The sequence below is a fragment of the Haemaphysalis longicornis genome, unplaced genomic scaffold, assembly GCF_048455015.1.
Source record: "Haemaphysalis longicornis isolate Haplotype H1 unplaced genomic scaffold, Haemaphysalis longicornis Haplotype H1 scaffold_7, whole genome shotgun sequence".
NCBI lineage: Eukaryota > Metazoa > Arthropoda > Arachnida > Ixodida > Ixodidae > Haemaphysalis > Haemaphysalis longicornis.
Window position 1 is genome coordinate 184,959,710 of NW_027526422.1, and position 144,179 is coordinate 185,103,888.

Sequence of the window (144,179 nt, forward strand, 5' to 3'; positions counted from 1 at the left end):
AGGAGCGTTCCAGCCGGAACGCGGAGACTATTTAGTGGAACCTTCCGTTGCTGTTGCCGATTAATTTTTTTTATTTCGCCATGTAGCACGAGCGGCAGCAGGCGACGGTTTTGTGCATTTGATGTAGTATTTTCTTTTCTATCACAAAACCCAAACACCCGTAATGTTTTTAATAAAGGAACACTGCGAATATCACTCATGTATTGACTTCCTGCTTTACCTTATGTTGCGCAATGGCTTGACCTTCATCAAGAATTCTGAAAAGTATGAACATTAACACTGGAGTTAGACGTTTATATTTGGCTGTGGGTATGCAAGACTACTGCGAAGTTCCTGCTCCACATTGGCTTGGTGGATCAATCGAGTCACAGACAAACAGGCAGAAAGACAGACAGAGTGACAGACCAAAATGTCTGCGTTGAGGTAGCCCAAGAAAGACTATCTTCTTTAAAGCATTATCCGTTATTTCACGCCAAATGTACCAACGTGATCTAATTCGGATATGTAAGGATCACGTAGGACACCACAAATAAGATTTTGTGCGGACAGCGGTAAGGATTCCGTATAAATCTTCAGATGCTGTATCAAGAAAATTTCGAAATGCTACTTAAGGATATTTGGCTGCTAGAAATAATTTGGTACGCTGAAACAAGTGGTCATCAAAAATGTGCATCAGAAAGGCGCTTTTGCTCAAAGGACACAGTTTAGCATACAAGGTACTACTGAGCTTCACGTTCGTAGTTTGTACAAATACAGCAACTCACTAGAAGTGTATTACCGTTTGGAAAGTAGCATCTGAGTTCAATGGTACAATACAAAAAAGCCCAGAATAGTTCGAGCCTAAAGAGATGCAAAGGAAACAGTCAGTTTGAAGTTTGAATTTTGTTTGTGGACTGGTTTGTCCCTAGGTGTGAAACCCCCGGTAATTTTCGTAGACGTTCTTATTATTTTAAAGGCAAGGCGTAGTTTTTCAGAATCCGAATGCAATTTTGTGTGCTTTTGCGTGTTCTTTTTAACGCTGTTTTGAACACTGTGGCGCCGTACAAACTCGAAAAACACAAAAAACTTCGCCCGTATTAGAAAAGAAGCAATTCTAAGGCACCAAAAGTCATGGCTGACTTTCTTTTTATTTGTACGCAAAGCACCATTTGGGTTAAAACCATATTATGCTAATTAGTGGTCGTTCGAAAGTCGGGATAAAAACAGAACACAAATATTTCCCCGTTCATTGCACTGAAAAATGCGTTGTTCAACAAAGCAGTTTTGGAGATACGACGGTACGACGGTGCCATAAAATTTCCATGGAAATAAGTCAATCCTGGAGGGGGAGTTCCGATTCTATGTCGACCCCTTCTCTTGAGCTGTCGGCCGCTGGATGGGCTCGACGGCGATGGTTACATCCCACTGCACCGGTGCGATCTTGTTTTTTACCGCCACTTCTGCAGGTGCCGTTCCTGATACCAGCGCTTTTTCCGCACCAGGAGTGTGCTCTTTCATTTGTGACTAGCCAGCCACGGCCATAGCGCGTTTTGTTGCGAAAGACACCGAAGTTACCTTTACCTAAGTGGCTTGACCACCTGCCCACTCAGTCTCATTAACACATGCTCGGTACATGCTTTGAAGTTTTTCTGCTCGCAGACGCACAGATAATTTGCAGTAGCTCAAGAGAGCAGTTTTATAAACGACGCAATTGCGATATTGTTCTGCACCTATAAGACCAGAATCACGCCGTCCGGGTCGTTTAAACTAATCGACGTTTCCCCGCTACAGTTTTTAAGTGGTTACTTAGCAAAAGGATATTGCAAAAGAACCACAAAAACCCTACGGTCGCCCGCGTGTTGTCACGAAAAGCATACATCAGGGAAGGAAAAATGAGGTCTAAGCTTCAGAGGTTCACGAAAATGTAATTGGTGTTCATATTATCAAGCTGTCATACGTTTCCGTAGTCTATTGCTACGGTGTTGGTAGGACGTTCTTCTTCTGTGGACCACATCGCACTCAGCTAGGAGGGTCTCCAATACTTCGGATAGGAAGACGCGAGCTTTGCCGCTCAATAGTTGTTCTGGAGCTCAATGATGCAAAATAAATTGGAGGCGCAGGAAGGACCGGTTGAACCCTACTGCGCTAGAATAACGGCCATGACTCTGACCAGAAAAAACACGTTGTTGGTGCCGTTACGATATTTAGGTAAATGTTTTCCTTGTGGTTTCAGGGAAGTTAAAAGGAAGAAACATAGTTTTTCACTCCACCAGTGCACACCTAACGAAACAACTGGTAAAAATGTTGGAGCAGCACTCCGCATGGAGAGCTCGTCATTCATCATCCTTGGTGGCGATTCTGTAACCTTAGTGGTGCAACAGAAACCAGCGAGCGTTGTTTAGTCTATCAATGCTTTGGCATATCAGAGTGACTTTAAGGTGTTCGCAACTATCGGTCCTATGCATGAATAGGCGTACTACAGGCACAAAATACAAATCCATGACTGCAATTTTATTAGTATCATGAGAGGAAATAATGGTAGGACAAGTAGTAATCCACAATTTACTACATTGTGTACTTCTGTAAGGGTGGTAGCATACAGCTAAATCTTAGGAAACTTTTCTCTAGCCTTTTGAGGTACAGTGTATGAGTAATAAATCATTCTTTACCAAAACATTTTGCACCACAGGCCACAATCGGCAATACGTTTTAGGTGATGTGGTTAACAGAGAAACAGCTGGTTGTGAACATGAATACAAAATCAGTGTTTCTTTTTTACCACATGACTGGCAGCACAAAATGAAAGATCGACCACAGCCGGCATGATTTTCCCAGTATAACCCACACTATATACATATAATTAACATTGCCGAAATAGTGGCAGTGTAGGTACACGCATACGACTTTGAATAAGAGCGATTACGAAAAATGGAAATGAAGGTTTCCTGTGTTGACAGGCTGTGATAATGTAAATCAAATTTCAAACTAGGTCCAGGAGTGCATATTGCAGAAAAAAACAAAGGTCCTCTTCAAACATTATAGAAACAATGAGTGAAAAGAATGGAAAGAAGAATGAGTGCAAAGAATAAAAAGAACAAAAGTACATGCTGGAAAGGAACTTACAAGACAAAGCGCCAGTGAAGCATGGTTCTCTTCGTTTCTGTTTCTTCAATACCCCGTGATTTCCAACCGACAATACGTACCCATAACCAACAGCAATGATCCTGAGTAGAGCGGCAAAATTGAAACCACATAACGACATTCCTCACACCACTTTCGGGGACCCTACGTAAACAAATTTATATACTAAATTGACTTGTCCGGGTTACACGATAGCTACAATACCTGACAACAACAACTCGCACGAATTCGAAAGATGCGGGCCAGTAAAAGGGCAATAGCGAAAGTCTACTGCATGACTAGATCGTGGGCACTTATTATCTCTGAAGGTGTCGATCGCGTCGAAATTCTGAATTGTCGTGAGAAACACAAAACATCAGCAACCATGCCAAAGAAGGAAAAATGTAGTTTGCCAAATTTCAGTCAAATCAAATTTAGTTTGAATGATTTTCCAAGGAGCGTCACACTTTTAAGACCCAACGGACACCACAGGATGCAGATAGCCGAAATGATGCGAAAATAGTGAGACCCGAGGATCCTGAAGGCAAAAAAGGGTAAGACCGAGTCAAAATTGCCATTTTTTTTCATAGAGCCATTTGTTTGTTATTACTTTGTTAGTTGTGAAATTTACTGGACGTGATTTTGCGGTAGGAAGTTTCTTTCTACACAGCCTCTTTCGAAAGATACACAAAAATGTGCGCCCACCCGGCGTCTACGACACCGAAAATGAAACTGCCAGTTTTGTGTTCCACACAAAAATGCCAGGGTTTGGAGTTCTTTGCTTGGTATGTAACTATAATAAAACAAACAAAAATTTTTTAAGCCCTAGTGGTGCTTTATTTGTCAATTTTTCAACGCTTTATTAGTGGTGTTTTCAACGCTAGTGGTGTTTTCAACACTTTATTTGTCAATTAAAATCATTATTATCCCCTCCCCCCCGACAAGCCGGCAGGCCTGCAATGTTTTGCACGTGTTGTTGATGGCCTGGAGCCTTCCTGCGCGCCCCAAAGGAGCGGAGGATTGTTTGGTGGATTTGTATACTCTCTGTCGCTTACTTTTTCTTACTTACAGCCAAATATAGTGCAGTGTAGAGCGCAAAAAAGTACCAAACAAACATCAAAACCAAAATTGAATCATCAGCTGCGCATCGCAAAGGCATCCCATCAGAGCATTCGTGGGAGATTTTAGCTCTTCTGATCAGTTTATATAAGCGATGTAGTTGCTTGAAATGTTTTTTGTTGATTTTCTCAGAACCTTTTTTTTGTAATTCTTTCAAACGCAAAAATTCATAACTGTTTTCCTAATGAAGACTTTTTTAGTGAAATTTGATAGAATTCTTTTCACATTGCTGGGTGTGCAATGAAGTTTAAGAAATAAAATCGCGCCACACGTTCTGATAAGCCGCCGTTTACATCAAGGCACAAGCAGTGGAAACACTGTTTTTGGGCTACTTCAGCACTACGCTTTGGGGATTCATGTGATTTTATTATTTATCACAACCAAGTGATATCAATTATTATAACTTCCAAATATTGTGGTTTTGGCGAGTAAATTAAAGTTATGAGTTTTGGTGTGAGATCCACATTTATAAACTTTCGCAATAAAAAATATAAACGAAAAACAGACAAACCTCTAATGCTACTATTCGCCTAAAAAGTGTGGTTTATGATATAGACCAAAAATCTGAATTCTTTATCTATTTTCAGCTTTGTCCTCAGCACTTGGCCTCATCCTTTAAAGGGAACAAAGGTAAAGCAAGGAAGGAGACGCATTTTATGAGGAAAAGGGCCGACTGCCTATAAAAGTGGTTAGAGCGAGAAACAGTCACAGGAGGATAGTTCGGTGATGTATTTCTACATAATTTATTTTAAACGGCATTCGTCCAGGGCAGTAGCTCTGCGAGGCGGAGCGATGAAAGCGACTTTAGCGTAGGTGAAAGAACTGGCCAAGCCTTCTACGCACCTTCTTTCCAGCACATTAATTATGGTTGTGTGTCAGCTACACCCCTTTCCCTGCACATATTTCATCCTATCATGTAACTGTCAGTCATTTGAGATATAAAAAGAATTTTTTGGAAAAGGAGAGGATTTTGAAAAAGCATATGCTCTAGCCTCGCTACAGCTCCACATCGTGACGTGTTTGTTTTAATAAATACTCAATTTCAAGGGTCTTCTCGGCTCGTTCATTTCGCTGTTTTTGTTTGGCCGAAAAATACCAGTAGTCTGTTGAGCAAAATTATTCTGAGCGCCACTCCGATTCTGTACCTCTGTATTTCGCGTTCTTTAAAGCTTCCTAAAAACTATTCGAAGCTGTTAGGCATGCAGGTCCGAACGGTACTAATAATAGAAATCTATGATACAGAATAAAAGAGGAGATGCATGCATCAATTAGCTTTGAAATAGCACCAATTACTGGCGAATAAAAAACCACCTACAGCTACCAATGAAGAGCGTCCTCATCGAGAATGCACAGCCGGAATTCTCATCTGAAGACGCTGCTCGGGTGTTGGATGCGCGTCTACAAACGAAAACAAAGACGTCACCCTTATATCGCTAAATAAATCCGGGTCATTCGGCGGAGTCGCCTAAAAAGAGCAGCGGTGCCAAAGGTCAGAAAAAAGCGAACTCTTGAAAACTGGTATTGCGAAAACCATAAAATGAGTCCACCTGCCAAAGAAGGAGTGCTAATCACTTCCTATCTGTGGAAGGGAAAATGTCTGAAGAACGGTGTTTAACCTTATATTGCCTAGTCATTTAGTTGTAAATAAAACGAACAGCTTGATCTTAGAAGACTTGGTCTATGTCAGAATCACGGCAGTTGCACTGGGGTTTTCTCGCGTCGCGGTACATTTCCGAACAGACTATTCGGATGGCAAGGGTTCCGAACGCACAGCTGCGACACGAGCCGAAAGACACTGGATAAATAAGTAGAACGCAAATTCAAACAGCTGCGGGTGTAGGTGTAGCCGGATTGCGACGGACGTTTTGTTCTTTTTAACAGCGAAGCTGTTGCAGCTCGCCGCACTGTGTGACCGGTGGCCCGTTCAAAATACCAAGCTAAAAAAACAAGCCAAGCGCTCGTGTTTGCCTGCTTCCCGGCGGCCTCGAAACGTCCCCGGCGCGTGTAGTGGCTTTAGCAAAACAAAAACGTTGGAAAGCCAAGAGTAGCGAAAATAGGCCTTGCGCTGGTGAGCGCGCGCTATCGCTACGACCGTGGGGTGCGTCTGGCTTGCACAGTGGCTTTAGAACAACAAGCTGGTAAAAATCTCGTAAAGCGCCTGGCGTTGTAAACAGGGCCACAGCTGTCGCAAAACCTGCTACACAAAACCTCTACGCGACTTGAGAAATGCCGCGCATGTGTCGTGCCTTTACGCGCAGCCGCGGCGCAAAAGCTGTAGTCAAGCATTACATCGGGTGTATTGATTGCCATAAGAAACACGACAATATCGATGCATATGACCAGTACAACTACTAGCGCAATGCAAAGCGACGGCTGAATATGTAAGTGAACAATTTGAAACGTCCAAATTTGTAGTGGTGTGTCCTTCAGTGTTCATGTAGAAGGAAATTTGACAGCTTCGCTATGATTCAAGCCTTGCGCATCTCATTAGTATCTTCGCCAGTTTGTTGTTCTTCCAGGTTAGCGCAGGTGTTTAAAAGCCCACTCGCGCTTCGAACAAGGGGTATCATTTCAATGTCGTGATGTCACCGTGAGATCTGTTTCCGCGTTCATCTAGACTGGTGATCCGAGTCTTTAAAATCATCAACGTGGTTCCAATTCTGAGTATCCGTGTTAATCACTGGACGCTCTCACTTACACCGAACCAACACTTCGAAAGCAGCCAAATTCGCCACCGAAACAGCGGTGCATCCGGGGCCGGGTCTGCGAATATCGGAGAGGTTTCGTGCCTCACGTATGCGTGGAACTGATTCTCTTTTACTTAACCTATTTACGGTGTACCCTTGGTGTTAACAGTAGAACGACCTAAGCGAGACAGAAGGCATGGCTTCCCATAGCGGTAATGATCATTTTTATTGACACGGTACATCCACGATGGTGATCACGACTGGCGCATAGCCAGCGGGAGATTTAACATCCTCCCGCGCGCGCTACGTGCGTGTCTGCCACTCTAGAAACGTGGTACACCACACCCTACTTGCTGGCCAGCCGACAGGTTCCCCAGCTGCGGCAGCATGACCACGCATCGGCCATATTCCAACATGTCCGTCTAGTACGTGCGTTTCGGATAATATACGCGCAGCGAGTCTCGCGGTTAATCCCAAAGCTTGAGTGCCAAGTGGGCTGTGATTACTTAGCGCTGATGCCTCGCTTTAAAGCGTCTTGAACAACAGAGCGGTGCGGTACAGCTTGAACGTAATGATGCAGTTCATTTGGCTTCGCAACGCTGAAACGTATTCTTTGCGGCGCAGCGTATGCCTGGCTGGGGATATAACATTTCCCCTGGCACGCAAGAAAGTTCCTAGAGTTTAAAAATATGTCCACAACCGTAAAGTTCCTTCTCGTTCCAAAAGGTCAATCCTTGTAACGCTGTATGCAAACCCTGTTTACTCGTGCTGTTCCAGCGGTGCTTGCGCTGTCTTGCCGTTTGCAGGACAGCCAAGCGCCGTAATGGTGACGCGGACAACAACCGAACTATGCGCCCTGCTTCTCGAAAGACTTCATGGCCTTTTGTCTTGCTGCGATTTTCCTGAAGATGACGGCGTACAACCTGCAATTTCTTTTCGTCGAACAGAGTTCTTAGATCAATTCTGAGCTTCCCGAGGGTTTTCTTCTCTGGCTCCGTTCCTGACGAGCACAATTTCCTGATAGGTGTCACATTCCAATAAGATTCTTCTGCTTTTCTACCAGGCTTGGCGCAAGGACGAGAAGTAGCCAGCAAAGTTTGTTCAGCCTTCCTGTCTTCACGCACCCAGAAAGATGCATATATGCGTTTGCATGCAACCTCCCGGACTACGTCTCCGATTCATACTAGCCGGCCTTCACAAATGTCCGGTAACGGTTCACCCTTTATGAAGTCGGGGAAAAAGGTGTACTAGAACTCAAGCTCACACAGTAGTGGCTCTCTCCTTTCGTTCACGTCGTTTTACTTCACGTGTTCTGTCGTCTGCTTGGACAGGAGCACCTGAGCAGTCCTTGCATGTGGCTGGCGTTGCCTCGTGTTCTTCAGAGTTGTTCTTCGCTGGAACGCTCGACGCTGCATAGGTGCTTGCTCCCACTTTGTCAATAGGCGGAACGTGGCTGTGGGCCGCAGTCTCGACAGTGCCCCAAAACCCTTTTCATCCATGTGACTCACCATTTAAATTTGTAACCTGCAGCATCGGCAGCACAACTGGCAAAGTGAAGGTGTGCGAGCTGACGTGGGAGGGGTCGTGTGGACGTGGTTAAGTTCCTTTTCAGAAAAACATGATGCCGGCATAGCGCAGATCGTTCAAGGTCGATCGCAGCCGACTGAGGGTCCTTCTATTCTTTCCTCGCAGTGCAAAATATCATAGCAATCGTGTTCGAACTCGTCTCCTTCCAGCAGCTCACCTACCACATCGTTCCGCTTGTTGAGTTCACCGTCCTTCTGTTCGAACTCGTTGATAGCCAACTGCAAGTCCAACGCAAATGGTGAGGGAACTTGCCAAAGCTCAGTCGCTGCCCTTACCGGCATCGTAACAGCAGCGCGCAGAACCTTCCTCAACGAATGCAGGGCATCCAGGTCATCACCAGCTTGGTACTCGGGGGGTGTACATTTGGTCCCAAGTGTGGTACCCTCGACGTAACGGTGCGTATCTGCGTCCTGTTGAAGGTTCCCGTCGGTCATAGGTGGCCGGTCAGGGCCAGCTATGGCGACCTACGGCTCAAAGCGGTGCAACGGGAGTCAACGGCAGTCAAATCACGGGGTTTTACGAAACTCAAGGTGAAGGGGACGTCGGTGGCCTCCTTCGCCACGCGTGTTTATTCTCCGGGGCTTAACGGCCGCACAATGTTAACGGAAGAACGCCCGAAGTGTTACCGAAGCCATTGCTTCCCTTAACGGGAATTATAACTTTTACTAACACGGTAAATCCACGATGATGATCATGACTGGCGCATAGCCAGCAGGAGATGTATCACTTGGTCTTCGATCAGGATCTGAGCTGGCCAGCTCTCGCTCCCACTGCTCTAAAGTTGGATTTTGTATTCTGTCTATATTCTTATTGTGTTGGCAAGCCCACACCATGTGACATAAGGTTGAGAGCTGTCCACAGTGAGGGCAAGTGGATGTATATATTGTAGGAAATATAGCGTGGAGCCTAGTAGGGTGCGGAAAAGTATTCGTCTGAAGCTGCCTAAGTGAGGTTTCTTGCTCTTTTGTGAGGGATTTATGGCCTGGCGGGTATATCTGTCGTGAAAGCCTATAATGTTGGGTAATATCTCTGTACGTGACTAACGGCTGGTTAACCCTCTGCTGATCTTCTTGTGGAGCCCGGCCGGCAAATTCTCGGGCACTCGTGTGAGCGACGAGGTTTCCACGAAGACTGGAGTGGGCAGGTGTCCAGACAATAGTCACATTTCTTCGAGGAGGGTTTTGCTGGAGGATTCGAAGGGCGGTTTTAGAAATTCGTCCATTTATAAAATTCCTGCATGCTCCCTGTGAGTCGGAGATGACAGTCATGGCTTCAGTTTGAGGGATGGCAAGCGCAATGGCTGTTTCTTCCGCTTGCAGTGTATTGGTGCGTCTAAGTGTCAGGCTCGTCAGTGTTCTCGCCGTGTCAGTGACTACTGCCGTCATAGCATGCTCTCGGGCGTAGTCTGCCGCGTCGGTGTACACCACCCTGCTTTTTTGCCCATATTTCCTCTCTAAATTTTCGGCTCTGGCTGTTCTTCGGCCCTCGCGGTGCTGAGGGTGCATGTATCGAGGTAGAGGGGAAACTTTGATGTGTTCTCTGACTTCTTCGGGAATATCTTTCATGGCAGGCCCCGAATTCACTACTGAATATCCGAGACGGCGCAAAAGGTGACGGCCAGTTGAAGTGGTGGCGAGTCGAAGCTGCTGAGCGGTTAGGTGGGCTTCTATGAGCTGGGCTATGGTGTTGTGAAGTCCAAGCCCAAGCAGTTTCTCGGTCGATGTGCTTATTGGTAGTCCGAGGGCTTGTTTGTAGGCCTTCCTGATTAGTGCGTCCAACTTATTGCGTTCAGAAGTTTTGAGTTTGGCATATGGAGCAATGTAGACGATTCTGGATACAACGAAAACTTGTACAAGGCGAATCGTGTCTTGTTCTCTCATTCCGTGCTTCTTGTTTGTGATACGGCGTAGCATGCGGGTGATTTGACTGATTGAACAGTCGAGTTTGCGGATCACCAGAGAGTTAGAACAGATTTCTAGAAGGATCATGCCTAATATTTGGATGGAGGGTGAGGGTTTGATGAGGACCCCATCTAATTCTATTTCTATGGTTGTCTTAGTGGCATTCTTGAGTCGAGATCTCTTCTGCACCATTAGGAGTTCTGACTTATCAGGGGCGCATTTGAGACCACAGTTTGCTGCATAGGTTCGGACAACGTCTGCAGCCTGTTGTAATTTGTTTTGCATGTCGCCTTCTGAGCCTTCCCCTATCCAGATCGTGATATCGTCAGCATATATTCCGTGGTGCAGACTTGGAATTTGATCCAGTTGCCTTGGACGGTTGATGAGGGCAATATTGAGGAGAAGCGGGGACAGCACCACGCCGTGCGGAGTGCCCTTGCATCCAATAATGATGGGTTGAGAGCTCACGTCCCCAACTTTGATGACTGCCAGACGACCCGTTAAGAAGTCTCGAATGTATGCGTACATTCGTTCCCCGCAACCAAGGTTATTAAGGTTTCGGAGGATGACTTCGTGCTTGACGTTATCGAACGCCCCCTTTAGGTCGGGGGCTAAAATAGCCTTCGGTGTGAGTTTGTTGGCTTTGCTCAGAACATGTTTATTTGCAGAAGAATGTCTTGAGTTGAATGATGTGGCCGGAAACCGAACATTGTGTGTGGCATGAGTTGGGATTCTTCAAGGTAGCCCTGTAGTCTGTTAAGAGCTAAATGCTCCATGAGCTTTCCAATACATGAAGTAAGAGAAATGAGTGTAAAATTTTCGATGCTTGGGTCTTTGCCCGGCTTTGGGATAAGCCTGATTTCGGCTTCTTTCCATGTTCAGGGTATGGCACCTCTCTCCCAACAATCGTTCATGTATCCCGTGAGTGCACATATTGAGTGGTCATCAAGACTTGACAGAGCTCTATTGGTGATTCGGTCCATTCCTGGCGATATGTTCTTCAGGATTTTTGCAAGGGCTGCCCTAACCTCTGCCTCGGTGATTGGGTGATCGAGGTGAGCGTTGGGGGAACCATTGTATGGAGGCGGGTGGAAAGGGGGTGAACTGGGTATGTAGCGGGATTGGAGAGCACGAAGCAAATCATCTGTGGTTCCCTGAAATTGATGAATAATTGTCTGCATGGTTTTACTATTTTCTCCTTTGCTTTTTGTCGGGTCGATGAGGTATCGGAGGAGACTCCAGGTTTTGGATGTGCTTAGAGTGCCTCAGAGCTCATCACATTTTCCAAGCCAGTTCTGCTGGCAAAGCTTCGTTGCGTGGGCCTCTGCCTCCGCCGTCAGTGTTGCCATTCGGAGCTTAAGCTTCCGGTGGTGTTTTTGTCTCCTCCATCGCCTAGTGAGGCTGTGCCGAGCTTCCAACAAGTGAAAGAGATGGCTGTCTATAGCTGGGGTCTGGGTTGTGGTTTGGAGGACTCTGGTGCGGTTCTTAATGTCTTCTCGCAATTTCTGTGCCCAATTTTCGATGTCTATGATGGGGTCCTTAGGAGTTTGTTGCCAGCTTTCCCTTAAGTTATGCCAATCTGTGATTCGAGCTTCACTGAGATGCCTTCGGTAGAGGGATCCCTGAAACTCAGTCTCAATTATCATGTGGTCACTCCCAAGGTTTTCCTCCAGATCGTGCCAGGAGTTGTGGGGGGCATTTTTAGCGAGAGTGAGGTCGGGGCAAGTATCCCGCGAGACTCTGTTCCCCACTCTTGTGGGTTCGGCGGGATTAGTGAGTAGCGTCAGGTTCTCTTCATCCATACAGTGTGCGACTTCCTTGCCTCGCTTATTAAAGTAGGAGTACCCCCAGGCAGGATGAGCTGCATTAAGGTCTCCTATTATAAGGAGGGGGCTTGTGCCCGCTTTCATAATCACCTCCGCGCACCAGACAGCAACCTCGACATCAATTGTAAATTGTGAAGTAGATGGGGCTGTTGTCGCGACAGAGCTGACAATCACCTGTTCTCAGCACTAGCCCCGGATACCAAGACACAAAAGAAATTTTTGTCTCCAGCCGTTCAAACATTCATTCACATTTGTAAACACGAGAGAGGCCGGGAAACCGTTTGCATTCTTTATCTAATGGCTACCGAACAGACCGCTTGCTTGCGCAGCGCGGAGCTGGTCTTTTCCTCTGCAAAATAGAATATGGTGATATTTAACAGATTTCAACCCGCCAAAGTGCGCTAGGATTGTCTGTGGAGCACTTATTTGAGGCAGTCCTCGAGAACGGAAACGTGTTTTGTAGAACGCCGATTCATCTCCTTGCTGCTCCGCCTTGGAAGACAAACTCTGGTCATACCGTCACGTCCCGCATACTTCTTCACGATTCTGCACATTTCCCAGAACTTGTGGGATCCATTGCCTCCCAGGAGGACGATTTCGCCTGCTTCTACGTTTTTACAGTCGTTGGCTTAATGCGTAATTTAGCTCCGACTTCGTTCGGGTACTCTCGATGCCATCTTACCCACCAAGCCCTGTGAGCTGACATCGGCTTCTCCAGGCCTCTTCAATATCAGCGACAATGACATGCTGTTCATCATTGAGGTTAGTCGTCCTCCGATGATGTCCGCAGGTGTAGTTGGCATGGTCTCGTAAGGCTGGCTGTAGACGTATGTTAAGGATCGAATATTAGATGCGACGCATCTCTTGCTCTGGGGCATGTCCCTCCTGCGTCGGCGTCGGCGGCGTCCCCACGCCACCTGCGCATGCGCGACTCTGCTCCGCTCTTCTCTCCGACAGCTGTGCGCAACACTCTCAATCCGTCTCATTATCATAAACAACAGCTGCATGCACGCGCTTCGCTCGCTTCGCTGCGCTCCCGTCGCGCAAGTGCGCGCATGCGCGACTCTCCTCCGCTATCTCCTCTCTTTCAGGCGCTGTGAATATCAAGCGGGTAGCGCGCTGTGGCGGTTCAGTCAGCGCTCGCTCTCGTTCGACTTCGCGTCACTTTGCTTGACGGCTGCGTGCTTGACTTGATTCTTCCAGTGAAGACGTGATGGAAGCGACGGTCGCATGTGATGGAAATGCATCAAAGGCGTTCACAACACGTTTCACCCTATTTAGAGCATCAACCCAACGGAAACATCAATTGAACCCTCCGATGCGTCGCATCACACCAAGGTTCCCTCGCGGGAAGATGGGCGCAATTTTTTTACGCTCATCCCACCTCTGTAGCTATGGTTCGCGGCTCTAAGTCAGCCTACTGATGAGTTTTCGCATTGAGGTAAGAAGTTTTCGAATTAGGTGCTGAGAAAATCCTCCCCAACTCTGAAACACCATTTTTGTCGTGCTGTACAATTCATTGAATTCAGCCATTGCGTCCGCTACGAGTTTAATGTCGTCGAGGTAAATTGCCATCTGTAGGCTTTCTGTTGTTCTTCGAAACTCAGATTTCACTTCTTTCAGATGGTGCTTGATCGTGGCCTAAAGTACAAATGTGCTAGCTGTGACTCCAAATGTCATTCTTGAGATTCTCTATGTTTCGATTTCATGTTTTAGTCGGCCCTGGTCGTCGTGTTTCCGCCATCAACAACTCAAAAGTTCTCGATCGTCTTCATTATGCTCTTTTGCAGCAATATTTTTTCGATGCCTCTACTTGATACCACCTTTTCTTTTCGGAAAAGTGACAGTGTGTTTTCGCTGAAGTTCTGGCAAAGCTTCTGAGATGTCATGGGGCGATGTGTTTTCCATCCAGATAGCCGAAGCATCAAAAACAAGTTTAGCCTTAGTGGTTGCTAAATCCTCCCATATTACTGCATGGTGGGGCATATACTAGGAAATATAGTTTGTTTTTCTTCTTTCTTCTTCAACTGTTCCGGATACTCCACAGGTGTGATAATCCGATATCACCTTGTTATATCTCTAGTGAGAATCGCTCTTATTATGCCTGGTTTTTCGCTCCAGTAGCCTTTTCTTTGCAATTTCTTTGTTGGTGTCCAGGTTCACGCTTTCTTTTCATAGAAGACCTACAGAGTAACGCCCATACTTCTTCGTTATTTGCTCCTCGAGCAGCTCCATGATTGTCTTCTGAACTCGGTTTACCATGTGTCGTTGTTAGGCTGATCGACTCCAAGCTACCAATTTTGTGCTATTCGTCTGGCATTCCTTTTTCGGCAGCTTCAATGTTAAGCTTTACGACTGGCTGTCCTATTGTTAGTTTCAGCTGTTTTGTTCGCATGGTCATTGAACTATCCATCCAAGCGTTGTCTCTGCAGCCGTAAGTTTGTGACCTACTCTTCTTTGTCTTATTAGCAACCCTATCAATCTCGGGGTTCTCGTTCTGTGTGTCTCGTCAGCAATCTCCAAATGTAGTTTTTTCATTTTTTCGGTGATACGTTTTGTCGGTCCTGGCAGGCAATTACGGGATGTAACGTCCACTTTCAAAGCTTCAAAAACGGCCGCTTGTCTTCTGGTTCGATGCCCGCCAGTAAATTCTACCACGTCCATGGTATTCACCGTTGCATTACCCCCGAACGAGCCAATCGTCAAGTTTTCTTGTTTGATGATTTTTGCTGCCATGTATTTCGCTAGTCCGGCTGCAATGAATGACCTTTGGTTGCCGCTGTCACGTAACAGTCGGGTGTAGTTGCCTGAAGAGTCTCCTTTCCGCAGTTTGTAGCCGCACGCATTGGTTTTCCCGCCGTTGAATGACTGGCATGCTGCTCTCTGTCGATTGTGGTAGTTGAACCATCGCGGCATTTCATTTCATTTCATTTCATTTATTTTACCCTCAGGGTACGGATATATTATAGAGGGGAGGGGTTACAACGATAACAAAGTGATGACAGATGCACTGTTCATAACTAAACAGCAACAGTAGAACAGTCTCACAAAGGAGTAAAGAAAATACAATCTAGGTGCACAGTGGTGAATTCATTTGGCAATATTTCAAGCATATATAAAATAAATATGGTCGTAATCAATAACATAACCATCATGCTAGGCACTGTAAGGTCTACAACTTGGATACTGAGAGGGAAATTATTCAGAGTTATTTAAAGCATCCTTAAATAGATCAGGGTTTTTAATACTTGTTAGTGAGTGCGGTAGATTGTTCCAAACCTTGCACGTTTTCGGAAAGAATGATGCGGAATGTGTGACAGTATTTGAATGAGGTACATCGACTTTATGTGAGTGATCTCCATGGTTTTCTGCTTTTGCTTCGCGTTTAGTGATACACACTGCTGTAGCGTGGCTTCCTTTGCATTGTTGGTATCGCACGTTCGCTCTGCTAAGACGCGCCGTGTGTTTTGGCCGCGTACACCTAAAGCCGGTCCTGCTGGCTGCGAGCGCCGTCTTTTTCTCTTCCATCAGCCCGCTGCACCGACAATCTTCCGTTGCATGACAGTTTTCTTTGAAAAAGATGCACAGCCTTTCTGATGACCTGTAAATACTCTCTGCTGTTGTAAACTGTCTCGTACTTTCTCTTGCCTGTTTCTGAATCCCCGATCTTTGCACTTTTAGATTCTACTCTTTCAAGTTTACTTGATGCCGAAGAAATTCAAGTAGTTGTGCCAGGGATTCCGCACATGTTTTGTCTGCTGACTCTTTTTGTTCTCATTTTTCTTTGTTGCTGTCCTGCCTCTCCTGAGCCATCTCCTTCAAATTGAACTTCTCTAACAACTGTGATGGAATAAAGTTCTTCAGCAATGGCATGAGAATCGGTGCATAGAACTAGAGTTTTGTATTAAGGGAGTCGATGGTGAGCATGTTCACTTTTACGGCTTGGAATAGCTTTCTTAGCTCTGCGCTATTCCTCGCTGAGTTTACCTTTGAAAGGTCCAGCAGTTCGCTCATGTGCAGATCCACTGATGTTTTATACCGTCCGAATGTGTTCTTCAATAAATGTATTGCGTGATCGTAGTTCCCGCCGGGAAACTGCAATCCTTCTATAGTAGCCGCTGCTTTGCCAGTAATGTTGCCAACAAGTAGTTGAACTTCTGTGCTTTAGTCATGTTAGGCCTGTCGCGAAGTGATGACTTGTATTGAGTCCAAAATCGGTGCCACTCCAGTTCATTTCCATCACATTTTATAAGCTCCAGCTTTGGTAACTTCACCAGTTTTGTCATCAGGCCTGGCGTTTAGGTGAGTGCTCGGTGCTAACGTCTGCATGATAGCAGAATTTACTCTGCTTGTACTCCCCCACGCTGATCTCAAGCTTTAATATGATAGCCAATACCTTCATGTCGCATTCAATTATTTTCTCAAATTATGCAACTTCTTCCGTCGCATATTCCTTCATTTGGTTCTTTGCCTCTTTTAATCGCGCTTTTAGCCCATTCATTTGCGCTTGCGTTGAGCAAAGCGGAATTCTTTCGGCTCCTTCTCCTATTTGCTGCTCGGTTGTGTTAATGAGCTGCGTTATTTGCGACCGTGAAGCCTTCCTCTTCTTCGTTAAAATGTCTTTGATCATCTTGGAAGGCGGTTGTCTCAAGCCCACTTGCGTTTCAGTCAGCTCATCTGATCCCGCAGATTTACGCGGTAGCCTCCTCGTTGTCTGGACCAGGTCGATCAGGTGCTCCAACGCGACCGTCTTCTCCGCTGCTCCAATTAAGGTAGGCTGTTGGCGTTTGTTGGATGTAGGCAGAAGTCCTGGTCACGGCACCACTTGTAAACACGAGATACGCCGGGAATGCATCTGCATACATTTTTTATGGCCGACAACTGATCGCGCGCTAGCGCTGCGAGGAGCTGATGTTCTGCCTCTTCAGGGTAGATAATGGTAATTTTTAACAATATTTTGCGGCTTGAACTTGTCATGCTTTAGAGTACCGCAGCTATATCAATATATTTCCGGAGTATCAGAGCTAGGCAGTGCAGTGGATGTCCTGCACGTTACGAAACGATGACTCGTAGTGCCAGTAGCGTGCGAAGAAAGGTATAGTATTGGTGCAGAATTTAACACATTGTCCACTTTTGTAAGGATGGTTGCCAGCTACTCGATACTTAAGCTACTTTTCCTTAGCTTTTTTTGAAACATCAGCTAAGTGCTCGAAACATTCGTTATAAAATGCCTCCCCAGCACAGGCCTCTATGGGCAATGAGTTTTACATGATGTGGGTATCAGAGACTCGCTATTCAGTTGCTATCACCTTTTTTGTCAACTTTTTTTTGTATTTTTAAATTTTATTTTGTATTTTTATGTGTCTTTCCTTGTCTTCCCCTAGTTTTTCATGTATATATTTTCTTGCTAATTAAAATCGCACAGTTGTTCGTCAGTGCTTGTGTCGTCTATTACTTGCTCAGTCCCGTCTTCCGCGCTGTTTTCAAATGCTATCAAGAAATAGCTTTAAATCTGGAAATAGAACCAAAGTTGGCATTTCCTTTTTTACCTAGTGATTCGCTGTACAAAATGCTAGATAGAGCATTGACCGATTCATTTTCCCTGATTAACCGAGAATTTGAAGATGTCCTTATGATTGCCAATGTAGAAGCAGAGATTTCTCACAAATTACAGTTTCACGGACCGTGACAGCGAAAACGCAAAGCAGGGTGTCACGTGTCTTAAAAAACGGACAAGCGCTGATAACGTCCGCGCAAGTTCGAAATATGTCACGGCATTCAAACGACACAAGGGATAAAATGTCCCATTGGACGGTAAAAAAAAAAAAAAAAAGATTGGCCTAGTAGCCGTAAATAATGAACAAATGTGCAGACCGCAATAAAGAACAGCTGTTGTGGCCTCTGTTTCACAAATACACTATGCTATCCAACGAGCAATTACTCGTCAGAACACACAGAGGATCCTGAGTTTAGCGGTGCAGGCGCGATACAGTACAATATTCATGGCTGTAGGTTTGTTGACTGGCATTAGGCAAACCGAAGTGGACCAGTTTAAAAAGAAGAGGTAACGACTACTACATCTTTGATCGTCGGGAGTTTTTCAGGGTTCGTGAACCTATAGACCACAGCAAATTTTTCAATTGTCGCCAGAGACATCTTGCTTGTCAAAGAAGCAACCATGCAAAAGGAGAATAATTTTGTTGTGCCATATTCCAGTGAAATCAAACTGGCGTCACTGGTTTGCCATGGAGCGTCGCACATTGAATACAAAACCGGCACCAGTGAATGCGGATAGCGCGGATAAAGCGAAGATAGGTTGTGCTGAGTAGATAAAGCGCGAGCGAGCTTAGAGTAAACAACACAGGGAACTGGTGCGTTATATGCCTAGAAAGTATAAAAAGCGGAAAGTGTACCAAAAAAAAAACGTATTTGGTGAGCAAACGGGACGTCTGGCCATCGAAATGCTTTAGACTCCGAAACAGTAGCGCGAGGATACATACTATCGATGAGGATGTGTTCATGAAGCGTTTCGAATGGCAATCCACCAAGTAAGTTGATCTACGCTGCGGCAAGAATAAAAAGGAGTGCCCATGCTTTTCACGCACAATAAATCTCTCTGTATGTCTGCACCCCGTTCCCCGCATATATTATATCCTGTCATTTAACTTTCAGTCATTTTCCCCCGGGCTTTGATATAGAAAAAGAAGATGCTTTACCCCACTCCTGCTCAACATCATCTGGGGTTTGTTCCATTGAAGCGTTCATTACAATACTTATTGTCAGTAACTTCTTCAGTGGTAAAAAACACTAGTCTGTGTAGAATAATCATCCTGGCTGTCCCTTATGATACTGTACGGGTGCATGACTTACGTTGTAGAAGTTTTCTAAAGTTACCAAAAAAATATTTGTTCCTGGTAGGTACGAAGGTTGCAATGGTAACAAGACTGGAGACCCGTTATAGGGAAGAAAACTCTAGACGCATACATGAATTCGCAATAAATATACCGTACCTTATTCATAAATTGCTTTTGCAACGGCCCTACTTGAAGCACCGAACAACAAAAAGTGGTGTCTCTCCCACGTGAAGTGCGCCTTTTATAAATAAGTATCCGGTGTATCTCTAAACAAACCCCCTGCGACCTCTCATGATTACGTATTTTTCGCCATGCTAACACAGACATCAAAGAGCGGTCGACAGCTTGCTGAGTCGGAGTCCAACCGGAACCTGCATCAAAAGCGCCGCACTTGGCACAAAGAGCATCATCAACTCAAAGGCACGTAAGTAGGGCCTAGTCCCTGCCTTCTTAATTGGCGACAAATTTTTTCGAAGCCTGCAATGAGAGCCAGTATACGCAGCCCTTCCCAGCGCATAATGAGAAAATACTACGCCGATCGCGATTCACTCCAGCAGTCAAGAGCACACACTATGACCCAGCCACTTCACCATCTGCCAGTGAAACAAAATGCAGCATCGTGCCCATTCAATTTCACCAATCATTTGCTGCGGCACCGAGTCTTGTCATAGAGTGGAAAATCAAACTATGAAGCGCTTTTGCTCCATCACCAGATAAGAGTATAAAAACGGCGTCAGCCACGTGCCACGTTACCGGCTCCATAAGAACAAATTCCTTCCGAATTGAACAACTCAAAACTGAGTAAATTGTTTTTAATAATCTTTGGTACCGCATCGACTCCCCACAAATACCATCAGTGAGAGCGGATGGGTGTGCAAGTAATACCACAAAACTACCGAATATCCAAAGTGCATTACCGCTATATCAATAAAATTGCAGAATGTTTTTAACATTACAACAGCGTTTTCACGAACTTGCCGAAAAGGCCGTCTTAGAAGGAATTTTCCTCGCAGTACGACTGTTCTCGGGGCTCAAGTTTCCCGTTAACTTGCATCGAACTGCTTGGAAGTAAATATTGACGCATAGACCTCAACGTTGGTTCTACAATAAATTGAAAGGAATTAATTATCGCGGAATAAGAATATGTGTTGATGTTTTGTTTAAGACACGCATTTCGCTCTGATTTGGTTCGAAGTTACTTCATCCCCGTGCAGTGTTGATGGGAATTGTTGCCTTCAAAAATGTGTTTATCTGGAGAGCCACAGCTGCCGTCTTAATTTTTAGAATGCGCAGCATGTCTATTAGCTTGGTTGTGCTTATTGTAAGGTGACCGTAATATTACACTGCTTGTTCCTTGATCTATACGTGCACACGCCACGTGTTTCCTTCGGTTTGCCTACCTGAAAACCCCCTCAATACGGATATAATTTATGCAGTCAAGAACAGGTCATTAGCTGCTTGATCTTTTGCACAAACAGTAGAATTTGCTCGGCGACGGCGCTGCCGTTCTGACGTGAGCCACGGTTGACGATGGAGCTGACATTAGAGGACCACACCTCTTAAGTTTCAGGATAGTGCCCACTGGGGGAAAATGCGTTTAAGTTCAGTTGTTCTTTACACTGTTTAGTACTGATTTCAGGCAGCCGGGGTATTTAATATACAAGGCCGAGAAGTGTGCTATAAGAAAATCCGGCTACCTTCGCAATTGAGATATGAAGAAAACAGATCTGGTGGTTTTACTATCTCTAAAATTGGTTTTTCATACGTCTGCCCCTTTCTTATGAGGAGAATAGCTAAACACAGAGTCTTTCTTCAGGCAAAAGTAATAAAAAAACTACGCTCCACAATTTCCCTCTTCTAAACTCCAAAAATACCACTTCCAAGGTCAGAAGCCAAGGACCACTTCCCCATAGGTACAGCCCCAAGCCAACGCCTGCGCTATGAACCACAGGGAAAAGCGTGCCCGAAGGCGATTGTAGGAAAATGAACCCGACATTAAAAATTATAGTAGCGCAATCATATAAATGCCGGTATCGTAAGGCGTCGGATTCAGGTTTTCCTTTCGACATCTGGAGGCGTTTTTTTCTTTCCAATCGGCTACTTATGCTATTGCTACCCACCTCTGCTAACCCCGTACACGTCGTGCCTGTGAGGTGGCCCAGTACGTCGGTTGCCTGATTACGGCTTGAAGGTCCCGGGATAGTGTTTTCAGGCTATATAAACCACATTTTTTTTATGGGCGGGCTCCCAGCCCTCCTACACTCCTAAAGTCCTTGCGTGTTCGCAATTTTCTCTCACAATTCTTGGTCTAGCATTTTTTCCCTCTTCAGTTCGCCGAGCCGAACTTTCTCTTAACGATGCTCGGATAGAAGAGCGGAATTTTCTGTTAACGACGCTAACGGACAGAAGAGCAGAATTTCCTCTTAGCGATGCTCACGGACGGAAGAGCGGAATTTGCTGTTAATGATGCTCACGGACACAATATCGGAATCGCCTGTTAACGTTGGTCACGGACAAAAGAGCGGAATTTCCTCTTTACAATGCTCATAGACAGAAGAAAGTTTGAAAGCTCCGCTGTTAGTAGCAGTCGTCTCTATTTTTTCTGCACCTATCCAGGCAGCGTTACCTCATCCCATGCCGAAATCAGACTGTTTGTTTCTTCTACATCATCCGAAGTGATACCAACTGCTTTATAGCAACGACGTGTAATTTGTTCACCGGATACCTATCGTGTTGTTTTGAAAGACAATGTTCTCGATGTATTGGAATTTTGTAAGACGCAGAGTGCTTTAGGTAAATGACAGAAGATAGAATGCCTCTCCTTGATATTTATGCCAACGGGCATACTATCGCAGTAAAAAAAAGAGATCGACTGACGCTTCACCTGCACTCCCATTGGACAGGTTCTTCCACGTTTCTTGAACAGAATAATGGTTGGGAAGATATGTTTCACGTTTAGGGTGCCAAAAAGTTGCGCCTACCTCGATTACATGAAAATGAATCTAAACAATGTTTCTTATAAAAAGTGTCGATTGTGTTTCAGAATCTTTGGAAGTGTGAAAGCGGTAGTAAAACTTTTATTTGAATTTTGATGATTTCATTTTGCTAGGATACCCAGACGCCGTTGTGGTCGTCTCCCACGTAAAGTGTATTTATTCTATGAATTATTGTGATTGGTTGGTAGTAGAAGTGATTATTTGTCAATGTTGTCCAATGCAGTATATGACCTGCCTACAGTTGTTACCTTTATAGGATCATTATTACTGCTTTTACACCTTGACATGTTTACGCTAATGCGGCTTTCGAGGTGCAGTGCTACTGAGATTGATGTAAAAAACGTACAGGGGCCTCCTGGAAACGCCACCTGGTTTATAGGATCGAAATAGCAGCCCAAAAATTAAGCCATGTAAAAATACTATTTTGCAAACAAATAAAGGTCTGAGGACTCTATATCTCACGTTTTTGGTGCAATTTCTGTTTTCAGATTTCTTCGCAGCCATCATACAAGTGCACTCAGAGAGGAGGAACAGCAGGGTGTCTGCAGTCATGGGCTTGACAGGAGCCGTCGTACTTAGCTTGTTGTTTGCACCTCTGGTCTGGTTCGCTCTTCAGCGACTTTTAGGCCTTTTTCTCAGGCCTCAAGTTCCGCCTGGAGCGCGACTCCCACCCATGCCACCAGCCAGTAGTTTTTGGGGACATGTCGAAGTCCAGACGTACAACTTCTTTAAGACTAAAGCACTTGAGTGGGCCCGAACGTATGGTCCTGTGTATAGGTAGGTTGCAAGCCTTGTATCTCTAGGCAATAAGCAGCTTCTAAAGGAGGCTGTAGGTCTGGAAACAGCAATTTGTGTTGTCCGCAATTGTTTCGCGCTGGGAAGAAATTTTCCTAAGAAAAACCCCCGTGTGCAAATAGTGAATCTTGTTACTAGGTTTGGCCCATGTAGTCGTGTTGATTGAAATCTTTGTGCAGTTGGGGGTATAGATGGTTATTAGTTACTGGTTTGCATAAAGAAGTAGTAAGCGGAACTTCAAGCTGGTCTAATCCTTTCTTTACATTGCATGTAAGCACATATGGTGCGTCAGCTTGTGTGAAGGACAATGGTCGAGGAAAGTACTTTGGCGTTAGGTCTACAAAAACTGAAACGGGAGGAAACAAGCCGATGTGTTCCGCTTTTACAAATTTTTGTATAAAATCCGCAGTGGCCAACAGGCGTCCAGAAAAACAGCCTTCGAATACAATTGTGTAATGCAGATCGTAATTTGTCGTGTGTGATTGAACGTAATATAGTAAAAATAAGTGCAGTTTTTCACCAGTTTGTACATATTTCCGTTTCTCCTAAGCATTACCTTGTCTTGAAAAATCAAACCAAAGTGCTGCCGTAACGCAGGTTTGCTAATGTTTTAAATACGACAAAAAATAGGGCATAGGCACTGTGCGTTTTCTCGGTTCTTACGGCGCTTTTCTGGAAGGCAACCATTTATGAGCACGTTAGGCACCTGCAAACGGGTCTACTCAGCCACGAAGTAGTCCGCGTTTAGCGTACATCCTGGCATTGGCCCTTGTTGCATAATGTGTAAGGTCGCCCCCGTGGCGGTGGTTTGGAAGCCAACAGGTCAGCTGCCTTTGGCCGACCCCGGTGTAGGACTCAGGGCTTCAAACTTCGGTGGCAGTTGTTCGATCACCGCATTCAGTAGTAGCGCGGATGATGATCCGCAGCGCAATTTTCTCCCTACAATGGTTTTCAACCCGAGGTAGTGTTTGCTAGGTGGAAACAAAGTGCAACCGGACCTGCTGGTATTGATGAGTGCTCTCAAGAAGCGCCAGCCTATCACTGGTGGAAGCTTTTCGCGACGTCCGCGCAGACATACGGGTGTTTACACGTCTCATATCGTTCGACCCGATTGCTCGCGGATGCTTGTAAATACGCTTCGTACTTTTCAAGTTTACCCATGAGACAAGCACAATCTAGAAACTCAGGTAGGCTATTATTACTTCGTGGGGTTACCTGACAAAATACCGTAAGGGTAGCCGGGAGCTATCCTGAATGCAGTTTTCCGGAACACACGAAAAAATATTGTTTGGTTAGCCCGGGAGCTATAATTATTTGTAGTTAGTGTAGAGGTAGATCAGTATACGAAAAGGCATTATTTTAGTGTTAGCAGCACTCTAAAATCTCTTGAGGAGACTTCAAATTGTTCTAAGAAAAAAGTGTTCCTGCTTAGCGTTTTATTCGCGTTATTAGCTTTCGCAGAAATTTTATTAAAAGACTAGTATATAAACCTTCGGGAATAAAAAAAAATTCAATATCCTCCACCAAGAGATTTTGTTTTTTTAAGGAATATTACGCTTGTTTTACGGGAAATAGTTACGGAATATGAAAGGTAAGCAAGGTGGTCTCTTTACAAACGTGTTTTTGATTTTTGTTCATATTACAAAGTGAGGGTTTAGAGTCATACGACAACGAAAACATACAACGTTTCTCATCAAACGGGAGAGATTTTTTCCGAGGAAGATAGCTACTTTATCCAGAATACATGCCGAACTGCATGCATATGCATGTGTCTTGTTTGCCTTATTCACAGAACTTTATAAAAATAATTGAAAAAGTCTGTATGTACCATTTCGAGGATATCAGCTAATATTCTGCAGGTATTTTCTTCTGCATAGCTTATTGTTAATGTAGGCTTAAGAAAAAACAATGTAACTTCGCAAATTCAACCAAAATGCACAACTTTCTAAATGAGCTAAAATATCATTGCATGAAATTTGTGTGACAATAAGAAATAGGTGGAAGAAAGCAATTGTACTTAAATGTTTATTCCGTGTATTTTCTCCTTCTCTTCAATGCTTATCCAGGCTGAAGTTGAACGGATTAGACATGGTTGTTGTAAACGACTGCAACAGCGTTAAAAAGTTTCTGAACACAAAGGAAATTCTGAATCGTGCCCGAAGCTTGAGGGTTTACGCAGAACATTTCCAAGGTAAGTTCAAAGATTCCTGATACGTGTCATTTTAAAGAACAAAAATTAGCCCCTTTCTATTATCACACAATTTAAAGATAATGCTTAACAAAACACTTGTGCCACAAAGTAAGAAATAAACAAATGACAAATGTGTATATAATGTTTTTTTCCCTTGATTGTATGTGAGTTAGTAGCATTTAAATATATCACCACCAGCGAAAATACTCAGCAAAAATTCCATTTTCATAGGTGAAAAACGAAAAGCTAGCTACAATCAGTAAAGAAAATACTGCACGTTTTCATGTGAACAATAGTACTATGAACGTAATGTATAGCTAACATTTGTTCCGTACTCAGCAGTACTACGTTCGGACAAGTTTTGCCAACTCTAGGATAGTAGTTTTTACATGACAATTTTTAACTTTTCCAAGGGTACAGTAAACAAACAACATCGTTTTCAGAATACCCCGGTAAAGGAGTAAATGACCGAAAGTACCAATGTATGGTGACTTGGTACGGCACTTTTATAAGTTAAAATAGCCAGCATTTATCATCAATAGAGTTTACCTGAATAATTTCGTGTATGAAATTACAGTGCAACGGCGGCAATTCTTGCCGCAATTTGTATCAATGCAAAAATAATTATACACAGCTTTTCCCTTGTTGTAAGCTCATCACCTAAAATCAATGTTATCTAGGTCACAGATCAGAATGAGGCACCCATCTTAACGTGGTATTTTGAAAGCACGGTTTCAATTATGTGTCATGTAACACATTATCAGCGTTCTTCAGGTTCTTCGCTTTGTGATGTTCAGTACTAGGAAGAAAAGTCCGATTTCTATAATCAGATATTAAATTTTTTTAGCATTTTCCACCCAAAGTTTCTGAATAATTCCCTGGAAATCGCTCCATTGTCTTTTTGCAACTGACAGATCTTTATAAGGTTTCTGTTCTGTTTTGTTCTTTAGAGCGCCACTAACTTTAAACTTCACGTGGCCTTCCGGGTGGAGACGTTGTTCAGAGAATCAGTTTAAATTAAGTGTGAGTAAATTCTACTGCATCTGCCACACAGCGGCATTTCGCTAAGCATATCGCGCTTTGTACGAAAACCATGCTTACTTTACATGCTAAAGCTCGCAGTAAAAGCTGCCGGTATAAAAAGAGCTAGACACTGTCGCGTAATTGAAGCAATTTTAGCTGAGCGCCTGGACTGCTGGTGCCGCCTCTTCTTGACAGCATGCGGTTGTTGACAGCATCTTTTTGAGGCAAGTAAACGCGAAATATTCTGTTGTATATTGCACAGGAATGTACGCAAACAGGCTTCAGCCGTCCAGCCGTCGCCGCTTGACGCGTTATAAGGTCTTTACAATGAAGGGTTCATCACTAATAGTAGTGACGTCCGTAAAAGGTGCTACCTGATTGGACGATGTGCCAGATTAAATTCAAACAAGTTCAAGTTTTGGCTCTGTGAAACAAAAAGTTTGGCATCCGAGGTTATCGGTGTATGGTAATTCTCGATATTTAAGTAATCGGTATAACGCGCTTAGACCACGTTGTCGGCTAGTAAAATGTGACAGATATTCCTACCAGCACATTTTGGAATCGTAGCAATCACTAGTCGAGGCGTACGCAGTGGATGAACGTCCTCCGCGTTACCGCAGACGATCAAATGCGATGCGCTTTCCCCATCTTTGGAGCTTGCCTGGCTCATCCCTGCACCGTAACAAAAATGTGCTCACACCATGTAAGGGTTGGCTGATTACGGACGGTGTCCACTGCACGCAAGTAGTCGGTGCTTTTAACAATTGCACGCCAACAAGAACTCGCTGGCGCATCGGTGTCAATCTGCACGTGTTCTATGAACTCGCACGTGGAGCAATGAACGTAACAGAGCAAAAATGGTGAATTCAGTATAGAAGACATCGGCCAAAACGAAGACATCAACTTAAAAGAAAAACATGCTCTCCTTGGGATTCGAACTTGCGGATTGCAAAACAATATACCTAGCTGTTCAGACCACTCTGCCACGAGCCAACGAGGCAAGTGATGAAAATATAGAGTATATAATCTATAGCCAGCTTACATTTTTTTAATTTTTGTATTTAAAGCAGCTTAGATGACTATTTTTCTTATAGCGGTCGGGCAGTAAACGTCCCCCAATATCCAACAATATCGCATACCTTGCGACTGCATTTCTTAGACGGAGATGCGTTCTCAGGTGTGTGGTCGAGCTTTTGACCGAAGTGCTTGCCCATCTAGCGCAAAGAAGTGCTTCCTGCTCTCTGGGTTTGCGATGTACGGTAGAAGTTAAGGTTAATTTTACTTTCTTAGTACCTATAGTAACGCCGAAAACTCTTCTCCCGCCTTCAAATGACCTTAGTGTTATCTACTAGCTTTCCAGTCCTATGTAGCATGTGCGCTTGGGTGGAGCTACTTGGACTTTAAGCGTGATGCAGTCTACAAACTAGCAAACTAAAAGCACATTCCTCCAGGCGGAAATCATGTCGTGGCGTAGTTTCAACTGAAATAGCGAATGGCGACGACGCGCTGTCGGCCGAAGACTAAACGCTCGGCCGAGTTATTCTGTCTGAGCGTTGGCTGGCCGGTCAGTAGCGCAGTCTAGCCAAGACATCTTTTGATTGACGTATGCGAAGCCGGCAAGGAGGATTCAGGAACAAGGACAGCATTTTAATTGATTTTTCCAATAAAAACAGTGGCGTAAACGCAGCGAGAGTGACCGAAAAATGAACTTGAGACTCCAGACTACACGTTCCGCTAGTAATCCCGCAATGATTACAAGCCACTTCAGTGTCCCTTTAAATTTTTCATACTGGCAGGCACTGCCCAGGAAGTGACCCTTCCAGGCACAATTTATTCATTCCCCTATAGTACATAGTAGGCAATCTAACTCAAATGGGTGTTTCAGCATTGGTTGTGCCAACGTCGCTAAAAAGAAGGATATCTATTGCACTAAAAAAATAAAATAGGCCGCAGAAAAATCGCAAAATCAGGCGTAATTGTGATAATGGTCTGTTGAATTAAAAATATAGATATTACGGTCAAGAAATGCCATGGTTGGATAGCGAGGTATATATTCCATCAGCTCAGTGCTTGGTGCTCCCGAAATATGTAGTTGAGCGGGTGTAGCAATACCTACTTTGCAACTAAAAGCTTGTCTTAAACTAAACGTATATCTGGTTTTAGTCTTCTTCGAACATTTCGTCAGTCTATAAAAAAAAAATGTTCTTTACTGTACATTCTGCGAACTAGACGAATAGCCTTGCGAAGTATAACAGCAAAAAGAAATCTGCAGCAAAAACATTTATAAATATCTTCCAATTTTGTGTGGAAATTAAAGCTTAATCCTCCTACGGAATCTTTTTTTCTAGGCGAGAGGGTGTGGATCACCCTGTCTGTGTAGTTTTAACCAGCAGAACAGGTTATCGGACCATATCTTATCAAACATTGTTTCTGAAATTTTGTTTGTGGCCTAGTTTTATGTCATTTCCCTTTAGCCTTGTTTTAACCCTGATTTTTTCTCGGTTTTTAAATAATCACAGCGGGTCTCCATGTTGGTCGGTTTCAGTTGCTAAGACTGAAATGCTAAGACTTCAGTTGCTAAGGCTGACACGCCTGATGAACTAGGGGCAGTCGTTACTGCGCCTGCATTAAAAGCCTACGACAAAGTTCGCTCATAAAATGTTTCTACTGTTTGTAAGTACGCTTTATGTTATTAAACAAAAAAGTGGGAAATAGAACTGCCTTCTATTTGCATTCGTCAATTCAACCTGAAGAAAATGCATCAGGCGTTTCTCTTGTAGTCCTCCTTCAAGTCGTGTAGAAACGCACGAAGGAAGTAAAATGGTGCAGTGCGTCTCCTCTATATCAAGCAAGGCCCTAAAGGAGCCATGAAGTCTCATATACAACTTCGCGTTATTTCAAAAGCCTAATGTGCAGTAGACTAAACTGTTTCCCGGCTACAGAAAATGCTCTGTGCATCTAGAAGCCGAGACCCACTTAAGACCTTTTAATTGCGCTGTTGCTTCCCTAATTGTATCAAAGATGCATCACCAATAATATAGCGATTTGAGATACTTATAAAATCGAGTGTACACTGTCGTGCAAGAGCGTCGAGCCCAAAGTCGCTGCAGCGGGCTACGCGCCGGCAGCGAGGCCGATTCGCGCCTCGGCCAAACCGTCCACGGCAGACGTACCCGAGCTTGCAGGAGCCGCAGGGTCACCTCTCCTTTTCCCTTCTCAACGGCTGGGCCGAATCATGCCTCGGACGAACAGCCTGAGGCAGAAGTGCAGCTACATGCCATGAGGCGGCGGCTTTGGCTGACGCAAACGCTTCCCCTCTATTCGTCAAATTCAGACTTCGGCCATGTGACAGTTCTGACTGGAGCGGTTCAAAACGCTCGCGGCTGCAGCGGACTCGCGAGGGTATAGAACGTGCCCGGAAGCACAGCGAGTGCGGCTTTTTTCGGAGGCACCGAGTGGAGACTTGCTGTCGCCTTTGTGCAACCCATGTAAAGATTTTGGTACCCTCGTACATACTGTATAAAAATGTTGCTAAAACTTTTCGTCGGCTCGAGAACTTCATCGCTCTGCTATGCGCCTTGTCGATAGCGAACAGAGCGAAGGAACGTCACTACACCGGTGACTGGGTTCCGATGGCCATTCGCAACAGTGGTGGTTACGGTGAGTTGGCCCAGTCGCAACAGCAGGTTGACTCCGTGTACCATGCAGAGGCTGCAATCCATGCAAAGAAGCAATTCAGGCTCCAACCATTTAAACTGCCAGTAATTGCTGTTGTCTCCATTGTCATGCATACTCACGGCCAACGCACATTTTCCCCAAATACTTTGGCTTAAGTTCTACAAATTAGGTCTAATTTGCATTTCCTGATGCTAACGTCGGATGACGTTTTACTATATAGAGGTGCAGCGGCCAGCAATGAGTCCAAAATGGGTAATCCGCAGGCGTCGGTTAAGCGTATTTCGAGATATTGATCTAGTGTGGTGTATATTGTTATCCATGATTGTAGTATGTTGTATTAGTGGTGGAGATACAAAAGAAGGGAGAAGGAATGCAGCTCCACTAGGGATATTACTCTGCTTGGCAAGGAGATCACCTGTATACAACCCAGTTGCGGGAGAGGGTCGGTAGAGGGAAAGGGAATGATAGATGATAGTGTAAAATAAATAGAGAAGGATTTAAGTGTAGAAGGAGAAAATGGAAATAGTTTGGAATAAATGCACATATTTCTACGTAATAAAAAGGATTGAATATTTACGAGCTACCTCATTCTCGTGCGTTTTAGAAAGCTCCATGTGAAGAAGGAGTAGTTGATTTGTAGACCGAGTAAAAAAGCATAAAAGGCACAAACACCTCTACATACCCATATTCACAGAAAGGCCTGTATGTTTACGCATTTAAATGTATAAAATGGCGTTATTTATTGCAAAATAAAATTAAATCTCGTAAACCTATTTTTCAGGAGTGGGATACCTTAATGGTGAACCCTGGAACTCAAACAAAAGGTTTTGCATGTCCATGTTGCGGGACTTGGGATTTGCCAAAACGGCCATGGAAGACAAAATGATGGTAAATATATTTTGCTTGACTGCCACTTTGACACAAAAGTACCAATGTTTTGCCAAGCGTCACCTCACCATGTTTCTCGTCGTAAGAAAATATGTGGAAAATTTCCAATTGGACGCAAAAAACAGTGCGGCTGACCTAAACGAAAATACCATTGGAAGTGAGCCTCTTGTTTCAGAAAATATATTATTACAAAATAGGTCAAAGTTAAAAAAACGCCTCAGAGCTGCTTGATTACAATAGTAACAGCTCGAATTTGCGGATTTCGTTGTGACACAATGGCTTCAAGTACATTGGAAGCATATGTGTCTGAGGGTGTCTCGGTTACGGCGTGGTGTGAATCAAAAAGTAAAAAAAAATTCTACACTAGTGTTGCTTTCTGCGTTTTGCGGATTGAGTATTTCTAGCCTCTGCTAGATCTTCGAACGCCGTAACAGAACACCGTACTATAAAACTGTTACGTAAAAAATGGGACCAAAATCTTATTATTCCAATTGAGGGTTCCACACTTCTTTAAACAACACTTTAAGAAATTTAGTGCCAGTGAAACTCCTATAGTCTGTGAAAGATTAACTCTACAGCGGCTTTTTCAACATTGAAGGTATTTGGCTTTCATCCACAAGTAATGGGTTCTCGCCGTTTGTGTTACGCCTGCGACGTAGGTTTGGAAGCAGCACTACATCTAATATGGCCGCGGTCGCTTAGACTGCCGAGCACCGTCGTGTCGACCAGCGTCAACAAGGTCGCCGAGAACCAAAAGCTCTGTATGCGATTGGTGTTACGAAAGTGCAGTAGTACGTCAAGAAGCCGCTTAGCATCGTCAGTCTGGTGTGTGTGTTGCTGAGACCTGGTTTATAAGTGAGGAAATCGTGGTGGGTTACTTTCATGCGCAGCGTCATTGCGTCATCACCAATCTCGATTTGAAATCCGCGAAGCTGCCACTGTTGCTGGTGTGATTGTGCAGATTGTGTGGGTGCAACACAATCTGTCTGAGGAAATAAGACGATTCGCGTTCTTTTACAGCAATATCGGTGGCAAGTTGCACGGGTTCTCGTTCTTTGCTGTAAACGTAGGCTGAGCCGATTTTGAGCGCTAGGCCTACTTGGTGTCCCTCTGGCCCGACACGAATTCTGCAAACGAGTATCGCGTGTATTGGGCCGCATACGGTCGCTCGCACAGATGTACGCTTTATTAGGTAGATTGTCAATTCTTACAGTGAGGCAGGGAATCCTTCACAACAGATTCGCGTTGCTCTAGTTTGTCTGGGTACGGACAGAGCAGTGGTGTGGCGTTTTTTTTTTCTGGAGAAAACACACACAAATAAAGCATTACTGCAGAGACCAACAAGTAACTAAAAATCCATGCACAATTATCTGAGACCGAGTAGCTTCAAGAAAATCAGTGTGTAACTTCCTTCCTCCGAGAAACGTTTTCCTAACTGCATCTGTAAATATGTTATTTTTATGACAGCGGACATATTATCGCATGAAAAGGAACGCCTAAATGAGCGCAAATGTTGTTCCCGTAATCAAATGCTGTCGTTGTTTCTGGACTGCTGTGGACTCTTTTTGGCCGCAATCATCATTCGCCTTTTTAAAATGTATTGGGCGGGGGGTCATAATGAAAGCAGGAAGTGTGTGGCTCCGTGCCATGACCACGTAGTTTTCTTTACATGGCGGAAAAATACACTTGTGTGCTGACTTTGTTATGCCAGCTCAACTTATGGTAGGTATGTTCCCATCGTTAAACAAAACGGCAACAGAGCAATGACTATACGTGGAGTCAGGTCACATTGCTTACATTTTCTCCGCATTTTTGGAATTTCTCAAAAGTGTCTTCAGTTGTTAAAGTTGTTTTAAAATACCTGCATGCATTTCGAATGAGTCAACCAACAGTTTAACTTCCCTTTACCTTTCGGCATAGTTTGTGTGATGGGCCTTATGAGTGATGAAAATTTGGCTAGTGCAGCTGTGCTTCATAGCGGTGGGTGTAATTGAATATTTGCATTCCAGTGCTTTAGCAGTGAAGAACGCATGGAGTTTAACAAAACATTGTAAGTTTAGGTTTCAAAAGAGGTTTACAATAACTACTTGCAGACATCCAGATTTCCATAGTCTCTGTCATGATAAGACCGTTATTTTACATAGTGGGGCACCTGTTTGGGCTTCTTCTCCTGGAGCATACGTTTACTTAGGTTCAACACCACCTGCCACTTTTGGAAGGCTTATTGTTCCAGTAACTGTGAGAAGAGCTGGAGAAGCTTAAAAGTAACAGAAGGTGGTTTAGGTTCAAAAGCCGAAATTATAATGGCAAATACTTGTGTAGCAGGTAGAAATGGGTCACACCACCAGTTCAGAGTGCTATATCCCTACGTTTGGAGAATCTACTGTCGCATCTGATTATACAGCGGCAAGAAAAATAGAAAACAATGATTCTGGATATCAAATTGGTTCTACTTTAGGCCGTCAGAGTGCATTGTCGCTACTTTTCAAGCACACTCTCTTCAGCCACAGTAAAAATTGGAAACATTTGCTCAACAGGCCGCAATGGTATTTAGGTCATTTCTTTAAGGTGATATACAGCACCTTCGCAAAGTTGAACTGTTGCTTATGGCTTTAAAGCTATGGAAAGAAATGGAGGCTCTGATTATATACGTTGGAATGGGCTTATGCCAGGCCTTCAGGCTGTGAGGTCGCTGCTTCTCACGCACACATTGTAGCTTTTGGTCATGATGTTGCGGTGAATGTTGAAGTCGTTTATGTAGTACGTTAGAAGATATTCCTGCCACAGCTTCAGGCTGCGAAGTCACTGCTTCTCACGCACACACTTGCTTTTGGCTTTAAAGCTGCATTAATATTTCAAAACACTACTTCAGCAGCCCAGAATAATCCCAAAGCCGTGCTTTCTAGGTGCCACTTGGCTGCTGCTGGCAGGAAATTGCGGTGAGAATAGAAAACTGTTGTGCAGCAGCAGAAAAAAAAAACGTTGACAAGAGGCAGGAAAAGTAAATGTCTCTTCTCGCTGTTCCGCTTCTGTTCTCTGATTGGTTGGAGAAGTAAATTAAAGAAAAAAATGCTGGCATGAAGATGTCGGCGCGTTTTAAATGGGCCGCTTAGATGTCATCTTCGTGTATTATTTGGCCAGCAGAGCGCCTAGTTGTTTAAAATGGTGCAGTAAGAAGTGAATGCACTTTTGTAGCTGTCAGTTCAAGTTTTATATAAGGCGGTTAGTCTTCCAAGTCACTGTGTAGGGCACCGCTAATGGAACAATAATGGCGTCAGGAGGATTAGCAGATAGGAAAATGTTTCCACGAGTTCTCGGCACGGCTCCAAAGGAACTACATGTTGGCGGATTGAATGGTTACTACATGTGCGATGTTTCAAAAGCCTTATCAGTTATGAAAATATATTCACGTCACCCTGCTGAATTTCAATGTAACGCCTCTAAAGGTTTAGTGTAGCATATCTAGGAAAGTAGTAATTTGGTAGAGTGCATTTACAGGTTTTCATTGTTTTATACAAGCACACAATGGTAATGTTTTAAGGCGGCTGCTACTCCTTCAGCTTGTTTTCTGTTCATTTTCACCTCCAGACGGGGTATAGCCTCGTGCGTTTTCACTTCACTGTCAATTTAGGAGCGGTGATTTGAAACTAAACAACATACGTCACTTGCGTTATTACTTCGCTGGTAGCCTCCTCAGAAATTTGTCACCGGAATTGAAAGCAAGAAATCGTAGTTCCAATGAAACCATTTGACGTAGGGCTCCTGCCCAATCGAGTGTCTGTTGAAGTAACGAGGATTACACGTGCTATGTTTTGTTTCCTACAATTATCCGCTTGTGCCATACCATGGTTTAAGCAGAATCACGTTTAGGCGGAATAAAACAAAGCTTGTTTCTTCGGTTCTACAGCTGAGTTTGCAAGTCAAAATACCTTATGCGGCATCGCTAGTTCCTCTTTTAGCGTGCGTCATTAGGATAAGTGTTTTCTTCCTGTCGCTGCGTTCGACACAGCCGCACAGAACACTACTTTGCGCGTTGATACCGCGGCCGGTATTCTAAAGGCACCGAGAAATTTTGGCCATTCATTTCCTTTTCACCATCGGCTTACTCCATCCGTGCACTGTATCCAACCATTGCGGCAACGAACCTCCCCTATCTTCCATCCTGCGTTCCCGATGCTCGACTCGACGGTGATGATGGCTGTAGAACATATTTGCAGCCTACATTTCATGACAATGAGGACAGACCAAAGTAAATAAATAATTGCACTACGACATCTTTGACCAAATATAACAGACGATCCTTATCTTTCTCCAAGCAGAGGATGGGGAAGCGACGAGCCGGGAGCTAATATTTCTGCTCCCGGCTCGTCGTTTATTTCTGCGGTATAAAAGTAAAACAATAACAGATAGACGTGAGTTGAAGAAAAAAATACACCGGAAATAGTCTGCACAAACAATACCGGTTGTTCGAGGAAGTAATATTTTTTTCTTCTCAGAAAGTTTACAATTAGGCCAAACTTTGCTGATTCTTTTAAAAAGGTTGATTCGTAATAATAAACATATATAAACGGCTTCACATTCAAATGGTTATACTGCCAGACATTTTTATTAGTAATCATGTGGAAACACAGCTGCAGTGTAAAGGGATATTTTTGTAACCGCAGAGATTCAGGACGCGGCCATACAAAGCTTGTGAGTGGAGCTTCTGCTACGTTCTTACACTGTAGCTTGAATGGCACCTCCAATGGGAGCGTTTATTGGCTGGTTTGTTCAGAGAGGATGGGTGTGGAGAGGGCTAGCGAGACAGAGTAAGCCCGCTTGCCATCAGAAAAGATACCAGGCCGCGTTAGTGTATCGTTCTCTTATACGGTCACAGTGTCGAATTTTTCGTTTGTTTCACCAAAAAGGGGGCGAAAGGTGATGGCACGCGCCACTGCTGTTTTCACTATCCAAAGTCGGGGAAAGAGCAGTGGCGCGTGTCATTAATGAAGGATACAACGAGATTCTGGCTTTATGTATGCTTACTGGGTGTTATCTGCGGCAGCTCGGTATATTGCGGTGGTCGGCGTAGCGCGCGCACGGTGCTATCACTTCATAAGATCTCAGAACCTGTCTGCACGACGATGACGTAGTGTGCGCTCGCTTTATAAGCCGGCTGCCGTATCTGTGTGTGCTTCTTCTTTACTTATATCTTGAACTGACGCGAGTCCCTGCATCAAATAAAGCAGTAAGCCCATGCTGCCAAGTCGTCGTGCTCCATTCATTCCCAAACCCAACAATGGCGACGAGGATGGTATTCATTCAATCAGCGAACGATCGCAACGGAAAAGCCAACTAGCATGGCGATTAGCAGCGGGATTTTCGTGCACCTACCGGACTTTTTGCCGGAAAGAGGTAACTTCGGCGTGTACGTTCAACGCTTCAAGGCATACGAAACTGCTAGCAAGATAGAGAAGGCAACGAAGCAGCATTCGTTCTTGCGCTCATTGGGGAGGCCGCTTCTAAAACGCTTCAAGACCTGTTGTTTCCGAAGAATACTGCAAAACCCAGCTTCACAGATGTTGTATAGACTCTGCGAAAGCACCTCACGCCGAAGCGCTCCGTGGTAGTGGAAAGGTTCATGTTCTACCGTCGAGTCTAACGTCCAGGTGAAGGCATCAGCGACTTCGTCGTGTAGCTCAAGAAAGTGGCAGCCACGTGCAACTTCCGCATGTTTCTGGAAGAGGCGATTTGAGGTCGCTTCATCGTGGGATTATACAACGGCGCCTTCTGCTGCAAGCTTGCCCCGATGGAAGATCACGACCTTACCTTCGAAAAGGCTAAGCTCCGCGTTTGTGATGGAAGCAGCGCAGGCACAGAGCAAGGAAGCACGCAGCAACGACACAGCAGTAAGCGCCGGTGCAATGAAAGACGTCTTCTGGCAACGAAAGTCTGCTACATCACGTAAAAAGAACTTTCCGCCTCCAATGACTCATGTTGCGTGTACTAGGTGAGGTAGTGCACATTCCGGAAAAAAAGTTCCCGCATAACACTAGCAAGTGCAATAAATGTTTCGAAAACGGTGCACTTGACGAAAATGTGTAGAACTTACATTAGCTCTGTAAATAGCGTATATGGTGCCACTCATAAGACTCTTCTGTTAAAAGTGGAAACAACGCCTAAACTGGGGGAGGATTTCGCATGCGTATTTACGGCAAACAGGTAGAGATGCAAATTGACACGGGACCGGCAGTCTGAATAATGAACGAAAGCGAACTTCGAAAAATGCTTCAGCACAAGCAGTGTCAAAAGACAAACGTAAGGCTAAGGGCCTACAACGGAAGCTTGATAGCAGCAATAGGGCGTGTTCAAGTTCGTGTAACCTATTAAGGAAAGGACCACACTTTGCCGTTGATCATTGCGCAAAACGTCAAGGGTCTTGTTATGCCGAATTGGCTCGGGCGGGATTGGTTGTCGCAAGTGCGCTTAAACTGTAGAAAAGTTACATCCGTAAACCCGCTAACAACGGAGATGTCGTTGAAGCAAAAGAACGGTAACGTGTGTAAAAAAGGGTTTGTCCTCATCCACGGTTTCAAAGGAAGCTTGGTGTTGAACCAAACTGCCCAGCCAATTTTTTGCAAAACGAGGCCAGTGCATTACGCGCTTCATGGAAGCGTAAAAACTCAGGGTAAAAGCTTGGATATATCAGACGTTATCTACAGAGCTCCACACAGTGACTGGGCAAGGCCCCTCGCCACAGTTTTGAAAGACGGAAAATGTGTAAGGCTTTGTGGTCACTATCGTGTGACGGTAAATTCGCATTTGAAGATAGATCACCAACTTCCGCTGCCTGAAGATATTTTTGCTCTTCTAGCAGGGGATACAGTTTTCACTGTTTTGGACTTGTGAAAAGCATATCTCCAACTAGAGCTTGACGACCACTACCAGGAAATTCTAACGGTGAACATACACCTCGGGTTGTTTCGGATCAAACGTCTGCCCTATGGCGTGGGAAACAAACCGGCGTTGTTCCAGACAGTTATTAACCAAAATCTGAAGGGATTTCTGGGAACCGTTTGCTACCTAGTCGACGTACTGATTTTCAGTAAAACTCAAAATGAATGCGCAGAAAACAGCGAACGCGTTCTAAAACAGCTTGGGAAGCATGGCATTCGCGTAAATATCGCGAAATGCAAATTTGTTCAGAGTAGCGTTCAACATCTCGGCCGTGACATAACCGGCAAAGGGCTGAGGCCGGCGAAAGAAAAGGTTAAGGTTGTACGGAACGCGCCTCTGCCACAAAACGATAGAGCTACGAGCTTTGTTTAGTCTTTTGAACTTTTACGCAAAGTTCTTGCAAGCTCTTGATGAAATTTTCGCCCCTTGCATAAATTGCTAAAGAAAGAAAATGAGTGAACCTGGGCCCAAGAATGCCACGAAAGTTTCGAGCTTTGCAAAGAGCTTCTCTGTAGCGATGCAATACTTGAACTGTATGACACAGCAAAACCAGTGAGGCTAACGTTTGAGTCATGTGCGCATTGCGTGGCTGCCGTTATCTCTCGTGTTGTAAACGGGGAAGATAGACCGGTGGCGTACGCTTCTCGTACGTTGACCGCAGCGGAAGCAAACTATGCGCACATTGAAAGAGGGGCACTTGCAATTGTGTTCGGCATTCTGACATTTCACAAATATCTGTAGGGGCAAATGTTTTCTACCTCGACGGTACGTCAGCCGCTGACCTATATTTTCGACCCAGAGAAACATGCAAATTCTGTTGCAGCAGCAAGAATGCACCGCAGGTCAAATTTGCTGGATAGTTATCAGTACAAGACTGAGTACCGAAAGGGTGGCTTGATTGGCAATGCAGATGAGTTGTCAGGGTTACTGTTGCCTCGGAGGTCTACTGACAAAATGTTGAAATACTTTTCATCTATCCCAGACATGCCACTTACGGCTAAAAAAGTAGCCAAAGAAACTGACAAAGACGACGAACTCAGAATTATTCGCGAAATGACGAGGCAGGGTTGGCCTAAAGCAGTCGACAAAGCGCTAAAGCATGGCATATTTTATCACAAGGTATGGACTTTGCTTAGAAATGAACAGTCGTCTTTGGAACAACCGCCTAGCCAATCGCAGTTCGTTTATGAAACGCGTCTTAGAACTACTCTACAAAGAGCACCCTGGAATAACAAAATTAACATGTTGGCTTCAGGAATGGTGTGGTGGCCTGACATCGACAAAGATCTTGAGGAGTGTGTCAGGAAAGGCGAAATTTGTCACAGGGTTCGAACTTCGATTCCGGCCACTCTATTGCAGCAGTGGATGTGGTGTTCGAACAACTGGCAGCGCGTACACGTGAACTTCGCTGAAAAAGAGGGCAAATCCTTCTTGGTCATGGTTGACTCGAACTCAAAGGGGGTGGAAGTTAAATTGATGACCAGCACAATTGCGCAAAAAAAAGTTGAAGTTTTCCGCTGTGTGTTCGCGTCCTATGACTCGCCGGTTGGAGTGGTGACGAACAATATCCCCAGTTTCCTAGTTCCGAATTTCGAGAATTCCTTCGCAAAAGTGGTGTCCACAGGTAAACGGTGCCGCGGAACGTATAGTTCAGACCGAACAAAAGGCTCTTTTAAAATACCTACTTGTTGATTAAAAGACTGAGTGCCACAGAAGCATGCAGCATAACGTAAACAACTCACTTTTTTCGTACCAAATAACGCCCTACTCTTTTACTGGAAAGACCAAGTGAACTTTTCTTCGGTGGGAAATGGCGAACGCGCCACTCTCTGTTGAAAGAAGACGTGACTCAAGCAATGAAGGATAAAATGAAAAGGATTGAGAGTACCGCAAACAAACGTCACGGTGCTGCTAGAACGTTTTGTGTGGAGGACGTGGTCATCCTAAAATCGGCCAGAGGGGATATCATCAAGTGATGTCATGGTTCTGTCACAGTGATCATGGTTGGGTCTGATGTCACGCTTTTCGTTCGTGTGCAACAGTGCTTAAGGTTTGTGCATGCAGAACATTTGAGGGTAGCAACCTTTTCGCGTCCTTGTACCATCAAACAAGAGTTGAAACCTGATTGGTTAGCTTTCCCTGAAAACAATCATACGAGTGACTCGTGCGCAGAAACTCTCAGTAGTGTTGCCGCCTCGCTAACCCCACTTCGTGCAGCACCCGCAGTCGACGGCCGTCTGACTGAATAATGCATCAGCGATTTTGTTGCAATGAGTGATGGTAAATTTTGTTTTGCGTTTGCTGTACATGAGCTGAAAAAAAGATGTGAACTTTCGGTTTAAGAGGGGAGTGACGTTACGTCCGGCAGCTCGATCTGCGCGCGCGCTGCTATCAGTTTATAAGATCTGAGCAGCCCTCTGCGCGATGATGACCCAGTGTGTGCTGGCTTGATAAGCCGGTAGCCGTGTTTGTGGGTGCTTCTTCTTGACTTCTATCTTGCACTGACAGCAGTCCCTGCGTCGAATAAAGCAGTAAGCCACTGCTGGCGAGTTGTCATGCTCTCCCGTCGTTTCCAAACCCAACACTGGGGTCTTGTCGAAGAGCCATGACTATAATCAGCAACTTCTTTTTTACGTTGCTGTGCAATTGTGTGCGCACTCCTTGCTCTCTCTCGGGATGAGAAGTGAGCTATTGCTCAATAATTTTGAGTTGACCGAATTAAACCCCAACGATTGTGTACTTAGGATCTGAACGTCCTGGATATCGTTTCCTAAAGTGCTATGTTGGTCATCCACCTGAATATTGTTGGATGATCTATAGCCTTTCTAAGCCAAAGTTTGCTTTGTTGTTTTGTATGTCCCCTCCAGTAAGGTTATGCCTGAATAAACCTAGTTGTCCACTGGTGCAGGGATAATGAACGGTGATCTATATACTGATTTAGAATTAAACCGAGCAACATGGTTTGCCTACCTCGCATTGGGAACACATTAGCGATAAAACTAGTGCTGAATCAATGTAAATGTTTTCGCTGAGTAAAGCAGGATTATCGGAGAAATGCTAAAACGCTCTCTAACACTGAATGTCGAATATTGCTTCTCTCTTTCGAACAAATTATAAACCCTTACTGGTAAAATTTGTCTATGGTATGGTTGAGCCACGCTACAATAGATAACGGCTACAGTAAGGATTTAAACCTCTCAAAACCTTAATTTTTAACAAACCATATTTCTATCCTAAAATTTGTTGACCTCCCATGTGCAATGATTTCTATCGTATTGTATCAAATGCTGTAGCAAGCTGGTACGCATTTAGAGAATTTTATTGTCCAAATTGCAGAATGAATTCGGCTATCTTGAAGAAAAGATCAGAAAAACCGAGGGAGCACCAATCCACATCAAAGATTACATATTGAACTGCACCTCCAGCAACATCGCCTCCTTCTTCTACGCACGTCGGTTGCCACCTGATCACGTCAGTCGCCAGGAACTCCAAGAACTAATTGCGTGCCTGTCTACAAGTATGAGGACTTTCTCGATGCTACTTTTCTGCCCGAGGCCCCTATTGTGGATTATGAGGCGCCTGCCATTCACGGTGGTCCGTAAACTGAGGGCCGCCATGACCGCCCTTGAAACATTCACAGAGTAAGCAACTTTTTATCCCAAAGCCGCTAAGCGACAAGCTGGAATCAATGTAGGTAACCGCGTTACGCGGTCGAAAATAATTCCCCTAATGACAGTTAAAATTTAATTACCTGTTCAGAGAATGTCGGCACCACTCTTCAACCACATTTAACATTTTCGGGAGCACTGTTCATTGTTTGTCATGCACCACTTCATTTTTTTATTGCGTCATTTTGCCCCTGGGCATCATAGGAATTGAAAACAAAAACGAAATTGGCGGGAGCCCAGCGGCGTTATGTACCGCAGAATGCCGTATAGGGCAGTGTGAGCAAGAAAGTCCAAGAGCTGCCTGTAAAGAGGACCATGCGTCCACAGATGAATATCGGGTGGGCGGCCTGGTTGGTATCCCGGGGATACCATGTGCCGGGTTCGGGCTGTTTGAAGACCTGGACATGCTATAGGAGATGGTCTAATGTCGCAACCGCAGCCGAAACCGGGCAGTAGGGACAGGTTGCATAGGTAACCGCTAGGCCAGAAGTCAGTGTTGCTCGAACAGCAGGCGTCAGTGCATCACCCATGGGAATTCTCCGGAGCGTGACCTCCTCACGGCCGGTTAAGACGCCAGGAAGGTCAGTCCCACGCCCAGGAAGAAAGGCACGCGTGGAGCGTTGAAGAGACTGTTTCTTGATTAGAGGAGCATCCTCCAGAGACAGCTGCAGAAGCGGGAGCGGGAACATAACTTGCTGAGGATGAGCAGCCAATTCGGCTTCGACGTGGGTGGGCGTGCTATGGTGGTTCCAGAGGATGCGGACAGGGCACGGGAACGATTGCAGTATCCGGTGCACATCACTTGTAATACCCAGTGTGCTGTATACACGCCGTATCTCGCGAGTAGCCTGTGTTGAATCGCTATAGATGATACGGCAAGACGGTCGGTCAACACATAAACGAGGGCCTAGGGCACTGAAGCCGTCACGGATGGCGACCAGCTCTGCCAAAACCGACGAAAGTGGTGCCTGTGTAATATAACTGCACATCTGGTTTACAGACGGCATAGAAGGGCAAACTAGGCTCGTGTGGATGTTGCCATTGTCCACCCCTGCATTCACATGGGCCTCTAGGCCATCTGGTGTGTTGATAGGGAGGGGTGGGTTGGTGTGGTGGCCTGGGCGAATACTTTTTATACGCCCGAGAGGCAGGTTGTCGGTGGCCAGTGGCCGGTGCCATGGCGGTGACTAAGCTGGACGCGGTATCAGAGGTGATGCGGGGTCATAGTAGTGCGCTAGTGCGGTGGCGGCAGGAATCGATTTATATTTAGAAGACGTGCCGATTGACGGTGCTGTACAAGTTTGTCTAATGTGCTAAATTGTGCCTCAGCTAGCAGGGTCGGAATGCAGGTCATGCGAGGAAGGCCGGTGATCACTCGCATTGCTTCCCTGTTTATGGTTTCCAGGCTATCCCAGTCCCGCAAAGTGAGATGCTGGAACTGGGCTTGGTAGACGATACGAGGCTGAAAGACTGCTCGCACTAACACACGCAAGACACGAGAGCAGGCCCCTCCCGACTTCTGGCCGATGGGGCGGAACGCGTGAAGCATGCTGGCAGGTTTTTGTCGAGTACAACGGACCCATGAAGCTGCCGAACCTCGTGCGCTTATTTCTAACCCCAATACACGAATATGAGCACCAGTATCCAGGGGTTCCCCATTCAAGGACAGGCATATTAGTGTCTGCGACAACCGGCGTCGGCCGCTACGATTGGTAAGTGACATGTCAGCCAGTTTTCATGTCAAAGGCAGCATGGCCACGTTAAAAATCACTGGGGACAGCACAGAGCATTGAGGCACGCCTCGCTCCTAAACAAAGTGTGCCTCGCGTTCTTTTACAGTGCGGATGGAGAAGGAGCGGATCTGAAGAAAATACGCTACGAAGCGGCCTTCTGCTGGTGGAAGGAGGAGTCACTGTAGAATACTGATTATTGCAGCGGGGCTCACGTTGTCATAGGCCTTTTGGACGCCAATAGCAAGGATCGCGCGGATTTTTTAAGTGCGAATGCACTTTATAAGCGACCCCAAACCATCCACCGCCGGCAGCGGCGGCGGCGTCGGCGGCGTCGGCGGCGTCCGCAGTGCTCCTCTATATTTAAAAAAGAAACAGCATCCGGCGCCAGGTTTCGATCCGAGGACTTTGCGGCCGCAGCGCGACGTGCTACCGACTAACTAAGCCACGGAAGCCACGCTGATATCAGTGTGAGTAACGCGCGTTATATCTTTAACGTATTCAAACTACGTCGTCAGCGGCGTGCGTTGGCGACTCAGCGGCGTTATAGCGGCTTGATAACTGCGTGGTGTACACGTGATACTACAAACCCGATGGAAGAGATGGAAGAGAAGGCGGCGAGGCGGTGGGCTGCGGGGGCCGAGCGCAAGCGCCGCAAGCGGGCCGACAACCGTGCATTCGCACTTTCACATTCTCCCCCTCGGGGAAATGCGGGGGAATTTTTTCGATCTGCCACCTAAGAGCACCATAAATGAGAGGTGGTCTAGGCATTCTTCTGTGCCCAGTTGCGTACGAAACCCAATTTGAGCCGGGTGGTACCATCCGTATCGTTCTAGCCACCATGTAAGGCGCGGGGCTAGCAGCCGTTCAAGGAGCGCACAGACGGTCAATGTTAGTGCGGTTGGGCGAAGATCATTCAGATGGTCAGGAGAAGTTCCAGGTTTTTGTATTTGCACTCAGCGTGCTTCAAGGCGACCGGAACGTCACCAGAGGTCCAGATAGCGTTCAGCCAGTCGAGTAGTACCTGTAGACTTGGACCGTCGATGTTCTAGAACGCTCCGTAAGTCACACCGTCTGGGCCTGGTGCTGTGGGTAACTTCGCCTTGTCTATTGCCGCCAGAAACTCAACCATGGTGAATGTTGCCTGAATCCCGTCAAGGTCTTCCTGACTGGGAGGCGAACCAGTCTCTGGGGGCAGAGTTGGTGAGCAGGACCATGGTGGTGGAGCTTGGTCGTACTTTGGGAAGAATTCCTTGGCCACTTAAGGAGCAAATTGGCACGGGGTCCGTCCAGACGTGAGGCACGCATTAGCAGCCGGCTCTTGGGGGCGTCCGCCGAGCTCCATACGGCAAAACGTGCGCCAGGTAGATGCAGTGGTAGAGGATGGCCCCAGTGAGACACACCAGTCCAGACACCGTTGCCGATATATAGACTTCTCATGGCGGCGAGCTTCAGCCGTAAGACGGTGCAACGAGGTGCGGAATTCTGAAATTGAAGGATCTGTATCGGCTGGCAGATCCGCTCGGTGGTGAGCAGCCCACAAATTTAAGAGATGTTGGTTTCCTATTGGCTTGTTTTCTTCTACCCAAGAAGTCCGCTTGGCATCCCGGCGAGCCACACGTTGATAATACAGAGAATAAGATAGGTCTTAATGAACGGAGGTGTTCATAGCTTTTCGAAACAAGTCCCAGTCTGAGACACAGCAGCGGCGGCGGTGCGAAATTTTACAGTAGGAGCCAAGCCGATGTGGATGGGATAATTATTACTGCCCCAGCCGTCCGGCTCCCGATTCCAAGGGACACGCTACGCTCCAACCACCAAGAAAGGTCACGGGACTACGAAGGGCTGCGCGGGTGGTCACGTCGCCGAGTTGGACTGTCCACGGGGATAATTAGCACACAGTGTGCATTGGTGAATGCGTCCTAAACCTGACCTCCTCGTACGCTTGAGTAGGGGTATCTCCAAGTCGGATGCGGTGCGTTGAAATCTCCACCTACCAGCACTGCACACCCCGGGTGCGTGCAAACGAGATTTTCTATTTAGCCGAGACGCAACACGAGGGAGCGTCCGCTGTGCGGGCGCACGTAACATGACACCAGTATGATGTCAGTTTGAGGGAGGCGCACTAACACGGTCACCACTTCTTGCTATTCACTGCACCACGGTTCTAATTTCAGCTGAGCCTGGGAGTAACAGGTGGCGACATAGACAGCAGCCTTGCCTGGATGTTAATTCACACTGCTACACCGACGATCCGGAATGGCGGGCGAGGCGTAGGCGTTGAATCCGGGGAGACTCGGAAGAGAGTTGGTCTCTTGCAGGAGCAGAACGCAAACGGGGAGACCTCCTATAGGCAAACGGCAGTGAAGCTCCCCAGCCTTATTAGCGAGTAACCGGCAGTTCCACTGAAGCACGCGCTTGTGGTTTGTTTGGATCACTGCAACGATGAAAGGTGAGTCAGCAAAACGGACGAGAGCCGTTGCAGTTGCTGCGCCACAAAATGGATGAGTTCGATCGGAGACAGCTTGCCATCTGGCGATGGCACGGGTGGGACAGGCGTAGCAGGAGCAGACGAGCGAGTGTAAGTGGTTGCTGAGCGCTGAGAAGAGCGGGACACCAGAGTCGTTCGGTGACGGAGACGGAGGAGCTCTTCCTGGAGGGTATATATCCGCTTGTGAATGTCTACTACCTCCTCGGGAGCTTCCATAGTTGACTCTTCTGGTGGATTCTGACGTTTGCGCCGTACCTTGCCATGCTTGACTGCGTCCTTATAGATAGGAACGTCTTCGGGCTCATCATCCATGCTTAATGGAGGAAACTCTTCTTTGGTGGTAGTCAAGATGGCGCACCAGTTAGAAGTCTTGACCGCACGGTCGGACTCGTGTTGCAGTGGCGCTTTGCGGTCGCGAGTATTCTTGGGACGAGTTTCGATAGCTTTCCGCTTAACGGGGCAGTCCTTTGCTGTGACGTCGTGGTGATCCTTTTTACAGATTCCACATTTATATTTGGCAGTTTCTTGGGACTTCTCGACGGTGTCTTCAGGTTGAGGGCGCGAGGCACGCATATGGGCAGGCCTAAAGCAACTGTAGCAATAGATTACGGCTGACTTGTGAGTGCAGATTTGCAGTATGCAGCCATAATATGTAATGCGCGCTTGCGGAGACGACGCGCCTTAAAGGGTGACAAGGCATGTTAGGCTGCGACCCATGTACCGCGCCTGCAAGATCGTGTGACTAGTGCACGTAAGTGTTGCCGCAAGAACCTCTGGGGACTTGTCTGGGTGAACGCCGGAAACGACATACCTGCGGATATCTGAGCCTGAAATCAGGTACTCTTGAACGGGCAGTTCGGTGCGACCAGGTAGAGGTATTTCCTTCAGGCCATGGAGACGATCCACATCATTCAGCGAACGCACGGAGACGGTGTTAGTGGGCCAATGAAGCGCGAAGCCCTGGAACCCCGCGGTTTGAAGACCGGTATTTAATGGGGCTTGGAAGACACCATTTGGCAGCGTCGTCACATTGAAGCACTTTCGTGGTTTTATCGCCCCTCTGTATAGCGGAGATAACACGGAGGTCACGGTATGCAGTTCACATGCACGGCCACGTTTATGCGCAAAAGTGTCCTGAGTCGGCGTAGCCGGCCAGTACGATGGTTTATCACATGTCCACTTCTTGGTGTTAGTCGAACCACCATTAGCCGTTGCCGCAATTGGCTCGTCCTCCATTGGTTCTGGGGCAGCAGGAGTTGCTTCAGCGTTCATACTGTGGCGTTGCAGCGTCGCATCCATGCACAGCGAGCGTAGCGCAGGAGTTGCTATAGCAACAGCGGCGCGCCTAAGTCTAGTGCCAGAGGTGCCGGCGGACGCTAGGCCTCCTCGGCGCCGATGATTCTGCGCTGGCCCGAGGCCAACATTAGCGTCTCGGGAGTCGTCACTGGCCGGTCGTTGAGGTTCCAGAGATTCTTGGGCTAGACGATAGCACTGTTGGCAACAGGTCCAAGGTTGAAACCCGGAAAACGCGACCAAAACACCGAACAGCCGAAGAGCGACGTGTCAAGTTCTTGGCTTGGCTTGGCTTGGCTCCCCACCATTTAGTTTGTTTCAACCTAATTATACTTAGTGTTTTATGGCCATACATCTTATCATGTGCGGACATCGCTCTTCTGACATTGTTCCCAGCACGACCTTGAGCAAGGACTTTACCTGTAACAAGCGGCTGCAGTTCCCGTAGTATAACACTATTAGGCATCTCCTATTACTAAGCTCAAGAGACTTCCGGAGTGCCCGGAGTGGATTTTCACCATAGTTTCAGGGTTTTCAGAAGCGTCCATCGCAAATACAGAATGTTGGCAAGGAGATGGTTCTACCTATGTAGACATAATTAAGCGCGCCATAAAGAAAGGAGTCTCGAATTGATGAAGAATACACACCTTAAGTACTTTGATCACATTTTGGATTCTGTTCCATATATGCGTAAAACTCTTCTTATTTACAGTTTTGATACTGTTTAAATAATCACCTTGCCGGTGGAGGTAAGGAAAGACATTGAAATAAAAGCGGCAATCTAATTTAGCCCGGGATGTTTCAAGTTACCTAAACTCGAACATCTTTTGATTTTCTTTGCAGGAAGCAGATTTTAGATTATAAAGCTGATGAAGGGGTTGACGTGAACCAGGATTTTATTCACGGGTACGTCAAAAAGATCCAAGAGACAAAACAAGATCTTCGTTCCCTTTTTACGCGTAAGTATTGCCGACTGAAGCTCAGGCCACGCTGGGACCGCCGGGAAAGAGACCGCGGATCAAATTTCTCAGCTGATGAGCCTAAAAACAGAGTGGATATAATTCCTGTATCCTTGAACAACCTCAAGCAGCATATACGACAAGACCTTGGCGAAAGAAAGCAAGCAGACCGGAGTACACACCGAGACAACAAGTGACACATAATGAAGCCATGCTTAGGACGAAACACTTCTGACTCGCACAACAGTTTCATAGACTTTACCCCAGCTAAATTAAGGATAGGCCACACAAATGCGACACACTCCTACCTTTTCAGTGGTTCTCCAAGAGCCAGAGCAATATGTGTGGAGAGGGCATTCTCTAATTCTCATTCCCACTCAACGCACAGAAGTCGACAGGACACGACGCAAACACTTTGCAGAGCTGTATAGACCACACACTGCACTAAACCCACCTTATTTTATAGCCGACAATGACATGTTTCTGTTATCGCGCTTTTAAGGTTTTGAGAGACATCAAATTTTGACGCCTCCTTACATGCCACCCATGGTATTTCTTGGTCTATACTCTAGTCTTTGGCATTCCCTACTATAACATGTTTTTTTTTATTTCTTTAATTACAGTATTCAGTGTGCGCCTTCTCACCAGTGTCCGTAAATAACTATTATCTTGGCGCTCTCGGGCAATTGCCGGCCTTGCGCCATTAAAATCGAATCATCGTTATGATCAGCCGTTTGCCATTTCTCCTTCCGGCATAGTTGTGTTTTCGTTATTACTGAGCCATACCGGGTTCTTCAGTCTACATTTATTAGAAAATTTGATTTGTCAATACCGGTCCTCTTTCAACGTGCCCGATTACGTGATATATATGTTCTGTAAGTCAGTCAGCAGGTAAAACGTAAGAACTTTACAGTTTAAAGCATTACATAAGCCTTCATTCACTTAGGAACACGCCGAATTCGTGTAGCTGGATTGTTTACTAGAACTTCGGTTTCACCATTAGCGGCCCTCTCTGGGTGGTGTATGATGGTGCTACAAATATCAGGGCGGCAAATCTACCCCTTCATCATGCGAAGCACAGCTTAATTTGACAAGTGCTATGTTTATACTCGAATAAAACTGTCTGTTATTGTTACAGTAAAGTTACGCGTACTCGTTTCTTGCAGTGTCTCCAAAGCAATTTTATAAGTCGGAAACTACCACTCACTTACAGTTCTATGTTTAGTGCACTACAACAATTCATCCGAAGGGTGTTACGGATGTCTGTTTCCGTTCATTTCAGCAGGGTGTGGGTTGAATTCCCATACCGGTAGAAATTTACCGTTTTTATAGCCAAGTTGCACGAGTTGTACTATTTTTTGCTCTTGAAATCTCAAACACCTAAAAACAATGCTTAATAAAATGAAACCTTCATACATAAAAACAAGTGGTGCACAGTATTATTTCAATTAATCTTGGTTTCTCAAAAGCAACTCTTTGGCACTATTAGCACGAAAGTAAATTGCAGCCGTTAGACAAGAAAGAATAAGAAACAAAATAATAAAAAAGGAGGAGAAAGCTATTGAAACAAACTGGCTTCGTACAAATCAATAGATCAAACAGCAAACCACGTTCGATAGCTAGATAAACAGACCCCTAGGCACAGAAAAAGCAAACGGTAATTGTGAATGCCTGGTGTAATCGAAAAGTTTCTGTTATCTGCCGTACCAACTATGTATATTCATGAATGTAGGTCTTGGATATTTTGGTAAAGTGGAAAGAATATATTGCATTACGTGTGTACCCTGAATTGAGCTCACGTCCGGCACGTGTATGCATTCCTTCTAAGTGGTGTAACACTAGCTTTTGCATTCAAGTAATATGTGAGAGGAAAAATGGCGCATCTACAAAGTGACTCAACGCCGGAGAAACAGAAGAGCCGGCGGCCCAGCTCCCTTAGTCGGAGACCCGCCAATTAAAGTTCACATTAATTTCCGGACAGCCGCTGAAAGGCCTCCTCCACTGGCAGTCCCGGATTCACAAACTCGGCATTATTGCTCCATAGTGAAGGCGTGATCGTATGAGAACCTGCGAGGACAAGGTCTCGCGAGAGAGCATGCCATTAACGCAATGGCATAGAGGTCAGTTTCATTACCCGACAGACAAAGGTTAGATTCTGTCCACGGAAAGCGTTTTTGCGCTGGTTAATCACTTTTTATTTTATGTGGCGGCACCCTTTTAATCGCCTTTTGTTGTGCTTACTTTGGGAGGTAGGCTCATCACATTCTCTTCATTGTTTGTTTCCCATCTTCCAAACAGATGTGTGTATATGCCTTCCCGTATCGTAATGAGATTGAAACGCAGGGAAGGCCAGATGGAATGTTTTTTGCGGGATATCGGCGCGTAATTTCGTTGCGGTATTTATTTATCTTTTACGCTTAATAAAACTGGTTTGCCAAAAATACTACCGAATTTAGGATCTCGCTTATTCATCTTGCAGGTGCAGCGCAGTGCGTGCCGACACAACCTTTGTTTCTTTCCAACGGGCTGTACATGCTATCGCTCCCTGCCGCACTTCCTAACAAGCACTTTCTTAGGATTCCGGCTCATTCCTGACGAATCAACCACGTAGCCTAAAAATGCTGATCAAGTGACAAAAAAGGAACACTTTGACCTATTGCGTGTGACGCCAATTCAAAGGACCCTTTCGAGCAGTGCGTGCAGCCGTTCGTCATGTGCAGGCTTCGTTGCTCTGTAAACATAAATTTCGTTCACATTTATTTCACAAATATAACTCGCTGAAACCCGGAATACGCATTCGGCCCTGGTCGCGGCTTCTGCGACCAGGACTGAAGCGACTGCCGTTGGTGTTCGGTGGGGCTCACCTCCCGCTACATGAACAGGTTCCTCGGGTTTCGTTGGACTAGGCCAGGATTTCCAGTAGTTGCCCCGCTGATGATGGCCACCCGAAGCTCAAATTACTGCAAGTTGACTGTGTCAATAAATGAGACTTTCGCCAGAGCAGTTGTCATTTGTCCTAATATTTACATCCGTGTTGAGTCCTTCCGACAGCTCTCTGTTCTATCCACCTATATCAAGATATAGATTTTGGAGCACGTTCCTAACTCTTGGAGGAAGGATATAGTTGTAGCTTGTATAGTTATATAATTGTAGAGGGGAAGGACAGTTCCTCACCCGCTAGCTATCGACCCATTGCCCTGACAAGTTGTCTGCGCAAGCCTTTCGATAACATAATTAGGCGGACGTTTGAGTACGTTATGAAGTACAATGGTCTTCTCGAGAGCTGCAACGCAGACTTCAGGGCGGGGCGCTCCACGAACGATTAACTTGTTGAGTTTAAATTCACCATAAAAGATGCCTTCATTCACAAAAAATTCTGCATTACAATCTTCTTTCTATGAAAAAGTCCCACGACTCGGCATGGCAATATGGCATCTTGAGTGACTTGAAGTCATTCGGTGTTTCGGGCAACATGCATAACACCCTTTCTAGCTACATGTCTGAGCGAACGTTCTGTGCGAGAATTGGTAGTGCACTTTCTAATGTACATGTTCAGGAAGATGGCGTGCCTCAAGGCGGTGTTTTTAGCTGCACACTCTTGATATTGAAGATTAACTTGTTCCGTAAGGCATTGCCACCAACCCTTTCTTGTTCAGTATTTCTAGATGATGTCCAATTATATTTAAATCATGTAATATGTCAATCTGTGAACGTCAAGTCCAGCTCGGCGGGAACAAGCTTGCTGGCTGGGCGGGCACAAGTGGTTTTAAACTGAATCCCGAAAAAAGTACTTGCGTTGTGTTCAACCGTGTGCGCGGGGATCCATGTGGCTGACATAAGTATAAACGGCGGGTCGATTCCTATTAAAAAGGAGCACAAGTCTTTAGCCGTAGTATTAGATAAAAAACTATCATTTATTCCTCATCTGAATATGCTTAGACAAGAATGCCTAAAAACTATAAATTTTCCGAATGTCGTCTCACACCAATCATACGGTGCGGACAAGCAGCTCCTTCTGCGTCTTTATACTGCACTGGTATCATCTCGCTTCGACTAGGGCAGTTTCATGTAAGGGTGGACTCCAAAAACAGCACCTAAATGCTATCATTTGGGGCTTGGCCTTGCTCGTGACGCTTTCGTACTAGCCCTCTTGAAAGCCTCTATGCAGAGTGTCACAAATGGTCCCTATATCACCCAAGGATATACACTGTCTTGTTGTATGCCTCCAACATTATGTGTAAAAAAACCGTGCTTTTAACTCGACCATTCATGATGCATCGTCAAAGCAGCTCTTTTTACACGGTCCATATATTTACATGCCGCACCCTATAGAGTGAGAGCAGAAGCTTCTGAGCTAGCAGTCGCAATTTCACACATCTACAAGACACCCATCATTGACACCCGTTAACTCACGGCTGTTTCTTGTGCCTTTCCTTTTGCAATTCTACAAAAACAGGGCACCAAGGGTAGCCATTATGCAGCATTTCCTCCTGCGGCAGTAGAAGTACTAGTGTGTGGAGTTTTACTGCAACGCATCGAAGACACCTGATCCTGTAATGAACTCTCACAACAGCAATTTTACGGCTGAAGCACTTGGCATTTTACTTGTTATGCATCACATTCTACAACAGCAAATTTTAAAGTCCATAGTGTACCCGGATTCTCTTAGCGTTGTACGTGAACTTTTGCCCAAAAAACGCTAAAAATTATGTAATCAATCTTGTTTTTATTTCCCTTGTGTCGGCATACGCCCCATGTCTTGAAAAAACAGTATGTTGGGTTCCTTGCAACTGTGCAATATTCCGGAATTGAACCGCAGATCAAATGGCCACTGCTGCTCCACTCGAGAATACAGTGAACATAGCAACAGTGCCGTACACAGACATGAAGCCACACATAAGACACTAACTTCGCAAGACAAGGCAAACACACTAGAGTGAACATACAGAAAAAAATTACCCTTAAAAAAACCACACTTGGGATCATGCGCTATTGACTCACACCACAGACACATTGAAGTTACCTTAGCTAGGTGGCGGATACGCCATACACATGCAACACACTCACACCTGCTCACTCTCTTGTGTAGCAGCTGTGGGGAGGGCCTACCCGTAGTTTTCATCCTAATCACATGCAAGACACTCGACACAACAAGACACAGACAATTCAAGGAACTATACAGACAAAACATTCCGTTACACTCTTTCTTGTTTTTGGGTGACGATGCCATGGTTTCTGTGCACCGCTTTTTTAAATATTTGTTTGATGTTAACTTTTTAAACCTCATTTTCTATCTAGCGTAACCACAACTGGCCCTATACACCAGCCATAACCACTGCCTTTAATTGATTTTACTGTTATTCGGGCTTACACATTTTAGTAGCCGCTGTTTTCTGTTATATACTTTTGTTCTGTTATATACCCAAGCTGGCCTTGCGCCAAAAAAATCCAACCATCAACTCCATCAGCTCTGTGTTCTAGGCGCCGACGACAAATCTATTGTACATCACTCGCTCTCCGAATTCTGGAAAATTGCAGCGGTTAGTTAGCGTGTGCAGGGCTACACGAGCATGTCCACATCTTATCCTAGTTCTTGCTTCCGGAAGTAGAAATTAGTGCTTTCATCTATTATGTTCTTGGTGGTCACTAAGATGCCGTTGGACATTTTTTTTTCACTACAGCGTAGCTTTGGTACCTTCGCTGTGCAAGGCCCATCTTCTAAAAACATAATCTGGACAGCCCTCCCACCCTGTACAGAAGCGTTCCCACCTGGGCTTCCTCAGTTTCGTTGTCGAGCCGAGTTGCGCAGTAGTAGTCATCGAAGGATGCAATCCATTCTGGCCGCACGCAAGTTCGGTCAAAATTGAAGGGCGCCTGCGGTGGGATTGCTGCCGCTGCTCGACTGGGTGCCCCTGTGTGAGCCATTATCGTGCAGAGAGAGTGTAAGGTCAGTGCCGCAGTGCCAACTAGGAAGAATACGTTTATCCCATTTCTGACACCACGTGGTTCCTACTACTCGGTTAGCGATGATGCGAAACAAAACTGACGCCAACTCGTTGTTACTTGTTCACCAAAACCGCCGTGTTTATTATACAGTTCCCTTTTCAATGAATATCTGTTTAGGCCGACAGAAACCCATCAGGCGTAGACAGAAATCTCCAAACCCTGACAAAAATGTGGTAATAGAGGTGGCGCGAATCGAACACTGCACATTTCGCCATAAAACCTGAAAAATACCCGGTGGTACACCTCAAAGGGTGACGGGTACAGGTAAGAAGCTTCGAGGAACTATAACATGTGCTGCCAATGATTCAAAAACGACCTCCACTAACGTGAAACATTGGTAGTGGTGAAGCCTGCAGTGTATAAGCGTATGATGCTGTTTCCGTGATACAGTTTGGATGTATGATGCGGTTTTGAAATTGTGATAAAGTGTATAATGCGGTTTCAGTGCTGAGAGCTCGGTGTCTTTGACTTTAGTGCATTGGCGCTTTTGCACATGGAATGGACGCCCTTGGGGGTAGAGGCTATAGCGACTCTGCCGCTACTTGCGCCCGCGAATGGTGATAACAGTGCAGCCAGCGCGCGTCGGACAGAAATGGTGACGTCAGGGCATCTTGTGCCTGTGCGTGTGTGTGCGATCAACAGTTATCGGACAAAAGAACACGTGTCGTGCGTACCAAGCCCGGAACATGTGCACAACGGTCACGTCCGGTATAATGACTGCATTCACGGGTGCGGTCGAGAAAGTTTGACGGATAAGGTCGGCGGCAGCAGAACCAGGATGGGAGCAGCAAGGGGCAGACAACCGGTACGACGACCCTTGGCCAGCTCTAACTTACCAGCACTTGTGGTGGGCGCACACGGAGTGGCTTGGTACCAGGACTCGAACGTTGTCGTGAGTGTAGAGCGAAGGGTTCTATTGTGTTTCTGCACAATCCGTGTAGTTGGTTTCGAAGCAAAGCTTTTTTACTTCTACCCCCCCCAAGGGTTCGTTCATGGCCATTGCTGTCAACAGAAAACTCCCGCGAACAAACAAAGGAATTTACTGGCACCGCCAGGAATCGAACCTGGAACTAATAAAATAGCAAATACAGAACCCGTTGTCTTACCGATTTCTCTTCATGCCCACGCCGAGACGGGGAAGACAAGTGGTGCACTCACCAGCACATCTGCAGGTTTACCCCCTGCGTGATCGCGATTATCCACGCGATAGCGATTAAAGGAAGCTCACACCAACCCATGGCATCTCACTTCTAGTACGCCAATGTGCTAAACCTGTGGCTTCCAGTGTTCACGTAAACAATCTCAGCTCCGTGTCGTCAGCCCTCACGCAAAACGACACCTTAGGGAACACATCCAAATATTCCTTGATGGCCAGGCCATCAATTCAAGCCCAAGCATCATATTGCTGGGCCTAAATCTTCCGGCCAACACCAAGAGTGACGTATCCTTCCAGCGGCTCAAACACAGCCACAATATCATCATCGACATGATTAGCGAGTTGCCACCGAGAAGCGAGGCCTAAAGGAATCCGATACCTTTCGATTATTGCAAGCTTTTGTCATCTCGAGAATCACTTACGTCAACCTCCTGTTATTCTCGGCAAGGAGGACAAAAAGACGCTTTATATAATGTTTACACAGGCGGTTGAGGAAGCCATTGGTCTTCCCATGAGTGCGTCCAGAGAGGCTGCTTAGCACCGGGTTCTACAACACGTTGGAAGAGCTGATAGAGTACCATCTTTCTATCCAGAAGCTTCGAATCAGCGGAACTGCGGCGGGTTGTTGCAGCCTTGACCAGATTTAACGTGCGGCACAGACTGTCCCTCCGCTTGATGTACTCCTGGACGTTTAGCGACAAGAACTAACGATGTTTCCTTAACATAGAAATACGAACCCCTCATATGACGATGGTCGCAGATAAGCACGAGCTGAAGCGCTCAACACCACCATCGGTGGGGATCATGTAGTTATCTACACAGACGCCTCCCAACATCGAGGGCAGCAGTACGCCATCATTATGGCTACCTCCAGATCCACCCTCCTTGCTTGTGCCTCACTCGAGACCGAAGACATGACGGCAGGAGAAGAGGGAGCCATCGCATTGGCTCTCACTTAACCACGGGTTCGGAAGGTACTCACCGATTCTCACAAGCCTACCGGAATTACCAGTCCGGTTGTTGTCGCGACCTGCAATGCGTGTGCTAAAAAATCACTCCCCAAACTGTTCCATTGGGCTCATCATGACACCCGCTCATGCTTCCATGGAGGGCAACGAATACGCCCTCTAAGCCTGCAATTTTGTCCCCCGTGCAATGGAGCTGCACAACGACAGTCACCCGCACGTCTCGTTCAGGGCAGGGCCATAACCCAGCATTATCGCCTTCTGAGACAGACCTTACCTTCGCCTTACCCTGACCTCTCCATAGAACAACAAACTACCCTACGGCTGATGCAATACGGCTCCTTCTCATACCCTACGTGTCTTCACCTAATGCACCCGATTAGCTACGACGTTGAATGTAAATTTTGCTCACAAGTAGGAAAAGTCTGCAACATAATCGGGGTGTGTGACGTTAGCCCTGAGCACCCTCCTCTCTTTCCGTCAACTGCCGAAGAACAGCAATTGGAGATGCTGCTGCCCAGCCTCTCTCTGCCTACCCAGCTTCAGCTTGAGGACAGTGCATAGGCGGCGCGGACTGAATATGGGCTGCAGTGAAGACGGAACCAATCCCCTGGGCCACACTCTGGGCCGCTGAGAAATCTGAATTGAAGTAGTTCCTCCTTCACCTCCTACACCTTCTACTCCTCCTCCGTTTATGCCGCCAACGTCGTCACCTCCGTCCGCGACGGCAAAGACGAGAAGTCAGACCGTCTAACACCGAGTTAGACCTTCTTTTAATTTCACAAAAACAGTTTCCACTGATGTGCTACACCAATACAACTCAACCAACCACCGTTCATGATTCATGCATTAATTAAACCATACCAACAATATTTCTTTGATGTAATAGAGGGTTGGGTAACTGCATTTCACTTCTCTCTGGTTTCACTATTTGGTTAGCGACGTGAGGGAATTCAAGTGACGTCGCATGGGTAATAAGTGCGTGTGCCGTTTACAGCTTTGCTTTCCAACCAAATTCGCAGGGTGGATTGGCGCGATTTTTTTGAGTCCCGTTGTGTACATTAACGTATTCGTTGCGAGCGGCTGTTTCTACTCATGTCATTTGTTTAAGCATCCCAGAATAAACCAGTTATTTCTGTTTCTTTCGTGTCGGCGTATCTTCGTTGGGCGGGTCAGGATCTCCGAACCCTGGTCATAAAGGAGGTTCCATCAAAGCTTTGCTGTAAAAGCCTGGTGTCTTTGAAGCACGGAGCGTTCTAGCGCGAGGCATTGGGAAACGAATGTCCCGGCGTGTTATTTTTTGTCCGTGTTTTTGCCAATGGGACGAAACATTCTAGCAAAAGGCGTTGAAAAAAGGTCTGCCGGTGTGTTCTTTAGTACGCGTTGCGCTCTAGCGCAACGCGTTCAAAAAAAAAAAAAAAACTGCTGCGCTATTTTAGTACTGTGACCACACCAAGCGCCGAGAGCTCGAGCTCCTAATTTGCTTCCCCAAAAATTGCTTCCCTTGTTCGCAATCGAACCTGGGTCCCTCGCGTCATGAAACCAGCGTATTTCCGACTGAACTCTCTTCGCATTCTGGGCGCACAGTATTTACTTTGAGTTCGTAGCAGCGACGTTGGCATTGGACTTGGCGGCGGGTTCTTCCGCGTGCTTACGCGATCCGTTTGAGAGATATGTGAAGGCATGCCGAAGAAAAGATCTCGGCATGCCAGTCATTTTGAACCTGAAGCGAAAGGTTGAGAAATAAATGTGGTTTTAACATACGGTGCGGAGAGTTTCGCATTATTAACCAAACTGAATGTCACGTTACGTCGGTTCGACGCGCCATAGAACTATGTGTTATCGCAATAACACTTAGAGACAGGAAACGAGCTTCCTGGGTAAGCAAACAAACTGGAGTAAAGGATATCGTAGTTCAAAAAAAGAAAAATAAATAGGCTTGGGCTAGCCACATATCTAGGCGAATAACAATCAGTGGAATACCAGTGTGAAGTCCCGTGGACTGCCACCGGAAGGACAATTACTCGTTAGAGTCAAGAAACAAGGAATTCGGAGGCAAAGAATAGGTTCTTCTGGCGCGGGACAGGAGGGTTTTGAGGTAGATGGTAGAGGGTTGCGCCCTGCATTGGACCTACTGGGCTGCTGCTGTCGATGATGCTACAACGTGCTGGACTCGGACAAAGAAAGAGGGGCCGCCAGAACACTGCTGTTTCTCCAGCCTGGCACCACTTGTGCAAGCTGCGCCAATTTTATATAGTTCAGTCAGAGACGTCCAGTCGGCCCGTGCACCTTGCCCCTCGACAAGAACAGAGATAGCAGATAGCACTTCAGGATTTACCAGCAGGTCATAAAAGACAGTGGGGGCAATCGTGGTACTTACCACAGTAATCATTCATAACTTATGTCAACTAAACTGGACCATGTTTGTGGAATCGACAACATTGTGTTGACTAGTTTCGGTACCGTTACGAGAAGTCTGTGACATCATTAACTTAACACAGCGTTTCAACGCCCCCTAAAAGGTCTTCTGTCGTCGCTAGATGTCAGGTATTCCGTGGTGATCAGCCGTGCTCATTGGAAGATCTCAGGAGGAAGTCATCTCCGCAAACCAAAAAGGGCGATGCAGTAGACCGAAGCTACCGTCCTCCTGAATGTGTAATAAGCGTACCGACCACGAAGATATCCTTAGATAATGCGTGCCGCTAGTCTCCTGGAATATAAAAATCCGATGAAGAAAAAAAAACAATAGATGACTTACCCTGGTATTCCAAATCCTTCCTCAATTGGAGAATCCAGTTGAAGGCATCCTTGAAATTATTTTCTCATGTATAGGCATTGAGGAATCCTTCCCTTCAGCTGAGTGGAGGGAGTAAAGGAGTGGAGGAGCGACTCTGAATACGGCCGTTAGGCAAGCACAGTGAATGCATATTGAGTTTGCTCGTCCGCGGTCATGTAGGGTCACTCCTACATGGCATTGGTTTCTGACGCCACTGATGAGGGCCGCGGTAGAATTTCCCAAATTTAAACTGGCTACCATTCGATTGTCATTGGAGAATGGCTTGGTCATCGATCCGCGAATTTCCGGCCTTGTAAAAGGCAGTTAAAGACCACCCTCCGGCGATGCGAAAAAGGTTTTTTAGTAGTATTTAGTAAGTGTGAACAGTGACGGCATCTGATCACTTCTAGAACTCTCTGAAAAGGACAAATATTCTAAACGTCTCAGATCTTCAGGCAGATACCACAAAATCGGCCCCCTTTTCGCTGTGTAGGTGAGAGCTGCGACGGGCATCATAATGTTTCAAGTAGTAGGGCACAGAAAACTCGTTGACTGCGGGTTGTAGATATATAAAAGCGAAAGGAGATGGCGGGTGGCCCTCTCGTAAATATACGACATTGTACCTTACATCCTTAGGTGTGTCTTCATCAGTAAACACGCAAGTGTCACAAGATAGCCGGGGACTCCAGCCTTACTTCCATGTGCGGTGCATTGTAACACGTGTCCCCGTTTCGCAAGATGTGTCACAAATCCCACTCATCAGAAAATTCTCGGGAAAGACACCACTTATAGAAAATTCTCCTGTTTATCCTGATGCCAGTCAGAGCGCGTGGACCAATGGATCCCCCATTGGTCATGTGATCGTGTTGGCTGATTGTTCGTGCTAGCCTAACCGTGCTCGAAATTCACCTTGCAAGCTTTCAGTGCGTTTTTGAAAATGCAATAAAAATAGAGCACCCCGAGGCATACGAAGTGCGGATACCCTAAAGAACAAAGGTGCCCCAAAGTAACCGCTGTATGCAAGTGAGGATAGAGATTCCCTGCACGTTGCTGCTTTCCCCAGTGAGTCAACGCCAGCCAGTATTACAACGTTTTGAAATGACTTCAAATTCTTGACAGAGCAGAAGTCATTAGCAGTGCAGCAAAATGATATGTGCGACGAGTAAAGCTTATGCTATGATGACCCAAAAATACCGAATGCTCTTGTTATATTGTTTCCACCAATTTTACTCATCAATGACAATACCCATCACCTCTTCCCGGTCGCTCGCAGTCGACATCGTAACCTTCTTCACTGCAAAAAGGTCCGTGAAAAACGGAAAGCAGTGGCTTTCGAACTTCATCCGATACTAATGCGATATCCAAAATGAAATATTGATTGAATTTCTAATGGAATATAAATACACCAAGGAATCCGTCCTCTTCGGAATTGCTGGTAAATTTGTTTCCGGCATTTATTTATAGAAAATACATGCAGTCCAATCTGGTCACAAACTACGGGTATCAGCAATTTGGTGATGCATAAATAAAAAAACAGCTTTTTGTATTAGTGAGAGACAGTCTTCGTTATTACTCCCAACATTTGGAGAATTCGTCTGTCAGTTCTGCACCATCAAAGTTTTATTCACGAGGGCCAAATATTCGGCTGCTCCGCAGCTGGAAACCATGAGCCCTAAGGTGTGATGTCCGTTTCTATGTCGTGAAATATATCTTTATTTTAGGCGCACTACCCTGTTCGATTAAGACACCTATTATGCTTTGTGATTATTCCATTCTATTCCGAACCACGCAGACCGCTACCTGGTGGGCAACGTCAACGTTTTCATCATAGCTGGCACAATGAGCACAACTTTGACAATGTGGTGGCTCTTACTAGTTTTTGCCAAGCACCCCGACACAATCCAAGCAAGGATTCAGCGAGAGATCGATGGAGTGGTCGGATCACAGCGACGGCCCACGTGGGAAGATCGAAAGCAATTGCCATATACCTTGGCTTGCATCTGGGAGGTGGAACGCTGGAAAACTGCAGCAACTCTTAGCGTAGCCAGAGAGTAAGTCTGACATTTTTGTATTTCAAGGCCATCTCTTGCTGAACTTTACCTTGAAACCCTCTTAAACGCGAACTATACTGCTGCCCAAGATGGCCTCTCAATTCCTTTTTCACGCTCAAATTCAGACTTTCTTCTAACGTCTTCTTGCGGAAGCCGAGAGTGATTTCCTGAAAGACTCATCAAAGTGGCTTTCAACTCTTATTCAATTTTTATTATGGCACCCCGCCCAAGAAATGCAGGAAACAGTACTCCCACTAGTTCGTTAAGAATGCGGATATTGTCATGTACGACGCATCTTTCGGCTAAATACACTGCATTGAGCAAAATTCGGCCTTGCCTAAATACCTATAGCGGAAAAACAACTGTAAACACGTGTACTAGTGATTTATTCTTCCATACCTTGTCCAGAATGACAGGGTAAGCTTATCTTATTCAGTGTGTGACTATGAGTACTTTCGAGACGCACTTTAATCGCGAAATCACAGAGGCCGAGGTGATTTCAAAACTGCGCGATAACTTCGCCACCTCTTCCTTGCTTGTAGAATTGGTATAGGAAAAGATGTGTCTTTCAGGTGACCGCCTCTTCTCGTTCTTCAATGTTATTTTCCTATTACATATATTGCACGCGAATTCGTGGTTGCTGGTCTTTGCGAATGAAATTGTGCACTGTATGTTAATATTAATATTTGGTGTTTTGCAGTTGTCTCACGTCCGCGTTTTCTTCCAACAAGTTGTGCAAAATGTAATAGGTGAAGCGTGCTACGGAATCTCCCGCACCTCAATTTTATGACCGCCATTCAGCGTGCCGTTCCGTAGGGTGCTTTTAGCTTTCTCTGGTTAGCTTTATGTATAATACGGAACCTATGGTGTTGAAGTTTCCTGATTTCCTGAAAGCCTCATAAAAGCGGCTTACAACTCTTAATAAGCCTTTATTATGGCACTCCGCCAAAGAAATGCAGGAAGCAGAACTCACGCTAGTGTGTTAAGAATGCGCATCCGGTCATGCATGACGCACCTTCCGCTTGGAGGCAGTGCATTTAGCGAAATGGTGCATTGCCTTAATTACGCACAGCGGAAAAACAACTGTAAACACGTGTACTAGCGGTTTATTCTTTCATACCTCGTCCGGAATACGAGGGTAAGCTTATTTATTCAGTGTGCGATTATGAGTGCTTGCGAGACACACCTTAATCGTGAAATCACAGAGGCCGAGGTGATTTCAAGACTGCGTGATAACGTCGTCAGCTCTTCCTTGTGTTTTGAATTGACACTGGAAAAGAACTGTATTTCTGCTGGCCACCTCTTCTAGTTCTTAGATTTTATTATTAGATATAATGCACGCGAATACCCAGTTGCTGCTCTTTGCGTATAAAATTGTGCACAGTGCCTTAATAATATTAGCTGTAATTCCACAGTTCTGTGTCACGTCCGCATCTTCTTCCGACAAATTGGGCAAAATAAAAGAGGTGAAGCGTGGTGAGGAATCTCCCGCACCCTAATTTTATGACACTCCTTTCGGCGTCCCGTTCTGTAGGGCGCTATTACCACTTTCCTTGCGCGCTGTTAGCATTGTCTGATTAGCTTTAGGTATAGTAAGGAAACTACGTCGGTGCACTTGAAAGGCCCGTCACACTTTCTTTAATGTTACTTTCTCATTATTGTTTACACCTATTGTCACACGGCTCTGTGATGTGGAAAAACAGTTAGGTCCTGCATTTCACACTTTGCAATCACTAAGCTACGCAGCGTAATAGAAGCCCATATTATGGTTTTACAACTTCCGGTGCCGTCGCTCGCTAAGTGACAACCATTCTTCCATAGGCAGGGCTTTTTCCTCTTTTCTCTAGGACAATAAAGTTCAGGCAGCGATTCGGCTTTATTTTAGCAGAGCTGCTCTATAGGATGTGGTTTACGGCGCGGACGTGCAAAACAAAATCTTTCCTAGTGATGACGTCATCACGTACGCCCGGATGGCTTCACCGTAGCTTAGCCTCGTCGCACCATACGGCAGCCCCCCCTTGCGAAGACGCGTAGTGAACAGCTCCGGTACTCCGCCGCTGCTACAGAACAGCTTGGTCTCTGACGGAGAAGTGGGGCGGCAGAAGAGCGGCACTCCCGAAAAATACGACGCACGGTGAGAAAGCCGCCACCCCGCTACTCGAGAACGGTTGCCACGACTTCGGACCGTTGCCCAATGTCACGCCGATGAAGCGGAGGCGCAACGCCCATGCTTAAACCTTCAGCAACCCTCAAAGCAATATTGCATATAAAGTTACCCGAACAAAGAATAGGAAGGTCTTCGCTTCTAGGTTTCGTAATAGAGCGAAGCTGCCCAATTTTTTTTGACGGCAGGCTGTAACCGCTGTCAGAGAGACTACGCACATCTACGATGGTCAATCGATGAAATTGTCATGCAGAAATATGATTACCCTTTGGAACGAGAACTCCAATCGGAAAGAGCTTTACTCAGTGATGGGGCACCTTACAAACCCCTCAGCATATTCCGAGGACTTGGTTCTATTGGCCTAGGACATCGTATATACAATTACATGCGGAGATCCCTAACCAAACCAACAACCATACTGAAGACTTGAAAAGATACTACGAGCACCATAGAATTCCAGATCATGGGAAATCCTCACGAAGGAACGTTATGGCTACTGCTGTTTAATATATTCCAAAAACAAATTCCCGGCTTGACTAAATTCCCGACATAAGAGGCAGTTTCTACGCCGACGACATAAACTTTTGCGTCAATTGGGGCACTGGGGCAGTAATATGCAACATGAACAAATCTTTCCAGAAGGCTTACCAGTGCTGCTATCGCGATCCGGGAAGGCAGATCTAGAACGCTCCTCCACCACATGACATTTTTTACTGTCCCACAAAAAGTGCATAAAGCGAATTATCATCCAATTTGAAAGTACGCATAAGAAACCATACACGAGAAGTCTCAAAATTCCAGGGGTGCCCAATAAAAATAACATAACGTATACCGAATATCTACAGAACCTTGAATGGAGCTGCCTGCAAATAATAGGCCTCATCCATCGATATTTCATCAGCTCGGACGGTCTACGCAAAAACAAAAGATTCAAAGCAACCCAACCATTTGTCACTAGCAGACTCACATTCTCTGCGCCATACCTATAAACCTGTGAAAAAGCTTTGCAAAAATCAATTTACACAAAAAAAGCGCCTTAAAGTGTCTTCAGCGCCCCTTTGAACTTTTACTGCAACCTTCAAGAGCGTAGGGGATCACAACACGGCTGAAAAGCTTATAAAACTCACCTTCCAATCAAATAGACCGTCTGTGACAAAAACACAACTCAAACTGCACTATGAAAGCACTAAAAATAACATTAATTATTGCGATGACACGACCCACTACCTTAAAAAATTAAAAAAAAGCTGACAGCTGAAATAATTACCGGAGAACTATATCCCGTATAATACGCAAACCGATAAAGGACAGCGGAAAATTAGAACAGAAACAATTAAACATCAAAGCGAAGATGACCAATGTGGCAACAGGGAAATAGAGACATTGTGCTGCATTCGCAACGGCCGTAATCTGCGCCACCCCTACCCCCCGTAAACGTTCAAACTCCACAAGCATCCAAATAAGCAACTGCAGAATAGGCTGCTATAGGGCTTCCTTTTGCTAATACGGAAAGCCATATACGATATTCGCGGATTTTAAAACAGCTATTGAAACTTCTTCTGCAGGCTTCTAATAGTTAGAGTCAAAATGGCACAGCGACACCCACCGCAATCCCCGGTAAAACTAGTATGAACTCCTGCGTAGGATGGCCTCCAGGATAAAATGATGCCCACGGTCTTGCTTGAAAACATAATAACACAGCAGCGGCAAGATCTTTCCTATAATATGGTGCCCCATGTAACACAAACAGGATGGTCTTATGTGTACAACTAACCACGCACTACAGCCTCTCTCGCAGAAAACTCCCACTAGCCAACGCTCTTCTCACACGTTCACAATTAAAGACGTGGAGACACCTACGCATCATTACCTTTCCGAACCTAGCCGCACTCAACCTAATCTTATTTCTTTTCACACATCACGGAACTGCAAAGCAGTCAGATTCCTCACGACCCTTCACTAAATCACATAGGGGGGCATCAGAGACCCTTTCCCCTTTTTCTCCCAATGAGCAACGGGACGAGGCCCTGGCGAGCTCAAACCAGATGACCTTATCCTGGGTTATCATCAGAGCCATCGACCGAGCTCCCCGGCATACACTCGCACCTATAACAAAATCCTAACAACAAAGAAAGGGCAATAAATTATTCTGTTGTTCTCTCTTCCTCAGAGCTGAAGCTGCCAGCGCTAAGAATATCCTACAACCCTGTATTTCTTGTGCACATTAGTATCTTTGTCTGTTTATCTCGCTCTTTTCATTCTCGTTGTAGGATCTATTATTCACTCTCTGGCACCAATCATTAAATATTCATTGAAGGCTGTCTTGGACGCTATTTTCTGGCGTGAAGTGGTCTAGTGAACGTCCCAAGTTGACCGGTTGAAAAGAAAGAGACGTCTTGTTTAGAACAAAAATGAAACTAATACATTCACGGTACACTTAATACGCTGATAAATTGCCAAAATAGGTGGCAATGGTATAGTTGGAACTTGTTCTGGTACAGTTTCCTCAATAAAAAGCTCCCGCATGGGGGTCGAACTTCAAGAATAGACGATGTCGTCGCCGCGCTTGCCGGTCGCCTAATAATGGCCGCTTCTCCGTAGTAGGCGTGCTTATCACCGACCCACACTTCATCGCCACCGCAGTCACCATGCTTTCGCCAGTCTTGCTAGCTGTGAAGAAGGTATGGGTAGGCGAGAAGTTCGCCAGGTCTTTCACAGCAACTGTAAAAACACGTAATTTCATAATTCCACTGCTTCAACACTTTATATCTGTCTCCTCACCTTTCGTTCAGCGGTTTAGTTTTCAGTTTATATGGTCAGTGTTTCTTCCTTCACCACAAGACACGGCGCCATCGCGCCATACTCTGCACGTGCCTCCTACCAATGTCCTTTAACATTGCCACCATGGGCTAAGATAACAACGCCAAGCCAGGGGCTGCAAAGAACATAAACACTGAGAAATATCAGGGCGCAGCTTCTTGCAATATATAGTACCAGACTTGCCGAGCAAACCCCGCGCTGGGCAACTGTGTCGTCTGTTTCCCAGTCAAGAGTTTTAAACATGTGTCGGCATACGGTTGTATCTATTTGCACAAAACGATGAGGTCACAAGCTAACTGCAATGTAATTTTTTGGATATTGAAGGGAACGTACCACAAAAAAGAGGATCAAAATTGAGATTGAAGATTTCAGCATAGTTTACTGTCTTCTACAATACGACTTGTGACTGCGTACAATGATTAAGCGCTGTACGTACGAATCAAAAATGAAACGGCACGTTTTGGTGTTGTTAGGTGTCCGTATTGGTATATTTTTGTATGTTCATTCTTCGGTGCACATTTTAGAGCAATTGAAAGTGCACTTCCTTTGTACATTTATATCATCTGAGGCATTAAAGTAAAGTAATGGTGTTTGAAAGAACTTTCCGCTTCTTTCACTTGTATTGCTTGACCAAAATACGCACCTTATTAGTCAATTCTTTTTTTTCAGGAGCTCTGATGATGTAGTGATTGACGGATACTTCATTGCCAAAGGAACTACTATCATTCCAAATTTATGGGCTTGCCACAATGACCCTGCTGTGTGGAAAGAACCTCACAAATTTAACCCGCAACGTTTTTTGAGTAATCAAGGAAATATTGTACCACAGAAGCCAGAACAACTGATACCATTCAGCTTTGGTGAGAACCTGTAAAATATTCGTAGATACGAAGTTCCTTTTCTGGAAAATTACGCCAACCACCTCGTGTATATGGTATGTGTGCGGGTGACAAAAGTTGCAGGACAAAATAGCAATACACATTTTCAAGAGCACATCGCCTGTGTTATGTACTAGAGTTGTTTAAGCGGGGAGTACTTAGATGACCACTTTTGAATTTTATTCGAACAGTAATGAATTCCGAAATTTCATATACCCGATGGCTCTTATGCGGAATATTTACTGGAATCTCAGTATGGCCTGGTGGTAGGTGCACTGGAAACGTTGGTATTGATTTGATGCCGCGTATGTGTGAAGTTCTGAAAGGGCTTCATTATTCAGTTTTTTTGTTTAAATATCTCGGCTCTTTTTTCACAGTCAGATTACACTTAACCCATCACATTGAGCGCATAAGTAGTAAATTAACAAAGAAACTTGGCATCCTCAAAATGCGGCCTTATTTTACTACACAACAAAAACCAGAATCCATGCATACAGTTTCTTGATAAAGCACCCATTCAATATGCTTCAACCATATGGCATACTCACAGTAAAAATGTAACTACCCTCGCTAAATTGGATCAAACAAAAATACACCTTTCATACTATTATCATTCTCCCATTATGAAAGCTGCACTGTCTTAAAAATAGCCCTAATCCTCCTTATCATACACAATTAAAACCATGTAGAACATTCTAACAAAATGAACCTCCTCCTTCCAGGAGAAAAAAAATACCGAAGCGCGCTTATAAACCTGTTGATAACACAAAAGAATGCATTGCCATATAATACGGCTACTTTAACACAGTCTTCGTCCTTCCTGGTGAATTAAATATGTTCTTGGAAACTGCAAGTGATGAGTACACTTATGCACAGCTAAGCGCGCTTATAAACCTGTTGATAACACAAAAGAATGCATTGCCATATAATACGGCTACTTTAACACAGTCTTCGTCCTTCCTGGTGAATTAAATATGTTCTTGGAAACTGCAAGTGATGAGTACACTTATGCACAGCTATTTTTGAGGCTATTTATTTGACTAATTGCGTGTGTTTATGCGCTTTCCCTACAAATTCTATACAACTGGGGCCTATTGTATATAGTAAAGGCAACAGCCTCTTTATATTCAGTCTATATGCACACGTTTGTTTCTGTCTCTTGCGTAGCGTGAAGTTTATTTACACATTTCCACTTAGGCTTTATATAATGATGTCTGACAAGAGCACATAATTCACTAGCTTGGTCAATTGTAAATAATCTTCCCCTGTAATTCCCGCTCGGGAGAATATCTGTAAAAAGATACATAAAAGAATAAAAGAGGAAATAAAAAATATATTGATCTAGCGGCGATGGCTATGCAAGAAAAGCAAGATCCTTTTAAGGACAGTACAGGGGCACACACAATTTCGTAAGAATAGCGAGACCGCTCACCCTACCGCTTGCCAAAAACACAGAACATAATGCATTCTGCGCATACGCCCAGCGATGATCCAAAACATGCTGAGCTGGCCTTTCCTATTGTAAAGCTTTCTAATAACGCACATCAATTTCGGCGTTTACTATCGCTCATTCATACGTAACGATGGCTATGTGCGCGCCAAGTTGGTGTGGAATATATCCCTAACGTATGGTTATTTTGAGGAAAACTTTACTTACGTATGCTTAACATGCCCACAGATGTCATTCATCGCAAGTTTTGCAGTGTTTTTTCTATATTTTTCTCCAGGCCGCCGTTCGTGCCCTGGTGAAACGTTCGCTTCGATGGAGATTTTTCTAATGATGACATTTCTGCTGCAGAAATACATCATTGTACCAGAACACCCCATTCATTCTGACCTGGACAATCCCGACATTCTTGTACCCAAACAGGTTGATGTGAAGCTCCGATTCTTGCCTCGCCATCCTTGAAATGTTGCAGGATTCTAATTCCCACCGTTTAACGTGGGCGTGGCTTTCTCATTCTGGAAGATTATAAAAAACAGCACGTTCAACAGACAAAATAAAGTTCACCGACTAATGAAATCACGGTTAAACTCTTATAGGAACGAAACACACTGTTCATTGTTGTCACAGGCAGCCTACTTATTTCCGCAGCGGGAAAAAAGAATCTCCCCATGCTTTCCTGTTTTGCTAAGGAATGAAAAGAGCACAGGAGTCCCTACCATTCTGTTCCCGTACAAGTTCAGCCACAACACTGTCGTGGCACTATAAACTGAACGTGACCTCATGGGCCCTGTGTCGATGTTGGGTGCGCTTTGTGATGTGAGGCATTTTTCGTAGACTCCTTAACACGTGTGATGCAGCGCGCAGCTTTGAGTAAACAAGTACGAAGGGAAGCCCCCATGGTTGACTTTTTTAAAATATATTACTCCCAAAAACCCTGGATTGCTGAAGCGGAGCATCTTACGCTTTTCCCTGAAATATTCGAACGACACAAACCAATGTGCCTTTTAATGATTGGAAGTAAACAGTTTTTAAATGAGCAATTCCGGTAGAACAATGTCTGGCTTGCCACGATAGGCTAGGTCACCCCATTTGCTAACAAGTCCCTCAATTACCAAGCTACTGCCACCTCGCGGTCCGATTCTTTTTTTTTTGCCTACACATATTCTGGTGTCTTATTTTCATCGAGTGATTAGTGTGTAAACTTGCCTGTGTAAAATTGCTGACTTCAAAATTTATTGAGCCTGTCCAGAGAATATAAAAGGACATGAGAAGTGAAACTTTTGCGAATATACCTCATCACCCCGCACCCTAAAATTTTGAGCGAATTACTTTGCACACGTTATTAGTTACAGCGATGCCATGCGACTTTTGCCGGCGATAACCCAAGAAAAGCACGCAAACCGCCGCTCGTAAAAACGAACCGTTCACACATTCTCTTCCACACTGGGTTTGGAGAAAAATGGGCAGAACGCGCGCGCAAATGGGAAACGCCATAATGCGAAGTTTTCATCGTAGTGTTATGGGTTAAAATAAACTTATCCGTGGCCTTTTTGCAGATTTTGTATTTGAAGCTCTAAAATTACAGTTGAAGTAGTTGGTTTTGCAGAACAGAGGGCAGCGGCTAGTTCGTTAAAACGCAAGAAATAAAGCCGTTCCACTCAATGTCAAAGCTGTCGGCATCGCAGAGCAGTGATTCGCCATAATGAGCTGCAGCACCATTATCCGCTCACTGGTGCCACACAATTTATTTCAAATCCCCCCCCCCCCACCCCCCACCTGCCTGAAACTGCGCCAGCGGGAGTTCTGTTCTTTTTGCGCTTGCTTTAATTTCGTATGCTAAAGCTCTTTAGCGTCATTTCGAACGCGCAATTTTTTTCTTGCACGGCTGGAGCCTTTATACGAAATTTGGAACGTGCCATTGTCTTCTTGTGCGACTGGAGTTTTCCTGCGTCATTTCTCATGCGACATTTCTTTCTTGCGCGGCCACTTTGTTCGCTTAAAACAACAACCGAACGAGCGTTCCGAAATGAATAAACGCGGGAGCCGCCGGTTATATACACAGATTTTGCCTGAAAAGTACCTGCATTTTTCTTTCCGCTAAATAACGGGGATATGTATGACAAGCGCCAGCGAGTCACGAGGTTTGAACGGTTATGACTATTTAAACTGCGTGGTTTCGGAAAACTCAGCTTGACTCTCTGGCGCCGGTACAGAGGGCTTTACTTGCATCCATTATCTCGCTGCGACGCCCAATTCCGGCCATCGCACAGACCGTTAGCGAGATAAGGCGACAAGGCGAGCTCATAGAGTGCTCTGCACATGAAATATAAGAGGTAACGAGCAACGCACGACGCTGCATGCCTCGTTCCAAATGTGGGATCAGTCATCGGAGGAATTCTAACCGTTGGCCATTAGGAATTACACGCGTCATAGCTACGAAGGACTGTGACCTAGACTTTCTATATAAAAAGCGGTAAATAGCGGCGAATACGTTTCCGAACGCAATAAAATATCTGCGAAAGCAACCATGTCAACTTGTGGCGGTTGTGCTAAAAGGAAACTACAGCCCCTGCTTCGAATTGAGCAAAACACTGCACGCATTTTGTTTGCGCACAGTGAAGCAGATTCGCTGGTTGGCCCATTGTTTAAGTGTAACCTGCTCCTAGAGGAAACACTGCTATACATACATCTATACTGTTTACTTTGGGTATCGCACTGCCAGTCGTTTTCCCATTACTACGGCCACCATACACAGAGAATAATGTTATATGGCGGGCTTTAGCCCTTAGCGTACCACACATCGCTTTCGGGGCCAAGCAGGGTGATATGGTTTGTCCAGGTTTGCTCCAGGTTTGCCTGGTTTGCTCCAGGTGCAACAGGAGCTTTTCGGCAATGCTTGAAGCTTCTCCGTAATACTCGCACTTGAAGCACTTCAGGAACCTAGTGGAACCAATATACTGAAGCCATATTTTACATACTGGTTGTTAGCACTCCAAAGATAACATGATACGGAAAAAAATCGCTGAACATTTCGAAAAGTATTAGTAATCGTGCTTAAAACATCGCCGTCCGTAGAGTTACGCTCATTCCTGAGCGCCTGGTATCCTATGGCTGAACTAAGCGTGAGCCGGAAAGCTGGGGATGTTCACTACACCTTCCCGAGCTTAAATCGGAAAATTCGCTTTCTGTTCCCTGTTGTTGAGTCTTTGCTGCTGGCTGACGAAGGTGGGGATTGGCCCTCTTTGTTGAAGCGTGGCTTGTGCTTCGCTTTTTTGCGGAGACGAATTGGCCCTGTGGCATCGATGTCGTTCCCCAGCAAGCGCAGGCTGTCGCTCGTGCCGTGTTATCTGTTCGGCGTCCATGCCGGAAAAACAGGCTCTATGTTCGCAGGGTCTAGTCCGGGACGTTGCGGCGCCCTCTTTTTAGTTTTTTTGATATCAACATGGGTGTTGCGGAGCACTCTTTTGGTTGGTTTTGATGTATGCCTGGCTGCGTGACGCTCAAAGAAAAAGAAAGGACGACCTCCTGGTCCCTAAAGTGTTCCGGAATAAAAATAAAATTCCGGTATGCCCTGCCTCTTGTGCAATATGGTTGACACCGGGTGTACATTCCTTCCGTCATCGTGTCAGAAGGAAAATGTGCTGGCCGGCGCACCCCGCCTTAACAATACGCCAGCGCACACTGGCCCTCGTTATGAAACTGCCGCCAGGTTTTTTCTCTTCGCTTCAGCCCTCCCTGAAGATAGGGGCCTTCTGAACAGCGTCCAACCTTCGTGAGCGACTCGTTTTCGACAGCAAAGACAACTATCAGAGAAACCTTGATCCAGATGGCGGCGCCGCATGCGTTTACCTCTCCTCGTCATCAGACTAGCCCTTAAAAAGAGTCGCTTTCTCAGCAAACGCAGTGCTTTCTCAGCAAAGGCCGACACTGTGGCAACACGAGGCAATAAAACGCTGAGCCACAGAACAGCACATATATTTATAACACGTCTGCTGCTAACGGGCCAGCAGCAGCTATGCCTGGCCGAACTTTTGGAGTTCCTGGGAGCTCTGATCGCTCGCGCCACGAGACTCCTGTAGTGAGCCTCAGAGTGGTCCTTCTTCGTCTTTGTCTTTTCAGATGCTACCACAGGCGGCTCCCTTCCAGTGGTGGAGCCTTGGAGTAAGCCGGAAGGATGCTTTTGGAGGTCGTCGTGTGGGTTTTGTTTGCTGCGACTGGGTTGGCTGGGAGGGCGATCCGCAATTAGTATTATGGAGTTGTCTGATTGTATAGATAGCGGCTCCTCAATGAACGCTGCTTTGAGGCGATCAACATAAATAGTATCCTGTCTGCCATTCAAATCCACGGTGAAATGCTTATCAGCACGGTGGATGAGGTGGGAGCGTCCGTCATACGGGCGCTGAAATGGTTTGCGCATGGTGTTACGGCAGACAAAAACGTAGGGTGACGTTGTCAGCTCGCCGGGAACATGTGCATCCGCACGCTGTTGGCCGCGTGGTGCGTGCGCACGAAGTGAGCGAAAAGAAACTCCTAGTTTGGTCACGTAGTCAGTGGGATTAGGGCTCAGTGGTGACTCGGAATCAGCGAAAAACTTTCGCGGCAGGCGTAGCGGCGCACCACATACCACCTCTGTGGGCGTGCAGTGCAGATCTTCTTCAAGGTAGCCCGACGACTCAGCAGAACCAACGGAGGGGAGGTGGAACAATGGGTAGTGTCCGGCTGTGCCCTGAGTGCAGTCTTGAGGGAGCGGTGAAAACGCTCAACAAGCCCGTTGGCAATGGGGTGGTACGTTGTGGTCCGAATGCGGGAAGCCCCAAGAAGGGTCAGAAGTTTATTGAAGAATGCCGGCTCGAACTGGCGACTTTGGTCGGTGGTGATAGTTTATGAGACACCATAGCTGAAACTCCAGTGAGCCATGAAGGCGTTGGCGATGGTTCCACTACAAATGTCGGGAAGAGGGAACGCCTCGGGACAACGCGTGAACCGATTCACGCAAGTTAGTAGGTATGTGCTGCCTTTTGAAGGAGCCCAGGCCCCAAAATCTGTACGTGCACCTTGTCGAAACGCTCAGTAGGAGCCATAAACAAGCCGAGAGTAGCCTTGGCGTGCCGGTTAACTTTTGACGGTTGCATACGAGACAGCAGCGCGTCCAGTCGCGTACGTCCTTGTTGATGCCGGCCAAACGAAAACGCTACTTCAGCAGATGTTGCATGGCTCGTATTCCAGGGTGCGATAGTCTATGGAAGGCAAAGAAAATAATGCGTCGGAAATTCGCCGCGATGAGTGGACGCGAGGTGTGCGTGAAAACATCGAAAGCACCGGTACAGCACACGATGGGATGGGTACTTTACAAAGGTGCAGCGCGCTGGGTTTTTTTTGAAGGGCTTATATTTCGGCGTCTTCTTGCTGCGCTGATGCAAGTGCGGTGAAGTCGATGTCAGCCGAGTTGTGCGAACTGAATATTGCGGGGACACGTGAGAGTGCATTCGCGGCAGCGTTGTCCTGCCCTTGCACGTGCCGTATGTCCTTTGTCCGTGGTCATGAATTCTGTGGCAACACGAGGCAATAAAAACGGCGAGCCAAAGAACAACGTATATATTTAAAACACGTCAGCAGCTAACGGGCCAGCGGCAGCTATGCCTGGCCGAACGTCCGGTGTTCCCGGGAGCACTGACCGCTCGCGCCACGAGGCTCAAGCAGTGAGCCTCAGAGTGGTGCTTCGTCGCCATCGTCTTCGTTGATGCTGCTACAACACAATTACGCTAGGATGACGAATAGTCAACGTCTTAGAAACAAAGGCAGAAGACATGTTTCGCACCTTCGAGCCAATCACTGACGAGCAGTATACCTTCACCACTATAATCCAGCGTTTTATGAGCCACTTCGTGCGCTGATGGAACTTTACCTACAGACTAGTGAAGTTTAATACTCTTGCCAAGCTTGACGATCATTCCATCAAATATTTAATGACCGCAGTGTACGCCCCAGCGGATACGTGCCTTTAAAGAGAGCTCCACAAAGGGTTAATCAGTGAGAGAGTAGTCGTTGTCTCCAAAAACCACATACGCACACTATGTAGCTTGATGTCAGAAGTTTATAGCTGATCGAGCCACTGGCCATTATTTGTAACACTGAGGGAATCGAAGGAAAGAAATCAAACCTCCTTCAGAGTGTTCCTAACCGAGAAAACAAGCTCGATGGTATCAAATCAAGACGTCATGTACCCGTACAGAGCACGTTGAAACGCCGTTCCGAGCAAAACACAATCCGCACACCTCTACTAAAAAGCCTCGTGGGGTGGCTCGTTTGGCAAAGCGCGTCATGCGACGTCAACCGGTCCTGCAAACGATGGTACCGGCAAGACGTGCTGAAAACAAAGCCAGTTTTCACCTATTTGCTGTTACACGCGTGTACAGCTAAAAACTGACCAGAACACGCGATTTCTTGGCGTGACAGCACTGGGAAAGTCTCTGCTCTCCTTGAGTAACAGAGTGTTTCTTTTGTTATCAACATGGAGATGAACGAAACCACATCAACAACAGTGAAATTTTTCAACAATTTTATTCACATCACTGTAAACACTTCCGACGGGGGGTAGACGTCCAGATGCAAAGACTGGCAATGTATAAAGTGGCAAGGCAAAGTTTCGATACCAAATTGCCAAGAAGCATAAAAAACGGCGTTCTGCCTTGTCTGCGCACATCTATTCACCGCGACCCATCGAACACCAACCTTAATCCGTTAAGCTCATGTCCGACCAGCGCTCAGGACGCACCCCTATGCCCCATTTCTGGATGGCGGAGTGCGGTGCGGACCCAGTAAAATAGCTGCGTAAATCTCATCTAGAACCTTCTCTTGCCCCATGCCCAAGGAGAAAAGGTTTAGGAATCGGCGCGGCTGATACAACGGGCGAAGCAACAGGCCGTAAAATGCACTCTTTTTCAGTCTCCGACCATGTCACCGAAAGCAGTCTCTGAAATCATGAAAAACGAGACAAAATTTTATCCCTTTGCGCTACGGGAGCTTTCACTATGACTGCTGGAGGCGGCATGGTATTTGCCACGCAATTGCCACACCATATAAAAATGCCACGCGATTGAACATTATTGGGATTTTGGCATTTCCACTGTTATCCCGGTATCTTGCCACTCGTACTTCTATTCAGTACTGCGGGAAAAAGGAAAATGTTCAAGTGTGGTCGCGAGCGCTTTTTGTTTTTGCACAGCGTATTTTTATTTCCTATGGCGGAAAGAAGGCGGCTTTCAACTAAAACAACAATGGAAATGTAAATGTTTTGATACCTTCCCTCGAATATGCTAGAAAACAACAATATGCTTGTTTTCATTTTTCTCGATAATGTAGAGAGGTATATACAGTGCCACTAGGTTTTTTACTTTACAAAAGCTTTGCCAATAAATAGGACCGTGTGCAATCATTAAATTTGGTGCATATGTGATTGGCGCTTCCTTTCCTCCTGACTCGGCTATGCCTACCACCCATCGTTGCGACCGCGTTACCACGTTCTGTTTAATAAAATCCTCCACAGAGAACAGATACGCTGTTACTCAAGAAAACAAATTCCGCCGTCTCCACGAAGTGAATGATGATGAGTGGGGCAAAGCTCCAAGCTTATCGGTAAAACCATGAAACATTCGCCTATACATCATATAAAGACTCGACACCTTGTTATAGGGGAGATTGTATATAGACTTAAGTCAAACCCAGCTATAACGAACCCGGATAGAGCGAATTATGCTATATATCGAACAAAATATTTCAGTTACAGAAATGCATGGGGAAAATATTTCTTATATCGAGGTTCACATCCGATACATTGAAGTCTGCGCGCGTAGAATGGCTTCCAAAATGCATGGTCTCGAAGCGGCGATTCAGACGTTGATTGTCCGCGACCACAAAGCAAAAGCCGCGACTGAGACATTGCGGAGCGACGTTACGCCCGACACTTTCCTTACCTGTTTCCGACGCTCGGGACTCACGATGGAACCCGCCCATTCCGCGAGTCCGGACCAAGACAGCACCATCGGTGAACTGTGGGAAGAGCTCGCCAGCGTTCCCGATGATGTCGCGAGTGAAAGCCGTCCAACGCCTAAAATGAAGCGCTTTCGGCAGTCGATGTGCTCTACCAATGCTTCTTAGATTTCGGAGGACGCGGACTCGAACTGGTGCAATGTTTCGTGCAGAGAATGCTATGCTAGTTAAAGCCGCCACAACAAAACTGAAAACAAAAACCACCGCTTTTTTGCAAAATAGGCAGTTAAGGTGGAAAGTAGCCTTATTATCTGCAATAAATAGATTACTTTGTGTATGGTAATGGCTAATTTACTGTGTTGGTTTCTGCATGCGGGGATGGCGGAGTTGGGGAGGGGGTTGGCTCCCGCGGATTGCGAACTCGCAACAATAAGTTCGTTATAAGCGGGTTCAGCTATATCGAACTATTGGATATATCGAACTTATCGCAGTGCATATTGCAGTTCGCTATAAACGGGTTTGACTGTATATACACGATGTTTATTATTTACATATCGAAGATAACCTATACTCCTCCATCTCCGCTGTTCCGCTGCATACTCGGGCTCGCGCGCCCGAGTATGCAGCGGAGCAGAGGAGACGTAGAAGTACAGGTGTCTGCCGCGCCATCTAGCGGGCGGCTTATGAACTATTGCACAGCGCGCATCTAGCGGTCGCATCAAGAACTAGTGGACACGGCGCGCCGAGCAACTTGCCCCGAGCAAGACGAGATTCGCCCATTAAAGAGCAGCACCGAACAAAGGCAGGCTACGCCCATCGGTGCACTACTAGCTGTCTTGAGAGGTATCGGCACTAAAGGGGCAAAGCGCAGGCTCCTTACGATGGCGAGCGAGCAGAAAGAACTCCAGGGCGCGCTCCCCAGAGGACAGGCGAAGTGATGACGCAGGGGGCCCAAAGTTTGCCAGAAAGTTCCACACTAAATTATCAAAAGGTCCAACAACTCTTCCAATTTCGCATTCACAAAAAGTTCAGTTGCATAAAGAATAAACAAAATGGCATGTATGGAGACATGATCAAAAACCAAAGATACGCCTTTTCACCCAGAATCATTTTATTGCCTGACTTTTAGTGACCTCACGGCTTTTCTGAGTACTGACAAACATTAATTAGCTTTCAAGAGGTTTCCTGGCTCTTTGCATTCTTTTGGCTTGTTTCTTAACCTACAAACACCATCCAATGCAAGCGACATTCATGGTGTTTGGTGCAGTTCATTCATCGCAAACGCAAATTGGCGGCCTCAAGTCACTACGCCTAAACGAAGGCAATTATTTTGCAAAAATTTGTTTTTTTATTTTTATTTACCAACCTGAGTGCACTCGTTGTTGTGGGCCAGTTTGTTGAAAAAAACCATCGTTATGTTAATTTAGGACCAAGTACAGACAGATACTCCCAAAAAAGTGTTTTACCGTGGGTGTGAATATTTCAAATACAATCAAACGGTATTACAATCCCTTTGCGTTTTTTACGGTTCTATGAAGCTAGTATGTCCTACATAGATAGTTAGTTTTCTCCCGTTTCTTACTTTTATTGGATAAGGTTATTTGATTATGCATAGCTCAACCCTATTGTAATTTAGGGAAATTGGGCAGAATAGAAACCCTTCCCCAATTGCTCTTTGCAAAGTAACACAAGTTTGGCGCTCTGGTAAGGGGCACCTAATATGAGAGATAGACGTACATGGCGAAAGCAAAGGAGACGCCGTGGGCACTGTACTTTCCAGGCTTTAACTAAAAAGTGACTGCAGGTAAGGTGTGGTTTCGGAGAAGTTGGTAGCAGGGGAATGCTGCACCACCTTCCTCTCTAGCATCCAACCTTGTGCAACCCCGCTTTTAAACTTTTTGGGCTTCATCGCGGCCTACTCTCGTGGGATCGTTGCCTTTTCGTGTTCACAGATTGGTGATTACGCCACTTGTCTTCGGCGCGGCGTTCTATGATTGGCTGACCAGTGCGCTACCATATTTTGCTATGATGCTTCGGAGTTTAGGGGCGCCACTCGTTCATTGTTGCGGTCCTGACGCGACATTCGAATTGCCGTTTCTTTGTTCTGTTTTTTTCGGACGGGTTGGGGGGAAGAGCTGGTAGCGAGTGACCAGTGCGAATACTTTGATTTAAAGATCGTCATACTCTAAACCATGGGAGGAGCGATTATAGAAACAAAAAGATTGAGTGATAGGAGGGGTAATGAAGACGGTGTTCTATGTTGAAGGGGGCGCAAGACTGCCGTGCTTCAATCGCGTTCGCGGCAGAGCAACCAGGTAAGCAGACAATCATTTTTCATTGCAACAATTTTTCGCAATGATGCTCCCGTTATCATAATACAAACCCTAAAGAATGTTTGCTGTTGATCTCGTCGATAACATTATGCAGTTCAGTGGTACCCTCCACGGGAAGCGGACCGTCTATCACCTGCAGACAAAGAGAATGACATGATGCCTAAACAAGCTAGGAGTAGAAATGCAAATCATTGTGGGGTATCCCGTGAGCGTCCCTCGCTGAGAGCTCTCCCCCGCCCTACTCTAACCGCTGACTTGTGCCCACCAGCGGCTATGCAGCGGAGAAAACGACGTTCCTCGGCATTCCCCAAGAGCATTCTATAAAGAAGCAAGGGAGAATGTTGAGCGAATGTTGCATGTTGCTGGCGCTCGGAGCCGAGAATGGCTGAAGTTGGTTGAAGACAATGTGTTTTGGTTGTCCGCTAGACATGCCTGGCCGCGGAGTCGGTCGGCGCTGTTGGGTGGCAACTCTCCTGAAATCAGTAAAGAAGTTCATTACAAGACTGAATTTCGCTTCAGTCCTTTAGCTTGTCGAAAAAAGCAAGCCCACAATTGCCGCCCGAACGCGGCCGAAATTTCAAGCCAATGCGTGGGTCTTTGCTTTTCCTCAAAAGACGGAAGCGAAGTATTAGCAATAGGGTTACCCGGGACATTGAGCCGCATACGCCTCAAGCGCTGCCTGTAAGGGCGCCACTGAAATGCCCCTAGGGGCCCGTTTCGGAAGTAGTCGTGGGACCCTGGCCCGCTCACCACTGTCAACGCGGCTTTTGCAGCTCTTTTACAACTGAGGTTTACCAGTTGTGTGCCTTGGAAATACATATTTGTGTAGAGCAGTCACTCTGTTCGCAAATTTAGTGTATTCACGAGAGTGTAAATGTTTCTGACGCCATCTTAGTGTAGTACATTCAGTCCCTAAAAGCGCCAGGTGTGTTTCACATTCCAGTTAATAGTCTGCAGTGTGTCGTGTTACTCCCTCTTCCTTTTGTGTTCGCTTTATTCAAGCTGATTCCCAGCGAGGATGTACCAACTGGCACAGACCAGAGCCATTTTGTGTATCACAGGCCGGCGTCGCGAAACCGGCCTATGGTTGTAAATGACTAATCTCACTGCCCGCAAATTTGCTCAAAGTGTCTCCGAAAGCAGTGTTTCTTCAGACGGTCAAGCTACGGGTCTACATTGCGATGTAAATCGGTGTTGGGTGCTTACACAATCTAGCGGAGCACTCATACCTGACCACGCCACTTACGCTACCCTTGTCAAGCCAGTGTGGCAAAAACTTTCACGAACATTCTACGAAAAAAGTGCGATGAATAATGGAAAATTCGACGTGGGAATAACCACACGACAAAAAAGTAATGCTGGGTCGCCTTGTCGCAAGGTGAGCACTTCTATCATGTGCTACATATATCTACCACGAGCAGCCCTGAGACGAGTTCTATGCGTCCACGACTAAACGCTTCTTCGAAACATCGTCATACGACGTAGGGATCACGAAGAACCTAGCACAAATTAAAACAAGAGGACCTTATCGGATACCACAGTCTTCCCACGACACCTATTATCGTTTGTCAACCTATTTATGCATGCTTCAAAAAATGCGTGCGCCGAGTGATCAGCGGTTCGTCGAAGTCGAAAAAAAGTAAACGTGAACGGGCTCTTTGTTTGTGTGATTACTGAAACGTTCATTTCTTGATTTCGCTCCGCATTCGCACAAAAGGATAGTTAAGCGTCCCCCCACCTCTCCCCGCCCTACCAGTGTCTTTGGAAATATCAGCTCATTTCGCTTTCGCATCTAGTTGGTGTAGTCATTCTTACCTTGCTTCCGTTAAGACAAACGTCTTCAGCGTTTTTGAAGGTGCAATCGGGTTTTTTTCATTCCTGTACGAGCTATTCTGTTTCTTGCGGAGTTGGCAGACCATTCAACTTTTCATGGTTTCATTACTTTCGTTTGTCCTAGCTATAAGGCGTGAGTAGGAACTTATTTACGAACCGCAGCTTTGGAACACACTCAACGTTTTTCCCTCGTTTATATTCCCAAAATACCAGAGGTTTTGAGGTAATCACATTCCCGGAGCATGTTTTTTACGATGTACATATTCGAAACAAAGCCGCATTTGGTGTGCGCGCTGCAAAACGAAACTAACGTCTCACTGTGTCAGAATCAGGTTTAAACGAAGCGACAATAGAGCTCACTTGTGCCTGGAATATTCGGAGGTGACAGTTGTGCTGTGCTACTGTCGTTGCCGACGCCCGTAAGAGCGGTGTAGAAGAATGCAGAACCACGTCCTCGGATAGATATTGTTGGCGTTCGAGCACTCTACAAGGACAGAGCTCTTTCTCGAACGGTCCTAAACATACTATATGCTTACAGATATCACAATACCCGTTTGGGTAGGGTGCGGAAAGGCAAAAAGAAACGAAAAAGAACCAAATCACTGCATCAGCATCTAACAGTCGTGCAGCGCTACTCCGGTAAGTGTCGCGGAGAAGTGGCTGCAGGAGGCGCAGCAATCGCCAAACTGAAGGCCTATAGAGAAGAGCTTTGTAAATTATTTTCCCTGTCGGCGTCTTAGAGTGTGTAGTCATTAAAATTTCTTCAGTCGGCTCAAAATATTTTTAGCGTTTTTCTGCATTTTCATGGCCAGGAAGGGTCGTTTTGGCAGTATAGCAACACCCTTCCGTGGTCTTGCTCTGAGCGGAAAAGGGACTCGTTATTGTGTGCCGAATGTGCAAAATTCTACAACACTTCCAGAAGAATTTTGTTTTCAAATATAAAGCAACGTAAGATATTAGGTTGGACTGGAGGCCGAATCGAATGAACGTATCCAACACCTTCTGTACGATACGGTCTAACGCTGGCTTTCTAACAGAATTTTCTCCGCTTCACTAGAAAAGGGCTTCATTGTAACCAGAATGAAGCGGTTTCATCGCGCGCAGGTTGGCAGGGCTCCTATTAAGAAAAAGCTACACTCAACCACAGCTACCGCTTACGAAACAGATTTGAGACGTAGCGGCGGTCGCCCGTGGAACAACCTGCTGAGCAGGTGGAGCAAAAACACCGCACCACGAACACGATGCAAAGGCCCGCTATACTTTAACAAATCGTCCGCATGCTTCGTTCGGAGCCGGAATCTAACACCGTGGCACTCGTATCGCCAGTTTCGCAGTTGCGCCTGAACATTGAGGCTTGCTTCCATTCGGATTACAATGGCCTGAAACAGGCGTACGAAATTCTGCAGAAACTGAATTCAAACCAGACAGTGGCAGGCGGATCGGATAATGATGAATTAGATAATCCTTTATAGTGCTGGAGACACTGCCGAGCGGAATACACATCAATGGGAGATTTTATTGAGCGTTTTCGTCCGCAGAGTAACTACCTTATACGTGCGCCGTATGAGAGACGAGGTCGCATTTCGCTCGCAGAACCCCAAGGATGGCATCCTATAGTACGAGCGGGAGATGCGAGAGCTGCACCAATGGAATGACCCTGAATCAGCCTACGCGAAGAAGGTTGCTGGCATGTGCGAATAATTGCTCCCGCGTTTGTGACCATAGAAAGGGAATAAAAATTTTAGAATGTCGAGGCCCTTGCACAGAAGTATGCCTGCTTCAGATCAGCTACGCTACTGGCTGCAGCCGAGACCAGAGCTATTAGTTGTACCAGGCTGCACCGGGTGTTGGCGGTGCGAGCCGTGAACCCTTCATACCGAAATAATGGCCATCAGTCAAGAGGGAATAGACGTAAACCCCACCACACTCTGAGCGCTTGGCCTTTACTTGGTCGAAAACGTTGTACGACGATGGTGGGACAACAGGAAGTACGGGCTTTGTCACAGGCCTGGCCACCTATCCTGTGAATGACGGGCGCTATGCGTAGTGGACGGGAAAACGCGGATCAGCAGCAGCAATGAAAAGCGGTTGCTGATTTTTTCCGGCGTGGCACGAGGAGGGTGCGCCAGACAGAGAGGATGCAGGAGGGCCTCTCATTCTCTTAGCTGGCGCCGGCGGTATTGTTCCCAGGTATGTATGACTCAAGGAGACTCATCCTCTTTTGCCCCGCTAATGCTTGTGCAACCAGTTGGTCACGAACTTTTTGCTGTGGTCATTACAGGCTTGGCGGCTTCTCTAATTATAGACGAAATTTTGGAGGCCGGCCGAGAAGATAAATCCGAGTTAGGCCCGCCAAAACACACCCGAGCTTATCAGCGGGGTCGGCGAAAGCAGAGGGATTTCCGAGACAAACGCTCGCTTTTGGCGGCGCAATGCACATACAGTGTTGCATATGCTAAGGCGTTCTCGCGTCGAACTTCGTCGCCTCCGTCATGCGAGTGGCAGCGTGGTGAAGTGAGCGGCCAGAACATGTTGCTTCCTTGAAGTTAAACACCAAGAGCGGGAGGCAAATTGAACTAGTTTATTGCATGGCGAGAGATCAGCCGAACAAAGACAGGAACGATTCCCCGACGGGCGAGGTTACAGTGCAGAAATGGAGCAGAGTGGCAGCACTGATTCACTGCTTCAACACGTATGAACTATGGCGCTTTGGGCTCATATTTAAACCGAAAGCGCTAACAGTATAGCAAGCCACCCCTGTGGTTTTTGCACACGACGAGGCATGGCAGAGACACACACAAAACTAGTTCCAGAGTTCATGTGGGGTCGCTAGTAGCGGCGCACGATCACTCCGAGAGAGGGGAGAGGGGGTTACTCAGCCATATCTCTCAACAAAGCAGTGAAGAGGCAGTTTCACCCCCGTCGAAGTCATCACTTTGAGAATGATGCAAACACGGTTCATGCACATTCACAACTCAGCGTTCGGGAGCCATGGCAGAGCCCAGTAAGACCTACGAGTAGTTACAGCTTGTCTCGAAACCTGGCCAAGCATGAGTAGAGACGTACTGAACTTTCTACGCTTTCTCTCTTTGCAAAGTCGAAAATCCGCGGTCTGGATACAGTGCAGGTTTTTCGAAGCCCGCAGAAAGCAGCTAGTGGCAGAATGCAGCTTTTGACGTATTGGGACCACTCCCGTGGAACGTGCGAGAAAAGCACTTCATTCTGGTTATACCGTAGCGCTTTTCTGAATTGGTGGAAGTGTTTTTTCTTTGGAAGCTGGCATCTGACCGTATCGTAGAGCAGCTGTTAATGGCTATCACTCGCTCCAGCTTCCCGTCCGACCTGATCACTTGCATAGCGTGAAATTTCCCAAACGGATCCTTCTCAAACTGATTTCAAGCGTTGCACGTACGGCACAGGAGAGCGACTTTCTGTCAGATTCACAACAATATGACTGAAAGGGTGAATTATAATCTGAAGTGCATGCTCGTTGCGGCAATACACGAACTTAGGGATTGGGTGTCACCTTTGCCTGAGCTAGCTGTCACTTTCGCGGCTAACAGTTCAATAAACTGGACACCAGTTTATAAGATCTACGAAAAAAAGACAGCTTTCAAGTCCGAAAGCGCATTGCTGCATGCGACACCTTTGCTATCGCACAACGCAGGAAGGCTCCGACAGCACCTTTCCGCAGCGCAACGCATGGTTTCAGAAACCCATTTGAGGGACGCCGAACGCTTTATAAACTGATCGTGATCTTGTACCCACGGCGGGGCGGGCACGGAACAAGCAAAGCAGTATAGCAAAAGCCGTACGACCCTGTTGGCAACATTTTCTATAGGGTGCTACAAACACAACGCAAACAAGCCGAAATGGGAGTAAATAACTTGTCGCATAACTCGATACCAAGTCGGAGTGTTCAATACTCCTTCTAATGGGAATATCGCCTTACTCCCAATATTTCCGTAGTTTAAACTGTAGCATATGGGAGTTTCACTTTGTGCCACTGCAATGAGATTTTTCAGGGGTACCATTGGGAGCACATTATTTCCTCCAACTGTGAGCTTTGAGGCGGCGCATTGGGAGCACTGTTCACCTGCATTCGGCATATTTTTACGTTTTTTTTGCGTTTTATATGAACTCTGCAGAGCTTACGATCCTCTAACGAATTAACGGTCCTCTCTGCACTGTCCACACACAGAAGAAAGGGCGGGTACCGCTCTCGCGGTGCGAATATGGATTTCAAGTGTCTATTAAACGTGCGCGAATTGAACAAATCGGTAACAGAAATTTCGAATCAAATGTACAGCAACGGCGCGGTCACTAAATTAGCTGGCCTTAAATTGTTTTACCTAGCAGCCATTTTATGTGCGACGCTGAGAGGAGCATCTCTTGCCGGCAGTCCGCATCCGCACAGCTGCCTCTCTCCTCCGCTCACCCCCTCCGCTCTCTCCGATACCGAGCACTCTCTCTCTCCACATCTGCGGGCGCGTGGCGCAGCGCACTTTCACTCCGCCGGTGGGCGGCGCTGTGCGCGGCGCTGCGCGCTGTGCGCATGTGCAGTACTCTCTCTCCCGCGATCTCCTCTCCTTCGGGTGCGCTGCGCATATACGTGAAGTGCCGCGCTCCGGCCGGTCTCTCAGTCGATGGTCGTCCGCGCTACGCTTGCGCTCTCTCGCTCTCTCTCTCTGTCTCTCTCGCATTACCCGACGATTGCTCACGCAATTCGAGTAATCGACCCAACGGAAACGCACAATGGAACCCCCTTCGGCATCGCATCACACCAGGGTTCCCGCGAGGGGGGGTGGGCGTAATTTTTCTTCTCTTTAAAACTTCAATTTCCGCAGTAACAAATAAACACATATTACAAAGCAAATTCCTCCAATGTCATAAAAAGTAGATTGTAATACTGCCCGGGTCGCTTACACACAAAACATAAATTCACTCCACAAAGAGCTTACACGTACTCGGGACGCACATGCTACATGGTGGGACAAGCTGCCATCGACCAAAACAAGCTCGAGTACCGGTGAACAATTTTTGCGTCACGAAACCCTTACGACAACCGACTGAACATGCTACCCCGCTGATAATTATGCTGGGAGTTATGCGCGTACATTAAAAATACACGGCCTCTTATCCAAAGCAAAGCTTACGACGTGACGAAGTCGCCGCTGCGCGGAATTAATACTTAGAACAAAGGGTGGGTGGCGGTCGTGGGGGAATACGCATTTAAGTGACCCCTCAAGCTTCCGCAGATTTCAACAAAGCGACCACAAGCATTCAGCAACTTACCTCGCAGTAGAGTGTTTGTAGAATCGGCTTGAAGTATGCCCGTCCAAATTTATGCAAAAAAAAAACTTGTTACCTTTCTGCATCGCGTTTCCCCGACGGCATAACGAATTCTTTTGCCATCCCTGACCCTATTCGCGCTGCCTAAGGCACAACACATCGGCACCGATACGCAACATAAAGCGACACCAATGTGACATTTGTTCGGAAGTAGAAGCTAATTCTTATGTATTTATTCGCTGGCGCTTACGATGACGCCGGCACTGAAATTGCGCAGCCAAACGTGGAACCGAAAAAGCGGCGTTGCGCAATTACCCAGCCGGCAAGCCGACCCGGCTGCGCAGGCAGAAAAAAAAAAAAAAAACGGCAGAGCTACCATGCCACTTTTCTGTTGGCGAATAGCGGGCGGCGCTGGAAAGAGAAAAGGAAAATAGCAAAACACGGCGGAGGGAAGTAGCGTGGGTGAGGGCGCAAGGCGGTGAGATCATAGCAGAGTCCGTCAATGCTTTTCTGGTCGTGAAACTTCGCCGTCACGCTATGGGAGAGCTTCATACGCTGCTCAGGCAGGCCGCGCCGCGGCGCTACCGTTGATCAGAGGGCAGCCGGCGAAGCGGTCGAAGGGGAGTGCGGCACTAGAAGACGCTCTTTCCGGTGTTAGCAGGGCTCGTGGGGACTTCTAAAAAATCAAGCAAAGATAGTAGTCGGCAGTTTTGAGCGTGGGTTCTGCCGCATACGGCTTCCCTGCAAGGGCTGCAGTCCTGATGGCTTCGTTTTGTAGCCAAAATTGAAGGCACAACTACCAACATTCCGTTTCTATCCACAAAAGTGCCGCCAAACACGTACGCAAGTTCTGCCGCGCACGGCTGAACGCGCGCTGCAGCGGCGGCGGCCCGATGCCCTCCGTAGGATACCTCGAGAACAGACCGCTGTACAGGGTGGAGACACCCTTTGAACGATCCCGTGCCGCCCCTATTGGGTCGAAGTGCTCAACCCGCTATTCTTTTCGTTTCCCACAAGACGCAGCAACGCGATACAGATACGATGGTTCAAACTTCGCCAGTAAACTGCGTTGTGGAGATAATTACGGTGCGGTTTTGTTACAATGACTTGCTGCGGCAGCGAGCAAGCGAACCAAAATGGCGGCACAATGCATACGTGTCTCCACTCTGTACGGCGGACGCGCGTCAATGTAGGTATTCTAGCCCACCGATCTGCGGCGGCTCCTCTCGCGGGAGCCTTTGTCCTCAAACAAAACTATGCCGGGAGTTTCATGACCAGAAAAGCATTGACAAACTCTGGTATCGGTGTCAGCTTGGTTCATAGAGTGGCACTAGCTTTGTAGTTTTAGGGGCCTTAAAGAGGATGGCCCTCTCGCACCACCTGCCGGCGCTGAAATGAAGTGCGTCAGTAAGACACGCCCCGAGAACCAACTATAAACTCCTAGAGCACTATACTAGAACAGATATCGCGCATCCCTGTTCCTCGGGACGAAGCTAAGGTAGCTACGGTTGAAATAACATGCGTGCCTGGAAAGAAAATTTTATTGTGTAATATTTTGGATAAATCGGTCTCAAAACCGCTGGTTACAACCAGGGTCATTCAGTGGTTTCCTGGTCATAAAACTGCTCTGTAAGTCAATGGGGCAGCTTCATACGGTGCGTTTCGCCGCCACGTGGTGGCGACACTATCTGACTGAGGTCACTTCTCGGTCGCCGTTGCGCTGGCTCGACCGACGGAGACGTGGCGAGTTGTGCTTGTTTCCGGCAGAAAAGGAATAGAACGTGCATGTCGCGCTTTTGTGATGCGATTTAAGTAATGCAGTTACGATGCTGAAAACGTGTTGTTTCCTGCAATTTCCTTCCTGGTACAGGAGTACTACAAAAAACGTTTCCGTGTTCTGTTCACCGAGCGACGGGAGTCGCGCCTTTTAAGGCAAGAAACGGAAGATTTCAGCTCCGATTCTAAGTATGTGAGATTGTGTTAGAGTGCGATGTGTGTGAGATTAAGAAAAGCAATGTACCCTCTCGCGAGACTTGTCGACCTATAATTGTACAAGGTTTACTTAAAGGTGGATTTTTCTCAGATCAGTAAATAGTAGCTTTGCTTGATTACCTGTGTGCGAAATTGCATTACCTAGCGCTCACGCCACATGTAAAAAAATCTTCATGATGTCTTTGTGCTTTTATTTTCATATTTTCACGAAGTATCGATTACGATTTGTTTTCTTTGTTTTTTAACCACTTGTGGCCGCCTCCATGTTCTTATCTGGTGTTTCAACCGGAGAGCCCACTTGCTCCTTTTGTCGTATGTCGCGTCGGGCAATCCTTTTTGTTATGAAAAGGATGTCAGCTTGTCAACAACTTGATTTTTTGTTTTTTTTTACGATGTTCTCGATACTTTTTATATGGAGCTGAAATTAATAACGTTCCGAGAATAATGCATGCATACCAAACGCCGCGCCACTCATTTTATCGACGTTCATCTTATGTGCCTGTCTCTACGGCATGCCAAGGAATGAGGTAAAGTGCTGTCTTGTACAAGAACTCTTTACTCACATTGAGGCTAGCCAAGGTACGCCGTCCAAAAACACGCACCAAACTTCTCCAGAGTGCCGAGTCTGAGTATCCGCGCACCCACTCGCTTCTCCCACACCATTTCCCGCCGCTCCACGTCCGCCAGCGCCATCCCTCGGGCGCCGAGGTATCAAGCCGCACGCCAGGAGACAATGGCGAGGGAAGAGAGCATGCGGCGAGGGCTCGGAGCAAGACCATCTCGTCTCCGCACGGCGCACCTTGAGTAATCTTGGTGACGGTGAGTGGCGACACCGCGTACAGCGAGCCCGCCATACTTAAGTTGTTACCTACCGTGGCTAGAAGTTGAAAGGTGAAGGGTTACAAGCCGTGAACGGTGGCTGTCGGAGCCTTGGTCAAGCTCCGGCCGGTGGGCTCCCTGCCTGTCTACCAGGCAGGGAGCTCCGGGACCTCTTTGGCTACCACGGTAAGTTCAGAGAAGAAAGTACCCCCGTCTCCCTGCTTTTATACTATGCTATATGGCATTTTCAAACCCTCCACCCCCCCAGACGTGATCGGCCCCCGAGAAGGGGCCGCACCGAAGTTTCTTTTCCACCTCTTCCTGACTTGAGGCCTCCGAAACCGAACACCTATCCTTGCTTCATCGTGATGGAATCTGTAGACCAATCAAAACTTCTGGCTTCACAGTCCGTATTTCTGATTTCAAAGTTTCTTGACAGTATTGTAGGAGGGTCGTATAAGACAAAAAAACATCGAACCGGTGAAATTGTTGTCGATGTCAGTAGCCAGGACCAAGCCAATAAACTTCTTGCTCAAACCTGCATCGCCGATCTGCCAATCCGAGTCACACCCCACCGCCGCCTAAACAGCTCCCAGGGCGTGATTTCGGAGTATGACCTACTAAATGAATCTGAAGCTGATCTGCTGCAGGGCCTTCGTAGTAGGGCGTAACAGCGGTCAGGCGCATAAACATCCGCAGAGATGATAAACAAATACCGACAAAGCACCTCATCCTAACCTTTGACAAGTCCACCCTTCCAGAATCCATCAACGCTCGTTACGTCCGATGTTCAGTCCGGCCGTACATCCATAACCCGCGGCGATGTTTCAAGTGGCAACGGTTCGGGCATGGCACAAACTCCTGTCGCGGCCGACTTACCTGCGTAAAATGCGCCCAGCACGACCACCTGTCCGACAACTGTAACGTTCAACAATTTCTTTGCGTAAACTGTGAGGGCCCACATGTGGCGTACTCCAGAAAATGTGAAAAGTTTCAAAGAGGTCAGAGAATAATCAACATCAAAGCCACTGAAAACATCCCCTTCCCAGAGGCGCGAAAGAGGTTTGCCTCTTTCCTCCTGGGGAGGTACGCCGACGCAGCTCGCCGGGGGGCAGAGGGCCATCTGGTTTCGGCGGGCACCCAGTACCGCGAATCATACTATGTCCCGCCGTCCCCCCCCCCTTGGTTTGCCTCTTGCAGCCCAACCCGCCTCCGCACCGCTCGCTGAGCCAGCAGCGGTTGTGGTGGCAACCTCTTTCTTCAGGACCGGTGCCACTCCCGTCCCTGCCTCCCCATCCTCCAGTGCGTTGGAGGGTGCCATGGACACCACGGGCCCCGCACCGGCTCCCATCGCCACCGCACCGCCCGTGCCACTTCTGGTGCCTCCGATGCCTGCGGCGGTGGCGGGTCAAACGAAGGGCCCCCGAAGGGGGGCCAAGTCCGGGAGGCCCGGTTCGACGGGCACACCCAGGACATCAGACGATGAGATGGACGTCGGGCCATTCTTGCCTGCAACGCAGCGCAAGGATCGGCTTCCGACGTCCAAGCCTACATATAGGCCCAAAAAGCCCAATCTAAGAGTCACAGCCCCGAAAGACGACACATAAACATACACACTCCAGTAGCTCTCACACTAAATAATGGGAAGAGAAAATATTGTTCATTGGAACTGCAGAGGCCTTCTGAATAATCTCGACGACGTGTATGAGATTCTGCATACCAATCAGCCAAGTGTAATGTGTGTTCAGGAAACACATTTGAATTCTAAACTCACAAATGTTTTGAATAGTTACCTGGTATACAGGAAAGACAGGAATGGCTGCACACACTCTTCTGGCGGTGTGGCCATAATCGTCCGGAAATCTTTAGCATGCCACCCTGTCACTTTAAACACTATCCTTGAGGCTGTAGTAATACGCTTATTAATATTTAATAGGTTGATAACGGTATGCTTTATATGCATTCCGCCTGATGTTACACCTTTCAGCTCTGACTTCGAGGCGCTGGTGGACCAGCTGCCCGAACCATACATTCTAACAGGCGACCTTAATGCTCGCAATTCTCTTTGGGGCTCTTCTCGTACGAATTCCCGGGCTCGCCTGATAGAGAGGTTTCTTACATCCTCTGGAGCGTGCCTTTTCAACAATAAACAGCCCAAGCAGCACAAGCCTGTATGGCTTAACATCAGCCTAAGAACTTCAGCCGGGTAATTTCTGCCCGGCCTTTCTCCAGTCAAAGTGTAAAGAGCGCACTCAAAGGTGGGCCTCTGCCGTGTGTTTAAAGTTAACTGCTGTACACCCAATGGCCACTCTCCTTTTACCAATTCACTGCAGAGGGGTCCACAACGGTCTCCGGCCGTACAGCTTTGCCGCAGATCAGCCATTAACTTTTGTCGGAGGCTGGCTGATGAACCTTTGCCCGAGGCCGGCTGTTTAACTTTTGCAGGAGGTCAGCTGTCGACCTTATGCCGATGGTCGGCCGTTGAAATGTGTATAATCAATGGCGTATAAGCTTTTGCCGAAGTACGGCCAGTCAGCTTTTCCTGGTGAGCGGCTCTTGAACATATTCTGGTGCCCGGCTGTTCAACTTTAGGTATATACTATCCGTTCAACCATATTAGACATTCTGCCATTTACATCCCGGCTGTCCAAGCCCAGCAGCTTTCAGTTCGAATTGCTCACATGGGTTCCTAAAAACGGGACATGTTGTAAGTTCGTACTGCATGCATAAGCATTTGTGCCCTTTTAAAGAGCACTGTTTGCCCTTTTCAGGAACAAATGTAGTGATTTACAAAGCCTGTGGTGATTAGGCTTTTTTTACTTTATTTTGCTCAGTTCATGCTGTTTAGTGTCTTCCGGTTCGTTATTTTGCTTAGTTCATGCCGTCCAGTGTCTTCCGCTTCGTGTGGCCGCCATCCCGGTCACCGGCAGAGTATAGCCACTTCTTAATGACAGCTGCCACAGTGACCTTGTTTGCGTCGGGGTATCTTGGCTGTATTGACACTGAAAGAAAATTGAAAACAGACAAATAAGTAATATGCTACACTGTAAAAATATCCACAGGCTTAGCAATGCCCTTCCTGAAAAAAAATTGAATTGATTGATTGATTATGAGGTTTAACACGCCAAAACTACGCAGGTTATGAGGTGCGCCGTAGCGGAGGGCTCCGGATTAATTTTGACCACCTGGGGATCTTTCACGTGTGCCGAAATCTCAACACACGGGCGTCTTTGTTTTTTGCCTCCGTGAGAAAAACAGCCGCCGCGGCTGGGATCGAACCCGTGACCTTCAGCACAGCAGCACGCCTTAGCCACTAAGCCACCGCGGCGGGTGAAAAAAAAAGTATTACAAGCTTGTTTAATTCAATGCCTCTAGTTTTCACAACGTACAACTATTCCAGAGGGCCAATATTTATTACGCATTACCAAACAGTATCTGTATTCATTCCTGTAAACAAGAACATTAAAAATAGGCTCTAATGGTCTACAAATACCCTGAAATAAAGCAGCCCCTGAAAATAATCTAATGAATTCCTCGTGCATAAAATAAAATCAGGGCAGCTTACCAAGAACTAGAGACACAATGTTATCTAGCTCGCCGAAGGCCTGTTTCGCCCCCTTGGACCCTGCCCAGCTGCAGGACAATGCCACTGGCTGCCCAATCACCATGCCCAACACCGTGCGGGCAGCCGCCTTGAAGTCGTAGCCACCCATGTGGCTGAAGTACTGGGCCTAACAGGAGAAAGGAAATTTAAAATGCACTTGTAAGTTCAATGCATCGAGGCTGAACATATGACGCAAAAGCATACCTTAACGTGAGCACATCAGAAAGCAAACAATTTGTTGTCGTAGATAACACAATCAGTACTGCTGCCTTTTGGTTATTGCACGGCACAGAGCTCTGGCCTTTTCTTTTTAACAGCAGAGCTGTCAAGCTTGTGCTCCTCGGAGCGATGTTAGCAGGGCGCTACAGCACACAGTCCGGCAGCCGAATTTGCGAGGGTGAGGAGGGAGGAGAGTGGAGACGAGGACCGGTGCACGTACAAGGGTCCTCGTGCAAGCGGTTTAGCCTCGCCGAGCGCACATGGTATGACGTTAGCAATGACATCAGCGTTCCACGGATAACTTTCGCGAGGCTGTTTGCGACAGCAAAGCCACGCCTTTTCTCGCCTCCAGATCGTTTTCGCGGCTCTACACCATGTTTTCCGCAGCAGACTACTTCATTGGCGAGTCCGCCGGGATGAAAAACCCCGGGACATTCGTTTCCCTCTCGGAACGCGCTTCGTCGGGCCGCGCTCATGTTTAAGTTGCTCGTCGCAGTTCTGGGCAAATACTACGGCGTCGTCGAGGTAGACTAGGAAGGTGTGCCATTTTCTGAGGCTTCCCCTCAGCTCCACTGGTCACTGCTGTTTGCAATAGCAAAGCCACGCCTCAATTTTGTTCATAATGTTTTTGAAGTCCACATTCTATGAAGAAAATGCTACATGCACAAATAGAATGATCAAAGCAGCGCAGATGTGATAACGTTATTCTATTTTTTATTCTGAAAATACAAGCACATGCAGTACTGGACACGTCACACTTGAGGCCTCCGGATATGACGACAAAGAGCGGCGGCCCTACAGTTGGCTCAGCTTGAAAGTGTGTATATGCCATTATTTTGACCAAACGAGCCTAAATGTTGCCTTACTGCTTGTTTTCTTTAAAGAAAGCATAAAAGCTTAACCGTGGGCTCAAAGAATACAAAAATCTATAGAGACAGTAACAGAGCCGCGCTTCGAGCACATGTGTGCCTTTCAATGGGGTGTTACGATGCAACACTGTTGACATCGCCTGGATTCAGCGCGCGTCGCCGCAATACACGCGAAGTCGTTCATTCGCGCGCCGTATGCTGATGTCTCTTCACGGCAGATATTGGCATCGATGGTAGAGGAGGCGTTGTCAGGGAGCATAGCAAAAGTGGACAGCAGCTTCCAGGTTATCAGTCCGTCTCTATGTCTGGGGACATGTTTTAGCAATGGAAAATGCTGTTCCGTTCACTGAAAAACAGCAACATTTTTTTTCTCTAGCGGTGATTGGCTGCCTTGAGACAAATTGAACCGAACTCTTTTTGTTGGCAAGCTATTATTCCTTGCAGACAGATATAATTCTAGTGGCACATTCTGTACTTCGCTACCTTTGCTTGTGTCGGAGAGATTGCGATCGCGTGATGCTTGTCATGAGGTAAATATGGAAGCTCTAGCTACACTGCTTCTAGTATTAGCAAGATGGGGGTTGTCTGCAAGATTGGTGCGTGAGACACAAGCATTCTCACAGCCAGAATTTCTCAAACATGACAAGAAACAGACACACCTGGCAATATTTGTTGATTATATAGCTCTGTGCTCAATTTTTGCAAGCCTCACAGCTTATGTATATGGTCGAGAGGTAAGAAGCTGGAGTACTTTTTTGCAAGTCAGTGGTTCTGACCCGGCGGAATTGTTTTTTTTTTTGCTGTGAGCGTTCTATAACGTTTTCTTTACCAGAATATGCAGCTGTTTCTTTAACTTTTTTTGAACCCACAAGTGACATTCGCATGAAACCTCAATAGCAAGGCAGCCCTGAACATGGCTTCACACTAAATTAAAGAGAGGTAAAGATGGTACAGAGTTCAGACAAAGAGGCATAGCAACACCCATCGACGCAGCGGCAGGCACGTCACTTTGCTGGTCTCGTGTGGCTGCTTGTCCTCTCCTACTGGCCGGCACGGTACCACCGAACGACAGCGTCAAGAAGCGTGGAAAGGAACTTCCCAGGTCAGGCCACCATGGGCTTAAAACTTCCAGGACGTATTTTTTGCCGCCCTCGTTTGTCCCGCCATATGACATCGGGGTCAGAGAGAAAGTGAGCAGCGGATTTCCGGTTTTGAAAAGATGGGAGTGCTCTATTTGCTTGTATTTTTAAATTTAAAATAAACAACTTTTTAATTTCTACACGGATCTTGGCAATTTTTTGCATCTATTTCTGCACGACACGAAGAATAGATGTAATGGCCAAAAAGTACCTGAAAGAAATGTGCCTCAGAAATTCACGAGGGACAAACCCACACACAAAAAAAGGAAGCAGGCAAAATGAGATTTGACGGACTAGCAATTGAATTTTAATCATGAGTGATAGATTCCACTTTCCTTCAAAATGCCTTATATAGGGAATTGGGGCGTTGCCTTAATTAAAGGTTTAAAGAGCACCCTGCGCTGTGTCAGGAGATGGCTGTTTCAGGCAACCTGGCACTACACTGCGCCAAATGTAAATGCACCCTAGTATTCCATAAGACCGCAGTTCTATTCAAATCAAAAACGAAACAACCACAGAACTCTGGGAAGCGTCTTGTATGGTGTCAAGCATTGAAGACGAGTGCGTTAGCCCCTTTTCCATTCCATTGTTAGCAAGACAGACTGCGTTTCTACTGGATAGCAAATGAATGTGACGCATGCACAGAGTGGTTCGCAAAGTGTTGGCACATACACACATTCTTTCACTAACGCAATTAAAATAAGTTGCTTGTCCGGGAATCACCCATTCTTTCAATTTTCCTTTTTTTTGTGTGTTTCTCCTAAATTTAACTGCTCTCCGTTTAAACAGGAACTGAAATTTGCCTGTTTTTGTATTTTACAGATGGCTTCCAGTGCCAAAGTAAAGCACAGTAATGTCAAAATAAAATGCAAGTGGACTTACCATCACACCCAAATGCACGCAAAATAACAATGTAATAAACTAAAATACCATTTCTTGAAGCTTTTCTCGGTTTCCCAAGTACCGATTCAGCTCTCTGATCGCAGACGTGGTGTTCACCGGGAGATGGGGGCAGCCCTCAGGCAGGGTTGGGACATTAACACCTCCTTCCACCCTTTGCCGTATGATGGCTCTCACTTCCATCAAGATCTCTGCTTGATTCCGGATCACCTTCTCCATGAAAGCTGCAAGACAAGCAGAAAGATTGCTTTGACCTCCTGATAGGACTACCGGGAAATTCTGAACAAGCACCCCTCCCCCCACTTGCTTCTGCACAGTTATCACGCACCGCGCACAGGCAAGTCTTTCGATGGTTTTTGAAAGTGACTAACAGCAGTAAGATCTATTGCCTAATAAAGTTCATCTTCCTAACAAAATTTTAAAACAATGCGCACTGTGTTTATTTTTGTGCAAGAAAATTTCGTCGTCGTCATCTTGAATTTTGGTGCCGTTCCAGGATAGCCCCCCCCCCCCCCCCCACACACACTTTGCCAGTAATTTCGACTTTCTTGGAAGGGGGGGGGGCTTGATCGGGATTTGACGGTATATATATTCAAAATTATTCCGTTTCAAAGGTCTGAAACAATTTCTAGGGGCAAAATTATCTCCACATTACGCTCCGCAAAGCCTTTCTACCCTACAACTGAAAAAACGTTACACTTGACCTCAGCTTTCTAGCTGAATACCCAATGCATAACATAATTACATTTGACATGCCTGTTTAATCGGGAAATGATAAATAAAACTATGAAATAATAACCAAAAGGAGGAAAAACTAGAAACTTGATGATTTGCAATTCAGTTCCTATTCAAAAGTGATTGTGACCACGATGTTGCAGCTGCGTTACTATTACCAACCCCAAGTTTGTGGTGTCACCTATCAAGATTTTGAAAAACGACAAATATTCTCCTTGAGGGTCTTCGCAAGGCCGTGCTAGTGCTCCCTGTGCCTGTCAAAATTAAAAAAGGAACACCTCAAAAAGAGAGCATTTATTTCCCAACAATGCCACCCCCTCCCCGCCCCCCGTCGAGAATATAGGATTTTTGTAAAGTAGTGCACCAATTCCCAGAATCAAGTTGAGTTGTAATTGTAACCCCAGTTGCCTCCCCCCCTCTTCTTTCCTTTTCGAAACGAAGTTTTCAGCAAATTTTCCGCGGCCCCTTGTGAATATCGTTGCAGCTAGAGTTAAATGCATCAAATTCTGAAGCCTACTGCTACGACCATAAAGCCTCTCACAATGGCGCATGCACTCACAGGCATCTTATTTTTTTTATTTGGGTGGCTCTGGGTAGCTTAAGGAATTTAATGGTTGATATTCGGTGATAGCAATAGTGTGCAGCAAACACTGCACTGGTGACACGACTGGCCTTATAACTGCAGAACTACAGAAGAATAGACAATTGGGCTAGAGGGTAGTTGTTCCTGAACATCTCGAAACAGAGCACAACTAACACAGACACAACGAAAAATAGGCACAATTTTGTGGGGTGGTAGAGAGAAAGCCCAAAGAAAGCTCCTCGCATGTCGCCAGGAAGGGTTGCGGAGTGAAGCACTTGTGTCTCTTTGTACCGTGCAAAACAGATGTTGCGTACCTCCTACCTTTTACATGTGGTCATGTGCATATAGGACAGACCAGTCAGTGCATCAATATCAGGCTGTTAAACTGTTAGAGCACAAGTGCTCCTCACAAGAAAACACTTACTCGCACGTGTCTCAGCATTGTTCGAAGTGCGATTGCGTGTTTCACAACAGAGATTTTCCCAACACAGAGGTACTATCTCTGCACTGGGATCAGCTCAATAGAGAAACCATCGAGGCATATAAGATACGAAGAAGTGGATAGTGTATTAGCATGCCTTTCATTTACTTGCAGGATAGCCAATTTTTATTTTTAGAAAGCTTTCAGGAAAAGTATTTTCGTTGGGCGTACGTGGCACGACAAACGACAGATGTTTTTGACGTCTTTGCGGTGTGTGGTCACATAGGTGCAGATATGTGTACCGGCTCTAACAAAATTTCAGTTGCGTGTGAGCGCTGAGGTGTGCCTTTTTCTTCTCGTGTCCGTGCCAGATTGCGCACTGTGTCAAGATGTTCGAGAATTGTCTGAGAAGTACTAACTGCACGACATTTTTAAAACCGACAAGACGCCATGGTTTTAGCAGCTTTACCCAGCCAGACTCTGGCACTTGTAAATGAAAAGAGCCACAGCAAAACAGCAAGACTTGACTGCAGGGGTGCGGGGTGTGCACTGCTTCTTGCAGTCAACATGGACTTTCTAAGCTGCGACCACTTGTTATTGGGCAGTGTAGACGGCCCACGTGTCATTACTAGCACTGTACTAACATCGAGGGGTGTGGACTGGAACACACCCACCCAACAATGCGCATAGAGGGCATTCTGAGTAACACTGGGAGTAATGCGTAGCTTAGTGCACAGTAATTACTTTTGTACTTCTCTTTTGTGATGCACCGAAGGCATAGTTACATTATGCACAAAAATTACCTTTCTTTTATCCTGCGCATGCAGTGTAAAAGCAAACTAAAAATTCATTCATATCATAAAGGGAGAGAAGTGATCTCAAGCCCCAATTAAGTGACCGTCGCTCACTACTTTGCTTGGCATTGTTTGTTTGTTAGTACCTGATGATACGACGGGGAAAAAGGAAACACCATTTTAGGCTTGGATCAGTCCTTGTCCACTCTGACTGGCATTCATTGCTGATAAGTCACGGATGCATATAGCTAAGAGCGGAAAAAAAAGAAGGTACAGCATTTTAGGCCCAAATCACGCGACCTTCACTGGCCGCTGATTGACATTCACTGTTCGAAAGCTTCATACTGTATTTTACTGTCCGCATGTGCAGCTTCAGGACAAGCCAACCTCAACAGTGGAGTGTAGGGCGCAGGTGGTTATCTCAACCCCTCTTCTGAGACTTTTTTTTTTGTTGTGCTATCTCCCTTGCTTGCTTCCTTCTGCGTTGTTAACCGCCGTACCTTGGCTCATTGTGTTTCACCGATGCCTATATGCACCTAAAAAATACTATTTTGTTGAATTTTGGGAACACCTTTCCTGTGATGAACAGGCCTATGACGCATGTTCCCGTATTACCAACTGGCCTATGATGAAACACTGTATCTGTCTTTTTTTTTAATCAATCCAATGTCTTGCTAATTTTTTGCAAATTCTTGTAAGGGGTTTCACGGTAAGTGGTATGCTGCTTGGAGTTTTTGATGTTCAATTCTTTTTTAATGTCAAATATATAAGAGCCTCTTTATTTTGCTAAAAGTCTAAAGCTCATGTCTCTTCCCAATGGAACAAAGTGGCAATAATGGGTACTCTTGGATGTTTGAGACGGAGAAATGAATGTTAAAGGTAGTAATGGCTTTGTATGAGCCCAAAATTTTTGTCGAAGTATTTTTTCTGGTCATTCTCCAGTCAAGGGAGCGATGGTGTTATTGGATTCACTTGACACTGGGAATTAAATGGTTGTATCAGCAGAGTTAGAACGTGTGCTGTGATTTTAAGGCCTCTGGGAAAAAACAAGTCATCGATGTAGTAACTATGCATTATTTTTTAAATGCTCTTTGCTAAAACTGAGATTTTTATTATGAAGATGTAAGCACCAGTTGTGGTTCTGTTTTCCTGCATTTAATTCATTTGAACACGTTGCAGCAAACAGGTGCTTAATGCTTTAAAACTAGCCTGATATATCAACGGTTATTTGGTAAAAAACGTTTGTTGTATTGAAAAATATATCTCAAACAAGTAAAAAACAAGTTATCATGAATTTTGGGCCTTTACGACAAACTTCCTTGTGTGATGAACCACCCTATGACAAATGTGACCAAAGGGCCCGTTACAGCCTATGACGAAACGCCATGCGACACACAGTCCTACACCTTTAAAAAAAAGGGGGTGTAGGGTTGCCTGGGACGCACGTCTTCCTCTTCCTCTATGCTCAGACCTTCTCCCTTGCCCAAATAACAATGCGGCAAATGACATACTGGAGGACAGCTAGAGTCCCCTGCCATGATAGCCAAGCTTTCACCACAAGGTCAGTGCAACCCCCCCCCCCCGCTCACACCTGTCGCTCATGTTCAGTAAAGCACGGTGAGCAAGACAATTTTTTCAAATGCTTGTAAAGTATTAAAATTCACTTTTGCCAACTAAGCTGGTACACAAAGCCATTTTTAAATAATTTTTCACTATCTGGTGGCAACAGGTACAAATATACACAATCCTTTCTAGAGAGGCAAAAATCATTTCAAGCCAGTGTATACGCAAAACGTAACCAAACGGGCCATAAAAATTCCCACTCATTGATGCTATTTTGGAACTACCATTATGAGTGCTGGACTAAGTGCCAAAATAGAGTCACAAAGCTGCCAAAGTATTACCAAGATTCCTCACCAGTTTGCTGGTCCACGAGTTTTGCCAGCCCTTCCAACTACTCCCGGAAGGCGGCCATCTGTTCCAGGATGTTCACTGAACCTGGTGGAATTATTACAAGCAGCTGTGCATCATTCCTAATAAAAATAAGTATAAGAACAGTAACAATAAGGGAAAAACACAGCAACCCCTAATAGTAGCAAAAACACAAAAAAAATCTTTTATGGGTGACAAAAAAATGTTGCACTGCAAGTCACTGCCATTTTTTTAAGTCGCATAAGCAAAGTGGATCAAAAATTAACATCAGACATCAGCTTCTTAGAGTTCAATGCTCACACTTCTGAACATAAAGTAACGAGTAAAACCTGAACCACAGGCAGGAATTTTGGGTTTAATACTGTGCAAGGCTTTAATTCGACACGGGGAATTTCTATGGATCAGATACATTTTTGGATACTACATTACGTAATTTGTAGGGGTTAAAATTTCAAGCAGAGAGTAAAATGGTAAACTGGCCAAGCCCAGTTGTCATGATACTGAAGATGAAGACAAAACACGTACAACGAAGCTTGCCGACACATTTTGGCTTCGTTTTGACATGCTGAAAATAGCATGTCCTTTGGAAAACAATCACCTGAAGTTGCCCACTCCCCCTCCCACTTTCACTAAGGAAGATAAGCTGCTACGTGTAACAGTCACAAGCCGAACCCACATGTCGGGGTTCAGCCTGTCATTTACACTGGCTTCGTAGAATACACTACTCATTTAAATCATACAGCTGAGGGTGACACTCCTACTATACTTTGTACAACCCACATCGAGATTCCTCTTTAGCAGTCATTCCTCTTCTCTTTCCCAGTAATGCCCTTCAGATTCTTCAAGGTGCCAATTTACAATGCAGAGCCACGAAGAGACGGTTTTCGTAAACACCAAGATTCTGTGCCGTAACATCAACTATGGGCAGTCGGGCAAAGCTGGAGTAATTGGCATGAAAATTATTCTCCCCAAGAAGTGCTTCTTGGAAGCTTCACTGATGAAACTACAGCTTGTCATGCATTGCTTTAAGAAAACCGAACAGGCACATTTGCACGGGCCATCTAGGTACATTCAAATAGCCTACACATATCTGCTTATGTTTAGAGACAAACCTGATTCCCTGGGATTCCCCACTCCAGCACTGAATGGCTGCTGCTGCTCATGCTGATCTTGACCGTGCCATGGCCCTGCAAAAGAGTGGTAGAGATTTACCTCTATATTATACAAAAACTACCTACCGGTCCTCATTGCTAAACCCATTTTATCTCGTGCAAGGTGCGCAACCTAAAAATTACTTTAAGTGACTGTTTGTTGCACACAGGGCACAAAAAAACAAATGTGGAATGGCCCGCCCACCATCTTGATTTTTGCAATTGTTTGAAGTGTACATGTCGCAGTAATAATCGATGTTTATAAAAGACATCTAGGCTTGTGCAACTAGGCTTGTGCAGTCAAGGTTCAGTACTAAACAATTTTTACAGTAGAAGATGGTTATGGGAGGGTTACTAGCAGTTAAAGGGGCCCTAAGCAGGGTTCCAAAGATTGCGAGTTTACGCGCATAATTGCTAGAGTTCGCATTCACGACAACATACATGAAATATTACACCTCTGCGTAATGCAAGGGCCGTAGAAACACGCAAAAAAGATCTTCTCTTCTTTTCTCGTTTCTCTGCGCCCCCTCGTCACCGTCATCGCGCCGCTGTGAGGCAACTAGATGTCACCGAGGTGAATAGGCATCAGAGCAGGCACTGAACGTTACGCCGCCACTATTGGTGGGTTCATCAAAGGGTGTAGCCAATCGGCATTTCCAACACGCTGTGGTACGGGTAATTCAGGGGGTTCTCGCGGCACTCCAATGCGGGAAAAAAATACAACGCATTACTTGGCGCACCCAATTACTGCGCGTGTGAGGGAGCGACGAGGGCCTTGTCCATTTTCTCTAAGTGGCCTTGCTCTGAGCCGGTGAGCTCGTAGCTTTCACAGTGCTTTGGAGGCGCATAGGAAGGGGGAAAGCCCAAGCCCTTATGGCTGTCCTTACGTCTGGTCCTTTTTAGTGAGCGATAACTCGGCTAATACTTAACGCTTTTAAACCATTTTTGCTGGAGGACGTTCCTTGGATAGTACTCCAGCGATTGTGCGCGTAAGATCGGAACCTTTGGAACCCTGTTTGGGCCCCTTTAACATGGTCGCCCCTGCCCTGCAGATGGAATTGTAATGCCCATGCGCCGACGCTTAACTCCTGTTTGGCCTGTACAAACAATGTAAATGTGCCAAATTTATCATTATTAAAATATTTTGGCAATTCAAAATGTCTTTATCTGCCATTCTAAAACTACTGCGAATGCATTCGACTCAACGGTAACTGTCGATTGCTGAAAAGAAAAAAAGACAACTGTTGTTAACTTGAAAACAAATACATTCTTTTTTACTGCTAGCCAAAACATACAGCTGAGCAATGTTCCATAAACCTAGGTGTGTTAGGAGCAGCTTACAGCTTGAAACAGCTCTTGTGCTTTGATATACGCATGTCTATGCCAATTGCCTTGAGTTTATTACAGCATTCTGTTCGAACACTGAGAATATGATGGAAAAAATGAAAGACAGCACACTGGAGCACTCGTCCAGTAAATGTTCTTTTACTTCGTCTGTAAAGTTTTGCACCCTTTAGACAGAATGAACCAATACCGATGCTCAACTGACAGTTACGGTTCGCAAAACCTGCTGATGTGGTAAATTTTCAGACCACACTTTTTTCAATTTGAAGACTATAATATGGTATACTTAACTAACCATTTGGTGAAGCCATTTCTGTGCAGCCTGGTAGATGCGCTTCATGTAGCATTGCTGGAAACAAATGCTAAGTTATTAAAACAAAAGAAAAGTAAAGGTCTCAACCCACAATTTCCAACACAAAAACAGTGTTTTGCTAACCACTTGGTGAAGTTGGATCCAAGCACAGTGTAGAAATTGCTGGATGTGGAAATTGCTCGATTCCTGTTGGGAAAAATTGCTACGGTATAAAAAGATGTCACAAGCCATAAGTCAGCTTTTAAAACTTAAATATTATAATTTAACGAACCATTTGGTGAGGCCGTTTCCATCAACTGCAGTGAATTGGCTGCATGCGGCACTGGTAGAAACAAATGCTCTGTTATTCAAATAAACACCAAAAACAGAAGTCAACTGACACTTTGAGAAGCTGAAGTTAGCCCAGCCTACAAACTTTGCAAGATGTTGGAACACCTCTGCTTACACTGTGCTACTTCATTTACAGTACAGTTTTTTTTACTTTGCATTTCTCCAACTTTATGCCTCGTAAATATGAACCAAATACCCAACTTGAGGGTAGCTAAATTTTCGAATGACCTTTTGACTTAAATGCCTCAGATAAGCACTGTGACAATTTTCAAGCTCAACACAAGTGATTGACAAAAACACTTTGTACTTTCTACAACATGACTTCTTTATGGGAATTAAGTAGTGTAAAGGTACTTTAAGAAAGATACAACATGTGCTGATTATACAGGTGCAGTTGATGTGACAACACGCCGAAGCCTTGTTTACCTGGCTGAACACCACCCTTGTCGAGGTCATAGTAGACGCGCTCTTCGTAACGAGATTGCTCTAGAAGAAGAGATGCTTATTTAGGACAGGATATACCAAGCTACACATAAAAGACAAGGCAAGAAATTGGGTAATCAATACTCTCAGGATACAAATGAGCCACGAGGCGAGCTACTTTGGTGAGCTGCAACACATTTAGTGGGACCAAATAAAGTTCTTCCAAAAATGTTGACAAGCACTGACTCACTAAAAATGTCCTTGCGGAAGCATAAAAAATCTTAACTATATGCCAACCTGTATAGTGACCCAGAAAAAAAATATCAATTAAAAAAGGCATGCAAACTTGAACGGGCAAAGCCAATTTTGAGTTAGTTATGCCTGTAATCGGGTATGTCATTCTTTACCTAACAGCTTCTTAGCTGCCATTCAGCGCTTGCATTAAGTCTTTCCTGTCCTCCTTTTACTCTTCTTTTGCAGCAAATTCACACTGAATCACCTGAACTCATATGTCCCATATACATGGACTGGATGGACGAGGGAGGGTTCAGTTGACCAACAAGCTCAGCTTACCTCGACCCACACACGTATATATGAACTCCATCAAAAAAATCGACGTGAGAGGTGAGCAGGCACGTACCGGAGGGGTTCGCAGAAGGGGACCTATTCAAATTCTCACAGCCCGCCAATTCAGCCCGACGAGTGAGTCAACCCTTCTCTGATTGCTTGGTCGAACAGGCTCGCCCTGGCGGCTTTTCAACTCAACCCGTCTGCTTATACATGGGCAAGATTGAGTCGAAAAAACCTGTTTATCCCAACTCAACCCTGTCTCGTCAGGTCCACGTTTGTGGGGCCAAAGACTGGTTCTCTACCGTGAACCAAAATCGCTATTATATATTACTGCTTTCATACTTTGCCCTCATCAGCAATGCAGCTTCTACAAGACTATCAAACTACTGACACACCTTCTCCACTACGATGAGTAAAAAGATTTTCACTTCTCTGTTAACAAGCGACATTTTAGCATTTCCACAACTTGATTCAAAAGCAAAACATTTCTTTATGACAACTTACGTGCATTTGGGAATGGTGGCAGAACTGGACCTAAGTAACAAAAATACCATCAGGATATTAAAAAAAGCAAACAGGCTGCACTCTTAATAACCTCCACTGCAATGCAATCGAAGTCGATTGATAGGGAATAGTTCTCATCCAGTGATTTGCCTGCCCCTTATCTTTCCAATAAGGTTAGGGATTGGTGGCTGACCCTTAAACTATGGAAGAAACAAAAGACGAAGCTGAATCAAATGACATAGCTACAGCTTAAATACTGTACTGAAACATCGTGAGCAGCGCATCAAGGGATGGGACACTGAAAAATACACAGTTTGCTTAAAGGGACATAAAGGCTGAATAAGTTTTTGTTTTAATTGAAAGATCACACCTTTATTAGCTCGCTCGGCTTTTGTTCAACGGCCAACGATGCCTTGTTTGATGAGAAATAATTAAAGCTGGCATTTCTCTGTGCCGTTTCCCTTTCATTTTTTCGTGACGTTTCAGAGCGCGTCACAAACTGCCCAGAGCGAGCCGAGCCAGAATTTACACGATCGCCGCCATCTTCCTGAACGCCTGTTCTGACTGGCTTTCACTTTCGTAGCAGCCAATCAAAAATAGCCTTTCAATTGCCTTCTTGGTGTGACGGCGTACCAGCAAATTCCACCACCAAGTAGGGTGGGGTTTGAGGACAGCGCGAGGTTTTGCCCAGGATGTAGTGCCACCTGGGAGCAGGTGGCCGAAATATAAGCGCAATTCATTTAAAACGTTGATGGCCCTCTCGTTTCAAGTCGGTTGCGCTAATAATATCAGCTTTTGCCACTAGCTGTTCGATATAATGTTCGCTAGTGGTAAGTAGGATGGTAGGCTCTCACGTTCACGCGCTCCACGCATTGACTGCTCTCGTGCGCAAGGCGAAACATTTCAACGAAATAGAAACTGAAACAATGTCAACCACCTGGGCTGAGGAATCCTATTTTATATTGTTTGCTTGCTTAGATTTGCGGCTTTTGAAAAGCACATGGTCAGCAACAGTTCCCGCGTACATTTATTTTACATTTACATGTCGCTGCCTCAGTGTTTGTTTCATTGATTGATTGTGAGGTTTAACGCGCCGAAACTACGGTGATTATAAGGCGCGCTGTAGCGGAGGGCTCCGGATTAATTTCGACCACCTGGGGATCTTCAACGTGCGCCGAAATCTCGACACACGGGCGTTTTTGTTTTTCGCCTCCGTCAAGTGTTTGTTTCAGAAAACGCTTAGGCAAGCTGCACCAATCCCGTTTCACCATGCATTCCCACTTAGTGAGCTCACAATTCTTAGTGCGGGAAATTGTATGGGGTGGTGACACCTGTTTTGACGCTTTTGGCATCTTCTGCGTTAATAAGCAACTGCTACTGGTGCGAGTGGTATATTTGTATTCACGACACTCTAATCTACCGATTGAGGCCAACTTGCTTTTACTTTTACCCTTTAGTGTCCCCTTAAGCCCTTTTTCTTTGTGTCCCGTCTGATAACGCACTGCCTACAACGTTTTGTAACGGCAACAAGCAATTAGCCCACCTTAGTACATTAGCTTAAAACACTGCCACGTTAAAATCAAAGGCGATTTCCTTTTCACTGAGCTAGTGTTGTGGGCTCCTGTTAAATGTTGTTGTTGTGCTGAAAGTGCATCTCATGGTGCTCTTTGGATGCCATTCAATCACTAGTAACCACAAAATTTGTTTAGTTCCAGAAGAGAAAGTGGAGTCATGCAATAAAATGAGAAACATGAAATAAGCTAAAATGCAGTTATAATTAGGCAGCTCCTTAATTGATTATAGAAGAATTACTGGGCAATTGAGAGGCACAATACTAGGCGAGGCGATGGGACAAGAAAATTGGGAGGTAAGGAACCGGTTCCGCTGATACAGAATGGAGGCAGGTGAATAACACTGGACAGCATCATAGCGTCTTGCAGTGGGCACTGAGTGCCGGATGATAATGATAATTTAAAAATACTTTGACAAAACAGAATTTTGAACACTGTTTTGATTATCAAAAGATACAAAACTGTGTTTTAACTATTACAAGCCTATTATTTTCACCTTGTAAACATGTAGTAACCAAGAGCCCACCAAGTCAATACAGAAGGAAGAACTTCTACATAGCACACGAACGAAGTTCTACTACATAGCACACCAGTCCCTACATACCAATGGCGGTGTCACACTGAGGCACAGGCCTCTTGTGTGGGGATTTTTTTGGCCTCTTTTGGATGGGTTCGTCATTCCCATCGGAGTCCAAGCTCGACGTCTCTTCTGCATCCTCCACTTTTCGTAGAGCTTGCTGTAGGGTAGCTGTTAACGAGATTGCACACAAATATTCTCCTGCTTTTAAAGAAAGAAAGTTTTTGTTTCTTTTCTGTTACGTTGAATTATCACTACTGTGAAGAAAATTTTACATCCACCTGAAATGGAGCTGCACAGCTACAGAGGAAACCTACGCAGCTTTGTCATAAACTTCACAGTTGAAGTTTTCTTTTTTTTTCCTTCACCTGCAAAGTTTCTGAGAAAGCTGTATAGCCTTAATCTGTAGCCGTAAAGCTGCATTTCAGGTGAATGTAAAATTTTTCCTTCACAGAAACTTACTCCACCTTGGGGGTTTCCCATAAACTGGTCCGATAAATTACCACACTATTTGATAAATCTTAGGCGACATGCACTTGCTGAATTAAAACGAGTTCTATGATGCTTTTCTTTGTTCTAGAAGTTCCATGTAATGTCGTGGGCAAGCTTCATACACTTTCACAAATGCCCTTATAAAAAGAATTTTTTATGGTCAAGTGGTTTGTCATGTACGAAAATAGGCAACATGAGAATAGCATAAGCATTAAAAATTTCTAAAGCAGTACTTCAATATTATTGGTACTATTTTCTTGCGAGCAAGGCCTGATACGTAAAAATTATTGCAATGCAAGAGCCTCAGAAAGAAATATAAAATACTTGTTAATAACGCATATTTCTCTACAAAGGCAATTCTGTATTCTGTTCCCCGCAAACGTTGCCTATTCTAGCAAACTCATACCTGCCAACCCGGAACGTTCAAATAAAAGAAAAGATTGGCCGCGAAACAACAAAATGATGGCACTTCTTTTTTTTATAGGGCAGGCTATGTAACCTCTCTAGCCTACAAGATCAGCGTTCAGCCACAGCCGTAGCATTTTGCACCTTCACTCTTCAAGAACATCTTGCGCAGAAGTAACCTAACGTGACCGCTCACGTTCAGCAGCAAATTGTGCTCCACAAGGAATCCAGAGAAGAGGCACTCGGCATGCTCAACACTTTCATCATTGCTGTTGATGAAGAAACTGTCCACGGTCCCCTGCTTCTTAGAGGTACGAACAAACTTCTGGTGCTTCATCGTTGCGAAATGCAGTTTTATATAGTTTTTCCTGCCGTGCGCCACGTTGACGTCGCATACACAAGTCGTGCAAAATCTGAACGGCTCGCCTTTCTGGGACGGCGCAAAACGTGGAGATTATGAGGTATAAGCCCTTAAGAAAAGCTGCAAATACTTCGTCTTCAACAATGCCATGTTGTTAACTGAGCTATATATAAAAAAAGGCCTACAGGCCCACTGTACTCAAATGGTTTGGATACAACTTCTGCTGACTTCGGCTGGCTACTTATCTCATGATGGCAATTACGATGCGGCGGCGTTGCGTGACAAGTTTTCTGTTTTTATTTTCACGACGGGGCTGGGGCACTTTTTTTGGAGATTTATGACTGTGCCTGTACAATCAGGAGCCTCTCTGACAAATTGGGAGCGTTGGCAGACAAGCCTCGTTCTCTTCCTAAGCCGGAACGTGAGCCCCTTAACCTGCTCTCCCATCGGGTAAGTCACTCAGGCCACTTCCGGGTGACGAGCGATGTTTTCTGCCGAGCCAGAAATGAGAAAGATGCAAGCAAAGTGACGAGTGATTCCTCGGAGGCGAAAAGTAGGTCGTCGCTCATCGCATCACTCCCCATTTCACTTGGAAAATTGCTCAATGTGGATGGTGCTAAACGAAAGTGGCTTACCGTAGGAATGGAGGATCTTAACTCGGTGATGCGTCCAATTGTTCGTCGCTTGCTCCTTTCGTTTTATGGCTTGCAACACTTGTTGTGTGTTCGTATACGGTGGCCAGACGGCTGTTATGTGAAGCCTGCTCCTCTGGAGCCACCATTCTGCACAACATAGGTGCTTCGGTCATCTAAGAAGTCCACAACGTGGTAACTGCGAGCAACAAGGAAACAGTGTGCGGGCCTTTTGTGGAAGCTCATACTGTAACCTCAACTCCAACCCCATCAAGTTACAGCAACACAACCCATGACAGCAGCAAGCAACCTGCCAAAGGGTGCTGCTGATGTAGCGAGTCGTGCAGAAGGCAAGGCATTTTGGGCAGTCAGAAACCGAGGCAGAGCAAGCACAGGTGAAAAGTAATTTTTCATCTCTCACTCCATATGGCGAGGGTACAGCTCTCGTCCATTTCGGTGCAATCACACTATGATAGTATAGCCCAAAAACTTTTCTTTATCTCCACTGATGCGTTTTTCTTATGGAACTGCCACAATTCGCTTTCCAGCATTAAAAATCCACCCGACCTAAAGGCCTGCACGTGGCCCAGATTGCAAGCAACAGGCAACACTAAACCAACGGGAGATATGGCGTAAAGTTTACAAGCTTTTCCGGAATTCAGAAATTAATTTTTTATATTCTGCCCAACTAGGCACAGTGTTAAGTTCTGAGCAGCCGCTGAGAAGGTCGGTGACAACTAGACCAATTATAACTGAAGTTTCCCATGCAATATGGGCAGAATAAAGCCTGCATACACACTGAAGGCCTTTAATGGATAAACACTGTCGGGAGCACAATCCTGGATTCCACGTGAGCAGCGGCCGAATGGCATTGCAGCGCCACCACGCGGAAGAGCATCTGCTGCCGAGACACTGGCTGCGCTGCCTATTTTAACTTCACGCTTGTTCGCTTGGTTGCTCAAGCCAATACCCTCGTCTTAGACAGAAAGACCGAACGGTGTCGCACCGGCTGCAGATGTGTCGCTCCTTTTTAAAGTGTTCAGGCTGAGCGGCGGAATTAGCGGTGAGTGATGGGCACAACGGGTGTTTTTTTTATCCTCATCACGAACACACGCATGCAACAGCCTTCATTCAAACTAGGCCCGAGCATTTAGGCATTTACATTTGAGTCCCAGATTGCGACTATAGCACATCCAACAAGAGACAACCGGCTTACATACAATAAAAAAATGCACAATGAACACGTGCATTTCACTGTGACATGTGTCAGCAGCGCAGCAGTACTTCGCGCAACATGCGAGTACCAGCATAGCATTTGATACCACCCCATTATTTCCTGGTGAGCTTGACATTCCAGGTGCTATTTCCGGCCTCACAGTCCCCACACGTGACCATTGCCCAAGTGTAACTTCAGCGTGTAAAACCATGACTGAAAGTGGAGCCCCCACCCCTTCTTTGAATAAAAAACTGGCATTACCACACTTAAATCACATGACGGCCGTTGGCCACTTTAATTGGCAATATTTGTTCATCACTCCCTGATCATCATCGGGCAAGAGCAAAAAGAAAACGCATTTCAGGATCGAATCACACGTGCACTCACTTGCCTGTCTGATTAGCGTTGTGTATTCTCACACTATACGCTTCCGTCCTAGTATGCAGCTCATGGAAACACAAACCACCACAACAGTACACAGACTTGGCACAGGTTGTTAATCATTACCCACTTTCAAAGACTTATTCCTATCTCTCAATTCCCCGCTTCCCTCTCAACTTGTGAGCTGTCATTTATCTGCTCACTGCATTTCATTTATGCCCATAAGCACTGATAAACTTCCAAAAAAAACCTTGAAATATATTCTGCCACACTTATGGTGCATACATAAAAAAATTTAAATGCTATATGCACCGCACGCACACTTGGGCATCGGGAAACTGTTTTGATGGTTCAAGGTACCACATACAACTTATCTACAGCAGCTATGGGCTAATCCCGCCACTTTGAATTTTTGATTACTGGCTAGAGACATTTTTTTAGATATTGCTGCAGAATATTTTTCGCTTCTTCAAACCTGGTGTGGAGTGATACATCTTAAGTTGCTCTTGGTAAAGGGCACATAAAGCCTTTCCCAAATTTCGCAAACTCCCATCTTCCGATGCAATCACTGAATTTATTATACTTATTTTTCTTAGAGGCTGGTCACACAGAACACAAATAAGCCGGGATATGAGTAAATATCTTGTGTCTTAACTCAGTACCAATTCGGAGTTTTCAAAACTCCTTCCAATGGGAGTTTCGCCTTACTCCCATTATTTCGGCAGTTTTTTCAGTAGCATATGGGAGTTTCATTTTACTGCCACTACAGTGGGAGTTTCCAGGGGTACCATTTGGTATGTATTGTTTCCTCCAACTGGGAGTTTTCAGGGGGCGCGTTGGGAGCAGTGTTGACCTGCCTTCGAGGTTTTTTTTTTTGTGTGTGTTTTTGTGCGCTTCATATATATGCGCTGCAGTGAATTTTATTACTGCATTTGGGAGTTCTTAATAAGGGCACAGGCCACATTTTTATTTTTCGTTCGGGTTCACGTAATGTCTAGTCGTTTTCCGCTCCAAACGTTGAATGGCGAAACGTGAAAAATTTGTTCTGCAGAGTCAATTTATTGCATAAAAATTACATGAATATGATATACGTGTGAACACGTTAATAAGAGAATAAAAACACTGAATCAACAAAACACCTCCAGCGAGGACACAAGGTATCTTGGTAAGAACTTTATCTACTACAACACTCCTCAACGAAAAAAATTTAAGCCATTTGCAAACAATCAGGACAGCATGTCGTCGGTGCGCTGTTTGCCTGCACCTGCCTCCCAAACGCTGACGTTGCCGCACCCCCTGGCACGTTCTTCTGGAAGCCACAGCAGCACATTCATTAGAGGGATAGCAAAACGCTTTAAATCTAAGGTAACAAATACATAAGCATATTGGGCATCTGACCTGAAAAAAAAAGAAACGGCACTGTAAAGACGCTGTACTTGTCACTCTTGTGTCCAACTTTCCGTAACGTCTGAATGTTTGTTTAAAGCTACGCAAAATTGCACTTCTGTCCGAGACACCTGCGCTCACTATATGGTCAAAACGAAGTGTTCTGCTGTTCAAAAAGGTGCGCGACCCTTGTGGCGACCAACTTCCCAAAATGCTTCCTTTCCCTCTTTTCCTTGCGTGTAGTGTTCTGGGAACGAGCTTCAGGTTTTACCCCCCGCACTGCCCTCTCTCCCCTCACCGAAAGTTAAGAAAAAATTTCGGTCGGTGTGACGCCTGCGCGTGCCCCCTTAAAAAAAATAAAATAGGCAGTCGTCTGTCGACTCTACAGAATGCTCCCTCGATTGGCGTTTGCTGGGTATAGTTACACGCGCCTAGCGTACGGAGAGCTCCCTCGGGACCCCGACCTTCTCCCTTTCCAGTGAAAGCAATTAATCGCCGGCGGCACGCGGCAGTCACCCTCCTCCTAGCAGGCGCGGCTGGCACCACACCTACTTCTCAAGACTAGCGGCCGCCCTGCGACGTTTGACCGGCCAACTTCACCCTGGCTTGCCAGTAAGCCACACACACAGCCTAACAAAAACACCTAACAGCCGTCCAGAGTTTGGACAGTTTTCATTATGCTTGCGAGTGTGAATGAGTGTTCTGCTCGAGACACGCGCAGATACGCATTGCTTTCACACCGTTCGGCCTCCCCAATGACGTTCCGGGCATGGTGCGCCGTCTTTCACGCACAACGCTCACCTCCAGCGGCGGAGAATTGCCCGTGCAGTGGCGCGGGAAACACGTTGAGTTTATTTGACCCTAGAAGGGGCACAAGTCTCCCAAAATGTTGCGTACAATAAAAAACGTGAAAATCTTACCTTCAACCACCTCGCAGAGGCACAACCGCGTTGTTTTTAACGAGCCACTCTCAGCGATCACTGCATTAGGCCTCGCGTCGGCTCGCTGGCGCATTCCGTCGGCTCGAAGGTCGGTGACACGGAGGCGACGTTGCAGTCCATCGCACGTCAGTCCAGGCTGGTTCCACAATGTTCGCAACGAGCTTCGGTTGTTGGGAAGCACTTCAGATCCGTTCGTCTGGCCGCAAGTTCACATTGGCAATAAATTTTCGGGGGCGCTGGAGCTCACACGACACACGACACCAACTGGCAGCCATTATGTAAGGACGCGTACATGAGGAAGGGGTGAAAGAGGAGGAGAAGGAAATGGACGTGGCGTGGGAGTTTTTAATACTCCCATTAAAACAAACGCAGTAATCACAGCCAGATACTGCGTTTTCTGAAGAGGTACAACCGTGATAAATGCGCCTATTTGCGACGGCTTGTGGCCCCCTGTGTAAACTGACAGTTTTTCCACCATCATACTACCACACGTGGGAGCAGGCCGCCTGTCGCGAGGAGTTTAAAAGACGTATTCCAGCCAAGAAACTCCCATTCAGGATAACTTGTGTTTTGTGTGAGTTGTGCTGTTATATCGCTGTCATCACAGCATGCTTAAAAAAATTGTTTACATTTCCGAAAGTCACCCAAACGTGCAGCCAGCTATTCGTGGAAGAGAACACGAAGTCGTTCGTAATAAACTAAGTGCAGGGTGTTAAAACAATAAATGACCATCTCTTGAAATTAATTTGGACAACCAGCTGGATTGCCTCGGCTAAAATTCATCACGAACGTCGCATTTTGAGGTCTCTTCTAAATACAGGCAACGGTATTGCCTGTTTTTTTTCTATATATATATATATATATATATATAAAATATCCATCTTTGGTGTAGTGGTTACACACTCGCTTCCTGTTATGATCTCCGGTTCGATTCCCCCTACTTGTACGGTTTCTGTTTTTGTTTTTGTTTTTTTTTGCTTTTATAGCTAGCGTTCACTGCTTCAAAACTCACCGTGTGGCGTCAATTTTTAGTGTCGCAGTTTTTACCCAACCAGCAAAAGCGCCACTGCTCACTTGAGGCACGGCTTACGTAGCCATCGCTGACGAGTTACGTTTGGTGATCTGTAATTAATAATAGTGATTAATCATTAACAGTGACTTTGGCTAGTCAGTGTGTGGAAGCGGTTTGACCGATTGGGTAAAAATCAAGACATACCGTTCTCACCGGGAGTTGTGAAGCGGACGTGACAATGCCTCCGGCTAGTCAATGAGCGGAATAGCCGGTTGGGTAAAAATACTGCCCAAACCATGTGAAGCGTGCGTGACAGTTAGCGGAGGCGGTTTTGCAGGTTGGGTAAAAATCAAGACACACTGCTCTCAACGTGAGTTGAGAGACAAAGAGCGTGGAGCGTGTCCGACGTTTTAGCCTCTGGGATCATGGAAAAATGAACCACGAACACGCAAATATGAATCTGAACATGCAAAATCAAATAACATGGCTCGGGGAGACCAAATATTTGCAGCCTCTTTTGTATTTAGAGACTCCTAAGACCGGACTTAGTCATCATACCTAATTCATTGTATATATTGGCTTAGATGAAAAGGAAACACGCTTTTTGAGCGTTCTGGCTCACATTTTTCTGTTCGCGTTTCATTTCTTTATGACTTCACCTTTAGGCGCAGAGAAAAAAAAACGCCAAGCTCTTCTTCCTTAGAAGAAGACTTGGTAAAAATGCTAGCGATGCTACAATGCAAAATGCTAGAATGCTAAAAAACTAGGTCATTGCTGCTGCTTAATCTTTTTACAGAAAGACTACAAAGTGAGACACTCGTGCAAAATTTCAGCGTTAAGTATACAGCGGTTTGTAAATTCTGCAAAAAAAAAAAACTAGTTGCGCCCTCTACGTTTTTGGACTACCCCGAGTGAGGAAATGTCAATACTTACACCTTCGACATTCGATGTTCTTGCTGGGCAACTCTTCAGCGAAGACAACTAGAGCAGCGTAAAGCAGCGAAGACAACTGACGCGATGTCAGTCGACTGAAAAAGCAAGAATGGCACACAGAATGGGATTTGTGGTGCACTGAAGCCGCCATAGCATATACACTTATCACTGCCTCCTGCTGTTCTGCGCAAGGCAAAATAAGCACCAACATACGCTGCTAACTGCTAATTAGGGCATCAATATAAAATTTCAAGTAAAGTTGACGTCTATTTAGAGCAAACTTTGATAACACACAGCCATTACGCAATAAAATAAAAGCAATACTTTCCCGGCGGCAGTTACGTTCGAAAAAGGCGCCGCATTGCCGCTAAACTGATTGGTTGCATCTGTGTTTTCGTCGCGGAATGATACAATGATGCGCACCATGAGTGCAATGTTCCATCGCCTGAGGTGGTACAACACGTGGTTACAACTGTTCGCTAAGCCAGGATGAGTTTGATAGTTACTTTTAAACCCCCAGTAAAACACACAGAAAACTAGACAACTGTAAAGGCACAGACAAAAACTTAGCCCTAGTATCAATTGTTTGTGCGAGTTGGATGTGTACACACTAAAGGCCCCGTCGCCGATGCAAGGGAATCAAAACACTGCACGACAAAATGTATGTCTCCGTGGTAAATAAATTTGCATATTGCATCTAGGCTGAAAATTGGTTTTGAGTTTATCTCATCATCTCACAATGCTACTGAAGCGGCTGACACACGTGTAAATTTGGTTTTGTTTTTGCGTAGGGAGGCCTTAAACACGGCTGTGCATGTGAAAAATCATTTGCAGAGCGATGAAAGAGAAGTACAGAGAGCGACAGGAAACTATTTATTGAACCGGGGAGAGGAGCCTGATATGCCCGAGTTGCTACGCCAAAGGAGAGTTAAGGTGATGTGAAAAATGCACACACGCGGAAATATCCAAACACGAAATACGCGCACACACTCTGTCAGGCAGAACGATCATATAACCGAGTATTTCCAGTGGCCTGTCGAGTGTAGCGTCCCAACGAAACGTTAACAGCGCCCTTGTGTCGCGACATGCTGTTCCTGAAGCTGCCCACGTGCCTAAACATTCCCGTAAACAGACCTGCATGGGCGGACAGGGCCAGGCTCAGAGAAACCTTAGAACTTCGTGGACGGGTTTTGTGTAGAGAATGTCATTGAGGTCCCCTCGAAAACAAATTCCCTGACGCAGGTGCTTGCGTCAGAGCGGTCAGGAGGACTTTTGTCGGCTCCCTGGGGATAAGGATACTGTATACCGTTCTGGTGTAAAACCCTTCGGTGCTGACATTAATACGACGCACGAAATGTCTGCACCGATAATGGGTTGTAGAAGAACAAATAAATCTTGATGTGGGGATGGCTGGAGAACAATTAATTTGGAAATGAGGTTCGAACGTTCGGGAAAGGCTAGAAATGTTTACTTCTGTTAATTGGATTTTGTGCAAAGGCCGATCGACTTGGTCCTTTCTATGCAAGTTACGTTCAAAGCATTTACTTCGTACCAATTATTCTTCACGGCATCTTCGTAGAAACGAGCTTCCGCGTTGAAGTGCTGTATGTAAAGCCATGTGTGCACATGCATGCAGTTCCTTTGGCTTTGTTATGGCCTCAACGGCTCTGTGGCTGCGGCGCCTTCCTAAACATGGCGTCAGGTGTTCGGCGTCAGGTGACGCTAAAAAAGCCCGCGTATGCGAGCTTTCACAGCAAGTTAACGAAGCCAAGGTGGTGTAAATGATTACATGTGTGGGGGGGGGGGGGTGGGGGGGTGCGTGCGACACCACGCACACCAACTACAGACGACAGAACCCCTGGCGATCGCCTTTGCCCTTCGCAGCCAACACACATGCCAACCTCCCCCACATCACCATCGTTTCCGACTCTCAGCAGGCATATGCCGTCTCTACAAGGCAGGCCTAGCCCCACCCCAGGCTGTACCCCTCTTCCAACGTCTACCTGATGAGACCACCATCACGACTAATGGAGTCCCGGCCACTCCGGCCTTCGAGGGAATCAAGCGGCCCACGTTGCAGCCGGAGCTCTGCACTCCCGGGCATTCCCTACCGATGGCCAAGTGAGCCCACCACCCCGCTCGAACGTCTCCGACCACGAAATCCGCCTCGACAAAGCGTACAATGCTCTTCTATATCATTACACACTTACTCGCCACACCTACCCCCCTTAACACCCCACCCTAACCAACCAGCAAGCCTTCATCTATTGTCACCTCCAGATCGGTCATCCTCCACCAGATTGCACCCACCATCTACCCCAGTCAGTGGCAACACTGAGACCCCACTCACTACATTCCACGTAGTATACTCCTGTCCCCATCCCACTCTCCTAATCCAGACCCTCTCCTACCCTGGAGCAGACGGAGACTGAGCTGACCACACCGGACCCGGCCCGCCAGAGGGCCTTGGTTTCTCAGGTCATCAGGTTTTTCCTTCCTTCCTTCCTTTGAGTCGGCCCTGTCAAGAGGCATCCTAGACTAGGGACGTTTCACCACCACTCTCTTCCCTTTTCCTTTGCTCCAATAAACGTTTATTACTACTACTCATGTTATTCTTTGGCGACGGGTTAGGGGTACCCCTTTATTTCTGTAAAATTTTATGTATACAGCACTTAGGGCGACGGGTGGCTGGCATTTCACTCCTGCAACTGAAATTCAGATTCAGGGCACTATATACGCTAGTTCTGAACAGTTTTCTTGACATTCTCACAAAAAGTGTGCCCACGTGTTTTCTGCCAATTATGCTGCAACTAGTACATATTCGTACTGTCTTCTTAATTTCCATTACTAATTGGACCTTTCCTTTTTTGTTTTCTTTGGTTTGCTAGTAGGAGATTGACATTGTAGGAACTGACATTGCATAAGCAAATTGCATCGTGCATTTCACCATGTTGCATACACATTTAGCACTACTGAATTGTGTTTACCACTATCTACAAATTAAGATGCTAATCGAAAGTTAATCGTTCAAGGTTTTTGATTGCTTCTTCATCTCACATACACTGGCTGACGTGTGTGCTTGCTGAACTTATAATGACAACTAAAACCAAAGTGTATTAAAATTTTCAAGGAGGTTTGAATCACAGAGAAAGAAGTTGTATTTATATATTGAAAATATGCCTCAGTCACACAGTGATAAATATCAAGGGTCGTCAAGGAGTATGTATTGCTTGAAATTAAAGCAGCGGCTTGATCAATGGCTCTAAACCACTTGAACATTGTTTCGTGAACTCGATGAACTTCGAAATGGTCCTAAATGCTCAAAATGGATTACATGTACAGCCGGGTGACAGAGCCTGACCACAGATAGTTTTTACACACAAATTTCAGGGACGTCGAGCTGAATTCTATTGATCTTTTCAGTGGGGAGTGACAACCGAAATATCAAATTATTGGTTCAGTGAACGTTGAATGGGTCCAAGTGATGCAGGTAACGATAAAGCACAAGACATAATTGCTGCAACATTTATTGCTGCAGTCCTGATTGGCTGAAGGCAGATGACAGGCTGTATCGCAAAAGAGGTAACACAGGTTGTTGGTTTCTGGGCATGCCAGAGGCCCAGCACCCAGAAGTATGTCACGGTTGAAACACGCACGAAATGAAAATTTTCGAAATGAACAATTTTCAGAATTCGGCCTGCCTGGTATAATCGACACATTACCTACCAGTTGGGCATTTGATAAAATGCTACAGCATCGCCTCTTATTGGCTGGTTATGGGCGTGAAACCATATTGATGGGATACATTCTGTTGATTTTTTTATTCCCAGGTGATGTTGATGATATCTCTCCCGTATAGGTCGCCTTCGTAAGATTATCAAGGCTACGTCTATGCGTGTTGTTGTTACCACTGCTTTTTTCAAAGTCTTGAAAAGTTTGCAGCATCCAGCTAGGCGTAAAGCTCGTTTTATGTTGTTACAAGCTGTAGTCTAAACAAACCTAAACATTTTTTTTGCTTGGCACGTCATTTTAGTGCATTTAACGTAGCCTAACCGAACCAAACCCAATGTAGGTTCTGTACGTAAATTAATTTATAGTTGAGGGAAGAAAGTGAGGGTTAAATTAGTCTAGCTAAAACTTGACGAACAAAAACATGTGCAATTAGGCAAAAAGCGCGTGGGAGCAAGCGAAGGTCTCGAACCCCATTTGCACTACGAAGGGAGATACCACACCGCCACAAACAAATGAGTCTGTCATGCCTGTCGCAACGCACTTAGCTTACGATGCACTGTTCGCGTTAGTTAAGGGGTAACCACATAGAGCGATTTTCGCGAGCGACAAGCTCCGTCGCGGTTCTAACATGAAAAAAATAAAACTTCGCTTATCGCCGGTGTAACCATATTGTAGCATAGCGCAAGCAACAGTACTGCACATGTCACGGCTACAGCCGTCGCTTATCACCCGCAAGTATAAATACGTGCGCGTTGTTCAATAAAGCCTCTTCCCTTCCCAGCTGCTTGTCTGGACACATGATGTCAGAAGTGGGGGCGGCGTTTCAGTTCTGCCGTTCGCCACGTCTACCGAGTTTAGGATGGAGGCGCCATAGTTGGTGTTTACTGATGCACAACAAGCGACGAGTACAACGCTCCTTTCGCCACCGAAGCCCCTTGATACGGCGGGTGACGTGCTTCACAACTGGACGTTTGGAAAAGTGAGTTGGAGCTTTTCGTCACAGCAACCAAACTAAAGAAACAAGATGCAGATGTTCAAGCGGCAACGTTTCTTATGGCCACTGGTGAAGAGGCGCGACGGTCTTTTTATAACTTCACGTTTGAAAGTGACGACCAGAAGAAAGACCTGAATGTTTTGATGGAAAAGTTCCAGGGTCATTTCAAATCGGCAACAAACCTAACTTTCAACGAGTTTCGTTTTGGCTATACAAACCAGCATGAGGCTGAATCGTTAACTGATTGGCTCACCGAGCTAAAAACGCTCGCAAAAAGTTGTGAATTTGGAGAACTTGAAGAGGCTGCTGCGCAGTAGAATAATATTATAATGGGTATTCGGGTCAAAGAAATGCAGCAAAGGCTCATCCCGGAAAACCCATCCTTTGCCAAAACAGCTGAAATGTGCCGGGCCAGAGAGCAGAGCAAAGAACAAATCGCCGAGGTTCAAGCGGCAGCGGGATGAGCGCCAGTTCCATCAGATATAAACGCTATAAAAGCAGGTAGCCCACCTTGCTTGAGATGCGGCCTAGAGGAGCACAAAACTGGAAAATGCCCCGCAATGGGCAGACAGTGTAAGAAATGTGTGTCGCTTGCGGCACGCAAAAAATGCGGTTACAAGGACGCCATGTACAGCAAGTGGAAGTGGCTGGCGATCAAGACGAATATTTTCTTGTTCACGCATTTTCCGGTCGTGAGCAGTGGTCGGCAACCATACTTATCGCAGGCACCGCTGTCCAGCGTAAGATAAACACCGGGGCGAACTGCTGCGTAATGTCGGAAGCTGTTTTGCGAACGATAAGGGATGCGCGCACGCAGAAATGTTCCGCCACATTGCGCACGTTCTTCGGACAGGGAGCCTGCATGTCGCACGCCTCCGGCTCTATTTGTCAATTTGGACTGCTCAGAACTGCTCCAAAGCAGCTCCGTATTTTATTTGCCCATAGAATATCTATGGCGGGAGCAGTTTTGGGCTGCCCAGGAGCTGCTCAGAACTGCTATGGACAAGCAAATATAGTCAATCACATCAATCACAAGTGACTCTAACAAAAACAGCAGCCTGACGGACCAGCGCTCGTCTCATGAATTGCTGTGTTTCGATAATTAATACTGTACACACTATTTTAAAAGGTATTTTCCCCGCTTTAAATTTCTTTCATTTAAAACTAATCGAACTGGCTTAGATGTGGTAGAAAAAAAAGAAAAGAACCGAGACTGAAGCAGCGCTGTTTCCAGTTCCCACTTGCTCTTTCGTGCGCAAAGTGCGAGCTCAGGCCTGACAGGCGTAGTCTTTCTGTTTGTACGTGCCAGGCCTCCGATCTTCCGTGTCGCTTATCGTGTACAGTGTAAAGTTAAATTTACTCAGCGCTGTTGCTCTTTCGTGAGTTTCGTGAGCCATCGCCTCCGATGCGTGAGCAAAGCGGGAGCTCACGTCTGTCATGTGTAAGGCCTCGGGACTTCCGTGTCGCTCGTGTACACTTGTACTGTTGAACAGTGACTTGAACAACGATTTTGGTAAGGATAAATCATTGCCTGAACTTCAGCTGTGAACTTCGTGTGTCTTTGAGCTCCAATGTTTTCGAGCCAGCGACCATCGGATCGAACGGCGACGGGAGCTGCGATGGGCCAAAGTGCGTGCCGCCAGCCAGTTGAGAGACATTTATCGGCCCTCCGTCCGGTCCGGATCAGTCTCTGGCCTTGACCACGAACATGACTCGGGTGGCTACCGCCCTGAAAGTGCTCAGGAAGATAAAGTGCATGTATTTGAGTGTGTTGCAGCACCGCAGGCCCCACTCAACCCAACAGCGTTGCCTTGCGTGGATGACATGTCATCCGTCGACGGGGATACATCAGAAGACGAGGACATATCGGAAGATAGCTCCGACGAAGAGCGTGATTCTCTTGATGACACTCAGACGAGCCTGTCGTACAGGCTGCGTGGTTGGGCCTCGTCGCACAACATTTCGCACGCAGCGCTTAATGCATTGCTCCGAATCCTGAAGGAGAAAGATCCAGCACAGGCACTACTGCCCCTCGCAAGCGGAGTGTAGCAGACGACAGCGGTGCGAGACCCTACGCCCATGTCAGAGCCACTGCGCTGTACTCAAAGATCTCACCGCCAATAGCCAAGTCGAGGTGTGAATAAATGTTGTGTCCTTTATTATGGTATGTAGGCTTGTTTTTATTGAATGGGCATTCTTCCTAAGATGTTATATAATTTTCGATAAGGTGACCTCGGCAATATGTGCGAACAGAGCCCCAAGGACAGTTATGTGCGTTAAGGTCGCCTAAAAGAATGAAAGGTGTGGGTACCTGATCTACAAAGGACCCAAAATTCGAGCTCAGAGAGTTTGAAATCAAAAGTGATGTAAACGAAGCAGAGTGTTATTTGCCTATTGAAAATATGGTGCTTATGGCGACAGCCTCAACAACGGTCTGTAATTGGATAGTGTGACATGCCAAGGGCTTTCGGGCAATGATGGCCACACCCCCCTCAAGATGTACCACCACCATCCTCGTCCTTCCCACCTACCAGGCAACTATTCAAAAAATCTGTATGCTCGTAATTTATATGTGTTTGTTGTAGACACAGGACCCTTGGCTGATTGGAGTGCAGTATCTCGCACACATCGTCTAGATTTTTAAGAAGGCGTCTTCAGTTCCATTGAAATATGTTTTCTGTTCTTAATATTTACTGCGAGAGCTACTGGAGCGTGCACGTTTATGTGTCGTCTTTCAGGGCTCTGACTCTTGTCTGTGAATCTCGTCGGGACGCGCTCCTTGCGGTGCACAGCAGACAAGAACATTCCGACATCCATTTCGTCATGGCATGTCCTCGGAGTGCCTGAGTTATCAGGCTCCATGGAAGGCGTACCCTTTATGGCGCACTTTGCCTGGCCTGCAACCACCCACGGCTTCAAGAACGCCCCGGATGGCGCAGGCGGTGCAGCGGGGGTTGGAGCTGCCACGGGTGCCTTCATCTCCATCTCCACCATGCCCTCACGTGTGGTTTGGTACATTGGAGCCGAAGTGCTGAATGCACCATCACTACCACCAGACATGGTTTTCTCCACAACCGCAGCTTGCTCAGCAAGCGGTGTGGAGACGGGATGGGCCGCCAGAGGCAGCCCAAAGGGGTGCGGTGGCGGGACAAATTCTGACTCGCCGTAGTGTGTCCCCGCCGAAGCCAGACGCCTCTGCGTACTGTGATTCCTTCAGAACGGCGAATTCTGCCATAACGGTGAATGTGCCGAGAGGTGGGCGGACAGTCTGGGTGTACGTTTTTAAAATTTCGGCTAGTACCTCACTAGGTAAAGAAACGTTTTCTGGACGCGGAACTTTGTCGCTGTGTTATCTCCGCAGGATAAAAGGACGCAAGCCCCGAATTTCTGGCAGAAATGCCGATGAATGTGGTACCCACTTCCAGGGTACCAGCAACAGGCGGCTGGACAGAGTATGACCGTCACTTGATTAATTTCCCAATTGCCAAGGTAACGGATCAAACACAGAGTCATTTTTTGACCACTGTCTGGTAAAGTTCAGCCTTGGGCCAAGACATAGCAAGGTACTGATTTCTCGTGGGACCTTTGAAAATAAATGCGAAACTCCTGGACGATGAAATGTTCACTGACAACGAATAGCCAATAAAAGATCCAAGTGCATAACGCACGAAGAAAAAAACAAGGGAAAGCCCTTTGCGCCTATTTTTAACAAAAATAACAATAGAAGGTAAATAACCTGCGTTGTTTAGAGAAGACATACGCAAGCTCAAACAGCAACCGGAGATAATAGACAGAGGACGCTACCGCTGAGCACTCGTTCGAGCGAGAGCCGAGTGAATAGCCAGGGGAGAGACGCCCAAACGGGTGCCCGCAATCGAAAAGACATGAGCTCCATGATGCACAATTGACTGCATCCAATGGAAAGAACGCGTTTCAACTGAGATACACGACATCGACCACTTTTTCTTTCAATATTATCACTCTCCGCGTAGCGACCACGTAATGTCGACGGCTCTCGAAAAGGCTCTCGAATACACCTCAGGTGTATTCAGAACCTTGAGGATGAAATAATACGTAGCTTAGAACACCCCTTATCTGTCGCAGAAGTCAAGTCAATAGTTCAAAACTGAAACCCGGAAACTGAAAACTGAAAACTGAAAACTGAAAACTGAAGCCCGACCCAAACAGGTTAAGTGCGTTTTTTTATGCTTCAAAGTGGAGATGTCCACTATTTTTACGGCAATATTCAATAGAGCATTTCGCCTCAAATCTCTTCCGCCCCCGTAATCAACTTCCCACACGGTGGTCACAACGAAAAGGGTATTAACGAAAAACGTAAGTCTGCAACAGCGCTCCGGCCAATCGAGTTGTCAAACGCTGATTACAAAATACTGATGAAGGTGCTGGCGCAAAGTGTATAAACTCCAATCGGTATACCGACAGAACAGCACGCGACGAAAGGGCACGCGACAGAAGAGCAGCGCCATAACAGCACGGCGTCAAAGAGCACGCGACAAAACAGCACGCGACAGAACAGCACAGCGTCAGAAGGGCACAGCGTCAAAAGCGCACACGACAGAAAAGTACAGCGACGAAATAGCACCGCGACAAAAGCGCACGCGACAAAATAGCACGGCGTCAAAACAGCACACGACAAAACAGCACACCACAAGGGCACAGCCCTGAAACAGTTGGGTGCGGTGGCGTAGCTAGGTAGTCTGACGTAGTGCACTGACGGGGCAGGCTCGGACCGGGTCGCACGCATTTTATCGGGCCTGGCCAGGGCTCGCGCTTGAATCAAAATTTTCGGGCCGTGCCAGCCCGAGCCGCCCTGGCCATCCGTGAGGCTCGGCAACCCTGTGCCGCAAATTATGAATTGTTGACAACAAAAAGTTTTTCGGTAATCTTTCATGTTAAGTGAGAACAAAAACAAGCGAAGTGTAAATTCATTACGGCGCTGTTGAAAGATATGATAAAAGGCGATTGCGCTTAGAAAGCCTTTTAGAAGTTTAGAAGAAGAAAAAAAATTTAGAAGTTTGCCGGGCCTGGGCCGTGCCTCTATCGGGCAGGTTCGGACCAGGCCTATATATTGCGGCCCAGGTAGTTCTCTAGTTAAGGCACAGCTCGGGCCCAGGATGGTCCCAAAGGACGAGCCCGGCCCGGCCCGCGGGTCGTGCCCCGGACGGGCAGCACGCATGTTCTCGGGCCTGGGGGGGCTTGGGCTTGAACAAAAACACTTTTTGGGCCGAGCAGGCCCGGGCAGACCCTGAATCCCGGTAGTCGTGTGCCACAATTTTAGAATGTGGACAACACAAAATTCGGCTCATTGATTGTTTTGGGTGAAATGAAAACAAAAAAGCGAAGTGCTGTCAGTGTGTCACCTTGGCGATGCTAAAAAACTACAAAAAAATGACGCAATGCACTTGGAAAGCCTTCAAGCCAACAAAAGAAAACGTGTGGGCTTCATCAGCATAGTGGGAGAGAACGGGTCAGATAACGAGAGCACTCTGGTAGTAGAGTACTTGATTGTGTTTTTCCTCTGTTTTTCAAACTAAAGAAAAAGAACAAATTTGACCTGGACATTGCACTTTGTGCCGACCATAACACCAAAGATTAGCTAACGTACCCTTGTGCCTTTTTTAAAGCTTTTTATGCACATACCTTTTGCCCCATAAAGCGACTTTTTGAGTAGAAAACTTTGTGAGCATGGGAGGTACTAAGGTCTACTTGGATGACACCTGGTGCAAACCGACAACGTACCTTGGCAAACTAAATTGCGAGAAGTACAATTTAAACTAGCTCTCATCAAAGTGTGCTGGCGTCAAAAACAAATAGGAAAAGAGTTCTTTGTGAAACGAATTGAATGAAACAATGAAACGTAGCATATATGTCCAAGAAATGCATCAATAAAAATATCCACTTTTGCCAGCATCATTTAAGCGATCCTCAGTGTGCCTTATGTTCGGAGACTGTCGCAAATACAGCGCCTGTTTTACCAACATTTTCCGTAACGATACATTTTTAGGTCAGGATATTTATGTTGTACAGATATAGGTCTATGTATTGAACCAGTGTAAATTCAATATACTCCCTCTAGGCTAATTTTAGGCTAAAAAAACCAAACCTTAAAGGCTCATGGAGTCTGGCGGACTCGGGCTGAGCTTAAAACAGTGCACGGGCTCGGGTTTCTTTTATTAAATACTGTAGGGCTCGGGCCGGGCTCGGGCTTTTATCTTAATGTTTTGTCGGGCTCGGGCCTGGCCCTGGCCGTGTCTCTACCTGGCGGGGTCGGGCCGGGCCTAGAAATTTCGGCCCCCGCACTGCTCTAGTCTCTTTCATCCAACGATTGCTGCCCTCTCCCCACTTGACCCGCGAATTACGCGGTCGTTTGAGGCACGCGTTCTTTCAATTTGTTTTTTTTTTGTTGTAGTTTTTTTTTGTCAACACTTGAATTCACGGGTATGACAAGGGCACGTGCGCCGGCTCAAACAGCGGTCGTGTTGATTTTCTTGCACCATAGGCTGGGCGCGGAAAAAATGGTTCCGGAACAAATGGTCCCGGGACAAATGGCTTTGGAACAAGTGGCTGCGGAACTAAAGGTCGCGGAACAAATAGTCCAGGAACAAATGGTCCAAACTTCAAATTAGGAAAAATTGGTCCCACGACTACTGCACCTATGCATGAGCGCCTCTATATGAGAAGGAGGGAGGGGGTTAGAGTATTTATATTTATATGTCTGTATTTGTGCACAATGTATTTTGCATCTGTCTATATGCAGGGTGAAAAAAGTTAAGTCGACATCTATTTTTAAAATTATATGCTTAGATGTACGTGAAGATTACCGCTACAGTGAGGTTATGCACCAAGGGGGACACACAGTGAGGTGGTAATTATAGATGTCCATGGCTTAATTAACTTAAATTGCTTAATTACTTTTAAGCGGCTACAGTAAGCAGACATGTTTGTATTAAAAATTTAGAGGCGATCGTGTTTCAACGAAGTTCCATTTGACAGAATCCTTTTAGAGCATTTGTACTCGGAGATGTTGAACCGTGAAGTTAAATTGGCGTTCGCATGATTACGCATGCAAGACAGTGAAGACCAGCGCAAAGCTCCTCCCTTTTGTGGCGCGCCTGCTGTGTATGGTGTTTAGTTCGACAACGCGGAGGAGGCATAAGAAAAAGCGATAACTGGCACCCTTTCAGTCTTGGCTGGCGTTATCGTAATCTGCAGTACTCAGAACCGCAATCGAAGCAGAACAAAGGGGAGGAGCTTTGCGCCGGTCGTCACTGTCATGCGTAATCATGCGAACGGTAATTAAACTTCCCAGTTCGATATCTCAGAGTACGGATGCGCTAGAAGAATCCGCCTCTTTGATTGCGGTGTGCTGCCACCTAGCGTGCCTAGCGGAAGTTGAAGCCGTAGGGTTTGCCGGCGTTTCCTCCGGCTGCGTTCTCGTTGTATGCACGGCAATCCCACATTACGGCGAGGAGCAGCCGAAGTTTTTCTTCTGTGTTGGTGTTTTAACGCCTTAAGACGACAGCCCCTGATCATCACATAATACCAGGCGGCTTCTTATCACTGAATGAGGGCTGGCAGAGAAATCTCGGACAGATCCGTGTGCCGTCCGAGTGGCAGCTCGAGCAGTACTTGGAGTCGTCTGGCATGAAGTGCGATCGCCAGTTCAACAAAGGCCGGCAGTTCGCAAAATGCCTTTAAGCGCTGGACACATGTACGATTGGTACACGCGATTCGCATGCGACTGATCGTTACGACTGTCGCCACTAGTCGTACGCGTGAATTTGAGACGGCCCGATGCGCGCATGAGATGCATCGTCGGCGTCGCTCCGCCCACAGTTTTTGCACCATGGTCAACTACGACGATCGCTGAGCTGAATTTGTAGATTCTGCGCGTTTGTTCGCAAGAAATGGATAAAGCAAGCAATCGTGAAGCGTTTTCTGCCTTCGGAAGCAGTCCGCGCACACGCCGGCCGCGCCTGCCAGCTCGGCACACTCAGCGGCTCGAACCGGCGCAGACCACGGTAGCAACCGCGCTTGTCGCTGCTCTTCTGAATCAATCTGATCGCTAAAACGTTCCACATGCAAGAAAGTAGGTGTTAGTGTGGTGAAAAATTGTGCTAGGGTTTGTTGTCAGGGCTTATTTTAAAAGCGGCGATCAGATATATCTGCCGCGATGCAAGCCTACGCTGACCGCTCGCCGTGGCGCGCGGTGCGCCGAGCAGCCGAGAGATGGCGATACCTGCGAGGAAGCATTGAAACAGGCTACGCAGATGTCTTGGTCACCGATCGCTCAAACGGCAGTTATAACTTAAATAGAGTTCCACATGCGAGAAAGGGCATGATAGTGTAGTGAAAAGTTGTGTTGCGGATTGTCATTCGCAGTTGCACAGATAGCAGCGATCAAATATCCGCCAGGATGCTAAGCCTACAGTTCCCATCACCCGAGCCGACGCGAGCGACGCAAGCCGCCGTAGCCGATCGCGTGCGGCCGACGGGAAGCGATAGAAGCCGGCACCGTTCCCTTTTCGGCACTCCGAGTTACAGCGGAACGCAGCACAAGTTGTGGGCATTGTTCCGCGCACAACGAGCGCACACAAAAAATCAAACGATGTAAATACAACCACGACCCCTTCCCGCTTGTGCGGGAGCTGTGGGGAATGTCGTCTGCTGCCCCTACTGGACTGCTTAGGGACTTGGCCGCTAGGGGATTGCGCATGCGCAGTGGGGTTGTGAAAGAGGCGGATTCTACCAAATGAAACTACATGGAACTCAATACAAACATGCCTGCTTACTGCAGCCACAAGAAATTAATTATTCGATTTCAGTTATTAAGCCACCGACATCAAAATTTAGCACCTCATTCTGTGTCCCCCTAGACGCATACCCTCACTGTGGAGGTGGTCTCCAAGTAAAATTAAACGCATAATAATAAAATAACTGTCGACTTAACTTTGATCACCCTGTATAATATATTTGCTAAGGCTGAATTTACTTGAGTTAATTGCTGCATACAAATTTGTCGTCGTACGTGTATGTTCTCCCGTGCTTCCTTCGCTTTGTTCTTCCGTTTAATAAAGCTCGTGAAGCGAATCCCACTTGAGCCTGTGCGGGGAGCCTATTTACAGTGGCAGTATTATTTAGGGTATGTCAAGTATCCAAAATGTGAGTGGGCCGGTACTGCTGGCTGTCAGACGACATAGAGCTGTACTGGTGCATCACGCACGCCGATTTATCGCTATTTCAAAAAAAGAATTTTACACGATAAATGGTATATCTTGTTAGCTAAACTGCGTTACGGCGCTCTCCACCTGAAAGGCTTGGATATCTGCTGTTCTGATCACGCGAAGCGGCGCTAATAAAGATTTTCGACCTTGATAATCTGGCGGCTTGCAGCTTAGATACTTTTGGTTTTCACTAAAAATATGCAATGTAGCTATTAATACGCCTCATATCTTGCTGCAAGGTTTAGAAGACTGCTGCTAACATGATATGTTAATTTTGCCGGTGTGTTGCGGGAGCGTAACATTTGCTAAGGGCAGCAGGTGAGCTCATCGAAACTGGTAACCCACCATCAACAACAAAGTTTATTTTTCGGAATTGCATTTGGGCACAAATATATGCAGTTTATTTGGGCAAATACGAAAACATGTTTTCGCTCGTCTTTCTGGCGGCTTTACATGCCCAGAAATTGCGAGAACCAAAGACAGTCACTTGTCATGGCTCAATGAAAAGCCAACGATTGATGCAAGTTGATGCACCACGCCGCCAGACTTGCCTTTTTGGGAAGCCCATTAAAAAGCGAGATCAAACAGGAAGGAGTGGGGGGTGGAGTGTAGGGTATTCGCTTCGGTAGAATATTTCTTTTGCTTGAGCTGGCCCTCGTCGCCTTCTTTGGAAGAAATCTGTCATGGTGCTGAATGTCGTGATAGCCACGTTGGACCAGCGGCCCAGCCGATGGTGCGCGATTTAGTCGTAATCAGGCGTGCATATGTCTTGGAACTCTGCCTGTCACCAACCTCTCTTACTCGCGGCGGTTCCTCGCGACAGGTGCGGCTTCCTGGAACACGGCCGGTCTCAAAAACTGTCTTCCTGAGTGAGAAAGCAGCGTGAAGTCTGGCCGTGCCTGGACGTAGTTGCTGTTAGTGAAGTTGCTGTGACAAGAAAAACCTCGGAAAGGGGTGGGAAGAACTAGCGAAAAAATATAATTAGCGTATGCAACGGTTTAATAGTTATAACAGCGTAAATAGAAATACATTGTAGTGCGGAATGTTTATGAATACAAAATAAATAATTAAACAAGTAAATAAATTTATACAGTCGAGTCCACTTATAACAATACCGGTTTTAACAATATATCGGATATAACAATGGACAGCCGCGGCACCGTCAGCTTTTCATTGTATTCTATGGCAAAATAAACCGCTCATAACAATGCTGTTATGATGCAATATCGGTTATAACAATTAAATGTGGGCACAGGAACCAACCGTGAACGAAACAAAAATGCAAAAACGCTGTGACAATGCCACCCCAACCCCGCCTATTACGCAAAAGGGCATGAGAGCATACGCGCGGCGGCCAGGCGATAGCGCACCTGGCCTCGCACGCGGCGAGTGCGCGCCGAAGAGGCTCGCATGCCACCGCTGCTTTCGCCTGCCGCGGCGACGCGGAGGAGGAGGAGGACCGGATGGGCGCCTTCTACGGGCAGTGGGGCAGTCCATTCTGAGGGTGCGCCGCCTGTAGAAAAAGCACTGGGGCGCCTAAACCGCAGCAGCAGCAGCGCTGTGTGCACTGCCGACCTCTCCTATTTTTCGCTAATTTGGCCACGTCTCCAGCTCCGCCGTTTGCGCGTGTTCCGAGTCTGGTGCTTACCAGCGTCGTTTTCCTGGCCTGTTGTCACTGTTCCTGTTCTGGGGTCACTGTCGCCTCTATCTTCCTGTCCCAGCACGCGCGGACATTGTTGCGCGCTCAACGATGGCAGACCTCATCAAATGCTCTTCTTTGTCACGTTTTCTTTGTTATTTTCGGCATAACCCGCTTATAACAATAATCGGTTATAACAATGATATTTTCATGGCACTTCAATATTGTTATAAGTGGACTCTAATATGAAAGAAATACGAAAGTAAAAGATTTTTCGAACAAATAACGAAATAAAAATGTATTTTCAAACTTCTCGAACAAAGAATGAAATGAAAAGCTGGAAAATAACGGCGGCAACACAATTAAAAATTAGAAGAAACAGGCCAACTGTGCCACGCCATGCAATTACATTTCCGAAAAAACGCATACTAAAATGAAGCGATGGTTTACTGACAGTTTTTGTTACAGAAGGCGATACACCGCTTCTGCAAGATGCAACAAATTTAAACAAAGAGCCAAGGTAAGGTTTTGTAGAATCATTTTGCCCGATGAGGTGCCCGGGATCATTTGTTCCGGGGCCATAAGTTCCGGGACCATAGGTGTTTACGGCAAGCAAACCAGCTAAGGCATTTAGGCGGTGTTCACTATGGTATAATGCATTCTTAATTATATTTTCTAAAAAAAAAGGCACTCTACCTTTACAAAGAAAGTAGTTTACAAACATTCATGTGCCCCCAAAAATTCAGAAAGTCTTATGAAAAGTTTTAAGTAAACTGCGTTGTCCCAATAAACTGAATTTTCAAACACTGTTGCCAATTGTTTTTTCTCCAGACAAGCGTGCGATATTGTCGTGGAGCAAGAACGGACCTCTTTGAAAGCACGGGCACGCAGTGTACGCCCCCGCGCATGCCCTTTCTGTAATACCTGTTTGTTGCTGTTGTGTCGGTGGGGTAGGGGCAGGCCATTGTATAGTCACGCGCAGGGATGGCACTGCCCCTTTGTTCCTCTTGGGTGCATCAAAAGCCAACCCTCCCCTCGTTTTCACTGAGGAGAGGGCGCAGTCAAGGCTACACGGACGGGGGCAAATGCTGACGTGTGTATTTGAGAGGAGGGATTGTGAACACGAGGGCAAATAGCGCGGTTGTTTCGAGAGGGGGAATTCTTAGACTGGCAAAGGGCGTTCTGGTTTTTCGTGGTCCACCCATTGCAATGTCGGTGCACACAAATGTGCGCACCGATACGTCCTGCACCGACATGTCCTCCTACAACGAAATGTCTGGATACCGGCTGGAGCCTGGAAGGCCCCCCCTTCTTGCTAGTTTTTCCAGTCATTTCTATCACTGTAATTATCGTGCACGACATACCCGTGTTCGCCAGCTCAAGCAGCGGCTGCGTTGATTTACTCGCGCGATATCATTCGCGTTCTTTTTTTTTGTGCGGATTCCGTGACCGCCGAGGGGGACACTGAGCATCGTTGCGGCTGCAATGACGATGCAGACAAGATTGAACTCTCCGGCTCATTATATCATGATTGCTTGTGCCATCACTAGATTATTACAACTTTGTTTGTGTGGGGACACTGGGACTCGCGGCTGCACAGACGATGTAGACGAGACTGAACTCTCCGGCTCATTACATTTGTATTGGTTGTTCTATCACTCGTTTATTACAACTTTGTTTGCGTATAGGCTCCGTGCGCTGGTATGGTAGCGACACAAGCGCCTGAAAAACTAGCGCCATCTACGGCCACTGGAGGCATTTATCGGATGTTGTGGTCGTCGCTTGTGCCATTCCCCGTACGCCCGTGCTACGCTCCGATGAGTGATTGCTAAAACCAGCGTGCTCGTTTTAACGGTTTTAGAGAGGTGGGAGATTTTGGCTCGTTTTCTTTTTTTTTGTCTAAGAAAACCTCAAAACGCGGTCGCAAGCTACACGCCGCAAACGATGTTTACTGGTCCGGGAGGAGCTATAGCGAACGCAACAGACCCGTGCGATGTTTCCAGCAATGGCGTTGGGCACATAACAGGCGTGACCTTCGCCTGCGACTTTTACTTAATGGCGGGTACAGTGAATGGTTATGAGTTCTGTGGAAAACACGCGGCTCACGCATCTCTGCACTTTATTATGAGTTCAGTGAGTCTAAGCGAGGTAGGCGGGGGAAGCTGTACGCGCAAAGCCGGGTGCCACGGCTTGCGTAAACATGCGTAAACATATGCTGGTGCAGTTGCTATGTTCGTCAACTGATAACGGTGAGCACCAGGCAGCTATTGCCAAATTTTAACGCCGGTATCAACACCGGTGTTCCAGCTCTATCCGAATCAGGAAATGTTAGTCGTATGGAGTTGGCCGCGATATCTGCGTCAAAGCAGCGGCCGAAGCCACACGGGCAGAAGCTCCGCGCGTACACCTAGGAAAGGGTAAGCAGCGATGAGCACCATAATACAGAAGAGGAATAAACGATACAGATTGCAAAAGCATAAGCAACACGTAATGCTAAAATTCCGGGGAGGCATAAGCTCAGCGACAAAAAAAGAAAACGACCGACACCGTCACTGCTTCAAGATGATTGACGCGCATACAGGGGGTTGCGACGATCATTGGAACACTTTAGAAATTCTTCCTGAGCGATCCGCCGCTCTGTTCGCGCTCAAAATTCACACAAAGGTCGCATTTTGTTGTCTATTTTGTTTGACACCGGGAAAACAACAGTACTTACCTGTTTATTCTGACAATAAATAAAAACAATTTTCGCCTATGGGAAAATGGCCGCTGATTTGGACGTGCGGGCCAGCGCAAGTTGATGTTGGAACCAGAGCTCTTCGATGTAGGCAGTTGCGAAACTCCGCATCAAAAAACGGCCCGCGCCTGGACCCCCCCTACTTTGGATCGTCCGTACAATGGCGCCACTGCGGCCGCCGCATGCACTATCCAAAAAACAAAAGAATTATTCAAACTGACAATTTAACGTTCAATTTTGTTTTAAAGTGCATAATTCTTCATTTTTGTGCTTTCTTAAGTTATTCATTGCTATCTTAACTCCGGTTCTTAGGTGGTGATTGTTTCTGCGTCCGCGCATCTGCCTCGACCAATTAACGCTTGTGCGGGCACTCCGGCACAACATAGGTCCGTACTGAAGTACCAAATTCGGAGTTATCATTTGGCCTACAGCTCATTTTATGATAAAAATAATACAGTAGCCGATCAAGCGGCTCTAAATAATGAGTTTCAGGTGGCATAAAGCCGTCGAAGCGACTTATTTATTTTTTTGTGACCAGAAGACCGAAGAGGATGCGCAGCAGACGACAGTGCGTAAGCGACGGTTGACCCCATGGTCGCATTTCTGTTTACTACTTTTGCTCCGTATGTATATAAAACACTTGCATAATTCGACACATTGGGCTCCTTTTACATAACAAATTAACGTAAGCACTCAAATACCATTTTTCGCCCAGGTCATCGAGCGGCGAAGAAAGTTGTATATTTTATTTTGTCACCAAAAGATGGCGCCACTGTAAAACAAGGTCCAAAGCAGTGGACCAATCTCAGGGCCACTTTTTGATACATAAGGCCTATGGGGAGTTTCGCAACTCATATATCCAGTAACTCTGGTTGGAACGACGGAACCACCTGCCGAGTGAAACGCATGTTTGGGATTCACGTACGGAGCCAAATGGTGCAGCAGACGATCAGAAAATGCACCTAGAAATGAGCTAACAGACGATCAGAAAACCCGATTTTCGGGATCGCACGTCCAAATCGCCGCCATTTTCCCATAGGCGAAAATTGTTTTTATTTATTTTCTGAATGAACCGGTAAGTACCGTTGTTGTTCGTGGTGTCAAACAAACTAGACCACAAAATGCTACCTTTATGTGAAGTTTGAGCGCGAACATAGCGGCGGATCACTCAGGAAAAAAAATTAAAGTGTTCCAATTATCGTCGCAACACACTGTATTAATGGCCCATTCGTTTAGCTGCGGTGGTTGCCTGTGGGATCAGTGCAGTTTTGTGTCGACCGTTAGGCTGCGTCATATTCCGTAGCACTTAGGTAAGATTGTGGGGTGTATGCTAGGGAGCTGTTTTTGTTCCCGATGAAGTTCGCGTTTCCTCTGCAAGTTTCGCCGGGCTGTCGCGGGTCCCCTGCGCAGTTGATAGCGGGTGTGCAGAGAAACGAGATCCCAGGGTATAAACCACATTCACACAAAACAGCAAAACGAACGCTTATGGCCAGAAGTCGATCAGCGTTGTTTACATTGGTCGTCGCACTGCACGGGTTCATCGCTATCGCCTTTCCGCTTCATTTCAAGGGAACACGAGATAAGCTATTTTTTAGTCAGCCTCCTCGCAACCTTTTTAAAATGTTGCGGGAGCTTTAGACCCCGCAATACATACAGAAATACGCACTACTAGTTCGAATTTTTCACAACGATTGCGGAATCTCCGCCCGGTACAGCCGCTCCTTCGGGCTGACCAACATCCGATTTCTGACGGCGCCGCTGCTCGGCGGCGCTGCGGTCGTGCTCGAAACACCAGCGCACGGAGCTAATATTGCAAGGCGATAACTACTCTCTGGCAACCCGGCTGGCCTCTCTGGTCAAAGTCTTCGCTTCAATCCCATTTTCCCACCTCATCAGGTTTTTCCCCACCATAAGATGACGACCCACGCCAATGCAATGACGACCGTCACGGGCCCACGGGGCGCCCGGAACTCCTTCCTTGGAATTTGGGTTCGTCGACCTTTCCCCCGCGAGCCGAGGCACGCACGTGAAGTTGGCGAGTCTAAAGTGCCCTGTACAATAGCGTCTCAATTATCTCCCTGGGGCTCTTCGGCCGCCACCTACACTCCCTTCTCCACCCCCCTCCTCCTCTCATCTGCGGCATTCCTGGCAAAATAACCTACAGAGACTTTCACAGGTACTCCGAAAACATACGAACAGACTAAGGCAAAATAAGCTGACACATTTCATCTTTATAACAGCGTGACTGGAGGCAGATGGTCTAATAAAGTTTTTAACGCCCAAGAATAGAAAGAACAAGCTTACAAAAATGACTTAACCAAATAAAGAGTGTGCATCTTATAGGTATTTTAAATTAACAAAGACTGAAATAGAAAATCCACGGAAAATAACAATGAAAACATGATTGAAATTGCGAAATTATATTTGCGCGTGTTTTGTGAAACAATAACTTCTGCGATTACTTAATTAGAATCGCTCGTAGATCCTTTTTCATTGGTTTAACTTTCTTTTAAACGGTATTTCAACACGCACTCACATCAATTACGCAGGTTGTGGCGCTATATTACTCAGCTGTTGTCGCAGGTTGCTGAAGGCTTTGCTAAAAAAATACGGCAATAGCTCGTTACAAGAAACCAGTGAAAAAAAATACACGATGATACTGTCACTGATTTGCTTTATAAGACAAGTCCCTAGAAAAAAAGAAATAAAGAACAAAATTGACTGAAAGCTTTATATATCTCGGCTTATATTTCACAAATAAACGTACATTTTTGGAAAAGCCGCATAACCATCCGCTGGCCTAAAATAACGCAGAATTGCGAGCAAGAACATCTCTACTAAATAGTTCAGAATGGCGTGCTTTCTCCGTGGAATTATACTCCAAGCCGCTCTGCAATCTGAATAAATCGAATACAAAGAAACGAATCGTAAGCGCCCACTTTCTTCAGTTAAACCAGAGCACGCTTGGTGTTTCAGCCGTCTTCTTCATTCAATGACTTTATTTATTTTTTCGTGTCCTGGAGCCGTGTTTGCATGTAGCATTTGAAAGACAGCAACTGAAACAAGGCATACATTTTTGCCATGCGAAGGAAAATGCATGCAACTATCCCGCAGAAGCCCAAAGAGCTAAGTCCTTCATAGTTATAACTTTGTTTTGAAATAAATAAATGAGTGGCATGGATTCCTGCAGTGTACAACAAATTAGGAACACAAGATTGCTTTTGAAACAGCAACTTTAAACGCAGTAAGAGTGAATATAATACAACCTTGCTTATCTTTTGTCCATCCACGCAAAGAACGCTTCTCTAGATGTGTGCGATTTAATTCAACGAAACGTCTTGGCAGAATCCTCCTTCTACGAAACGCCGTTCGCTAAGAAAGGCAATATTTGTTGGCGGTTTATTTCAGCGCGTTAACGAATTGTAGGCTTACTTGTTGAAAGCCACCGCTATGGTTTTATGCACACGGTGGAAGGGTTTTGCCTTGCATATCAGCTGTGCAAGAATAATTTGCTTTGAATTGAATAACTCCCCGCACGGGGCAGCCCGAGCAATCTTGGTGACGGTACTGGCGATACCACGGACCCCGAGCCCCCAAACATAAGGTGGATCCAACTGTGGTGATGTGTTTATAGGTGGAGGGTTAGAAACCACGAACGGTGGCCGTCGGAGCCTTGGTCAAGCTCCGGCCTATGGGCTCCCTGCCTGTCTACCAGGCAGGGAGCTCCGGGACCTCTTTGACTACCAGAGTAAGGTCAAAGGAGAAAGCACCCCCGTCTCCCTGCTTTTATACTATGCCATATGGTATCTTCAACCCCCCCCAACCGTGATCGGCCCCCTAAAAGGGGCCGCACCGAAGTATCTTTTCCTTCTTTGCCTATTATCTCGCTCCCAAAGCAAGATAACTACCCTCGTTTTTTGGTCATGGAATCTGTGGATAAATCGAAGCCGGTTTCCTCTCAGTCTGTATTTCTTGTTTCTAAATAACTTGAAGGTATCATCGGCAAAACATATGGCGCCAAAAAGCTCAGAACTGGTGAAGTGCTAGTTAGAGTTAAAACTCAGCAGCAATCCACAATCCTCCTGAAACAAACCCGCATGGCAGATCTGGAGATCAGGGTCCCACCTCACCGCAGCCTCAACACGTTGTCAAGGTGTGATCTCTGTGGCAGATCTCCTAACCGAGACAGAGACCGATCTGCTCAAAGGCCCAAAAGACCAAGGCGTGACAGCAGTAAGGCGCATCGTCATTAGGAGAGATAACAAAGAAATAGCCACCAAACATCTGATTCTGACTTTCGACCGCTGCAGACTGCCCGAGCATGTCAACGCAGGTTTCATTCGTTGTTCTGTCCGGCCTTACATCGCGAACCCGCGGCGCTGTTTCAAGTGCCACAGGTTCGGGCATAATACCAACTCCTGTCGTGGCAGAACAACATGTCCCAAATGTGGCCAGCATGATCATCTATCCGACAACTGCACTGCAACGAACCTTACCTGCCCGAATTGCCTGGTTCCACATGCAGCATACTCTCGCGCTTGTGAAAAGTTTCAACTAGAGAAAAAAATCATTAACATCAAGGTCACTGAAAACATCACCTTCCCGGAGGCGCGGAAGAGGTTCGCCTCTTTCCCTCTGGGGAGGTACGTCGACGCAGCTTGCCGGGGGGCGGAGCGGCGCCTGATTTCGGCGGGGACCCAATACCGCGAGTCGGACTTGGTCCAGCTCCCGCCCCCCCCCACCCCCCCTGGGTCGCGTCAGGCAGCCCAACCCGCCTCCACACCGCTCACTGAGCCAGCAGCGGCTGTGGGGGCAACCACGTCTGGTGGAAGCGATGCTGCATCCTCCACTTCCACTCCAGCGTCCCAAACCACAGGCGAGGGCGCAGAGGAGATGTACATGGTGGAGCCATCGGCAGCTCCCCCCCCCCCCCCCGCACCGCCTGCGCCATCCGAGGCGTTCCTGAATCCCTCGGTGGTGCGGGCAAGGAAAAGCGCGCCCCAAAGGGGTGGCGGTCCAAGGAGCCTGATCCCTCAGGCGCTCCGAGGACATCCGAGGATGAAATGGACGTCGGTCCGTTCTTGTCTGCGGTGCACCGCAAGGAACGCGTCCCGACGCCAAAGCCTCCCGACAAGCCAAAAAAGACGAGAGTCACAGCCCCGAAAGACGACACATAAACAACACAGTCCAGTAGTTCCGAACACTTCATAATGGGAAGGGAGAACATAGTACAATGGAACTGCAGAGGCCTCTTTAAAAATCTTGACGATGTAAATGGAATACTGCATGCTAATAAGCCAAGTGTAATGTGTGTTCAGGAAACACATTTGATTTCTAAACACACAAATTTCTTGAATAGTTACCTGGTATACAGAAAGGACAGGGATGGCTGCACACACTCTACTGGGGGTGTGGCCATAATCGCCCAGAAATCTTTAGCATGCCACCCTGTCACTTTGAACACTGTCCTTGAGGCTGTAGCGATTTGAACAATAATATTTAATATGTTGATAACGGTATGCTCCATATACATTCCTGCTGATCTTGCACTTTCGAGCGCTGACTTCGAGGCGTTGGTCGACCAGCTGCCCGAACCATACATCCTAACAGGCGACCTTAATGCACACAATTGTCTTTGGGGCTATACTCGTACGGATGCCCGAGGTCGCCTGATAGAGAAATTCCTTACATCTTGTAGGTAGTTCTGCCTACCGAGGGGGGTTCAGGCAACGGCCTCGTCAAAACATCACGCACAGAACATTGCAAGGGGAACAATTGCGCTTTACTCAAGCAGTGGAAAATGAAATATAAATGGAACAGAGGATACAATCAACCAAGAACATAACAAAAGCACTTCAGGGTCCCAGGGCTTACGGTACGGCGGGACGAACGGCGGGCCTTGCTGACGTGCGTCTTCTTCGAGGTGGCTGACGGCGGTGGCTTCTCTCTTGTGACCGGCGGCGCTCCCGGCCGGCAACTCCCCCCGCTACCAAGCACCGCTGCCCTTGTCTAGCGTGCCCAAAGATGTGCCACGCCCCCCCTCCATCGCACAGTCTTTCTGCCGTGTGTTCCCAGATGGCAGGAGAGGTGGCGCGCGGCAGTTTGAAACGGCCTAACGTGGGCGCTCACAGGGGAGAATCCCCACAATCTTCAGGAGCATGCCTTTTCAACAATAAACAGCCTACATACCATAACATAGGACACAACACATACTCATACCTTGACGTGGCTATTGGCTCCGCAGTTCTCCTTCCTGTTCTCGAGTGGGGTGTGGGAACTGACCCATATGGCAGTGACCACTTCCCCACTCGACTAACATATATAGGTAAAGGTCCGAGCCGTTCATCTTCCTGTAGTAGGTTCAATGAAGCACGAGCTAACTGGAACTCATTTACAGAGACATCGAAACTACACTAACAACCATAAGGCACCTACACGTGGATGAAGCCGCTCAATTCCTCACGGCGCACATTCTTGATGCCGCCGAAAAGTCCATTCCCCACGCCTCTGCTGCCCCGCGCAACCAGCGGAGGCCGTGGTGGAACGAGGACTGTAGGCGGGCGCGGGAGGCCCAGAACAAGGCGTGGGGTATCCTCCGTCGGTACCCCAGGTCGGGTAACCTCATTTTGTTCAAACGGGCCAAGGCGTTAGGAAAACGTGTGCACCGTGAGGCAAAACGAGAGAGTTGGCGTTCCTTCATAACATCCATAAACTCGTACACAGACACACGGAAAGTATGGACGAGATTACGCTAACTCAAAGGACAACAAACACACAGCCTGCCTCTGGTCAGCACTACAGGGGACACACTCGAAGATCAGGCTGACACACTCGCACAACACTTCCAACACGTGTCCAGTTCAGCACACTACACAAACACTTTCATGAAACACAAACAAACTGCCGAAAAGAAGCCTATACTAGATAATAATAGGTCCACATCTTCTTATAACTCAGATTTTTCACTGCATGAGCTGAGGGCTGCTCTGAGCACGTGCAAACCCTCAGCTCTAGGCCCAGACGACATCACATACACAATGATACAACACCTGCACGCAGACACTATTCTAGCACTCTTACACCTATATAACAAGATTTGGTTTTCGGGGCACATTCCGAACTACTGGAAGGAGGCTATAGTTGTAGCTTTCCTGAAGGAGGGAAAGGACCCGTCGTCCCCCTCAAGCTACCGTCCAATAGCCCTGACGAGCTGCCTGTGCAAGTTTATCGAGAAGATGATAAATCGCAGGCTCGTGTACTTCCTTGAATACGACGGTCTTCTCGAGAGCTGCCAGGCAGGCTTCAGGGCGGGGCGATCGACGAACGATCAACTCGTAGCGCTTGAATCGTATATAAAGGAAGCCTTCGTGCTTAAACAGTATTGTGTAACTGTGTTTTTCGACCTCGAGAAGGCCTACGACACCGCTTGGCGGTACGGGATCTTCAGTGACCTCAAGTCATTCGGTGTCTCGGTTAACACGTTAAACACTCTTGTCAGTTACTTGTCAGAAAGAACGTTTCGAGTGAGAGTCGGTGGTGCACTCTCAAAGGTTCACGTGCAAGAAAATGGCGTGCCACAAGGTGGTGTGTTATACTGCACTCTTTTCATAGTTAAGATAAACTCCCTTGGGAAGGCATTGCCACCTACAATCTCCTATACTATGTATGTAGATGACGTCCAGATATCTTATAAATCCTGTAATATGTCAATCTGCGAACGTCAAGTCCAGCTTGGTGTCAGGAAACTTGCCGGCTGGGCAGACAAGAATGGTTTTAGATTGAATCCTGCAAAAAGTTCCTGCGTTGTGTTCTCCAGGAAGCGTGGGGTCCATTGGGACCCAGACATTCATCTTAATGGCGTGTCGCTTCCTGTGAACAAGGAGCACAAGTTCTTAGGTGTGGTGTTTGACCACAAACTCACATTCATTCCCCACATCAAGGAACGTAAAAATAAATGTCTCAAAACAATGAATATACTTAAGGTTCTCTCCCACCAATCCTATGGTTCCGACAAAGAACTCTTGCTTCGCCTAGCTTTGGTTGGGTCTCGTTTGGACTATGGCAGTGTGGTGTAGGGGTCGGCGACTAAGACAGCCTTGCGAATGCTTGACCCAGTGCTACACTTGGGCCTTCGTCTTTCGTCGGGAGCTTTTCGCACTAGCCCTGCTGAGAGTATTTATGTCGAGTGTAATAAGTGGAGCCTTGAGAACCGACGAACGTACATGGATTTGCTTTATGCTTTTAAAATTTCATCGCTGAATATTCATCCTTTTTATCCTGTCTTTAACGATACATCAACCTCTCTGCTCTTTGTAAATCGCCCATCCGTTCCTCTGCCCATTTCACTTAGAGTGAGAAAGCGAGCCTGGGATCTCAGTGCTTCGCTTTTTAGATGTGTACAGGTCATCCTTTTCTAACAGTTTACCGCCTTGGCAAGTTCGCCCTGTGTCGTGCGACCTTTCTTTTATTACACTTGACAAAAATCTGGTACCACGAGCTGCAATACTGCAGCACTTTGTGTCTTTGCAGTTTAAATACACATGTGCATTATTTTATAGTGACGCTTCCAAAACCTCCACTATGGTGTCGTGCGCTGCTCATGGACCAAATTTCAATGCAGCCAGAACCATGAGCGTGCACACAACAATTTTTCAGCAGAAGCGTATGGAATTTTACTGATTGTACGACACATTCTTGAAAATCAAATGCCCAAATCCATCATCTATACAGATTCTTTGAGTCTTGTTCGCGCACTGTCATCGCACAAGCCCCCCCAAAAACCACATAGTTAATCTTGTATTCAACACTATCATGTCCGTGTATGCACAAAAGCATGAGCTGGTCCTCTGCTGGGTCCTAGGACACGCAGGGATAGCTGGGAACGAGTTGGCAGACGAGCGGGCCGCTGCTGCTGCACACAGGAACACTGTAGACATTACAACGATACCCTACACAGACCTCAAGCCATACATAAGACAACACCTGCGCAGAACATGGCAAACACACTGGGACGAACAGACAGACAACAAACTACATGTAATCAAGCCACACTTGGGACGGCACACAGCTGACTCACACAACAGACACACGGAAGTCGCCTTCGGTAGGCTGCGGATAGGGCACACCCATGCGACGCACTCGTATCTGCTGACGGGATCTTCTAGACCCCAGGGCAGCAGGTGCGGAGAGGCCCTATCCGTAGTGCACTTACCAATCACATGCAAGGCAGTTCACACAACACGACACAAACACTTCAGAGAACTCTACAGACAACACATTCCCCTACATCCATCGCTGTTTCTAGGTGACGATGCCATGTTTTCCGTGAAACGTGTGTTTGAGTACTTGTCAGACGTGAAGTTTTTAAACCTCGTTTCTTATCACGCATAATCAAATCTGGCCCTATACACCAGCCATCACCATTGCCGTTAATTGATTTTATTGTTATTTTGGCTTTAGTAGCCATTATTTTCTTTTAGACACTTTTGTTTGGCACTCTTTGCCCCAGCTGGCCTTGCGCCAAAAAACTCTAACCATCATCATCATCATCATTGAATTGAATAACTACACTGCTTCCCGCAGTGTCTGCGTATATACTGTTTAGTTTGCAACCTGCTACACTGAATGCTATTTATGGTAGGTTGGAGCCAATGATCTGATTCTGTTTTATTCGCAATCGCTGTCCTGAACGTTAAGCCAATCATCGGTGTCCACTTCATCGAACTAGGTTATGTGTATTTGCTCGATGTTTTTTAGGGGCTCGGGCTTTCTGCGTCTCCTGTCATTGTCGTCATTGTAGTCACAGTGCTCAAACACTGGAGCACTCGTTTTCCAATGACTTGCGCTGGAAAGTGACATCACCATTGGAAAAAACGCGTACTAAAAGAACCCACCGGGACACTCGTTTTCTAACGCCTTGCTCTAGAACACTTTCTGCTTCAAAGAAACGACTTTTTCAGCAAAGCTGTATACCTCTAGGCTCTACCCCCCAAAGGATTCATCTCCGTGGACAAAAACACCAAGGCGCCAGGAATACTGTATTACAATGCATGCTTTGCCCCTCCCCATGTTTCACGTGAGTGGAGATGCTACGGAGTTTTTTTTTCTTTCTCTAATACTGTTCGCTACTATGTTCAAACTGTGTGGTGGTTGCTATAACTTCTCATCCTCCTATCTAGCGACTGAATTTTCCATTTTTTACAAGGCACACATTCGAGGGACCACCGTATTGTTTATAGTGTAAATATTTCGACGCTGTAGGTTTACGCAGCGTAAGCCATGCCATCTATTGAATCCTCGGTCCCAGTCAAGCTATGTTTAAAGCTTTTTTGCTAGGAACCCATCTAGGTCTTTTAGAAAATAGATAGGTAGCTGGGTTAACTGGTTTATTCACAAGAAGGGTTGGAAGCCAGTAAACACCGGCCGCTCCATTTCGCTATCACAAGTACACGACAACGTCCACAAGGTTCCCGAGGTTTAGTTGTTCCTTCTGGGTTCCTATTCAGGAATTCGCGGTGCAAGGCTTAAACTATCCGTTATTAGTTTGAAAAGATACCTGTTGAGTTAAAGAATGGATTGAAGGCATGAACAACCTTATTTGGACGTCCAGCGTCAGGCCATATACCTAATAGTTTCTCGACCCACCATAATTTGATTAGCTACTGCTATTCTTTGTGGTACCATTCACGTTTTAGCCTGGAGTATATTGAAATGTCTAAAATAACACGCTGGAATCATCTTCCTTGTGCTCTCCGCATGCGCGGGATGGTGAATTTTCACAGTCATTTTAACAGCAGAACTGCTTAGGCCAAACTTTGTCCGTCAGTCTCAACAAAAAACCTCGAAGCCTGAGAAATAACTGTGGTTCGGGAGGGCATGAAACCACAAACCCGAAGTGCCAGGAAACCGGAAACCTAACACTGTGCCACCCCAACGGCCCGAGGGTGGCACGGTTGTAGCCGCGGCAGTGAACAACACAAAATTACGATTATCTTCCCGCGAGGGAACCCTGATGTGATGCGACGCATCAGGGGGGAGCGTTTGGACTGACGCTGGTATTGGATTGCGTCAGTCCACTGGCTGAAGGGACTGTCACTTCCATCACGGCTTCATCGAAAGATCTTGCACGGAGGTATCATCAAGTAAAGTCAACTGAAGTGCGAGAGCGAGCGCTGGACTGATCCGGCGCCGTGCGCTCCCCCGCTTATATTCCCGCTTTTGAAAGGAGAGGAGCCGGAGGAGGGGCAAGGAAGAGTGGCGCGCATGCGCACACATGCGCGCACCCAGAGCAGCGAAGCGCACACGCGCAACTGTTGTTATGATAATGAGACGGAGTGAGAGCGTTGCGCACAGCTGTCGGAGAGAAGAGCGGATGAGAGTTGCGGATGTGCAGTGAGCGTGCGGACAACGCCGGATCGACGTTGGGACGTACCCGAGAGCAATAGATGCGTCGCATCTAATAACAATAATTGGAAAGAAAAAAATCCTGTGGCATCTCCACTAACGTGAAACCTGAGGTGGGGCGATGCATGCAGTGTATAAGTAAATTTTGTCGCCTTAGCGTTTTTGCCAACGAAGATGAAACCATGACTACGTGAATCGACGATTACGACGACGATTACGATGACGAAGACGACGACGAAGACGAAGACGAAGACGATGACAGGAGACGTTACATCCCCAGCCCCTAAGGGGCCCCTGCCCGCTGTCGGTATCGAACCTGGGATCCTCGCGTTATGGATACTGATTGAGCATCGAATTCCGGGCGCATCGTATTTCCTTTGGGTTCGTAGCGGGGGCGTTGACTTTAGACTCGGCCGCCAGTTCTAGCGGGGGCGGCGCACTTTGGGAAA

The 144,179-nt window shown here is 46.3% G+C and overlaps 2 protein-coding genes across 3 annotated transcripts; one reads left to right on the forward strand and one right to left on the reverse strand.

Moving 5' to 3' along the window:
- The first annotated feature begins 6,516 nt into the window (after positions 1 to 6,516).
- Positions 6,517 to 68,645, forward strand: LOC144147327 (vitamin D 25-hydroxylase-like). Of its 2 annotated transcripts, XM_077679444.1 has the most exons (11): positions 6,517 to 6,599; positions 17,020 to 17,158; positions 19,397 to 19,493; positions 22,558 to 22,846; positions 24,931 to 25,055; positions 30,538 to 30,644; positions 40,917 to 41,221; positions 47,606 to 47,721; positions 60,417 to 60,675; positions 66,329 to 66,519; positions 68,265 to 68,645. In XM_077679444.1, exons 2-11 carry the CDS (start codon positions 17,156 to 17,158, stop codon positions 68,444 to 68,446), a joined length of 1,674 nt encoding a protein of 557 aa, XP_077535570.1. In that variant the 5' UTR covers positions 6,517 to 6,599; positions 17,020 to 17,155; the 3' UTR covers positions 68,447 to 68,645. The 2 variants fall into 2 exon arrangements, with proteins under 2 accessions (XP_077535570.1, XP_077535571.1); XM_077679445.1 differs by lacking the exon at positions 6,517 to 6,599 and having other exon boundaries at positions 16,802 to 17,158.
- A 22,443-nt stretch (positions 68,646 to 91,088) lies between these two features.
- Positions 91,089 to 107,455, reverse strand: LOC144146714 (uncharacterized). Its single transcript, XM_077678642.1, has 6 exons — positions 107,263 to 107,455; positions 103,003 to 103,062; positions 100,551 to 100,625; positions 95,004 to 95,197; positions 91,808 to 91,973; positions 91,089 to 91,244 (listed from the first exon to the last, which is right to left on the reverse strand). The coding sequence occupies exons 1-6, from the start codon at positions 107,453 to 107,455 to the stop codon at positions 91,114 to 91,116; spliced, it is 819 nt and encodes a 272-aa protein (XP_077534768.1). The 3' UTR covers positions 91,089 to 91,113.
- Between the last annotated feature and the right edge of the window lie 36,724 nt (positions 107,456 to 144,179).

What these genes read in the sequence shown, in the direction of transcription:
- LOC144147327 (XM_077679444.1), top strand. An exon ending in GCCCTTGAAACATTCACAGA is followed by an intron (nt 41,222 to 47,605) that starts GTAAGCAACTTT and finishes TTTTCTTTGCAG; the next exon opens with GAAGCAGATTTTAGATTATA. An exon ending in ACTCTTAGCGTAGCCAGAGA is followed by an intron (nt 60,676 to 66,328) that starts GTAAGTCTGACA and finishes CTTTTTTTTCAG; the next exon opens with GAGCTCTGATGATGTAGTGA.
- LOC144146714 (XM_077678642.1), bottom strand. Translation starts at nt 107,455, where the DNA reads ATGAAGCACCAGAAGTTTGTTCGTACCTCTAAGAAGCAGGGGACCGTG. An exon ending in CAAGGGTGGTGTTCAGCCAG is followed by an intron (nt 100,626 to 103,002) that starts GTAAACAAGGCT and finishes ACTCTTTTGCAG; the next exon opens with GGCCATGGCACGGTCAAGAT. An exon ending in GGGGAATCCCAGGGAATCAG is followed by an intron (nt 95,198 to 100,550) that starts GTTTGTCTCTAA and finishes CTTGTCTTGCAG; the next exon opens with CTTTCATGGAGAAGGTGATC.